Below are 131,927 nucleotides of genomic sequence, written 5' to 3'. Positions count from 1 at the left end.
TAGCACGTCTGCGCGTTCTCCTGCCCTGCGATTTGCTTGTTTAAAATTAATCAAGTTTCGGCTGTTGGAGAGTTGCGAAACAATCCCCAGGCCTTGTTTTGCTTTTTACGTGCTTTTTGGCATTCCTCGTTCCACCAAGGCAGGCGACGCTTATTAGCTAGTCCATTAGTTTGTTGTATGCACCTTTCTGCAGCGTCAGTGATAAAACGTGTTATGTACGCCACAGCATCGTCTATGTTAAGAGACGCAATGTCATCCCGGCCTAAATATGTTATTTCTTTAAAAAGTTGCCAGTTAGCAGAGTTAACCTTCCATCGGGGAACATGTGGCGAGCAACCATCTTGTTTTGTTAAGCTTAGTATAATTGGAAAGTGGTCGCTCCCAAAGGGGTTCTTCAGAACGGACCACTGCAGGTACGGAATTAGTGTACTCGACACGATACTCAAATCTATGGAGGAGTATGAATTATGCGCCACGCTGTAGTACGTTGGCTCTTTCTTATTAAGTAAACATGCTCCCGAGGAAAAAAGGAAGTTTTCAATTAGGCGACCTCTTCCATCACAACGCGTGTCTCCCCACAAGGTGTTATGTGCATTGAAATCTCTGAGAACTATGTATGGCTCCGGAAGCTCATTTATGTAGTTTTGAAATTCCGTTTTATTAAGTGGATAGCTGGGAGGGATGTATATGGAACTAATAGTGATTAGCTTGTCAAACAACACCCCTCGGACAGCAACTGCCTCTAGGGGCGTGCGAAGTTTTAATTCCCGGCAGGCAATACCTCTATCGACTACAATAGCCACACCACCGGAAGACACGACTGTGTCATCGCGGTCTTTACGAAAAATGGCGTATTGCCGGAGAAAGTTTGATTGTGTAGGTTTAAGGTGTGTCTCTTGAACACACAGCACCTTAGGATTAAACCTGTGTAGGATTCTTTGACGTCATCGAGGTTGTGTAGGAGTCCTCTGACGTTCCATTGTATTATTGTGTATTCATGTTGGAAGTGTTTTTTGTGCTGTGTGTTTAAAAAAGAGACTAATTTAACTTATAGAGCCCTTGTCGGGCCCTGTGATGCGGGCTTTTTCTTTTTTGGAGCGGTCGAGAGATTCTCGCCGCTCCTTTGGCGCTGGCTGCGCCGTCTGGCTGGAAGATGTGTCCATTGGCTCTTGCGGAGCGCTGGACACCCGCTCTTGAGAGCGGTTTGTTCGCGGTGAAGGCCTCTTCTCGAGGGACAAGGCCTTGGAGGCCACTAGCCCGGAGGTTGATGGCCCCTTCTGCTGGGGTTGCGGAGCAGCGCTAGCTGCAGCCGCCGAGGGGGCGGATGGCGTCGCTGGCAGCTCACTGTGTGTGAGCCGGACAGCCGCCGGAAGCCGCTGTGGCGCTGCCCCCTGACGCGCCACTTCGGCAAAGCTGGTTTTTGGCAGGTGCAATACCCGCCTGCGTGCCTCCTTGAAAGTTATGTTTTCTTTTACCTTAATTGTCACTATTTCCTTTTCTTTTTTCCAGGATGGGCACGACCGCGAGTATGCGGCGTGCTCCCCATCACAGTTCACACAGTGGAGAGTTTTCGCATGATTCAGAGAGATGCTCAGTGGCACTACATTTAGCACATGTCAGTCGGCCTCGGCAGTTCTGAGAGCTGTGGCCGAATCTTTGGCACTTGAAGCATCGGAGCGGGTTTGGCACGTATGGCCTGACACGTAGTTTGACGTATCCGGCCTCAATGGTCTCGGGTAGAACACTTGAACCAAACGTAAGAATTATGTGTTTTGTCTGAATCTCCTTACCATCGCGCCTCATCTTGATTCGTTTTACAGCCAAAACATTTTGTTCCTTAAATCCTTCCAGAAGTTCATCTTCAGTGAGCTCCAACATGTCGTCATCAGAAATAACACCGCGGGAGGTGTTCATGGTGCGGTGCGGGGTCACAGTCACAGGAAAATTTCCAAACGACACTAGATTCTGTAGTTTATCATGTTGTTTCTTATCGCGGAGTTCCAGAAGGAGATCACCGCTGGCCACTTCGTCGCCTTGTAACCTGGTCCTATAGTCTCTGTCAGAGTCTTTGCAACAATAAAGGGTGAGATCACTCTCACGGACTTGTCAGTTTTCTCACTATGTACCACGTGGTATCGTGGAAAGTTCTCAATTTGTCGGCCAAAAAAATTGGAATATTTCTTCGGTGCGCCCCCGTTTCGGGCGGCGATCAGCAAGTGCAGGAAAGGAGCTATCCTATATGTGGGATGAGTTTCGGCGGTGGCGCCAGCCACCACCATGGAGCCCAAGGGGACGCTGCAGAGTCTGTAAGGGACAGGTCCTGCAAACGCCACTGTACGCCACCACTATAACCAAATACATATACCCAAGGTAGGATATAATGCACAAGGTTAACCCTTGCTGCCCGCGAAGTCGGAAGTGAAAGGAAAATAAAGAGAGGACAGGAAAGAGTGAAAGTAAGAAAGACGAAGGTTGGAGGGAGAGAGAGACAGGAAAAGGCAACTACCGATTTCCCCCGGGTGGGTCAGTCCGGGGGTGCCGTCTACGTGAAGCCGAGGCCAAAGAGGTGTGTTGCCTCCGCCAGGGGGCCATAAAGGTCCAAACTCCCGGCTTCGGCTCAACCTCCAGGATCCCCCTTTCCCCAGACACGGCAAAGCCACGCACGGCTACGCGTGGGAGGGTCCAACCCCCGTGTGCTCCGGTACGTGGTGGCGCAACTCACCAAACGCCTGCTTGCGCAGACGCCCCTGCGGGAGATTTTCCCGCAGAAGCCGCATTATAACCGGTATTTCGTCTCATGCGGCTGCACTGTAAGCGGTATGCATATACATGGAGTGCTATGGGAAAATTAACATGAGTCTGAAAAGACCGTACTATATCCAGTCCTGCACTATAAACAGTTACGTTATAAGTGGTCTATACTGTATATGTTAACTGCAGAATGTGTTTTTCACCAAGCCCAAGGTGTGGTGAAGGAAAATCTTCACTTTGAATTTTGATTGATTCAATTACTTCTGGAAGAAGTTGACCATTGTCTAGCCACACTGCTTATTGATGTATCTGTCGCGTCTTGCTAATTTCGATTAATTGTGAACACTCTACTTTCAAAAGTACATGTACACTTGCTAGCTCATTCTCACTCCTGGCCGCTTCTGGTTAGATCGCTAGATTGATTTCGCTTCTTAATGAACTATAGACAGTGCTTACAAATGCGCAATTTGGATGTGGCTACTACAGTAGGACCCTGCTGTTACGTTCCCGGGTGCTGCGTTTTCCCGGCTGTTACGTCGTTTTCGGCCGATCCCGGCACAGCTCCTATAGAACCCAATGCATTGGTAACCCCGTTGTTACGTCGCAACGTCCCGTGAAAAACGTAACAGCGGGGTTCTACTGTATATCTGTTGGTCAGGTTGTTGCAGTTCAAAGCCTATCCGGATTACTTAGCACGGCCAGAATTGAGCGCAGGCACGCGCTCCAGCCCTGTCGTGCAGGGTAGCAAAAGGAATACATTTGCGTGTAGCTGTGTCTGTTATGAAACATTGGTACCGCAGTCGTCGTGATGAGCCCACTCGCTGAGCTCATTGTAGCTCGCTGAGGTGCTCCAAGTGGTTTCCTGGCAACGTGACTCCAGGTGCGTAGCAAGCCTGCCCGAATGCCAATATCCGACTGGAACACATAATCTGCTTTCGAAGTTGAACACCTTTGAAGTGTGTCACCATTATGGTCGGAGCTCATTACAAGTAAACATAAAGGCGACGTTTCATTCAACTGTCAGAAATTGTACCATTGTCAAATAAGTGAGAAAGTTGCATCTAGCAGACCAGCACAGCAAAGGGATGGGACACTGGGCCTCTTCGATTATCAGTCCCTGGCAGTCCCAGACTGCTTGGGACTGCTGTGCCGCATTCGATTTTGCTCGGACAGCTTCCGAAGCTCCGCCCACTAGTCAGAGTTGTCGGAACCGTGTAAATTTTTTCACGGACCGGAAGTTCCGGACTGTCCGCAAACTGTTGGAACTGTCAGCAGATGTTTGGTCGGGCAAGCGCAAGTAGCTAGCAGACGACGGATGTCTTAAAAAAGATGCGCGCGGTGTTAGATGACGTGTGCGTCTGTGTACTTTGCACGCTCCAGGCAGCAACTACTGTGCATTGAGTTATTGCTTCTGTTACATCAGTGCTTTGTGTGCCATTATGCAAGTTTTTCACGAGCCGTCTAATTGCTGTAGTTTTAGTTTTCGTGTTTTTTAAAAGAAGCGCAGCAATCAGGCGCACATGCTTGCTTTTCGTAATGTGTTTCGTGAAATCTGTCATGCTCATTGCTGTAAGCAAGTAAATTTTTCTTTTCAGGTAAATGAAATTAGCGTGTGAAGAATCTTGTATTGCATGTGGCTATTACACGCCGGTAGCTGGGGTGGGATACAATAGGAGCTTAGGGGATTGCTGTTAGCATATATGCTGATCCCTTCTGTTACCAAGTTCGAGCGTTTGATTTTTGACATGTACACGTGCTCTCTCCTAGACACGCGTCGGGCCTTTAATTAGCAGATGGTCTCGCGAGCTTTGAGGATGTCGGCGGGTGCTTTCTGCATAAAGACTGACGTGGCACGATCACGATATTGCTTATGTCTGTGTGGGAATTCCGCTTAAGTTTCTCAGGCTCACTAGCTAGCGCGACATAAAGTTCTATGCGCTCGGGCTACGATTCCACTGTGCAAGCTTTATGGTTGTGTTGGCGACGTGGCCTCTGAGACTGCACCATTTCTGAGGCTATGCTTATGAAAACGCTGGGTAGGGGGCTGTCTACGAGTAGCAAATAGCAGACGGCAGCCAGGAGAGACTTCCGGTTGTGGTGCTTGGGTCATGTGACTGTGACGTGCTCTTTTGTTGGGGCTAGTCAGACCGGAAGCCGTGGGCGGTATTCGAAGAGGCCCACTGAACTCCACCATAAGTTGAGAATAGCCTCGGAGCTTGGTGCATTGTAGGTGACAAAATCGGAAGTAGTCGGACTATGTGAACATCCAAAATAAAATTAAAGCTTCCCACCACGGTGATGTTTTATAGGACGAACGTTGTGGGTATGCCCGCCCCACTCTGCCGTAGCCTTCACAGTGCAAGTCATAGAAGGACCAGGAGCCTCGTGAACGGGATCGAGGCGCTCTTCGATTGCCAATAACTCTGCTTCTGTTGAATGCATTGCACTTTTTATGGGAAAGTATTTCTGAAATAGTCACTTTAACTTCAAATGCATTTCTTGACTATGATAAAATGTGGTTCAGAGCCCTTAAGCTGCCATTACTATATGCAACAAGCAAGGAAGTTTAGCATAAATGAAGAAAACCTGACATTTGTAAACATGCAGCAGTTTGGCTCGGACAGAATCCTATGATGCATTCAGCCGCACACTTAGTCTTGTGTAGGCATTTTGCTAGTATGTTTACCTGTGTTTTAATTCATCAGCTGGCTCGGTACGCTGCATTGTTGCTTTACTATTTCTTGATATATCATCTACATCTTATTCCTTCAAGCCTTCAGTTTATAAGAATGGAATTTTTGAATGTAGGTCAAGCGCATAGAACTGGTTGTTTCTAAACACTTCGATAATGTAACTTGTTGTCAGGCTATTTTCCACATAAATTGTGGAAAACAGCAACTACTTTACTATGAGCATGAAAAGTATAAACTAAGCAATTTCATTACTAGTCCTACTTATTTTCATGACATCTTTAAAGCAGATTTACGCAAATCAGGGTTCGCACACTTTCTTGAAATTGAAACAAGTCTTCAAGACCCTTGAAAACATTTGGAATTTCTTGAGTGGGTACAATCTAAAATCGATTTTGTGATCCGCTTTATATGGCGGATCAGTGTGGACCCGGCAAACTTTCCACATTAAGAACAATGGTATAAAAAGCTTAAGCCACGGTGAGTGCCCAGGCAGATCCATTTCGCACGACTGCTGGCTTGGCTTCCAGTGGCCCGCTGTATGGCCTCCAAGATTGGGAGCGCGCACTATCCTCGTTGGCAAAGGCCATGTCTGCACTTCCTTGGCTGATAAAACGCTCCAGGGGACTGCACTTTTTCCGTTTTCTTTCTCTTTTATTTTTTGTCTCGGTCAGCACTATTGTAATAACCACTTATTGCAGGTCATAGAGGTTCTCGCCATATTAATATATGTGGCGAGTTCCTTTTTCTTTATCACCGCGTGGCAGCGCGCAGTTCAAATTAATGGAGAAGCTGATGCGCATGCGCAGTATTGAGTTGGTTTACCCATAGACGCCTACACTGCGTGGCCGGACCGTGACAGTCAGTTCAATTATCCAAAGGTTCGAATAAATGAGGTACGAATTAACAAGCATTTACTGTATAACTTTTTGTGTTTATAGTGCAATGAGGCTATTTAAAGTGTTTTGGAAGTGTTATAATAGGAAAATGATACACGGGATGCTGCTCTGCACACTGAAAAAAGCTTTGACGCGGCCTTGAAAGCATTTGAATACCTATGAATTTCTGCCACCGAGACCTGTACAAATCCTGATATTTTACATTCACCAGAGTGCTCTGAAACAACCAATCAAATGTGCCCTAAATGTACCGCTTCTGCTATGAAGTAAATATTTTTGTGTTTCAGCGGTGCTGCTGCGGGTGCTGCGGGTGCAGCTGGAGGTGCGGCAGCAGAACAGGGACGTCTTGCATGAGCTCCAGCAGCTGAGGCATGAGGTACGGGTCGTGTCCGAGAGGCTGGATGAAATGGAGCCTCTCGACAGGACCCGTGCAGTGTCTCAGCCTGCCCTGTCGACGGTGCCTCCAGTTCTTCCTCGGCTACCTGCCAACAATATTGAAGAATTGGAGGCAGCAGAGGCAGCCGTGCAGGATGAGGCTGTGGCTGCCACCTTGGTTTGTACTGCCCTTTTATTTTTAATTATAAGGCTATGTAACATGTGGAAGTTCTGTGCACGTTTCATGAAACATGCTGTGGGTTTTATGTAAAGGAACTTTGCATCGCACACACAAAAGAGTTCATGGAAATAATTTGTTCCCTGCTGTATAGGTTCTAATGATATATTTCGACTGGACCTTAGTTTCTTTAACATGCATCTTAATCTAAGCATACACTAGTGTTCTTGCAATGAGGCCTCATCGAAATGTGACCATGAATGCCAGAATCAAATCTGTGACCTCGAGCTCAGCACTGCAACGCCATAGCCACTGAGCTAGCATAGTGACTTGCTGAATCGTCGATTTCCAACAGCTCTCCGTAGAGATACATTCATGAAGCAGGAGTAAGTCGTTAAGGTAATAAAAATCCATTGCTGATACAAAGTGCAAACTGGCAGCTCTCTGTAGAAGGACACAATGCAGAGCACTTGTGCGTAAATTCTTTTTGTTGGACAAGTTGTAGATACATCGTGAATGATAAATAGCAGTGCAAACAAGTGGGACACAGTACAGGAAAAGGGGTGCAATGATCTTCTGTATATACTGTATTTACCTCATTTTAATGTAGTTTTATTTACCATAAGAGGCCTATCATGTGGCTTTCTATTAGTGTATGAGGTTCATGGTATTGTTATTGAAATGCAGTCCACATTTTTCTGTTATTTTTTTAACTTACAATATGCTGATAAGCCTTCATTTGTAGTGAGCAGGAAAGTGGCGCACAGCCTTTGTTTTGATGAGTTGGCTTGGTAAGTCTATCGACAGAATGATAACGGGCGCCAGGCAGCCATGATGTAGGCGTGTACTTAGGGGAAAAACGCTGTACAAATGTAAGAAGGTCTGTATGACAATGCAAACTTATTTTACCAACTTGATATTTTCAAAAGTGGTTGAAAAGGCCAAAATGTGAGCAGGTAACTGCAGTTCCCCTCATCCTGTAAAAGCAGAATGATGGGCTGCTTTCACAGTTTGCGAAGCTGCAGGTGTAAACACTGCTGAGGGCTAGCTTTTGGTTACCACAAAACTAGGTCTTTAAAAACTGGTTGTCAGTCCCTTTAACACAAAATGTGAAGGTCTGAAAATATCGTGTCGGTATGCCTTTAAGCTGTTTTGTGCCACACGTGTGTAGATCCGACTTTTCTGCAGTCTAATGTCACATCTCTTAATTATGCATTGGCAATTTGCATACAAGTAGAATTGGTGCACTTACATTAATTTTAATGATGGTGAAAGCTTGGAGAGGTAGTTACTATGAAACACAGTTACAGTGCTAAGGGTTACGAAACACAAACATGAAATGCACAGAACAGACAAGATCTGATGCACTTCGTGTTTGTGTTTCTTCCACAACACCGTTCCAGGTGTTGTGGAGCACATTTACAATTAAAGAGCATTGCGTCACAAACCTCTTGCAGCAAAAAAAGTCTTGCTTTGCACTTGGCTAAAAATTCACTTCTCTTGGCAATAAATTATATTCTAGTAGTATTGGGTAGATTTTTCAACTTGAAAACGTTGTCACGTACCATGCTCATTACCACATTTTTGTCTTTTGCAGCGCAAGCACCTCCTGCAAATAGGAGGGAAGTCGCTGCGCGAGGTGGCATCGAATGCCATGAAGGCTGTAATGGCACACCCCGTCCAAGTGCTTTACAGCCTTCATGGCAGGAAGGGGAAGAGGGCTTTCGTAAATCTGAAGTTATGCCGGATAGTCACAGGTAAGGCCTCCTTAGTGATCCTTTTGCATTTGCAAGTATTGTGTATACAGCTGAACTCCTCTACAGCGAAATGGCTTGCCAAAATCCTGTCTTTCATATAAATTGTTAACTTCTACAACGAAGAAATTTAGGTGTCCCTGTTGGCTGATTTCATTTTTTACTATGAAAGCCACATACTCGGCCACCACTGCCCTTGAAGGCGTTGCGAAGGTGTGCTCTGCACTAGCGCCAATGGCAGTGTAGGTGAATTGCTTGACGAGCATGCCGATGAATTGCATCACGCCAGGCAGCTTACACGTTTAGCATCAGCGGGTGAGATAGTTGATGAATATGTCTCGGTTGGTAAAGACATGGTGTGATCATCACTGATGATGTTAACGCTATGTTAGGGTGGAAAAACAGGAATGTCAACGAAGGCAACAGGGATGAAGATCCTGTAAATGGATCAAGAATTTTCATGGCGGAGAAGGCGATAGCAGTATTTGATTCCCCACAGCATTACTTTGCGTATTCTGCATTTCGTTGCTGAGCATGCTGTGAACCTCGATTCAATATGGTTGGCTGCGGTTGCAAATTCTGTCAGATGAACTGTGTGTAAAGACTATGTTAAGGTTTTCTTTTGTTGAATGTGTTTGCCTGCTCTATTGTGCGTGCATGTTGAATGTACTAATTGTGGTCTTTGTATGTTTGTGTGCAGATGTCATCTGTGCAAAAGGGGGGGCCGACCTGACAGAAGCTCAGGGCTTCATTAAGAGGAGGTTGCCAGGGTCTGTGGACAGGGGTGGTGGCAGGAAGAGGCGTTTTGCAGAAACGTTAGCAGCAGAGCAGCCCGATGATCCCTCCCTTCGGGGCAGGGATCATTGCCTGCCCACTGCTGCCCTCTCCCTGCCCCACCCTTGGCCTCAGGGCCCTGGCCAGTCCACCGTTGGCCCCTCCTGTCCGGCTGCCCATGCTCCTTCCGCCTGCTGCAGCCCCTGCTCCTGCCGCTCCTCCTGCCCCTGCTCCTGCCGCTCCTCCTGCTGCTCCCCCTGCCCCTCTATGCATCGATTGAGGCATTGCCTAAAATAGGCCAAATAAATTATATTTTCGTTTATGCTTTGTGTGTTTCCTTCCTGCACTTTTTTACATCACGTTTTCTTAGCTACTAATTTTATAGGCAGTAAGCCAGCATACAAGCAACAAAATGGCTGAGCACAGGCTGTGCTTGCAACACACTGGATAGAAAATGGCTGAGCACTGGATATGCTGGAAACGCGTTGGATAGAAAATGGCTGAGCACTGGATATGCTGGAAACGCGTTGGATACAGAATGGTTGAGCACTGGGATATGCTGGAAACGCGTTGGATAGAAAATGGCTGAGCACTGGATATGCTGGAAACGCGTTGGATAGAAAATGGCTGAGCACTGGATATGCTGGAAACGCGTTGGATACAGAATGGTTGAGCATTGGATTCTTGAAATACAAAATGGCTGAACACTGGCTCTATGCTCGAACTACATTGGATTCTACAATGGCAAACTGTTAGGCCAATCTTGGCTCGAACAGTGGGTGAACCTTGGATCGGGTTGCACTTTGCCATGATGCCAGGATTGGGCCAAAGTACGTACCAATTTCTACGAGCATTGGACCATGCTTGGCCCAGTGCTGTTGTGCTGCCTGGGTATGACTTTATACCAGAGAGAAACCTCTCCCAGCTTGCCCTCTTAGCCTGTCTTCGCGTCCTTCTTCCCTGGGATTTAACATGTTTAAACTCTATTAGATTTTCAGTCGCAGGACATTCACGTAGTTTCCCCCAAGCTTTATTTTCCCGCCTTCGTGCCTGTCTGCAGTCGTCATTCCACCAGGGGACCCGTCTTTTGAATGAAGTACTCGTTTGAGGAATGACCTTCTCAGTGGCGTCAATGATAAAAGCAGTAAAATATGATACGGCGTGATCTATACTAAAATTATTTATAAAATCTCGTGATAAGTACGTGGATTCCCTAAAGCATTCCCAGTCAGCTGAGGCTAGTTTCCAGCGTGGGACATGCGGAAGGGAGTCATGTTCGGTTACTAAGTTTAGGGTTACTGGAAAATGATCACTTCCGTAAGGGTTTTTAATAACATGCCATTCTAAATCAGAGAAAAGTGAGGCAGAGCCAATTGACAGGTCTATTGATGAATAAGAACTATGATGGATATTGTAATATGTTGGTTCATTCTTATTGAAGAGGCACGCACCGGAGTTAACAAGGAAGTTCTCAATGAATCGACCTCTCGCGTCGCATCGCGAGTCTCCCCAAAGAGTGTGATGAGCATTAAAATCACCAGTGATAATGTATGGCTCTGGGAGCTGGTCGATGAGGCTGTAAAATTCCGTTTTACTGAGGTGATGGTTGGGTGGTATGTAAATGGAGCAAATGGTTATAAGCTTGTTGAATAAAATTGCTCGCACAGATACAGCCTCGAGAGGCGTGTGTAGGGCAAACTGTTGGCAAGCAATAGACTTACTTACAACGATGGCTACACCTCCGGACGAGGCAGAAGCGTTGTCACGATCTTTACGGAAAATGGCATATTGCTTCAGAAAGTTGGACTGTGTAGGCTTTAAGTGTGTTTCTTGGACACACAGCACCTTCGGATTACATTTATGTATGAGTTCTGTGATGTCGTCGAGGTTACGAAGTAATCCTCTGACGTTCCACTGTAGTATCTGTGTGTTCATTGTCAGACAATGTTTGTGCTGTGTGTCTCGTGTGAAAACACTAACTTAACTTACAGAGCCCTTGTCGGGCCCTGTGATGCGGGCTTTTTCTATTTTGGAGCGGTCGAGAGATTCTCGCCGCTCCTTTGGCGCTGGCTGCGCCGTCTGGCTAGAAGATGTGTCCATCGGCTCTTGCGGCGCGCTGGACACCCGCTCTTGAGAGCGGTTTGTTCGTGTTAAAGGCCTCGTCTCGAGGGACGAGACCCTGGAGGCCACCAGCCGGAGGTCGATGGCCCCTTTTTCTGAGACGGCGGAGCAGCACTAGCTGCAGCCGCCGAGGGGGCGGATGGCGTCACCGCTGGCTCACTACGCGTGTGCCAGACAGCCGCCGAAAGCCGTTGTGGCGCAGCCCCCTGACGCACCACTTCGGCAAAGCTGGTTTTTGGCAGGTAGGACACCTGCCTTCGTGCCTCTTTAAACGAAATGTTTTGTTTGACTTTAATTGTAACAACTTCCTTTTCTTTTTTCCAGGATGGGCAGGACCGCGAGTATGCGGCATGTTCCCCATCACAGTTTACACAGTGGAGAGAGTTTTCACAAGATTCAGAAGTGTGTTCGTGTGCACTGCATTTCGCACAAGTTTGGCGGCCTCGGCAGTTTTGCGAACTGTGGCCGAATCTCTGGCATTTGAAACATCTGAGGGGATTTGGCACGTATGGTCTAATACGAAGTTTAATGTACCCGGCCTCGATGGAGTCGGGCAGATCACATGAACCAAAAGTGAGCACAAGGTGCTTAGTCTGAATTTCCTTGCCGTCTCGTCTCATCTTAATCCGTTTAACATTGATGACATTCTGCTCACTGAAGCCCTCCAAGAGTTCAGCCTCAGTCAGCTCCATCAAATCTTCGTCTGAAACAACTCCGCGGGTGGTGTTCATAGTACGGTGCTGAGTTACTGTTACTTGGACGTCCCCAAAGGACACTAGATTCGGCAGCTTTTCATATTGTTTGCGATCGTGGAGCTCCAAGAGGAGATCACCGCTTGCCATCCTCGTTGCCTTATAGCCTGGTCCTAGAGCCTGAATTAGAGATTTCGAAACAAGAAAAGGGGAGATTGTTCGAACTTGTTTTTCTGGTTTTTCTGAGTGGATGACATGAAATCGTGGGAAATCTTGTCTTTGACGTCCAAAGAACTGGAATACATCTTCGGTGCGCCCTCTTTTTTGACGGCGATCAGGGAGTGGTGGAAAAGGGCTAGCCATAAGAATATCCGGGTTTTCGGCAGCAACGCCAGCCACCCACCATGGAGCCCAACAAGGGGACGCTGGAGGGCCTGTGAACACAAGACCTGCAGACGCCAGCTGTACGTCACTACTATAACCAAATATGGAATACCCAAGGTTGGCTACCCACACAAGGTTAACCCTTGCCGCCCAGAAAATCAGAAGTAAAAGGAAGCGAGTAGGAGACAGGAAAGATTGAAAGTCAGAGAGAAAGACGAAGATAGAGGAGGAGGACAGGAAAGGGCGACTGCCGATTTCCCCCGGGTGGGTCAGTCCGAGGGTGCCGTCTACGTGAAGCAGAGGCCAAAGGAGTGTGTTGCCTCCGCCGGGGGGCCGTAAAGGTCCAATCACCCGGCATCGGCTCAACCCCCAGGATCCCCCTTTCCCCGGACACGGCTAAGCCGCGCACGGCTACACGCGGGAGGGTCCAACCCTCGTGTGCTCGGGTACGTGGTGGTGCAACTCACCAAACGCCTGCTCGCGCAGACGCCCCTGCGGGCGAAACCCTCAAGGAGTTCAGCCTCACTCAGCTGCAACAGGTCATCATCTGATACAACGCCATGGGTGGTATTCATGGTACGGTGTGGGGTTACTGTTAATTGGGCATCTCCAAATGACACTAGATTGGGCAGTTTCTCGTATTGTTTGAGATCACGGAGTTCCAAGAGGGGATCCCCGCTTGCCATCCTAGATGCTTTGTAGCCTGGTCCAAAAATATCAGTCAAAGACTTTGAAACAAGGAAAGGTGACATTGATCGTACCGATTTGTCTGAGGTTTCAGAGTGAATAACATGAAATCGGGGGAAATTCTGTGTTTGTCGTCCAAAAAACTGGAACACATCTTCGGTGCACCCTCTTTTCAGACGGCGATCAGGGAGTAGGGGGAATTGTTCAGCCATAGGTATGGAGTTTTTCGGCAGCGACGCCAGCCACCCACCAAGGAGCCCAACGAGGGGACGCTGCAGGACCTGGAGAAGACAGGTCCTGCAAAACGCCAGCTGTATAACACTACTATATGCAAATACATATAACCAAGGGTGGTTATAACACACAAGGTTAACCCTCGCCACCAGGAATGTTGGAAGTAAATGGAAGAGAAAAGACGACAGGAAAGATTAAAGGTGAACGAGAAAGACGAAGATTGAAGAGAAGGACAGGAAAAGGCGACTGCCGATTTCCCCCGGGTGGGTCAGTCCGGGGGTGCCGTCTACGTGAAGCCGAGGCCGAAGAGGTGTGTTGCTTCCGCCGGGGGGCCATAAAGGTCCGAACACCCGGCATCGGCTCAACCCCCAGGATCCCCTTTTCCGCGGACACGGCTAAGCCGCGCACGGCTACACGCGGGAGGGTCCAACCCTCATGTGCTCGGGGAAACACAGTTGCGCCACCAAGCAGGCGTTTGGTGGCGCAACTCACCAAACGCCTGCTTGCGCAGACGCCCCTGCGGGGTTTAACGACACTTAGGGAGTCTGTAAATATTATTGATCTTTTGAGTTTTGAATTGCCTATACTCTTCACAGCCGATAAAAGTGCATAGGCCTCAGCCGTAAAAATGCTTGTTTCCGGGTGCAGTACATCGGACTCGGAGAACGATGGGCCAACTACTGCATAAGATACCCCTGCATGTGACTTGGAAGCGTCAGTGTAAAACTGAGTGTAGGATGAGTAGTTGGACTAGATTTCTAGAAAATGCATTCGGATATGTGCCTCTGCAGCGTTTTTTTGTGACCTCTAGAAACGGAGTATCACACTCCATGAGTTGCCACTGCCACGGTGGCACTGGCTTGGCTGGGGCCATCAAAGTATTTTCAAGTAGTGGGATGTCCATTTCTTCACTAATTTTCCTTACACATAGTGAGAAGGGTTCTCTTGCTGTCAGCCGGTTATTAAAGAGTGTGGCACTGGTCATATCATTTACGGTTGAGAAGGACGGATGTTTCGGGTTCGAATTTACATTCAGGGAATAGGTGAGGCTTAAGTATGAACGTTGTATGTCAAGCGACGACATGTCCCCCTCCACATACAGGCTTGCCACAGGACTTGTCCTGGAGGCACCAGTGGCTAGGCGGATGCCTAGATGGTGTACAGGATCCAGCATCCTTAAGGCGCTTGGTGTAGCGGAATGGCACACTATGGGGCCGTAATCTAATCTTGTGAGTATGAGGCTCTTATACAAGCTCAAAAGACACTTTGTGTCACTACCCCAAGCGGTGCGTTACAACACTTTTAGAATATTCATTGTTTTCATACACTTATTTCTTACATACCGTATGTGTGCCACAAATGTAAGCTTCGTATCTAGAATCACACCTAAAAATTTACGTTCTGTTTTTACGGGCACGCGTTCACCCTGCAACTCAATGTCAGGATTGGGGTGGGTGCAGAGCCCAATTTCTGGAGAACAGGACACAGGTGGTCTTTTGTGTGTGTTAAGGCTAAACCCATTCTCGTCTGCCCACTTCGACACCTTGTTCAGACCAAGCTGAATCTGCCTCTCGCATATTGCAAGATTGCACGAGGTGAAACTTATCTGTACATCATCGTCATCGATGTATGTACAATAAAACATGTTTTTTGGGATATACAGTCACAGAGAACTAATTTTTATGACAAAGAGAGTGCAACTGAGTGCAACTACTGAGTTTCCTGCACAAATTGTCTTCATACAGCATTTCCCACATAAACACGGAAAGTGCGATTAGATAAATAACTTTTGATGACATTTAACATGCAACCACGTATTCCAACGTGTGAGATGTTTCTAAGTATTCCAAACTGCCAGGTGGTATCGTAGGCTGTTTCTATATCAAGGAATACAGAGAGAAAGAACTGTTTAAGGACAAAAGCTTCACGAATGGATCGTTCTTCTCGAAACCCGCATTGGTACGGGTCAAGCAGTTTGTTTGATTCGAGGAAATGTATTAGTTGGCGGTTTATTATTTTTTCGAACAGTTTGCAGAGGCAGCTTGTTAGTGCTATAGGGCGGTATCTCGAAGCAGACAATGGGTCCTTGCCCTGCTTCAGTATAGGAACGACAATGGCCTCTTTCCAGGCAGAGGGGATCTTGCCGGAGGTCCATATAGCATTGTATAGGGAGAGGAGTTTTCTTTGTTTCATGGGGAAGGTGTTTCAGCATTTGATAAGCTATGCGGTTTTGTTATGCAGGTGATGTTCCCTATGAGGAGGCCGGGCTTGAACTTTTCTTGGAGAATAATGCCATCTCGGATGAGTTTGTCATAGGCTCCAGAAGGGATGATGGAAAGGTAATTGCACCAAAGTTATTGGCTGTAGATATTGCCTGAATGTGGTCACAAAGCGACCTATTGAGCTGCAGCTTGAAGGAGCCGAATTGTTTCTGTGACAGCTCGCATGCATACATTTGACAGCCATACAACATGTCAAGCACCAGTATCATTCTTTTTTTCTGTTTACTGACATTGCATTTAGGTCTTCATTTAGAAAGAAATCGATAAAGGTCTGTACTATCTCAGGCCAACCAATGTGCTGGTCACCCAGACCAGCGCATGTATCAGTGGTTTGTGACCACTAAGTTCAATTTTCGTAAATTGATCTCCAAGAAGCCAAACTCCATTTTGGGTGCATAAGTGATCCTTTTGTGCATTCAAGGAAATCTGGCATGACACTGTAGTTACGAGGTTGACAGCTAGCCGTCTGATAAAGCAAAAAAAGGTGGGATAGACCTATCCGTCTCTAATTTGTGAGTGATGATGTCTTTGCGTAATGCAGGTGTACGCAGGCTGCAGTTCCTGGGTTGATGAAAAAGCCTGGGGATGTTTGTTCAGTGCCTCTACAGACTCCATGTTCTGTAGAAGTGATGCTACTGTGTTTTGGACCGCAGAGCAACTAAAAACCAGGAGTGTAACAGGCACACTTTCCAACAAGGCACGTCACCTTGGGTACACTGAGGCAAAGCCACCACTGACACCAGAGAAAGTCTCTTCTCTAAAGGGTATATATCTTTCTCCTGTGGCCTTTAGAAAGTTTACATAGTAATCTTGTGCATGTTTTTTTATCATGGGGGTTTATTTTAGAGAAAATGTTGGCATGTTAATATTGCTTAATCGCCTTTTAAGTTTTACCATTGAATGATGGACACAAAAAATATTTTAGCTGTTATTTGTGCATGTGATACTGAATTAAGTATTTTTTCAGCAAAAAGAAAGTTGAAGGTTGCTGGAATAGTATTGTTACGATGATCTTTCAGCACATTGTACTTTTCTGCCAATTGTTTGCCATATTTTGCTATTACTAAATTTCTGACCACAATTTTGCACAAGCAAGTTGCCATCACAGGTGCATTACTAAAGGTAGTGCAGCAACATGCTGCACTTGGATAGTTAGCCATATCTTTATTTCCCATCAATGTAAGTATACTAAGATGCTCATTATGATCAGGTGTTAACAGTTCTCATGCATTGCAAGTCATACTGAGCTAAACATAGTACATCACTGGCAGCAGGTGTAATATCTATGTTACCTGGATGCTTCATAGTAAATATAGAGTATTCAAGCACAGTACTGTTACACATGACCATGCAAGGGAACAGCAGTGTCGTGCAGAACAATTCATAGAGCACTCATTTTTTGAAACAGGAAGTAAATTAATGCATTCACGACCAGTAGTCACTTCCTTACAAATTAAGTTTGACTTTGCCCACATATTGCACTTCAGTGATTTCTAAATGTACCCATGGAGTAATAAAGAACTGTGCTTAATTCTGTGTGTTTATTATGAGGTTAATAATTCACTTGCTATGCAGCCTTGTTCACCATCTACATGGGTGACGTGCCAAAGGAGGTGGGGGACAAAATAATGAAGGCGGTCCAGAAGCACTTGTTGCAGAAGCTCGGCGATGTGCAGTGGTGGTGAACTCTGCGGGAATGCATGTGGCATGGAAATGCGCATGAAAGACTTGAATAGGGGAGATCAGCCATGGCCTTCACCGTGTTGAAGAAATAAACCAGCTAGAGCCTTCAGGTTCCAGATGTCACATCAATGCATACTCTCATGCTATGCTGAACATGAAGGCTGTGATGTCGTGCAACTTTGTTGCCTTTTCGACCTTCCTGTTGCAGCTCGCGTAGAACGAGTAATAGGGCACCAACAAGATGACATAGGATGGGACACGCTCAAGCACAAGTGTGTCGCCCATTGTGTTCTTGTCGTGTTTTTGACCTTTTGCTCTTCTGCCTGTGCCTTTTAGTTGTAAATGTTACATACGCGCTACAAATAAGACAGACTGTGCTAAAGCTGCAGCAACCAGAGCTGTGGTCAAAGCAAGTGCCGGGAGGATTTATTTTTAACTTATTTATTGCCCAAGGATATTGTTGCATCTCTTCTAACTAGTCACAACTGATTGTGGTATAGAAGTTCCTAAACAGGAATAAAGTGCTTCAGAAAGGCTGGCCTATGTTTCAATAGGTGGACCTATTTTTGGGCAACCAGGTGGCAACTAACAAATTGGCCTGTTAACAAGTGATTTTTTTCCAGGCTGCCTGACTATGTTTTTGGTCCCCCTCTCTTATACCTGTCACACCTGTGTTTAAGTCAGCTAGTGTACATATAGTACAGCCCTATTTGTTATGTGGCAGCAGTTATGTTATATAGTTTTTTTTTCAAATCTATATTCTGGCTTCTGTGTTACCTGTAAAGTTCAGCCAGTACTTATATATTCTAGTCAGTTTTTTTTTTTGTGCATCCTGTGGAATTTATTTTCAGGACCTTCGGGCAAGACTATGTTTCCACATCTACCTTGTTGCAACCAAAGATGGAGCACACCTGGTGTCTACAGCACACCAATCACAGTGTGTCAAAGCCCCTTTATAGGCATCGACCTCAGCAGTGCAGACTGCCACTTTTGCTTCGCGAAAAAGCAGTCTATGCTCCGCCTTCGGACAAAGAAAAGGTTGGTGAAAGATCACCTGGAGCAAGAAACAAGCAGTCATAACGTTGAGAGATCTGTCAAATCTCGCAGCAGAAGATAGAAAAGAATGCCCCGGAATGACCTATAGGTAATACTGAAGTTGCCCCAAGATACATACAACTGCACAGTTTGCGTGCTGGCAGATGACAACAATGAGCTTAGAGCAGTGCTCTTCTAGGATGAAGGTATGAAGAAATGCTTCAATGATTATCCAGAAATGATATTCATCGATGAAACTTATAAACTCTTGGAAATGATAATGGCATGCTTCCTCGCAATTGTGGAGGATGGTAATGGGGATAGTGAGATTGTGGCAGTGGGCCTTTTTGCAACGGAAGATGGAGGCAGTTGCAAATGGTTTTTCGATGTGTTTAAGAGTCTGAACAGTAGATGGAGCTCAATCAGAGTGACTATGGCCAATAAAGAGGTGAAGGACCGTCACGTCAAATAACTGCCCAGTCATCTTTGCAGATATTTTATGCACTGCGGACTTTCCGAAGGGAACTTTCACTGCAGAAGATGGATATAACCAATGCACAACAAGAAACCACCCTTGAAATATTACAAAGAATGGTTTATGCCCAAAATGAAGATGAATATTCAAAGCTTTACCAGGCCCTCAAGCTGTCATCCCCAGAGGCAGTTGTAGAATATTTTGACAGCAACTGGCACTGCATCCATGAGCAATGGATAATGGGTATGAAGTGGATAAATGAAAATTTCTTTAATGCAACAAACAATCTGGCGCAAAATTGAAGAGCATTGTTGAGAGGTTCAGCTCACTAGAAAACTTCGTCAAAATTTTTTTTTCGCTATGTTCGAGCTGCAAGGCAAGAATGGGCCCACAAAGCAGTTTCACTCATTCAGAAGAAGCAAGTTCTCACAAATGGTGACAAAGATTGGCAACTGTACTGTGAGCTGCTAATGTCTGATGCATTCAAGCATGTGGAGCGCCATCTCCGGCTTTCTAAAGAACCTAAAGGTCACTCCTACAATACGTCAGAAAATGAGTAACTGCAGCTTCAGGACAGCCATGCACCTCCCCTGCCGTTACCTGCTTGCCATGCGATGCGAGCTCGGTTTGGCCAAGTTTGAGCCCAGTTTATGCACGAAGCGCTGGCTAGCGGAACACTACGTTCGCAGCAGGAGAGTGCTCCTGCCAGATGAACACCAGATGCCGGAACCTATGCAAATTGACAAAGTAGAGAAACAGCCAATTCTCTCCAGCCATCAAATGAACAAAAAAGCTGCAGCAATTGCTGAAAAGATTGCTTCCATTGTTTCTGAAGTCTCAATGCCAAAGTTTCAAGAAAGGCTGGGAATTCTGGAGGCACTTTTGAGACATTGGTCCCTTGATGAGGATATATTAATTTCGAAGACGCAAGTGATAGCCGATGGTGATATAGATGACCCATGTTTAAAGCCAGAAGACATAGAACGACGAGGAAAGAGCAGCACTGCAGCCTGCACTTTGTCATCAGCTGAATATGTTTACACATCATGCGAAACGGCAGTTATGAGTGGCAAGGGAACTATCCCCCTGCTGTTGTGACAACCAAATCTCCTGAGCAATCTTGCACGTTTCAGTGCTGAAGAGGCAAATGCGACTGCCGCTTCCACTTCAGCAGCACCTGAAGTTGCTGCTAGTGTGCCGTGTGAGACAATGATAATTACAAGTAGACAGGACATTATCATTCCCAATGCTATAGAAACTGAAACCCATGCTCAAGAGCTAAATTCATCTGTCACCGCCGCAAACATGCCTGTCGTTGCCACACGTAGCTTCCAAGTCCGAAGTGTGTCGGATCCTCATTGCAATCGGTGCTCTAGCCGAGTCCGTAAATGCTGACGCCTTGGTATTGGCCAGTCAACCCATCTGTCTTCGATACCAGTGTCATGGTTACTGTCGGTGACGTGGCAACAGGGCCCCGCACGTTAGGCCTAAGTATGGGTTCAGCCAAAGCCACCTAGATAGCACAAGGCCCGTTCACTCCGATCCATGACGTCACGCCACCTGGCCTGAAATTTCCATTGCTAAGGCTGGCGTGACGAAAGCGATGACGTTGAAATCACCGCTGCTTACTCGGGAGCATCCTCCATTACATTATATGGCAGTCGGGCCAGGAGCATGGCGTCATGGGTCGGAGGGAACGGGCCCTTGTGCGGTTCTGCCGCTGTTCCTGTTTTGTTCCTTTTTCAAGTGCTGACAAGGCGTTCTGGGGACTATCTTGCGTGCTGGTCTGCCTCAGAAGGGGGATCCTTAAGGTGCATCCAGATGACGGACCATGGCCCTGTTTTGGTCTGCGGACCAGGCGTCACGTGGGGTCTAGCTTCTGGTCTACGAGGTCAGCGCATGAGCCGTGGCCCGGCCCGCATGAGAAATGCCTGGTCATTTTTTTCTCGTGGCGGCCCACGGACGTTTTAGTGCTTCACAGACACAAAGTCTGGCAACTACACCGCACTGGTCTTTTTCGGCAGTCGAATCACCACCGCCATCGTTCTGTGGGCGAAACGACACAGCAGAAGGGGTCTTGTGTTCCCTTTCACCATGTCAACGTGGTCGGACAACGCAACGTTTTACTTCTTCGTCTTAGTGCAACAGTTCCCGATGTTGTGGGACAGCAGCCGAGACGATTACCACTGGTGCCCCCAAAAGGAATTATTGTGACAAAATATTTGCAAGGAAATGTCGCAGAGGCATACGAGCATCGACCATACAACGTGGGTACATAAACAATTTGTTTAGAGAAATTTGCATGTATTTAGTCTATTTATAACATGCTTAGTGTGCACTTTATTCCAGAAATGAAACATGTGCTTAAGGTCGTGTCATTTAAGATTAGCGCTTTTGGAAAGCTAAAAGCACGACCGGTGTTGCATCGTTCACGCGAAGGATCTTTACTTAACAAAACACGTAGCTGCTACTGCATAGTTCTCGAAAATGTTGTCTGCGCTAGCACAACGAATGAAATGAAAACACAGCGCCCATTTTGTCATATGTGCTTGTGTTCTGTCTGTTATATTAGCGCTGGTAAATCTGAAAAAACTGACTTAAGCATGCTATGGACCCTTTGCAAAACTCGGCAAGTCAGCTTCTCAACACAACGAAAACTCCTTCACCGTGGCAGCTACACAAGTTTGGGGGCAGAAATTGGGCACTGCGCAGGAGATTTATATTGTCAGAATAATACCGCGCTCATTTCCTGCACGCCTCCACGTCGTATTGCTGTCGCAATTATGGGATTAAGAATGGCTCTGTCAAGCCCCTGCTTCACAGGCACCATTCCCACTCCCCACGTCGAAACGGCGAAGGAATGCTAATGGCCGAGTGTGTGGACGACTTGAGGCTTGAAATTGAAGTTTGCTGCGCTGCACCAAGCTTCTGCCCCTACTGCGGGCCACCATATTAAAGGGCTTTTTGCTATGCAAGAAAGCTGACTTAGAGTTTTGAAAACAATCTGAGAAAATCCACGTGGCATGTGCTATAATTTAATTTGGTTACAGAAATGCTCAAAACAACTCGTCAACAAGCAGAGGATGTACCGCAAAGACAAAAAGAAAGCGAAGCACAGGAAAAACGAACAAGCCCAGGAAGATGGGTACAACACCAAATGGAAATTCTTTTGCTGCATGAAGTTCTTGGACGCCGTGCAGCGCCCGACGCACTGTCACACCACGGAAGCGTATGTGGGAGACGAGGACACGGTAGGTTTACTTATCTATTTACTTGCACAATGTGTTGCAGTGAGGGAGGGGACGACACAAAGCCATGCACAAAAAAAGTACAGCATGAACACTTGAAATACAAGCAATAATGCATAACTCAAAACTAAACACCTAGCAGCACCTCTTGTTTTTCTACCGAATTAGGGGTTATATTTTCTACCGAATTAGGGGTTATATGTTTTGCTTTTCTATTCAGCAGGTAACCTTTACACTCCGCTTATATTACAGCCTGAAGACTCCAGGTCAAGCACACCGAAGGCTGATGAAGCGTTGTTGCTTGGTAAGCAAAGCAGCACCGATGACCTTGCGCCGGAGTACAGTGGCGGGCTGTCTCGCCCACCACCTGCAAAACAATTTCGGCCATGCCGAACAGCTGTTGCAGAGATGCAAACTGTACTGAAGATATTGGCTCAGGCTGTACAGAGGCCAATTGTGCCTGATGACCCAGTGTTGCATTTTGCAAATTATGCTTGCAGCCTGATGAGAAAACTGACCCTTCGATGCAGATCAAGTGCCAAAAAGAAATTCTAGGGATACTTGAATGCTACCTAGAAATGAGTGAATAACGGAAAAAGACAGCTGTGTGAATATTTTATTTTTTTCACACCACTCTGTCCGTTATGTGGCTGTTCAGATAGGCGGAGTCTTGGTGCCATGGCACAGCACCTCTGTCCTTAAAATATGTTCACATCTTTTCATGCACTGCAGCCCCAAATGCACTGGGGCTTTCACGTGGAGCCTTGAGCATGTCGAAAAATGTGTTGTCGCCAGACTGCTCTACTAGCTGTTCAAGAGTAACTTGCATGTTGTTTTCAGAAAATTATGCAGGGCACATGCTGCAAAGACTACAGGTGCCACCCTCTCGGACCTTGATTCAATGACGGTGTGTAGGAAGTGGAAACGGTTCGCCAGTATTCGAAACGCATTCTCAGACACTCTCTGAGCTCTGGACAGCCTGCACAGTGAAATATAACCAAATAATTAAAAAGAGTCATGCTAGGCACACGCACAAGAGTGCAGCATTCACACACATTGTCTGAGATGTGCTAAAGATGAACCATTTCACACATATGCAAGAAATAATATCATTAGCAGCATCAAAAAGAAGTGACAGTGACCTTGCCAAAGGCATGTTAACATGACTTCACTACATGTTTAACGAAAAAAAAGTACTGCACACATTTTCATCACACCTGTTTGGAATACGCAATACTGCCAGCAGTAAGCTATATACTTTGGAGAGTTTTGAGATTGTAAATAATGAAAAGGTTTCACAATATCATGTTGTACTATAAAGCTGGCGAATTATGAGACACTAGGTTGTGATATAATCTATGGCACAAGATTATAGTGTACCAAACAATAATGACAACATATATTTTATTTAAAGATACCTTACAGGCCTCAATTAAGGCATTGAGTAAGGGGGGCAGTACACAGAAAACACACAGAAATACATAGAATATTTGACATAGATAAAATTGTAGCAATTGACATAACACAACCGGACCCTCAACCGGAGTACAACGCGGCATAGTGATATAGCAGTAAACAAAGCGACATAACGGCGCCATCGCTAGAATAAGGTGCATGAACGTAGTGTAAATACAGGAATGCGTGGTGCGACAATCATAAAATTTCACATTTTATTAGACATATAATCTGTCAAGGCGTCATGGAATGAATCATGGTTGGACAGGCATGCGATGGTATCCGGGAGAGAATTCCAAAACCTGACGGCACGAGGAAGGGCAGAGTATTGGAATGCTTGAGTAGAACCATAAATGCGGGCATAGCTGAAATGATTATGAAGCCTGTGTGACGTGGAGTACGGTCGTTTCAAGCATGCCGGTGCTCGAGTGGAATGAATGAACTTGTAAAACAGTGTTAACAGGGCAATGTCTCGGCGAGTGCTCAGGGATTGTAATGAAAGTTTAAGTTCTATTTGAGTTACACTGGACTGGTAGCTGTAATCGTTTAAGAAAGTTGCGCCGTAGGTATCCCAACGATCGGGAGGCGTTAGCTGAAATGGGCGTGATGTGTTCTGACCAAGAGAGATTTGATGTGAATAGCACTCCTAGATACTTATATTGATTAGCCGTTGCAATAGGGTAATTATTAATATGGTATGGATATGATGAAGTCGACTTCCGGGTAAACGACATCACTTTGCACTTTCAAGTATTTAAAGTCATTATCCATTTGTTGCACCAGCTAATAATTTGTTCAAGGTCCGGCTGAAGAATGAGATGATCGTCTGAACTTTTAATTGGGTGATAAATTATGCAGTCGTCGGCGAATATTCTTATAGTGGACGACACATTGTGTGGTAGGTCATTAATAAAGATGAGGAAAAGCAAGGGACCGAGGACGCTACCCTGTGGAACACCAGAAGTAACGTCTCTTATGGAGGAAGAGTAGTTATTTGCAATAGTAAACTACTGACGATTTGACAGAAAGTTACGGAGCCATGACAAGGTAAGACAGTCCAATCTGAGTGCGGGGAGTTTTGATATTAGGCGACAAAGTGCGACGCGGTCAAAAGCCTTCGAAAAATCAAGAAAAAAGCAATCAATTTGTAAGTTATAATTCAAGTTAGTGTGTAGATCTGTTGTAAATTCAAGTAATTGTGACTCGCATGAGAGGCCCTTCCTAAAACCATGCTGATTATGAAAAAAGAATTTGTTAGTCTCAAGGTGTCTGTAAATCTGTGAAGCGATAATATGTTCGAGCAATTTGCAGGAAATGCATGTCACAATGAAGTTATCGGCTTCCGGGTAAATGACATCACTTTGCACTGTGAAGTATTTAAAGTCATTATCCATTTGTTGCACCAGCTAATAATTTGTTCAAGGTCCTGCTGAAGAATGAGATGATCGTCTGAACTTTTAATTGGGTGATAAATTATGCGGAGAGTTTTGATATTAGGCGACAATGTGCGACACGGTCAAAAGCCTTTGAAAAATCAAGAAAAAAAGCAATCAATTTGTAAGTTATAATTCAAGTGCTACCAGTCCAGTGTAACTCAAATAAAACTTAATTCATTACAATCCCTGAGCACTCGCCGAGACATTGCCCTGTTAACACTGTTTGACAAATTAACGATAATTTTCACAGGAGTTTCTGTCGCCATTTTTGAATACAGGTATAACTTTTGCCATCTTCCAGTCTGTGGGAAGGTGACCAGTCGCAAGTGACTGTCTGAATATGTGAAGGGAAAACATATCTTTGACATCTCGCCTGTAATTGAAAATTCTTTGGTCATCGGAGAGATTGCTGCCTCCATTCAGCCTCATAAGGTTCTTTCCAATAGGGAAAGCGTCATCCCCGATGAACACAGGCGGCAGTAGTAAATCTGGTGCAGTAGCCACCTTTACTACTTAGGGCCCAATTTTGCCCTGTTAGTTTTCAAGGCACGTTGCAATGCCGTTGTTTCCCAGACTCCAGCATCTCCATCGGATCCGGGTGCTCCTACGTCAAGGTAGATGAACCGGTATGCAGAATCGACTACAGCAGAGGACGATGGTGTAGGTCTTCTTGTAATTATAACATATCGACCCTGAGAGTGGAGGCTTTTGAATCGTCACATGCTTGCCGTCTATGGCACTATACAATTAGGAAATTGCCACCTTTCTCTAAATCCACTGATGATTTCTTCCCAATTTTCATTTGTTTTTGGACTCTTCAGATAATCCCTCTTCAGCTCTTCATATAATGCAGTGCATGTTTTCGGTATGATGTCATTTACAGTAAAATGGCCCACCCGAAATTACCGGCTCAGTGAGTAGTGCCTTTCTCCTGGAAAACAAAAAGGCATGTATAAAATTATGTACGCGAGACCTACAAAAGCTCTTTACACGCTCCTCTAAATAAAGTGCCCTACTTCTCATTACTTCAATCCACCTATCAGTTGTCGGTGTAGTCTATCTAGGCATATGAAGGAAAAAGGCTTGTCCTTTGTGTTACAAGAACTGCATGCAGCTGATACAGATCTGATGTGTGAGAAAATACATGCGAAAGATCTTAGCTGCTGCCCTAGCCAGAAGAAGCACACAGGCAAGAGTTTTGCCCATATCAGTGTACAAGTACGTTTTTAGCAACATACAACTAAGAGCAAAAACTTATAAGCTGCTTAAAGCCTGTATGCGTGCAGATGTTCTGACTGCTAGCGTGGATTCTGTTTAAGGATCAATACAAGCAACTGGAGGCAAGATACCGCAGGGTCATCTGTAGCCTCGTAGTCGGTGAAAGTGGCTGGCGCATCACAAATTCCAATCGCGAAATCCTCAGTCCAACGTACGCCAGGAGCTGTGAAAACTGCTCTGGGGTAACGCGAAGAAGCTGCCGGTACTCGCATGGGTCACCCAAAACCAGTTGGTTATACAACTGATTTTGAATGCCCAACTCTTTGCGGTACACCCAGTCCTTCTGTCAGCATTTTCTTTTTGGGGAATGCATATCTTCCTCTTCGTCAATACATATAGAAAGAGTGATCGCAACGAGGGTTCGTAGCCACCATGAAGAAAATAATTCAAGGGTTTTTAAGGACTCTCAAGGCCCTCACAAAGAATTTTCAAGGACTTGAAACAATCATAGAAAAAGACCACAGCATGCTTTACAGCAAGGAAGCACATCTTTTGCTGCACAGAAGCAAAAGTAGGCACGTTTTCCGCAATTTCACTATCCGGGAACATTTTCTTGAACAATTCCCCTGTGTGTGGTGACGAGTTGTAGGAATAGTGTGATGTTACCATTTTCAGGGTCCACAGTATCTCCACGTCGGTCACACACTCGTGCGCTTTGCACAGGCTCCTCACATCCAACGACGTTGATGGAGCGGGCTCAATACGTTGCTTATGAACAGTTGCCGTCAAGTAGCTCCGCATGGTACTATGCACCATAGTTGCTTTTGTGTTCGCAATGTGATTTGCGCTCTTCAAATGACTTTTGAGGGCCGACTCACCCATTGATGATACATCGTAGGTTTTCCCGCATGACTTGCACTTTGCCCGATGGGAGTTTGAAGTATCCGGAAAAATTCACTCCCAATAAGCAGAACTGTTTAACCACGACTGCAGGAAATTGCACTTTCTCAGCATATTGCAGCTACGAAAGACGCAACAGCGATTATTCGCGCACCATGCTTTCCCATAACGAAGGTAGGCTTAGCTGCGGTCGCTGCCACCACTGTAACCCAAAGAGGCGTGTAACCACATTACTGCGTTTTGGCTACAGAAGCAGATTGGATTGGATGCTTTGGTTGGCTCGAGTACGTAGTTGCCAGGCGTTCAAGAGGCATCCACTAAAAACCGGCTGAACGAAAGCCTATTGACGAAATTCAAGTATATTTAAGGACTTCAAAATAATTAAGGGTTTTCAAGGCCTTGAAAATGCTATTTTTAAATTCCAGCGTTTTCAAGGGTTTCAAGGACCTCATGCATATGAAGCCTGGCAGCAACACAGCGCTTCCAATCGGCGTCCATTTTAAATAGCCGCGAACCCAGAAGAGCGCTGCTGCAAGATCACAAGTTGTATGTTTTGGAAGTGGGTTGTGACGCACGTGTTGCATGGTGAGAGCAGTGCAGGGCGGTAGTTTTAAACCGTGTTAAGGGAAGCTAGCGGAGGTAGCCGGATAGCGAAATTGCCGTAGGGCTTATCGTGGGGCTTTATCCAGGTATTTTGGCGGGCTTTCTCGTTAGGTGGTCGGGCGGGTGATGGCGCGGCAGGCTAGGAAAGTCAGGGGTGATGGCGAGCTGGTGCAGTGCAAGGAGTGAAAACGTTGGTGTTATTTGGACGAGATGGACTTTGCAAGTTTAGCCGATGCTGAGAAGGCTAGCTTCGTGTGCAGGCTGTGTGAAGATTCAAGGTGGCTGTGCAGTGGATGGAAAGGGAATGGGCAGCTAGTGTTGAAGAGCTCAAAGGGGAGCTGAAGGTGGAGCGAGAGCGGAGGATTGAGCTCGAAACTCAGATTGGCGAGTTGCTGGACAGGCAGGGGGCCGAGACCAACCTGGTACAGCGAATAGCTGGTAAGCTATTCCCTCTAAAAGCAGGCCTTGCTGGAAGAGCGGGTGGAGGTGCTAATGGCACAGGCGGACGGCGGGGACAGCGCAGAGTCTCAGGCAGAGGCATGCTATGAGAGCGCAGAGGGACACCTAGGGGCCTTAGAACTGCAGGCGAGAGCCGGCGGCAACACGGGGGCTCCACAATGCTACAGCGATGTAGCGCGGCAGGCTACGTCGATGTAGCGTGGCAGGTAGCGCAGCAGGCTACAAGTGGTGGGATGGGACGAGCAGCAGGGAGCCCGTCGCCGCATGTCAGTGGCGCACGGCGGGTGGAGGACCAGCTAGCGCGAACTGGAGGACAGCAATTGCAGGCGGGAGGCGAACGTATAGGGCGAAGGGTCCTGGTAGTGGGGGACTCCAACGTAGCGAGGGTTGTGTAGGGCGTCCTTACAAAAGTGAAGGCAGACGGGTGGGAGGGTGGAGGCCCAGTCGGGGAAGTGCATGGTTGACACAATGGCAAAAGCTCAGAAGGTGGTATGGGACAACATGGAGCACGAAAATCGAGTCAATATCCATCCAATGATAAGCTGAAGAGAAGGAGCCAGAAGCTAAAGAGACAGAGGTTGGGTTGCGTAAACTCAGAGAAGACTGCGAAGGTGCACGTGATAATATGCAGAATCCCAGAGGTCCAGGGCCAGGCTAGCGGGATGGAACGGAGTGCGGTTGAGGCTAACCGGGTCATTAGGGGTCAGAGTCGACCACTTGGGTACGGCGTAATGGACATAAACCGGGACGTGTACGAGTCTGACTCCCACCCTTTTGTACAGGATGGCATTCACTACAGTGGTGCCATGGGCAGGAAGGTAGGTAGTAGGATAGGGCGCCAAGCTACGGCTTTTTTGGGGGGGACCCAGAGCCCTGAGGCCACCAGTGCAGACAAAGACGGACGCGGAGAGGCCCCAAGATTCAAGAAACGTATAGTCTGTAGGAGAAGAAATAGACGTAAGCACCAGTGGCAAGGTTATTCGGACATAGGGTATATTAACATGCAAGGTGGCAGGAATAGGCTGAAGTGGGAGGAGATAGATGAGCAAGCAAGGCAGGAAAAGCTGATGGTATACGGGTTTGTGGAGACACATCTTAGGGACATAGAGCAACCATCCTGTAATCATGACTATGTGTGGGAATATTGTAATATAACACAGGGCAGCAAAAAAGGGGGTAGAATTGGGCATTCATTCATAAAAGTATGAATTGGCTAAGGGTCAAACAGGAATGCACGGAGCATTTATGGCTAAAAGGGAAAGTGGCAGGAGAGCAGATACTCCTTGGCTGTGTATACCTGTGGACAGAACAATGCCAAAGAGGAAAACAAAAAAATGCTGGAATGCATATCAAGTGACATTAATGAGCTAGGAGGAGGATGGACGGATGGAAAAACTTTATTTTGGCCCATTGGGTCGCACTAGCTTCCTAGCCCGAAGCGGGCCGCTCCCACGTTGGGACCGAAAGGCCTAGCCTATCGGCCGCTTCGCGGGCCCGTTGGACTGCCCATAGCTGTTCATCTAATGTGAGCTAGAAGGAGTGTGCGAGATTATTGTAGTAGGAGACATGAACGCACACATAGAAGAAATGAACGGGTACACAGACTCAACAGGCAGCATGATGCTGGACATGTGTGAAAGGCATGACTTGAGTGTATGAACGGCTCCCGTCGCCAGTGTGGTGCTGATGCCGCAACCTTCTTGGCCCAGAGCCACAAATCCTAAAGAGCATCCAGGAAGATTATTTTGTTGGATGAAGAAGAAACAGTACAATGTGAGCCCACACGACCGACTACATCACAGGTCAAGACCCATTCGACACCATCAGGTGTTGCATCAGGTCCCAGGTATGACTGTGAGGTTATGGCTCTGCTGGCGGCGTGCAAGAGTCGCGTTGTGCCATTCCTTGGCAAGAAGGCGCAAACAGGTCAAGATGACCGATTTTTCGAATTAAAGCTTGCTTCCTCTGTCAGCAAGTCACGTGCCACTTATGTATGTGATAATACCGCAACAACAAATTTTTTCGCACTCTCCGTCAATTTCGATGTAGCGGGATTCAACTGTATGTATGATTATATATTGCAGATGTATGCTGAATCCGGGCGGTGGATTGAAAAGTGGCTTCTGCTGTATGACATCCAAAATGTCTTGGACACCACACGAGCTGAAGAACTGAAGCGTTAAAAAGTGTGCGCCAGTCCTTCAAAAGTGTGCACAGCTGAGCATACTGTTCCAATGAAAAGTACTTTTCAAATATAGCAGCAGGATTTTTAATACTGCTGCCTCTCAATAGCCATTACCCAACCGTTCGGGAGCTGTTGATGGTAAAAACATGTAGCCATCATGGCACCTGCCAATTACCGCAGGCTATAATTTAACTACAAGGTAAACTTGTTCACTAGACATGTTTAAGCATTCAACTTAAGCCATCTGCCACATATTAAAGTAAACCGTGCATCTAAACAGTTACACAACATGCCAAGTTATGTCAGCAAATCAGTCTTATACCCCCCGTCACACAACAGATCTAATGCCATTTCCAACGAATGACATTTGTTGGGCTTTAATGTCAATATCACCACACGCTGTCACATGTCATTTGAAAATGGTGACAGTAACAATAGTAAAAAAAGAGGCAAAAATAGCATCATACCTAATTTTGTTCAATGATTATTTTGCAATATGCTAAAATCCATTGGAATGAGTGACCCTCCCTTTCACGCAATGCTTTTCGATCACTAACTCATCGACACTGGCAACTGAGTCGAGTCAAGCCAAGCCAAAGATCAGGCAAACAACATGGCAGAAAGCACGACGGGCGCTACTGCTACGTCTGCTGAAGAGGCACGAGAACGGCAGTTGCGTGTAATCGCTGCCCTGATTTGCAAGAGACCAGACATCACAACAAGGAAAGGCAGCAGAATCTCGAGTTGGAAGCGCAAGAAGCTATTTCGAGGGAGTATGAAGAGCGGCTGTGTGTGTAAACTCTTTCACAATGGCTGCCATTGTGGCTGCCTCATCTCCCATACACCGGCAGCGATGAACTTTTCACCTCAACGAGAGGTGGTTTGAAGAGACGCTACAGCACTTGGTCGAGGCACACTTCAGACAGTCGTCCCGCATAACACCTTCCACATTCCGATACCTTGTGGATTCACTGTGGGGTGAATTGGAACGCCAGGACACAAATATGTGGCTGGCTGTGACTGTGGACAAACAAGTCGCCATCGGACAATAACGGCTTCGCTTGACAGCAGCAGACACTGCTACCATTGCGTACCTGCTTGGCGTCGGGCGTTCGATGGTAAACGTCACCTATCGCGCATTCTTTGCGGCGGTTATCAAGGTGCTAAAGCCTCGCTGGCTTCGCATAGTCTGTCGCAAAGAAATGCCAGAGCACATCAGAAAGTTTTACGTAGTGAGCAGCTTTCTGCAAGCCATCGGCGCCTTGGACGGCTGCCACATTGCCGTATCGCCACCAGCAGAGCACGCCTCCGACTATTACAACTACAAAGGGTGGTAAGCTGTCTTCATATATTTTGTCCACGTTTGCACATGTTACATGTTTCAGAGAGAACTATTTGCCGTTTAACAGTCTTAATGAGCATTCATCAATACTTGTGATGAAAATACTTTTCTGAGCAAAATGATAAATTACATTTCTGCATTCAAGGTGTCTAGAGATTGCATCTGAAGGTTTGTTTTTTATAGTTTCTCTTTTACGCAGGCACAGCATTATATTGTTGGCACTGGTGGGCCACCAGTAAGTACATCAATGTAGGAAGTCCAGGCAGGTGCCATGATGCCTGTGTTTACAGCCGCTTCACAACTTGGTAGAAAGCGCTTTTTTTAAGTCACCCGCATCACAAATCGAGGGCGCCAGAGTGGGCCCTATAATAATGTGTGACAAGGCGTTCCCTCTAACCCCTAACTTCCACAAGCCATTCGGAAACGCTGTCGCAGGAACGCCTGAAGGCGTTTTCAATTACCAGTTGTCGAAAACAAAGAGGATAGTGGAAAATGCATTCGGACGACTGAAAGCTTGTTTCAGATTTACCTCAAAGAGGATGGAGTGCTAGCTCAGGACTGCTCAACAAGCCATCCGAGCTGCTTGTGTTCTCCACAACATCTGTGAAGCTCTGAAAGACCCCATTGAGCAACAGTGGGAGCAAGAGCTGCACAACTTCAACCAGCACTATTCGCAGCCAGTGCACAGCGCTGAAAATGTCTCTGGCGAAGGTCCAGGAGTGAGGGTCGCGCTAGCGAAGAATTTTTTGAAACTGGCTCACTAGAATGATCGTCACAGTGATTGTGTTGTAGCAGGTGTTCCATTTGATGATGAACAGCAATTTGTGAAACAGATGGGGCTAGGTGGACTAGAAAATGTCATTTTTACATGTTGTGATGACACCTAATCTACCGTCCTCTAGGTCTGCAATGTTGGATTGGCTGTTAATAGTTGACTTGTACCCAGAATACCACAGTTTGTGGGATATGCAGAATGTCATGTAGCAAGTAGAAAACATTGTATTGTGTGACACAATGCAATGTTTTCTTGTGCGTTCACGTCACGTGTGCCTGTGACGTGGACATTTCTCGTGGAGGAAAGTCCGATATTAAGCTGCACATCGCCTCGAAAAAGCACCAGGGGTACGTGCGAGACGCCGACAACGAGTCAAGCTTGGCGAGTTTTGTACGCACTGACAGCGATTTCGGTGTTATTCGCGCAGAGTGTCTGTTCATGGCGTTCTTAGTGGAACATAACATTCCGCTGAGTGTTAGCGATCACGCTGGGTCACTATTCCGGAAAATGTTTCCGAAGTGTGAAGAAGCAAAACGCTACGCCTGTGGGTGAACAAAGACGACAGCAATTGTTGGGGAAATGGCTGCCAACGCGGAGACGCCTTTGATGGATGCCCTCAAACGGCAAGTGTTTTCAATCGCTGTCGATGGCTCTAACAATAGGGATACACAGCTTGATCCCATTGTGGCGACCTATTTGTGAAAGAGACTAGTAGAGTGCAAAGCCGCCTTTATTGCCTCGGGACTATTTAAGGCGAGGCGACTGGTGAAAAGATTGGGCATCTAATTTTGGACGCGATGAGGTCATGGAATTTGCCTGTTGAGAATTTGTTGGCCTTGTCTTCGGACAACGCAAATGTCACGGTCGGCAAGAAAAACAGCGTGTCAATCGTGTTTAGAGGTTCAACCAGCTTTGATTGGGGTCGGTTGCCCATGCCATCTGATAAACTCGGCCGCGCAAAAAGGAGCGTCATGTCTTCCTGTAAAGGTTGATGAAGCTTTGATTGACATATTTTTTTACCTTAAAAAAAGTGCAAAATGGAAAGATCGACTCAAAGAGTTCCAGCAAATGCATGACGTCGAGGTGAGGAAGATGCTGAAGCATTCGCCGACATGTTGGCTTTTGTTGGGAAAGTGTTGAAAGAGACTTCTAGACCAGTGGAAGCCAGTTCTCAGCTTTCTTTTGTGTGAGGTGAAGAAGTGCAATAAGCAGAGCCTGTTTTTGGAGTCGTACCAGATTTCAAAGACTTCTCAACAAACCTCCAAGAAATCTGCACCTACCCCAAAGTCTACTGTAGGCCTCGAGAAAAGCACCAACACTGATGCCGATGTAGTCCCACTAAAGAGAAAAAGTGTTCATCTTGCACCTCAAGCCAAAAAGATGAAGCTTCAGACCACAGAATCCGGACAAACCAACCTCGTGAAGAGTGCCTGTATTTTTTTCTTGTAATCGGAGCTAAGTAGTGCAAAATGTAGTCTCTTCTTCTTGCAAAATGTAGTGCTGATTTTTGAGAGAACAAACTGCCTTCTTCAAGAACAGGCTCCCCATATTCATGTACTGAGGGACCTCTTGACCCTCCTACTCGAGGATCTCCTCACTAGTTTTGTGCAGCCTAGTGTTCTCAAAGAATGCAATTCATTGCTTGAAGTTTCCTGTGGAGCTGCAGAGAACCAGAAAGGAGATGAAGACCTTGTCATTGGCAGCATGACCCACTCTGTTGAGACACTGAGCTTAAGTGAGAGAGAACAGTTCTTTTTAGCTGTACGTGTATACTTTACACCATCATCTGATTGTATTCGTCATAAGTTTCCATTGGAAGATATCAACCTCAAGATGGCTGAGGTTGCCCAAGTGCAGTCATTGCAGACTGCTTCATTCAGCAGTGTACGACATTTCATCACTGCATTCCCTGCTCTTTTGCCGGAGCAAAGTAGGGAATCAAAAGAGAAGGCAATTGATGAACTTGAGGTGCAGTTTGCGAGCTTACAAGCATATAATATTCCAGCAGACATTTTGAATGAGCCCAGGTGTGACATGCAGTGGGCAAGCTTGGGAGCACTTCGAAGTGTTGACGGATCGCTCAGGTTTCACAGAATTTCAATGGTTATGCTGGGCATCCTCTCCATTCCTCACAGTAATGCTGAATACGAGAGAATATTCAGCACTGTGAACAAAACTCGAACGGAGATTCGCTCATCTATCAGTGAAAAAACCCTTGAGAGCCTGCTGATGGTGAAAGGGCACCAGAGTGGAACTTGCTTTGAGCAAAGTTACACGAAGAACTCTTGACCGATTACTCTCTTGACCGATTTGACTTATGGTTGAAAAACATGATTAAGCTTGTCGCTAAAGGCAAAATAGAAAATCGAACTACAAAATAAAAAAAGTCGGTGGGCGGTTGCAAGACAGATCCTGTCTTGCAACCGCCCACCGACTTTTTTGTACTTGTAAAAGGTTGAACTTTTGAACTTGTAAAAGGTTGCAAGACAGATCCTGTCTTGCAACCTTTTACAAGTTCAAGAAGTAACCTTGCACCGATTTCAGCACCAAGGTCTAGCTGTAGTGGTCTCATTAGGTTAGCAACTTTTGTCGGATGATGGAAGAAAAACCACTCACTCTCTCCATTAAATGTGAATTTTTTCAGTTTTATTGTAACAAGTGCAAACACGATATACCAACATCGTCAAGTTCAGGGACTATGCATTCTGCATTTTTCATACTTTTTTTAAGGGAATTAAATGTGGCATATTATGAAACGTGAATGTATCTAGTGTATGCTGGTACAGTTTTTGTTGAAGAAAGGCAGTTAGTAATTTGAAGCACATTCAAAGAATGACCGGCATACTGGAACTATCTAGGGCGTCGCTAATAGACCTCTCCCTGTTTGCAAACAGTGTGACGTCACTGCCGGGGGCCCCTTCCATCTGCCACGCCTCCGAAGCGGGCGCAGGTTGACAAAAGACATTCATGCGACCTGCGCTGTCTGCATAAGAGCCGTTGCTTGTATATCAACTGCCGCAATATACGTCCGGCATAGTGCTATTTCTTTAAGTGACAGAATTTACGCACTTTGCGTAGGAAGTATAATCGTCCCCGTTTTACCGGTAGGGGAGAGTCGGGAGGTTTGGGACAACTCGTGTATCTCTCCTACAGTTATTTCTCGGACACTCGCGAAATACTCACTAGATGGCGCTAACATACCGACAGCCTGGCTGTAATGGTGGACGTCTCCAGCGTGTGCAGCTTTCTGTGACAGGAAATCGTCTTTTTCACGTGCCAAAAGTAAGTTTCTGCTATCCGAGTATCTGCTATCTGAGACTGAAACTGCTTTTTAGTCGCTAGTACCAATTTGTCTCCCAAAACACGCATCATCGTCGTACTTTTTGCAAGAACAACTCTAGGCCTAACGCTCGAACTTTTGCCGTTGAACGTTGTTTACCTTGGGCAATGTACCTAGAGAGGAGTGGGACAGCTGAGGTGCGGGTGGAACGGGACTTTGTCCCAGTCCTCCCCACAGTAAAGTTCCTGCTGTGAGCAGTAATGAAGCTTCAAGGTTGAGCCGAATTAGCCCAGCAAGCAGCTATTTTTATTTATTTCACATGATAAGCTTTTAAATATTCGGTGCCATGAAGATCAGATTAGATAACACATAGGCAGACTACATACAATTCACGTTAACAAGGCCTGTAAAAGAGGACGTTATAAATATTGATATTGCTCCGTTACAAAGCTTTAGTTACCTTCACGTTGTCGAGTGGCACGGGATAAGCGCAAACAGTCGGCTACAGCAGGAGTGCTGTGAACTGCGTTCAGTAAATTAGGTGAGACAAAGTTGAGCGTGGGTCGCGCGCGTGAATATATGCAGTTGCAAGTTATTGCTCATTTCAATTTTCAGGAAGATGCCAAAGGTGTACAAAAGAAAACATCCCGATAGGGCTCAAGCATCGAACAGTTTGACGCTTCATGCTGTGAGATTGGTGTGCGACCAAAAGAAAAGTATAAGGGAAGTAGCAGAAGCTCTGAAGATATCGAAATCAGCGCTTGGCCGAGCAGTCAAGAAGTACAAGAATAGCGGTGACAAAGATAACATCTTGTTCAAGTCCAATTTGGTTTGCGGAATGATTTTCACCGCAGAAGATGAAGTGCTCTTGAAGGAATATCTGCTGAAGGCTAGCGAAATGCATTACGGACTTACGAGGATGCAGGTTCACTCACTGGCGTACCAATATGCAAAAGCCTTAAACCGGAAGTGCCCAGCATCGTGGGAAGCCAACAATTTAGCTGGAAGAGACTGGTTTAGGGGTTTTATGGACCGCCATCCTGAGCTGTCACTTCGATCGCCAGAAGCGACTAGTCTCGGTAGGGCAACAAGCTTCAACAAGCACAATGTCGATGCCTTTCTTTCAAACCTGAAGAGTGTCTACGACCATTACCAGCTTACTCCAGACCGCATCTACAATTGTGATGAAACGGGCTTCACAACTGCACACAATCCACCAAAGGTAGTAGCAGCACGTGGAGAGAAGCAAATTGGTCAGGTCACATCAGCAGATCGCGGCGAATTAGTGACCGTTTTGTGCACTGTCAATGCGATAGGAAACGCTCTACCGCCGGTGTTAATTTTTCCTCGGGTGAGATTCAAAGATTTTTTTCTGAAAGGTGCCCCAGCCGGAAGTCTTGGTTTGGCAAACAGGTCAGGATGGATGTCCAGTGAATTGTTTTTACTGATTTTAGAACACATTGTAAGACACACAAAGTGCTCGACGGAAGAACCCATTCTTTTAATTCTTGACAATCATGAAAGCCATGTCAGCATCAGCACCATTAACAAGGCCAAAGAGAGTGGCGTCATCTTGCTCACCTTTCCTCCACACTGTAGCCACCGCCTGCAGCCACTTGATGTATCCGTATACGGACCATTTAAATCGCGGTACAACGCTGCTTGCAACGATTGGCTCACAAACAACCCAGGGAAGGCCATCTCCATCTACAACGTTGCAGAACTTGTGGGATCCGCCTACGTACTAACGGTGACACAAAAGAACATAATCTCAGACTTTCAAAAAACGGGCATTTCGCCTTTGAATAGCGAGCCTGTCACTGTGGATGACTACATGATGTCGTCAGTCACCGACAGACCCGTAGCTTCCCCTTGCGGAGAGGTGTCCCGGCAAACAGCCACCATCGTCAGTGAAACGAGCAGCGCAAGCCTTCTGGAAAATGTTTCAAACGGCGAGGTAAACACTAACAGAGCTCGAAGTGTCTCTGCAGATATCTTCACGCCCACTGTCGATGAATCAGCCTCGACGTCAACTGCTTCTCCGAGCCGAATTGTTCCAAGTGACCTTAGGCCCTTCCCTACGGCTGCACCGCGTAAGACCACGCAACAAGGAAGGAAGAAAGGTAGGACAAAAGTCCTTACAGATACGCCAGAGAAGCAGGCAGTTGAACAAGGAGCTATAGAGAGGTTGGCACGACGGAGTCAGAAAAAAGGACCGCGTAGCGCTCTTAAGACTACTGCAACCACCCGCCCAAAAAAGAAAAGGCGTCTGCTGAAGGACTCCAGTTCTTCAAGTGAAGAAGAGACTGTGGCCGTTGTCTTTGACGATTCTGACAGTAACATGTCAGGTTTTGGTAATGAGAAGCCCGACATTTCTGAAGTCGATTGGCCGAATGAACCTGTTCAAGTTACAAGAGGCGATTTTGTTCTTGTCAGGTTTGGTAAAAAAAATCTGACATCTATTACACGGGTAGAGTCGAGAGCAATGATAATATTGACGTCGGTGTCCAGTTCCTGCAAAAGAAAGAAGATATTTCCAGTTTTTACTTTCCTCCTCAGAAAGATGTGGGGACCGTACCAATAGCAGATATCATGATGAAGCTGCCTGCACCAAAAACTATTGGGGGCACAAAGCGTCTGCAATCCTGCTTTAAGTTTGATGTTGATCTTTCGGCTTATAATGTTCGCTTAAGTCATTTGGACAAATGTGTACGGATGTCCCATTCCTCCCAAGTGATGTCCCACTCCACCCAGAGAGGGAGGTGCAATGGGACAGATTTTGGCTGTTATAAAAATTTTTTTTACAGCTACGCCACAAGTTGCAGGAACCAGTGCTTCTGAGAATATGTGTGGCATACCTCGACCTGTATTATAATCTACCAAAACTCGTTCTGTGTTCGAAATAAAGAAAACTAAAAATACATTTGTGAAAAGTGTCCCAATCCTACCGACTCTCCCCTACAACAATGTAGCGTTGATGCCGAGTGCATGGTTCCTGTCAGTCAGCGTGTGGCGATTTCGTAGAAGTACGCCTCTTCCGTAGTTCAAACATCCACAAAAATCTATTACACCTCAAAAACGAACATTTTATCACAGATCATGCACATTTTCGCGATGATGCACATCTTCGCTAAATGACTGGTCTTTCAACACAAATTTCTATAGCATTGTCGTGAATGCACTGATTTGCGTCCCATTTACACCATAGCTTTAAACGATACAGAAGATGAACTTCGTTTAGAACTACACAGCGGCTCAGTGGAGCCGTACCAAATAGCGGCGCCTAAATTCAGATGAGGGAGAAACGCAGAAAAACTTATTACCCTGCTTTGGGCAATAAGTTTGGGTTGTCCACCAGATACCCTAGGTGGACAAAATTAATCCGGAGCCTTCCGTTTACACTGTCCCCCATAAGCCGCTGTGCAGCTTAAGAATTTTAAACACCATAATTTGATTTTACTTATAAGTCTCGGTCATGTGAATGTACAAAGCAAAAGCTTATATAAGTACATAACCCGTTGCGCGGTAAATTCGCTGTGTCTGCTGCCTCCTTTGCTGCTCTCAACCTTACAAGACCCAACTTTTGCATGTTTATGTGCATCATCACAGCATGAAGTCTGTGTCGTAAATGTGAATATACCAATAACAAAAAAAAAATAAAGTTCAGTTTTACTAAAGACCCATGAGATCTGCGTTAAATCGTGATAATGGTTCAGTGGTTTGCCTTTTGGGCATTCCCCGTGGTTAAATATTCTTCTTCTTTGTGGGGTTTTACGAGCCAAAACCAGTTCTGATTATGAGGCATGTCATAGTGGAGGGCTCCGGATTAATTTGGCCACCTGGGGTTCTTTAATGTGCACTACAACGCAAGCACATGGGCGTTTTTGCATTACGCCACTATCGAAATGCGGCCGCCGTGGCCTGGATTCAATAACGCAATCTCGTACTCAGCAGTACAACGCCTTAGCTGACTAAGCCACCGCGGCGGGTAGTTGTAAATGTATACACGCAGCTTCGGAAGTGGACAAAACATCATAGGAGCTCCATTTGTAGTCATACCTCTCAGTCGATAAATTATGCTCAAACAAATTTTTTTTCTTGTCATATTTTTTTTCTGCACACAGCGCCGATGGCCCCGAAATACATGCACTCACTAATCATCGCACATCATTCATTCTCACCTGTTAAATAATTATGGGTCCTCAAGTTCTATCGGCGCCTAATCACTACAACTGGTTTTATTACATGCAACCACGCTTCCACAGTCTCGTAAGCGAGATGTATTGCTAATCAAGTAACACAAGCACACACACAATGTGGTCCCTTTCCCTACGCAAAGATAAGCCGATAACGTCGCTGTTTTCGCCGCACACTTTATCACAACAAACGTGGCACACTTCCATGGAAAGCCGATATTCTTCATTGCACAATCCATCACAGACCACCACCACGTGGTTCACGTTCGCAAGTAAAAAAGGCCAGCGTCGCCACATTTTCATCACGCAGTTTACCACACGCCGATGTTCTCCGACACGCATTACTGCTAATCTGGCTGGGAAGAGAATTGTAGAGGTTCACGTAAAAAGAATAAATAAATAAAATGAAGAAAAACACGCGTCCACATAGTGCCCACCTACACCAACTTCTGCGCGACTGCACCACACAGAAAGCCGGCGGCGGCTGTTTTTTGCCAACCAGGGTCACCACACGTGTGCCGGTGACGTCACGCTGTGACGTCTCCGTTGTGGTGTGATGTACCCCTGGAGAGGTCTATTGGTGATGTTCTCCAACGCCAAAAAAAAACCCTCTTCTTAGATGGGGTGCCTATGAACAATATACAGGACAATGAACAATGCACGGAATCATCAATGCAGTGTGTGGCTGAAATCCTACTTTTAGTAACCCTGCGGCAACAGAATCGCTGGCATTGTTCCTGTGAGGGCATTTGAGTAGTGTGAGCCAAAGAGATGGCAGTCTCACCCATGTTGGTCATTGCAGCTGGCTCACCCTAACTCAAGCTGACCTGCTTTACGCTAACAAGAGAAGAATAAGTGAGAAGGCAAAAAATCACTAAAGAAACTGAAGGGCTGGAAAGGTGCATTAATAGGATGTGGCAAAGCAGCAGTTTTTCTTTTTTAATGGTAGAAAGTGGTCTTACCACAATCCAGAATTAGTTAAAAGAAGCAATGCAAGGCTACAACATAGATGCAGTGGGAAGGGCTCCTGGCACAACCTGCTGCATGCTACCTCTCGGAAAACTTGACTTCAATGTGCAACAGTAACACTCATTACCAATGATGTGAAGTTCAAAAATAGTGTTATGGTTCCATGGACTTCCATAGATATCCAGGATTTGTAGAGGTTGCTATCATCTTTGCCGCAAGGCAACGATGATAGCAACCTCTACAAATTTGGAGGGTGGCAGATAGATTAGATAGATATCGATAGATATTCGATTTTGAGTGTGCTTCAACAGCCATTGGCCTAAACGAGCGCACACTAAGTCAAATACAAAAACCATGACATGAACTGACACATTACAGAAAAAGAAAATCACAAAGGAAATATAGACGATAAAACAATCGCCTAAACAGAGCGATGAAAAACATAAGTTCAGAAAATATGTCCGTGTGTGGGGAAAGGACACAATATTCCTTTTTATAATATTTCTTTCACGTGTATGCCACGACTTGTGGACTCAATTAAAGTGCAAGTTGGAAGAAATCGCATACCGAAGTGAAGAAGGCAAGCTGGGGCTGTATTCTGAAACGTTCCACTTCAGCCATATTTTGCTTTTTGCTTTCAGGCGCGCGCTGATTGGCTAGTTGAGCAAAATGAACACAACAAAAGAAAAGAAGTGCTACGTAGAGAAAGTGCAGAGGAGCTTGAGCGGCAAAGCCACGGTGGCAGCAGATCGGGTGCGACACTCTGGGAGAAGAGCTCGTGCTGTTCCTGCTGCGGCCGAGTGACCCGGGCCAGATGCGGAGGCCTGTTCCGGGACCAAGGACAAGGCCTGCTCAGCGGCTCCTGCGAGGGCGCAGTTGCCTAGGGCCGTTCTTTTTCGAGGCCTACCGAGGTGCTGTCCGCGTGGGTCGACCCTGGGTCGCGGACCTCGTGAGTTGCGGCCGGACATCGAAGTGGTGTCCTCCACGTAGGCAGGCACCATATACGGTAGTGCAGCCGTGCCGGCGACGGTTCCAGCTGCAGCTACCGTGCCACCTCTGCCTCGCTGACCGTACCGCGCAACAACAAACGAGCCGTCATGACCCAAACTGTGAGATGCCTTTTTTTTTAACTTTTGACGTGCCGAACGGTGGTGTAGGACTGGTTATCTTAACTCCCTGTCCTTCTCTGGACTGAGTGTGGCGTACATCTGTCAGTGCGAGAAGCTTGCTCTTTGATATCGTATTGTTTTCCTTTCCTTTGCCCATCGTGTGTGTGAAACATTTTTTTGCCTACTAGCATTTATTGTGCATCTTTTCTCGTGTTAAGACACACAAACAAGTGACGAACATCCATAATTATCACACCGTGCTATGAAAGAATGAAATATAGGTGATCTGCAAGTGAGTCATGGGACAAATGGCACACATCTCAGGATAAAATGTATGAGAACATTTGGTGGCTTTTGCATAGAGGTCATGTTATGTGTACATATGTCTGGTTGGAGAGTAAAAGAACAGAGTTCATTGCCAGCAGTTGCTGTAGTTGTAGCCGAGTTTCCTCGGTGTGCTTGAGCTGGCTGTGTCTGCTCGCTGTTGAACCCTACATCACGTCAGTAGTGGGATAACCTTAACAGGTAACTATCCATCAGCGAGCCGAACAGAACGCACGGCAAACTTTGCGCAAGTGGGAGCTGTGAAAGGGCTTCAGGAAGCTCAGTCCTGGAGAGGCATAGCGGTGTCAACCTGACAACTTCAATTTTTTAAGCATGGAAGAATAGCTCTCCTGGTTTTCTCAGTTCAAAGACTAGGCGTTTGCTTCAGGTGTAATGGCCACTACAGAATATGTTTGCCTTCTGTACCGTGTGGAGCCTGGAGTACCTCACCTGCAGCGAGGGCCAGCACTTCTGCTTTCACATGCAGAAAGGACCTTTCATCAAAGGTTCAAAAAGAGCATGGAGATTGGGTCAGAAAGTTTCTAGCAGCAGAATTTAAAAGTGTGCTCACACCCTCCTGGGTGGAACTGAAGAAGAAAAACAAGTCAAATCTGTACTTGCTCACAATTGGCCTGCAAACTGATAAAGGAACAAGAAGGAGGTGACCAGGCATTGGTTCATCTGCAAAAAAGAGTAGGCGAACTGTGTACTTGGCTGCAGACAGCAGGCGACGGTGTCGATTCAGCTGCCCTTGAAAGGTATGTGGGCTTCCTTGACGCATGTGGCAAAGAGGCATCAAAACTCCGGACCGGCAGCCATGGATTTTATGCTCAGCTTGCACAGATAGACTTAAGTGTCAGTGCATTCTACTGGATGTACCGTGCTAAAGTGATATTGAACATATTTCCAGTACTCTCCCAGTAACTGTTCAAGTTCGGTAAGAAAACTGTCGGCAAAGCTAACGTGATCAAGCACTTAGAATCCACTGCCATGCATTGAGGAAGGGGACTGGTCAATATTATGGCAGAAGAAGATGGATTTCAAGACAGGATTCATATGCACCCCAGTGTGTTCTCCGCTCTCGAGAACACTTAGAACTGTCGAGAACAAAACGAAACATCTTTTTCAATCCGTAAGAATGAAACCAAACCCCGGCGTCTGGAAAAGATGTTACAAGTCTGAGCGTGTCTACATGGACGCTATCCGCAGACATTAACACTTGTTTTATCACAACTACCTTCATCACATGGTAGCTGATAGCCCGAAAAAATTTGGGCACATCATTAATTCCCAGGCACCTCGTACTACCAGTATTCCAAATGAAATGGGTGATCCGTTTGTGATGTTATTGGATGCAGGATCACTCCAGAAAGAGATAGAAGCAGCACGTAGAAGCACAAACCCACATCAGACTTGTATTGGACAGACGTAATAGATTGAAACAGCACATACGCAACAGTTCCCCAAAATACGTTCTAGAAGATATGCAGCTAATATAGGTTAGTCAAATGTAGTCGGCCTACAGTTCATGTACAAGCAAGTGTCTCCATGTCGGAGACGTCGGGGAACCAGTGTCAGACAGCAATGTCGGACAGCCGTGTCGTAGAGCAGTGTCGGAGAGCCGGGTCGGACAGCCGGGTTGGACCGCAGGGTCGAACCACAGGGTCGGATCGCCTCGTGGAGCTCAAGGGGCCCTGCGCCACAGTCGATGTACCGGAGCCTCCGCATGCCCGGTTACCCGATGGCGGGGTTTGCACCCCGGAGAACACTGCGGCAGCCCACCGAGTCACGTCCACAGCTGGCAAGGTAGCCCTGTGGCCGCTCACCCGAACGTTCGATCAGCCAGGCTCAGGACTGCCAGCCCTCCTGGACCAGTTGCCCAGCGAAAGAATTGGACGAGGTAGGCCTGTGACCGCTCAACCGAACGCTCAATCAGCCAGGCTCAGGACCGCCAGCCCTCCTGGACCAGTTGCCCAGCGGAAGAACTGGACGAGGTAGCCTCTCAGCTGGTGACAGCTTTGATTCGGGTGCAGACGTAGTGACGCAGGCGGCGATAGCTCCTATGGCCCGGACGGCCAGCAAGGAAGCCTCTGTGCCGTTGAACGCCGAACCTCGCGCACTGCTCACACCACGGGCCACGCTCTCTCGAGCCACGCTTTTCGAGGCACCACTGTCAACGCTCACAGGTCGGGGTCGATGATGATCACCTTAAGGTGCATACCCACTCCCGGGTATTGGCCAAGAGTCGGTGTCATCTTCGCCACCGCACGGCGCACTGTCTTCACATGCTCATGTTTTACACTCCCATGTACCATATATTATCACAATACCCCCCTTTTCGAGAAAGTTGTTTACAACTATTCTAAAACAAGGACGCGGGATGAAAACAAAAAAGGATAATGTCCTGTACGTTTGCCCGATTACTCATATGAGCACGAGGCACAAATTGCTCACAGGTCATTGCGCACAGTTAAAGTAAGAATTAAAACACAAAGTGCGGTTCTGTTACCAAAGCGCCTCACAGGGGAGTACGATTGGTCTGCACAGCTCACTATCAATGGGACGCCAGCTCCGTCGCTGCAGCAGCTCGGCGAGAAATGGTCAGGCGGTGCAACGATGTTGCTTCGGTGTTAGTTAAAGTAGGTAGAAGCGGGGCTTGAGGCCACGCGAAGCCTTACGATCTGACACGTGGCTCTCACCAGGTAGGTTAACACTCGGGTGTACACCCAGCCATGTTGCTGACTGCGATGATCCTGGTGTCCTTGGAGGACGACACTAAGGTTGGAGACCACAGGAAGCCTTACACTTCGACTTATGTCTCTCCTCAGGCAGGCCAACCCGTTCGTCCACAGTTCCTTTAATACCGTCAACGGTCCTCGGACGTGCCGGCCGTAAATGAGCTGAAAGGGAGAGAACCCAAGGCTTGCCTGTGGAACTTCTCTATATGCAAAAAGCAAAGGGGCAAGGTATCTGTCCCAAGATCGCGGTCTCTCTTGGCACATTCTCTGTAACATCATCTTCAGGTTGCCGTTAAACTTGACGACGAGACCATTCGCCATCGTATGGTAGGGTGTCTTCTTGAGTAGCTTCACTGAGAGCAGTCAACTAACCTCTTTGATTAATTCTGAGGTAAAGCTTGCTCCTTGGTCAGTGACTATTTCTTTTGGCAAACCAACGCGAGAAAAGATCTCAATCAGTGCTTCGGCAACATGAACTGCGTCGATTGCGGGGAGTGCTACAGCATCCGGATAACGAGTGGCAAAGTCGATTAACGTAAGAACATATCGGCTCCCGCAGTCCGACTTTGGTGAAAAGGGCCCGATTAAATCAACAGCCACCCTTTCAAAAGGTGTATGGATCAGAGGCATGTTACCCAGTGGAGCGACTCCTACTTTCCCTTTAGGGGTTGTCCTTTGGCACTTGTCGCATGACTTCACGAAGCGTTTTACGTCTCTGTGTACATCTGGCCAATAAAATTCTTGTAGGACATGATCGGTTGTTCTCCTGATACCTTGATGTCCTGCCATGATGCTTTCATGTGCCATTTCTACTATGTCATGTCTAAATGCTTTTGGGACGATCACCTGCTTAAATGTTCTGCCAGTAGCCAGGTGGTAAAGGCGATACAGCAATCCTTTTTGTTCTATGAATTCGAAGCTGTGACCCTTTCCAGAGTTGAACGACTTGCCCACTTTGGCAAGAATATGTGTCAGCGTCGGGTCTTTCTGCTGTTCTCCAATGAGCTGTCCTTTAGTTTCGTCACGAAAGAAAATTTTTGGAACGTCCAAGGGACGAATCGTGCCTTGTTCTTCCTCTTCAGTTTTGGATTGAGCCACGCTCGATACATGCTGAGGCTTCATAGGCGCCTTAGTCAGCTTCATTTCTATCGACGACGACTCCTCGTTGGGAGCAGCGGGGTGCTTCCAGTCAGAATCCGGATTGTATGGTCCTCTGACGCCTGGAAGATTTCCCAGAACAAGGTCGTAGAGAGGCTCGTCCATACAAGCCACTGTTAATTTGCCTGTAAAGTACGGCGTGTTCACTTGTATGACAGCTTCAGGCAGGTAGTTTGTTGAGCCGTCTAGAAGAACAACGTTGTTCGTTTTTCCCGTCATATACAGTCGACGTCCGATTTCCCGGACGCCCGAAATTCCGGACATGCCTGATTTCCCGGACTCATCTGTGGCACCGTCAAGTTCCCCATAGAGTCAATGTATTAAAAAGTCCGAAATTCCGGACGCTTATAGCCTTCGCCATCCGATTTCCCGGACTTTTTACTGTTAACCGCCGACCCAAAGTCACCATCGACGCCGCCATTTTGGTTGTTTTCATATCCTCGAACCCACCATACTCGCATCGTAGGTGTGGCCAGCAGCACCGCCGCACCGCGCCGCGGCTGCCGTAACCTCGAAACCGCACGTGTCAATCCGTTGCCAGCCGTAGCTTAGCCAAGCCAAACCTCACTGTGTTCGTTCGCGTGTTGTTTTGTCAGCTCTGCCAGCTCTGCGGTCGCGTCTGCGGTGGATCGTTTGCTGCCGCGCGCTATCTTCAGTGATCATGTTTCCCGACCTTCAGCATCCACCGAGTTCCTAGCTGTTTCGTGCTGCGCTTTTCGTCGAGCGGATTCGCCGTTTACAGCGATGGCACTGACTGCTCCTTCGTCTTCGTCCGCGCCTTTGAACGAACTGCCATCTGCGGACGTTGCCTTCGACGATCTGCGCGCTGCCGGCGTGTCGATTCCAGCCGGGATAACCTTTGAGGGCTTCGCCGACGCTGACAAAGACCTCGAGCTATGTGCGGAGTTGACCGATGACGAAATAATTCGTCAAGTTACGGAGACACCGACACCGAGAACGAAGAGCCAGCTCCTACACAGCCAACGAGCTCGGAGTTGACGCGAGCACTGATGACACTGTCATCGGTGTACAGCGGCAACATGACGTTAACTGCAATTGAGGCAGACATGATCGCGGGCAAGCGGACCGTGCAAAAGAAAATAAGCAACTTCTTTGCGCCCAAGTGCTGACCTATGATGTAGCGCCGGCCACGTCGTATTTTTTTTTTTTTTTATAAACGGCTCTTTTCAGAGCCACCTAAACGATGCATTGGCTGAATACCCTCTGGAATAAGTTCTCGTCTGGCAATTGCGGTATTACAACCGGTATCTCGTAGTACGCGAACATTTCTTCCTAGCAGTAAGCCTTCAACCACTGGCATCCCGTCGATGAGGAAAGGTACAGCATTCCCAGGGTTCTCGTCATCGCTGTCACTTGATCGGCGAGTCTTCCTTTCCTGGACGCTTTGCTTTCACTGGACGAGTCCGAACTGGTTGAGATTCGGTGAGTGCACACGAAGAACTCAGTTTGTTGTCCCCCGTACTCATTTCAACAATTTTCAGCTGTATGTCCCGTTCTGTCACACAACTTACATTTTTTCATATGCTTAGGTGGGTTACGGCAGTCTGGCGCCAAATGTCCAAACCGCTGGCAGAGTATGCACTTGAGTTGCGGTTTCCTGGGAGCTTCAATGGTTTTCCCACCAGAATCCTCTGTGTTATTGGGACCTTTTCCTAGGTTTGTCAAATTCTGCGCTTCGACAAAACGATCTGTTAAGCTAGCAAGTTCGTCAAGGGATTTGCGCTCTCGCTCCCTGAAGAAAATCACTAGCTTTGGTTGACAACAGCGCAAAAACTGTTCAGAGATCATGTGATCTCGTAGAACTTCATACGTTTTAGGCACGTTAGCCATCTCAATCCAATGATCAAAATAGGCCGAAATTCTTGCTGCTAACTGTCTTCCAGTTTCGCCATCTACTGCTCGTGCTTTCCGAAACTTCTCTTGGTAGCCTTGAGCCGTGAACTGGAACCTCTGTAGTAAAGCTTTCTTTACCTTCCGGTAGCCTAATGATTTGGCAGCAGTCAACCGACCGATCACAGTTAAAGCTTCGCCAGTTAAACACATGCTCACAGCAAGAGCCGATTTTTCTTGTGGCCAGTTCTGCCCTGTTGCTACGCGCTCAAATCGCTGTAAATACGTGTGCAAGTCATCGCGTTTCTCGTCAAACAAAGGAAATAGCTTCTGTGGATTGAGGGATGACGAGGAAGTGCTGGGCGCAGGCAAAATTTCAGAAGCGGCTGCCGGCACATTCCGAGCTCCTTCCTGAAGCTGTAGCTTTAGCTGGAGGATCTCACGCTGCCTCTCATCAGCTAAGCGTGCTAATTCAGCAGCTTCCTTAATTGCCTCTCGCTCCGTAGCTCTCTCGTTCCTTTGTTTTGCCTGTTCGGCCTCAATCCATCTCTGAAGTTCTGCGCCTGACAATCCTAGTTGGAGTCCTATGGCGGCAAGTTTCACTAAATCCACGGTCCGTCTTCTAATGTGTGTCTGCGCTCAAGCGAAGCTGCCCTCTTTCACTGATTTTACAAGTGAATCCTGGCAGGCTTGCCAGTTTGTGATGTTATTGGGTGCAGGATCACTCCAGAAAGAGATAGAAGCAGCATGCAGAAGCACAAACACACATCAGACTTGTATTGGACACACGTAATACATTGAAACAGCACATGCGCAACAGTTCCCCAAAATATGTTCTAGAAGATATGCAGCTAATATAGGTTAGTCAAATGTAGTCGGCCTACAGTTGATGTAGAAGCAGGTGTCACCATGTCAGAGACGTCGGGGAACCGGTGTCAGACAGCAACGTCGGACAGCAGTGTCGGACAACAGAGTTGGACAGCCGGGTCGAACTGCAGGGTCGGATCGCCTCGTGGAGCTCAAGTGGCCCTGCGCCACAGTCAATGTACCGGAGCCTCCGGGTGCACGATTATCCGATGGCGGGGTTTGCGCCCCGGAGAACACTGCGGCAGCCCACCGAGTCACGTCCACAGCTGGCGAGGTAGCCCTGTGACCGCTCACCCGAACGCTCGATCAGCCAGGCTCGGGACTGCCAGCCCTCCTGGACCAGTTGTCCAGCAGAAGAACTGGACGAGGTAGGCCTGTGACCGCTCAACCGAACGCTCGATCAGCCAGGCTCAGGACCGCCAGCTTGCCTGGACCAGTTGCCCAGCGGAAGAACTGGACGAGGTAGCCTCTCAGCTGGTGACAGCTTTGATTCGGGTGCAGACATAGTGACGCAGGCGGCAATAGCTCCTATGGGCCGGATGCCCAGCGAGGAAGCTCTGTGCCGTCGAACGCCGAACCTCGCGCACTGCTCACGCCACGGGCCACGCTCTCTCGAGCCACGCTTTTCGAGGCGCCAATGTCAATGCTCACAGGTCGGTGTTGATGATGATGATCACCTTAAGGTACATACCCACTCACGGCTATTGGCCAAGAGTCTGTGTCATCTTCGCCACTGCACGGCGCACTGTCTTCACATGCTCATGTTTTACACTCTCGTGTACCATATATTATCACACCTTTATCAGACATTGACCTCGGCGGAACTGCTGCGAGACCTTTTTGACATGGAAATCTGCTCAGTGACTACTTTCCGCCCACAGAGAAAATGACTTCCCGACAAGATGAACGAAGGTGACCACATGTATAGACTGAAGGGGAATGTAGGAGCCTACAATGGCAAGACAAGAGATTTGTGAACATCCTCACAACGACCCATGATCTCTCAAAAACCATCACAAAGTCCAAGAAAGCCAAAGATGGGTCAAAGAATGACGTTCAGTGTCCAGTGGCTGAGGCAGACTACATCAAGTACATGCGCGGTGTCGACTGTTTTGAGAAGCTCAGAGAGTAAAACTCTGTGCAAGTCGAAAGTCTCGTAAGTGGTGGCTCCACATCTTTTACTTTATTTTAGACTGTGCGCATGTCAACAGCTATATTCTGTACCACCTGTCTGATAATGGTGCCAGAGACCATCTGTTTTCTGATCACGGTATCCTGACAGCTTCAGAATACATAGGCCCAAACAATAAAACTTTCCTTCGACCATTTCCTTACCTTACGTGAGGCCTTCTTACAGTGAATTACCAATGGAGGAAGTAAGCGTACTCTGAACACTGCCTTCGTCCGTCCTCACGTGAGGAACGGTTGCTGCACGCCTGCATCCCTTATAAGCTTTACGCGAGCACCTTTATTCAATAAAAAAAGTTGCCGTGTCACATAATCTTTAAATTAAACTGCAAATATAGAGACTCATATACGCTTTCTTCCAGTTTGCTTACTCAGCATGAGAAACCGCCAGTCGAGCGCAAAACTTGATGTGTGCCAGCAACACTGGCACGCCGACGTCTTGACACAAATGCCAACATCTGGCGCCATGCTCACGTTTTTCTGCAGGTGTGCGACAGCACGCAGGCACACTCAAACATGCGGGCCAGCGGTGAGGTGAAGCGCTCGTTCAGGGCCAGCAGCAAGGTAAGGACGCACGAAGGTAGCTTTGGAGGAACCTTACGCTGAGAAAGCACCAAGGAAGCCTTTACCGAGGAAAGCTCAGTAAGCAAGCTTTCAGAGTTACATAATGCGGCCTCACCACAATGAAGGCTTCCTTACTGAGGTAAGGAAGATTTCATTGTTTGGGCCATATAGTGGAAGAAAAAGGTCGGCAACATACGTTCCCTGAAGGCCTTCCAAGGTGACAGGAAAAAATGTTGGTGTACGAGGTGAAGCATCGCATTTTCCCCGAGGAACAGAAAACTTCAAACGCTGCCGGTGCTGTTCAAGTAAACAGAACGCCAAGAGATCGATGGTTATTTGCTCGACGTGCAATGTTCACCTTTGCACCCCGCCATGCTCTGAGAAACTCCACCAGAAGTAGGGTTGTGCCAAAAGACCTGTAGGGAAGTATATTCCCACCCTAATAACTTTTATTTTGGATCATTTTAAGAAGCCTTTGACACCGCATTATGTTCTTCCGACAAACATTGTTTTCAAAAAAACCTTGCTTAAGTATTTACAATAGATACCTCATGGGCATTTAAGGGTTAACGGTTTCTGCTAAAGTTCTCACCGCACATAGGAGGATAGATTTTTGCCGTAACCAAGGTTGAGATAAAGCCGCCATGCAGAGATAACTGATCACAGGACGTACTAGTTTGTTCTTGTTCGGACTTCAAAAGTGTTTTAGTTATAGGCACGCAAGTGCAAGTAGTAAACAATTCAAAGAAAGCATTTCATTTACCGCAATTGTAGGAATGGAATGGATCAGCTCATCCACTCCAGGAGTGGGAAATGGCCCAACTTTCACCAATCCGAGTAGTTCGAAGGAGTGGTTTTACGGGGAATCTCCTTTCTGCAGAACAGAGTGGCAATGGATTGGAAGGCCCCACTCCACAACTCTGGTATTACCTTGGCTGTAAGAATCTCCGACCACTAATGAATACTTCAGGATTGGACAAACAAATTTTTATACATAACAAGTAGCTGAAAGTTTCAGGCAGATCAGTGCAACAACCTTCTTAAGAAGCCCAACTTCCTCCTAGCTCTCTTTTCAACATAGGCAACCAGCTCGTTCTACTTAAAATCTGCGCTATGCATAACACTTAAGCATTTACAAGTTTTAACCGTTCATGAAATATTCATACTGTGAAGCAAGTTATATTCATGTTACAGTCATGGCCACCATTTTCTTTTCATTTATCTTCATCGGCAAGGTTGTGCACCAAGAATATATTATTTTCATTAAAACAGAGTTTAAGAGAGGCTGGTCGTGTGCACTACGTATTTCTTGACAGAAGATGCAATCACTGCAAAAAACCTTATACTAGCCAAAGTATCTCGGGTTACGTTGTCAATGAACATTAATTAAAAAGAAAATAGCACAAAGCGCTGACCCTTGAGGAATTCTTGACATAATAAGTTGCGAATTGGAACATATGTCCATCAATAGCAACCATTTAATTTCAGAAGGAAAGGTAGGCGCCAATCCAAAAAAGCAGAGAATCCCTTTTCAATATTGGTTTAAGTGCTGTCAAAAGTTTTGGATTGGATACCTGATCGAATACTTTCGCGAGGTCTAGGAATATTGTATCAATTTGGATTTTCTTGTCTAAGATCGCTGCAATATCACAAACAGTTTCTATGGCCATGTGCAAATATTTACACTTTTCTAATATCGAAGTGAATACTTGATATTTGACTTCGAAACCAAATAGGGCTATTCGGAATGTTCTGTTAAGGTGAACCATCACAATAAAAAAAAATCTTAGCAAATTCACTTGCAAACAGTAACACACAAATTAAGAAATTGCATGGCACGCATCACAGCTGTCATATTCTTTGTTTACGCATTGATTAGCGCTGGAATACGCACGAGTGCATCAATATTCTTCCCTTGCACATTTACACAATTCTGATTCAAATTATTGGTTAGTGAGCAAACAAGGTGCCGTGTATCATCTTATGCGCTTTCTATGACCATGTCTTTCTACAAAATTTGAAAATTCCTATATATCGATATTGACAAGGCCTATATATCGAAGTGTTCTGCAGACTGTGGGTGACCAAACCAAACACACTGTATATACATGCATAATGAACATAATCATATAATAAATGCACCCCCACATAATAAATGCACCCCCACATTCGTAGTGGAAAATCTGTTGTGTTCTTGTTTTTCTCTGGTAATATTCGCACCCCAAGCTTGGTGGATCACTGCGATCACTGGTTGTTTTGACTAGCGATGATGATGCAGGTCACCAACAGCTGTTCATCTAGTCATTTGAACTGCCAATCTACGTACAGGCGCACAGTGTAAGCTCCGAAACTGTTAGTAGAATGTGACAATCTTAAAGGCCATGTGCACAACGTTGTGGAGACTCAGCACAAGTAGCACCGACACAACCCTATTACCATCATCACCCCACGCAAGTACACTGTTTTGCAAGTGATGCACAGCTGTGAGCCTTTGCGGGTATGCACGTGTGCTACGATGGGCAAGTACCGTAAAAACCTGCGTATAGATTGGACCCTCATATAGTCCAAAGTGCAATTTGGGGACAGCAAATATGGAAAAAAAGTTTTTATCCGCATATACTCCAAGGAAATTGGTCATTGAAAGCATTTATTTCCATTGCACTTCCACTTCACCTATTTCCATTTCACTTCAGCCCAGTCATTGTCGTCCATCACACTTTTCTCCGCAAGTCCATTGTCGGAGTTACCCTCCCATAGAAATTCGTCTTCAGTGTCATCAAGTGCATTCACTACCGAGCATTTTTTGAATGTGTGATGGACGAGCTAATTGGGAACGCAGGCTCAAGCATCAGCGATCCATGAGCAGAGCATCACTGGAGAGGCTCATTTGAGACGTCCAGCCGGAGTCACTTCAGGCTCTCCTGACCTCATCCCCTCCATATAGCAGTGCTTGATGCGGTCTGTGAATGGCTTATTTATGCACACATAAAGCAGTTGCAACTGGCATATCATCCTGGGATGACGACAAGCTCAGTGCCAGACTTATGCAGCAGTCACTTCAAGTCAGACAGGGGACAGCGAAATGCGTCTAGGAAGAGTAGTGATGGGAGCCCCAGCAGTGCTCCAGGCCACCATCTCCACACAGACTTTATCCGATCAAGCACCAGTGCTTAATCAAACCACCTTTTTTCTTGACAGCAGATGACGTTTTTTTGGAAACTTGTCCCTTCTCGGCACAGTCTTCCGTTTGAACACCACGTAGGGTGGTAGCTTGCAACCGTCTGCTGTGCAAGACAACATTATGGTGACCTGCGTCTTCTCATTTCCAGTTGACCCCACAAAAACTTGCCTGGAGCCTTTCTGCCTGACGCTAGTGCTGAGGGCATGTCCAGATATAGTGGCATTTGAGCAGAATTGCCTATCTGGTCCAGCTGAAAGTTGACCAACCGCGCGCAGTCATTCGCAGCTGTGGCAGGGCTAGATGAGAAGACGCGTGCTCTCCTCCCCATGCACGGATTTGATCACATGACCTCTAACCCGAATATTGAGTGCATGGGAAGATAATGTCCATCCAACCTTTTCGACTCAGTGTCACAGGCTTTTTCTCGCGCCCACAGTGTATGGGTCGCTAACTCATATGACTTTTCGACTTTATACGGGACATCACGGCGACGACGACAGCGAAAATTTGCCTGGAGTGTCGATACAATTGCTGTCGCAATAAAAGGAGAAATAGAAAACAGGCGTCGAGCTCACTTCTACCGTGGCTGCAGATGTTGCAATGTGCAGCGGCTACAAACAGCCTGAGCATCGACGACAAAATCAACAGTGGGCACCTGGCTTATCGGTACTTCGCCAGAACCCGTCTGACGCTGTAAAGGAAGCGTATTTTCCACTGTATAAGCACCAGCGAAAACATAACACTAGGCGCACGAGGAGACAGCGCACGCGAAGGGACCAGCCATCTCGGATGGCCCAAGCTTGAACTCGGTGCAGATTAACTCCAATTAAGCGCGTGACCCGCGTATGTATGGCAGAGGCAGGAAAAGTAGGAGTTGAGGACCCGCGTGTTCCAGCTGCTAGGCAAAAGAAGATTCCACGCCGCTATCAAGAAGGTTCCTCAGCTCACGTGTTTCCATCAGCGAGTGACATGTACCGCCAGAGGTTCTATGAAGTATACTTGACACAGTGCTGTCTTCGTTGAACAACAGGTATCCACCTGATATGTGGCAGCATAAGTCCCACATTGAGCAGCTTGCCATAGGGAAGGAAGACGAAGCATTTATAACATAGTTCTACGGTGACGACCTTGAAACAGGACGCCTGATTTTGCACAGAGATATGCTGGTGACATTTAAGCCAGCAAAGCTCGGCATCATTGCACACAATTGGGGACGTCGTGCACATGTTTATGGGAGGCAAGGGCGAACACCTGCAAAACCTTTGGCGGAAATGACCAAGCTAAAAAAAATTGCGTTCGCCATACCGGTCTCGTCGACCACATCTGAGAGGTCCTTTTATTGCCTTTAGTGACTGAAAATATACTTGCGGTCGACGACTGGACAAGCCCGTTTGAACCATCTGGCAATTTTGCCCATCCACAAAGAACTCTCCCGCAAAATCAATTCGAATAAGATTGCCAACGACTTCATTTTCAGATCAAGTGCCCGAATGAACACTTTTTCAATGATGGTGAAATCATCACATCAGACAACGAACTGATGTCTTCAATAGGAGAGAGAAAGGCACAAACTTACAAATCAAAGAAGACTACCTGGCTTAGAAAACAACGCAAAAAGTTATACAAAGGAACGAAAATGGGGCACATAACAGCGCAAGCAGAGTGAGGCCATTGGGTACGAAAAGACACGTGGTTGTGCTATTTGTAAAACTCTGTAGTCTGTGCATTTTCCTTATTAATTTTTATTGTAGGACTCAGCGCACTTCAATACCACCACTGAAACGTGGGAGGCAAAGCTTTCCTCTGACGACCTGGACAACCAACGCAGTCTTGTTGCCCGGGCCAAGGAGGCAGCCCAAGCTAGAGGGTTCCTGGAATAAGCAGCCCTCCCACCTAGGGTGAACCGGGTCCCGACTCGGATTACCGTTTCAGAAAATAAAAGTTTATTTCTCTTTCTCTCGTCATATGCTGCATTTTCCGCTTAACACAATCCACGCTGCTCCTATATTTGCTTTCGAATTCTTTCCCATTTTGGAGATATCGCTGTCTTGTTTATTTGCTAATATGTTTATTTATTTGGGCACCTGAGAATTTGTGCTCTATAACAATTTATTCTGCCTCTGGAAAATAAACGAAACCAGTGGCATAAGGCACGCTCTAACTAGTGATGAAACTTGCGTTATGGAATCACATTATACGTAATGGGACAGTAGCTGTGTTCCATTCTGCTCATAAGTTCTGTTCAGAAATTGTTATATATTTTTTTTATTTCGAAAGCTTGCCCTTGGGCATAATACAAAGTATATCAAAAATACACGAACTGACTTGATTCATGCAAAAAATCTAGAAGTGAACGATGATACGGTCCATGAATCCAACGTTCAAGGTCGGGTGGGCGGCCAGGCCGAAGGCCTGTTGCCCGTAGGTGGCGGAGACGGCTTAGGTGAAGTCCTGGGCACGTCCATAATAGGTGTGTCACTGTCACATTTTGAATCGTAGTGTCACAAAATGGGCACGATGTATCATAGGGACCGTGGTACTGTTGTGCCGAGAGAGCCGTCGCAGACGGGGTGACTGTGACCCCGACCTGCAGCCTCCGCAACGTAACCTCCTCTCGGCGGGTTAACCCACCAGGGAGGTCTGACCCACACGGAGGTATAAGAGCTCATGTGGTACGTCGGAGGTTTTCTTTTTCTCGGAGCAGTTGTCCGCAAGCGTCTTCAGGAAAATGCGGAAGTGGGTACGTTATGTTCTCAGGGTAGGTTGCCAAATCTGCTTCAAGTAGACCCGGCAGGGCTGCTCGAGGCACCCACTGAACGCGTATCACTAAATTCGTAGTGGCAGCAATACGGTGAATGCTATCCGAGAGAAGAGAGGACCGAGAAATTGTTATATATCATTCAGTTTTTATATATGTTATGTCTTATCTTCTCAGTAACTAAGTTTTCGTCAGGAAAATATTTCTTGATTGTATCTTTTGTATTGAAACTTTTACAAAGTGTTACATTGCTTTTTTGATGGAAGTGTACTTGTGCGACTTAATATGCACAAAACACATGTATCTCGCCCTAGCACGCTTAACTGAATCCACTTGACGGATGGCTCAGCCAAGAGACTCCAGTCTCTTGGCGGGGCGAGGGGACTGAGGCTGTAAAATTGAATTGTCTCCTACTATCAGGTCTTGCAAATACTCATATGAGCTTAAGCTCGTCACTGCAGTAAACAATCTTTCGAGGTGACACGAAGTTTCCAGCGTAACTATTATTAAAGGTAATATATATATATATATATATATATACACATACATGGGTGAGGTTCGGAAAGCTAGTCAGGACCCAGCCCCCCCCCCCCCCCCCCGGAAAAATGAAAACTTTCCGCCTATGATACAGTTATTTGATCACGGCGGTGTAAGTTAGACTGATATTGCGTGAAGTCATATCGTGAATAAGTCCAATTAAATTAAAGGTGATTTAGTTAAACAAGAGGACAGACAGACTCAACGTGCTTAAAGCACGCAAAAAATATTCATGGTGGCCAAAGTGTAGACACTGTGCCAAGTTCGGCACCTGCGCGTGCGATGAGTGGCTTTACCGCATATCTTGGAGAGGTGGCCAAACAAGCGCCGCAAGCGCGTTGCCACACTTCTCGAATTTCTACAACAGTCGCCAGGTGGCAAAAGGGGTTTTATGGGACGCGCATCGCAAGCTTTCGTTGTCCTGAAGGCATTGTCCGTGTAGTTTCTCGACATGTTTTTCTTTAATTTTGTCTGTTCAGAAATCAGACTCATCCTTATGTAAACTGAAGTAACTGTTCGCAATATTTGTCACGAGTGCATGTCGGAGAAACACAAATAAAAAAAATTAAGCCAGTTCCACGCTTGTGAAATCTGATGAAACATCGGAGCTCTGCAAGTGTGTGTATCAAATCAAATTTTATTTCACATCTGATACACGATGTAGGCAGCACAGACAAAAAGCCAAAATCAATTCGGCTTGACAGGGGTCTGCGCCCCTTTCAAGATTGTGTAAAAGTAAAGAAAACAAGAATTAGCAACAGCAATCACATTGTTAGATAGCATTGTACAGAGGCAGCTAGGAGAGGAATCTAAATATACGCAATGAAAAAGTGTGGTTCAAGCAATGTAATACAGGGACAATCATCATTGTTGCAGAACTGTAAGGAATGAAGCAAGTAATCAGAAAGCAAGTGAATTTAACAAAGACGGTAATGGGACAGTAGCTGTGTTCCATAATTTGTGTGTGCGCGTGGTATGAATCAGTTCGCATTATGACGAGTGTTGTATTTTTTGATGTTCTTGCATAAGCTAGATAGGTGCTCAATAAAGTGACTCCCTTGCTTTCTTTCTGTAAGGTACCGTTGCAAGCGTAATTCATTGAATAGCAAGTTTACAGGACAAACTTGAAGCTTCTTAAAAAGGGGTTCAGTGTGTGCATCATAAGCCGAGTTGCTAACAGCACGCACAGCCTTTTTCTGTAGTAGAGAAAGTTTAGTAGTGTTTGACCCTGTAGTGTTTCCCCAGACAACATGCCAGTATTTTAGGTGTGACGCTCGCCTTCGGAGTGTGATTACCTGGGTTGAAATCCCACCTCGTAAAGAAAGTTCATATTGTTTCTTTTCTTTCTCTCTCCCTCTTCTTCTTTCTCCCTCTTTCTCTCTCTATCTCGCTCTCACTTTCTCTTTCTCTCGCCCATAGCAAGTTGTGTTGCAATCATTGGTACAATGCAACCATATGGTTCCCATATATGCATGTTCTACAAGCGTGGAAAAAAAAGTGGGTATATAGCGCAGTGGTTACGACGTACGCCTTTGGACCGTGGGTACATGGCTTCGAATCCCACTTCACCCCCCAAATAAGTTCATTTTGTTTTATTTATTTCTCTCGCTCTCTTTCTTTCTCTGCACCTCCTCTCCTCCTATGCTCTGCTATCACTACTGATCAACGCTCGGCACAGCTCAACCTCGGCCTTAAGCTCCCCTGATAAAATAAAGATGACTACCGCACCTAGCTCCTCTATTCTTAATGCCCTCCACACCGAAAAAAACCCTGCTCGCGTGGTTAACATGAATGTGACAGAATGCGACAGTAGCGCATCACATTTCCTAGCGCATCACGAGAACGATGCGCTAGCGTTTACATATAGCACATCACCCTTGATGATGCGATAGTGGCGGGATGCGGTGCAAGGTAAATACACCTGGTTGCGAAGCTTCCATAGAAGCTCATACGTTCAAAACATGGCGGCTTATCGCCGGTTCATGGGGCTTAGCGCCATTACGGTGGCTAGATTGGTAGGTGTGCCGACCGACGTAGTTCACTGCTTCTCCGCGTCATGACAGCAGGAGTGGCGCTGCGATTGGAGGTCTGTCACGAAACGCGTGTCGTCTGCTACTCAGACTACTGCTATTGCGCTCCTGTAAGATTTCAAATACTTTGTTGTTTCTAACTAAAACTTGAAATAAAGTGGCAAATTTACGCTGAAAAACACTTTAAACGTGTGATGTGTCTTGTTTTCATCAGTCAACCTCAAAAATGGTCATTATGTTGTCTGCTATGAGGTAGACGGCACGCTGAGCTGCACTCGCAGCTGCGATATTGCACCGTTCTTTTATCATTTACCTCAATGTTTAGGCAGTGGAATGAATACCGTGGATAACGCTCATCAGTGTCAAGCTCCTCAGGATCCAGGACAGAGTGAAAATGTCGCTACACCAAAAAAAAAAAACAGGATGGACACCACTTGCTTTGCGCCCTATTGTAAGTCCGGCTACAAACATGCGAGCGAAGGGCAGAAGATATCGCTTTTTGCGACGCCCCGTGACCCAGAATGGTTAAAAAAATGGGAGCGTGCATTTCACCGTGCTGACAAAGAACTTCAACCGCATTCGGTAGTGTGCGAGTGCCACTTTGAGGACCAGTTCGTTGAGCGTCACTCACTCATGTGATAGGCGGGCAGGTTGTACAGATTTCGAGGGCATATCCGCGACTAATGGCGTTTTTCACTGGTCGATCTGGAGCGGCCGCCGAAATCCTGGAGCGAGCGCTCGCAATTCACCAACCCTAATCTGCCAGCGGAAAGCGAAAATGCTCCGCGCTGGATCGTACCGGAAGTTTGCTCACACACATCACAAAAATCACCTTCCGCTCTGCATGTTTCTATGGCCACCAAGATCGCCGTCCCCCACCGAGCGGAAGTGACGTATCCTTTCGTCCTATTTCCGCCCGAATCCGCACCTCGGCAGCGGAGCAAGTGAGAGCAATCCGGCGCGGAGCGAGTTGATCCGAGACGACCAGTGAAAAGCGCGAACCCGCTCCAGATCGACCAGTGAAATTCGGATTCGCAGCTGTGGAGCAAAAAATCCTGCTCCAGATCGACCAGTGAAAAACGCCATAAGCGAAGCTGTTCTATCAGTACTGTTATGTATAGTACCCATGTTTCGGTATAATAAAAAGGCTAGGCAAGCCAAGCCTAGCCAGTGCTTGATGTCACACATGGCGGTATGGCACTTGCGGCTCCGTGCCGTCTCATCGTAACCCGGGTCGTACAATAACCATATGACCCCCAAACAACATAAAATGGTGTCAGAAGATTGACTGACTCTTCGCCCGCAACCAGTAAGTATGGCCAGCGCGTTTATCCAGCCACCACTGCACTTCGAACCGGGTGACGACCCATCGTCCGCATGGGAAGAATGGCGGGAAGCATACATGATATATGAACTGGCTTGTGAATACGACACTAAGCCCAGATCAGCACGGAAGGCATTGTTGCTTCATGTGCTGGGACCGTATGCTCATCGCATCGCAGACTTTTCCTGCGGATCCTGCCGCCGACAGCGATGACGCAGACCCAGTGAAGTACATTCTTGACAAGTTTGACGAGCTGTATTGGCTGTACAAGAACGTCATACAGGTAGCAGCCCTGTTCAACTCTATGGTGCAAAAGCCAGGTCAGTCAATTGACGATTTTGTAACTGATCTTTGACGACAGGCGCAGAAATGTGACTTTGGCGACAAGTGAGACAGACTCATTGGTGGCCGCATAGTGGTTGGCATTCGTGACGGAGATCTCTGTGAACGTCTCTTGCGAGAGCACGACGTTACGCTTGAAAAAATTGTGTCTGCATGCAAGGCAGCTGAAATCTCGAAGAGGCATGTACAGGAAATCGCAACAAGTGACCAACTGCCAGAGGTTAATGCCGTTCACGAGCATAAAAAAACCCCGAAGCGATCAGATCGCCCGATAAGTGCCAACAGGCCTCAACAGCCTCATCGCTCGTTTGAAAATTCTAATCGTAAGTGTTCTCGATGCGGAACCTCGCATATCCCTCGACAGTGCCCAGCTTATGGCAAAAGTCACAACTGCGGAAAACTTGGCCATTTCGCGCATCTGTGCAAACAGCCACGTCGGCAGCCAGCAGCGTACAGACTGCAAGTTGGATTGCTAAACAAGCATCTACAGCAAGACTCACAGGAAGAATTACACTTGGGCTGTTTGACTACGTGCAGTGTCACTGTCGACACAGCTGACTGGAGCGAGACTGTCAGTGTGAATGGGCATGAAGTGACATTCAAGCTAGACACTGGGTCAGATGTCAACATAATTCCTGTACGGATGTTCACACAGTGGCCGTGCAGACCAGGAACAAAGCCAACGACAACAAAAGTCACTACCTACAGTAGGTAACCACTTCCGATAGGCAGCGAATGTGAACTTATTTGTGCAGCAAACAGCAGTGTGTGCCAACTCAGATTTCTGTTGGTGAAGGAGCCACTAAAACCAATACTGGGAGCCACTGCATGTACAACTTTGGGATTGCTCTCCCGTGTGAAGGCTCTTCATGCAGTAACAAACTCAGCCAACACACTGCCCCAAGAGCAGTACCAGCAAGTGCTGGATGAATTTCCCGACATATTTGAAGGCATCGGTCAACTTCCAGGACTGTACAGCATTCACCAGCGTGAAGGTGCCGTTACAACAGTTTGTGCTCCTCGGAGAATACATAACTTACAACTATGTCACACCGCAGAACTCTGGGATATGATCTCGCAAGGCACCGCCATTACCGAGCACATTGCGGCAGACGACACAGCACCCAAGCTGTGTGGCTTTCTCATTTCCCGTCGACGCCGTACATCGCAATGGCAATTTGTGCAATATTTGGCTGCCATACGAGAAGTGCAAATCACATGAAAAGGGACCAGACTCGGGGATGTACCGTTTGCCTAAGGTAATAACCAATCAGTGCGACCGCACAAACGCGCTGTCCGAAAAGCGGCGAGGTACTTGGCTTGTGCCCCCCCCCCCATCGACAGGAATGACCTCAAGACACTGAGCAAAGCTCGTGTATGCGGACGTCATTTTATTACACGTAAGTTCTATTCGCAAATCTCCCCATCTTTGCGCTCAGCGTATCACCGCGAAGTTGATAAGTGCTCACTGCATTATGCGCGAAGCACATGTTTGTCGATGCACCAAGTTGAATGTAGTGAACGCACCTTGCTTTTTCAGGGAGGCCGGCTAAGCTCTTTGACGAAACAAACCCTGACTGGGCACCAAACAAGTTATTGGGCCATGGATGCAAGCAGCAGTCGGCGGTGACGAAATCTGCGCGGTCTGACCACCGTAAGATGCGTGCGGCGAAGAACGCCGCTGTTTCTGCAGTGGGCGCATTAGGTGAATCGTGCGAAGCCGTTGCACCAAGCATGGGCAACACCATGGTCTCAGACACTGCCCACACAGAGGAACCAAGTTCCCCAGTCTACAGTGCTTCACCAGACTGTAGTTTTACTGCTGCCGACAGAGGTTTGTTAACTAAAACTCGTAATATCTGCCATTTGCCATTTTTACATAAAATGTACGACTGTTTTTGTCATAGCTTTCGCAGATGCGGCCACACAGACGGACGTGACCATCGCAGACCTGAAGGCGCTGGAGGAAGACAATCAGCGTCTCACTTCCGAGCTTCACGCATTAGACATCCAGAAGAGTAATCTTAAAATTAGTCATCACTGCGTGAAGACCCAGAGAATGTTTGCTTTTATACTGGGCTTCCTAGTTTTACTGTTCTGTTCGCGATCTATCAGTTGATAGAGGTGTCTGTGAAACATACTCCACAGCGCTGCCTTGGCAAGTTCCAAGAATTCATTGTGTTTTTGACGAAACTGAAATGGAACTTCCCACTGCAGGACCTTGGATATCGTTTTGGAGTGCCAGACTCAACCATAAGCAGAGTATTTGAGAGATGGCTACACGCTGCTTTTTGGCGGCTGAAAGCAACTATTGTGTGGCCTTCACGAGATGCAATTTGCAGAACAATGCCACAGGCATTCTATGACTCTTTCGGTAGAAAGGTAACGGTCATAATCGATTGCTTTGAAATCAAAATTGAACGATCATCCTCTCTACAGCCGAGATGCGAGACGTGGTCCCAATATAAGTCGAGCAATACAGCAAAATACTTAATCGGCATCTCTCCACAAGGGGTAATTACATTCATATCTGAGGACTGGGGAGGTAGAACATCTGACAAACACATCACCGAGAACTGCGGAATTCTGGACAAGCTGTCACATGGTTATGTGGTTCTCACGGACAGAGGGTTTGACATTGCAGATAGCTTAGCTCTGTACTGTGCAAAGCTGCACATTCCTGCTTTTACCAAAGGCAAGAGGCAACTGTGGGCTTTGGAGGTAGAGACCACAAGGAAGATTGCAAATGTCAGAATACAAGTAGAAAGGGTGATTGGTTTGGTGTGAAACAAATGTGTCATAATGAAAGCTCTTCAGCCAGTTAGTTTTGCGACGTGTAATGGTGACAGTGTTGCACCATTAGACAAAATAGTAACAATATGCTGTGCATTGACGAATTTTTGTCCATCTGTTGTGCCTGCAAATGGAACAATTCTTTTCTGAATGTGTATTTCTATTGGTGTGCTAGTTACATGCAGCACTTTTTTTTTCAGTGCGTGTTCGTATTTCTTTCCGTGTCATTGCTTGACACCCATGTACAAAGTTTGAGATTAATGCTGCCCTGCGGTTAATACCACTTTCGCAAAATACGCACGCGAGAATATGCTATCAACTGTATTCCCGTTGTAATTATCCAGTTAAGGTTCTTCCAGTCCACCAAATTTTCTGCCGCCCTCTGCCACGCTTTCCTGTTAAAAGTTAATTAGTGCACGTCAATTATAGTTTGGTCGCTAGTCATCCATTCTGCTGGAGCCGATGCCGCGTTGCTAAAGATTACTTTGAAGTATTATTGACATGTGAGCCATATCTCGCGACGCTTTTCACAACTTACAAGCCTAATTTCTACATGGCTTAGATGCACAAACTGTATGCAGGTCCGGGAAAACAGCCATGCGCACCAAGCGACAGAAATAAGTTTGCAGCCTTCATTTTAAGCCTAATGACTATAGGGAAGGCCTTAAGTCAAAAAGGCTAAAACCAGATGCTGTGCCATCAGTGTTCCCACACTACCCAGTGTAACTACAGGAGCAGCCCAAGAAGGGGCAAAGAGAATTGAAGCATCGATTATCTTTGTCACTTGCAGATGGACCTGATGTGGATGCCAATAAATATCTCGGAGTTCACCTTGCCCCTAACCTGTCCTGGGCATCCCACGTCACCGCCATTTGCGCCAAAGCCTCACGAACTTTGGGGTATTTACGAAGAAACTTAAAAAACGCCCCAACCAGCATTCGGAAGCTTGCATATGCAACATTTGTCCGGCCTCAACTAGAATTTGCAAGCCCTGTGTTGTCGCCTCATCAAAAATATCTAATCAATATGCTAGAAGCCGTACAGAACAGAGCAGCATGTTTTATTTCTTGCGATTATAACCGTTCTCATAGCGTAATTGAGACTAAACAGAATAATGACATTGTTTCACTTGAGAATCGTCGTTGCATCGCACTTTTTTGTTTGTTTCACAAGTACGTTTATGGTAATAGGCTGTCTCCACTACCTCTCGAAAGGCCTTTGCGCATGTCAAAACGCCTCCATAACAATTTTAGTTACTCACGTATTTTCGGTCACACTTTAGCCTTCAAAAGCTCTGCGCTTCCACGTGCCATTTCTCTGTGGAACGATTTGCCCGATAATATCGCTTCCTTAACAAACCATGATTCTTTCCGCAACCGTGTCAGCAGTCATCTTTCAATTGCGCCTTTTTAATCTGTTCACCGACTTTATGCTTTTCACTGTTGCATTCTGGTTTGCACTGCGCATCAGTTACATCTTGAAAGTATGCTGTATCCCTTGTATCTGCATTCATTGTATTAGTGCCACTTGCTACACAATATGTCTACTAGCTCTTATAGATCTGTTTCCGTTTATGCCATCCTTAGGCCATGCTCCTACGGGGGCCTGTAAGGTCTTTGTAAATAAAATGAAATAAATAAAAAAAGGAAGAAGTAGGTTCAGTTTTTCTGTTTCATTTTCGTATGACTGATTTATGTAAACTTGAAAGGTGACAATAACTGCTCTTGCTTCTGCCTAATGTCTCATGCAAGGTTAACAAGTTATTTATATTCCAGGATGGAAGCTTCTGTAGCTTCCTGCTTGCAACCTGAGGGCCAAAGTGTGCAAGTGAAAATCGAGGACTGTGCAGATTACAGCGACTCCTTTCAACCTTTATCTACAGAAGAACAATGCTGTTCTCAGCCTGTGCCACTGGAAAAATTCAGTAGCCCTAACTTTTCAGATCCACAGCAACAAGACAGCCCCAAATGTGCACAGACACCTACAACACTGTTAGTACACTCCACAGTAAAGAAATTGATGCCAATGTGTCTTTCTCAGGAAATGACACCCATCTTGCCTGCACCTGAAGCATCACGCAAGACTCCTTCAGCTTTAAGGAGGCTTACCTCCTTGCCTTTCGCATCTCATTTATCTCTCCCTCTTACCACGGCACAAGGAATGCAGATGAGACTTACCTCTGCAAAAATAGTGAAGCTGGTGAAGCAAGTGAAGACATTGAAAAGGAAATGCCAAACACTCCTTAAGAAGCAAAGGAGGCTACAGGAAGAGGCTTCTTCACTGAAGCAACAGGCTAAAAAATGGATGCATGGATGAAGAAATCAAATTTCACCATTCTCCAGGTATGAAAAGTGTAAACCACTAAGATAAATTGGATGACTACACAAACCCTTATGCAGTCATCCAAAATTAACTGTATATCTATACAGCAGTAGGTACAAAGTAAAGATTGAGAGAAAACATGATGATACAGTGACCGGTCAATTTTTTTTCTGTGCATCAGCCTAAGCATCTGCAATCCTCTAATTAACCACCTTCTCCTTACAAGAGAAGGTAGAAAACGACTCAAGGGCATTGTTTCTCCAGGAACAACTTACTTTACTGAGTGCCTCAAAGAAACATTGGCTTGACGAGACCATAAGGAACTGTGTGCTTTGGCATGCCAAATCGCCATCTGGCTATTGTTTGCTCCAGGAGACAGGGGTACTTGTGCTGCCCAGTCGTTTCACGTTGAAGCGCTATATTGGAGTGTGCACAGGAGAAGTGGTGTCTTCCCTAATTAAACGGCTGCTTCATGTTGAAGCGAAACTGCATACTGAACAGGTAAAATGTGAACTTTTGCTCAAAATGGTGCATATCATGCTTTTGTTTGTTCCTGCAGGCACGTTGTGGATTTTTCGTTATGGATGAGATGTCCATAAAGCAAGCAACAACCTACCAAAAACACTCCGACACTGTACATGGTTTGGTGGATCTGGGGGGCACAGAAGAAGACTATGGCTGAGAGGACCAGCTGGTGCACACATCTTCTATGCTTTGTCTTTGTGGGATTGTCTACCCATTATAGGTATGCACAAAGCTATGTAAGCAATCGTTCTTCTTTCTGGTGTTTTACGTGCCAAAACCAGTTCTGATTATGAGGCACGCCGTAGTGGAGGACTCCGGATTAATTTTGACCACCTGGGGTTCTTTAACGTGCACTACAATGCAAGCACACGGGCGTTTTTGCATTTCGCCTCCATCGAAATGCGGCCGCCGCGGCCGGGATACGATCCCGCAACCTCGTGCTCAGCAGCGCAACGCCTTAGCTGACTGAGCTACCGCGGCGGGTATGTAAGCAATCGTTAACCAATGAAGTCTGAAAGCTTATATTTCTTAATAGGACTGTGACCTTTTTTTACAGGCTTCCTGTAGGCTACTATTTCACAAGGGCCTTGAACGATGAACAGCTCCACCTATTAGCCATGAAAGTTATGGAGTCTGTAGAAGATGCAGGGTTTAAAGTGACACGGCTCGGTGACAATCATAGTGCCAATTGCAAGTTTCTTGCAATGTTGTCCAGTGGCAGCATCGAGCCTGTTATTACGTGAGAGGAAATAGTTGAGCTGTGTTGTTAGCCAACCATGATGTGCCCGTTGTTAACTTGGGTTTCATATGATTTGTATGCATAAGTTCATGTCGCCTCGTTAACTGTAATAATGACCAAATTTTTTCCAGCCACTCTTTTGATTCCAGCCGCCAGCTATTCATTCCATTCGACTACTGTCACTTTCTGAAAAACATCCGGAATCAGTTCTTACATGTGAAGAGAATCTTCAGAAAGAATGATACGCTCATCCTTCTGGACTACTTGAGGTAAGCAAAACATTTTCCTAGCTTCATTTCTAGCATGTCTCATTTATCTAATACGGCATTCTCCGACAGGAATCCATACGCCCTACAAGAAAAACAAGGTGCCTTCAAGCTTGTGAGGTGCCTGACAAAGAAGCACCTCTGGCCAAGCAATTTTCAAAAAAAAAAAGTGTTGCCAGAGCTGTTGCCATTTTTCACCACAGGCAAATCATCTATTCCAAATTATCCTTTCTATGAACTAGCAATGTTCAGGGCAATCTACTTGTACTGATTAATCTATTTGTACCTTAATTTCATTGTGTTCCCAAATTTGCGCCTCAATGTCACTGTTCCCAAATCGAACTGTATTGTAAAATTTCCTCGTCCAGATGCTGTTTTAGAGAAAAACATAGTTTGCATTGAATTCTTCACAAACTTCAATTGAGCAAACGTGTCCATCAGTGTGTATCATCTCTGCTTCACTGTTCCCCTGTAGGTGACATCAGTGCTGAGATTTCTGCAGTAGCATGGAAATCGCCTTGGTGCTCGTGGCTTTGAAAACTGCCTACCAACTGTTGAGTTTATGGAAATAGTTTATAAATGGTTTGTGTTGCACAACATGAAAAGCACGAAATTGTACTGGATCAGTAGGGATGCTACGAGGATGCCATTCTATGGTTAAGACGATGAGAGGTTAGTCATGAATTTGATACTGGTAGCAATTATTGTTTAACACTGAGTGTAAATGAAAGGATTGCTTGTAAAAGCACTTCACCATGGTTTATTCTTCATATCATTGCTTTGAAAAGATGCTGTGACATAAACATAGGATCATTAAATCAACAAGCCATAAGAGACTGTAATAATTTTGAATAAGGCCAAGCGCTTAAGCAGCCTTTCAAAAGGGAATTTTTTTTTTTGTTGCCAAATCGTTGTTACTGAATCGTTTTTCAGGTTTGCTCGGCTCAAGAAAGAGTGTCTGGGGTACTTCGAATCATGGCAGAAAAGCTCAAGCTACAAACTACCATTTCTTTCCAATGAAACATATGAAGCATTGCGAGTAACGACAACATCAACCATCCTCTGCGCCAGGCACCTCCTAAGCAGGAGTTCTAAGTTCGTGCTCACAGCATGATTTTCGAGTGATGATGTTGTATCGCTATTCTCTTCTATAAGGCAGCTGAATGGTTCAAATGACAAAACAGATGCATACAGCACTCCAGAAGGTGTTGGTGACAGGCATCATTCATTCGTCACCATGCAGTAACGTTGGAAGTGTCGTGGGCCCATTGGGCAAGGCATCAGCACTTCCTCCTGTTCCCGTAAAGGGCACTGCTGGGAGAGACATTCGAAAGCTCTTGCTTCCACACCTGACCATGCTGGAACGCTACCCAAGTACGCTTTGTATATATTGGTACTTATTCATGCAGATGAATTGTTCACTGAAACCTAGGCAATGTATAATTCATCTAAAAGGTAGATATACTTTTTAAATAAAGTATAACATGTACACACTGACATCCTCATAGTGGCGTAAATTTTATTTGTTGCCAATATATCAAAGCTCATTTTAATGGCATTAATAATGAGGCCACTGCACCACAACACCAGATTTTAGTTTTCAGCAAACACCTGTTATAACAGGTGTTTTTAAGATGTTTTATAAAGATGTTTTTGTAATGGAGGACATTGCACAGTCTTGTGCAGCATCCCAACAATTTTTTTGTATAGTTGTATTATTGTGAACATGCCATTATTTGCTAAAGCTTACATGATTGTTTCAGACCCTCCTCAGCAAATACTGTGGTCAAGCACACTTGCTTTGATCGCTGGTTACCTTGTATGAGCGGTACAAGATAACATCAAGTGTGAAGGCTGCATTGCAACGCTCCAATCACCTGGCTCCCATTCCACGACAACGGCCCTCATTGCAGGCATTGACAGGGGAAGGCTGTCGTATCCCAGCGTAGCATTTGTGGGTTTTTTCAGCCTCCTTGAAAGTGCTGCCTCAAGAGTGGCTGCTGTACTTATTAGAGGGCCACAGCCATTGAAGCAGTTCATGTGCGTAGTTCTGCCACCCTCTCACCAGAAACCCTCTCTTTCATTGTGCAAAGGACGAAAGTGTAGCCCACAGAACTGTTCTCTTGAAATTAATTCTCATTAAGTTTCTGCATCCATTTCTGAGTAATTTTGCCAACAGTGTGTCTGAAACAAATGCCAAAAGAAAGCTCCTCAACACCAAGCCAAAGTCTCGAAAGGTGCTGAAATTCGGAGCTCGAACTAATAAAATGTACTTGCTGACACATCTGCCCATTTCACATTGCATGAAGTGTGTTCCTTCTGCATGAGCATTTTGCTTAGTGCAACTGAACTACACATGGATGTGTTTTCTGAAGTGATGGGGTTTAACTTTGAATTTATGGTTTATGAGAGACACTGCAGTGAAGGGTCCTAGTGAGGGAGGTGCAGCAAAGTATTCCTGAAAAGGGACCCAGGTTAATTCCAATCATCTGAAATGCTCGCGATTGAATTCATTGCAATGAAAACAATATGCCACGAAATATGCCTTAGCATAATTGATCTCGTAACTCGGTACTTAATAATTGCATCGAAAACCTGAACTTGGAAACCCAAGACGCAGAGGGTGGCGGACTGTGCAGCGAGGAATTAAAATTAGCATATTGGAGCTTTTGCACTCCTCTGTATCAAACGGGGGTGGGGAGTAAATCGCCCGCCCGCAAAATCCGCCAAAATATTCAACTTAGTTCTGTGATGAAGCATGCCAGACTTCTTGGCCATGGAGACCTTCAAATGGCATGCCGCAGCAGAGTAAAAAGTGCGATAAAAACTATCGCATGTAAGGGCGCGACCCCGTGAGAACCGCTTGCTGTGCACCGCAGTGCTTCGATTGCTATTCTCATCCCGCATATCTAGTCTATTAGCGAAGGTGCCGCGATGATGGACGCATGAATGCATATTTACGCAGAGCGACAGTAGCATCTGTTTTTACGGTGCGTACACAAAACCGTGCTTGGGAGCAGTCGTCAGTGCTAAGCTAGGCCGAGGTAGTGGCATGCCGTCAAGGGGTCCACTACACATTTTGGCCTCGTCTGGGTGAAATAATTCACCAGAGAACCATTTTTAACAATGTTGTGCAAGTACTTAAATAAAATGAAAACACCAGGCGTGGCATACTGTACTGGCTAACAACGCGGTCGCCGTTCCGAATTGTTTCGACCATTTCGAGTTGTTGCGTCGTCTGCTGTGGGGGTAAGTAGTGGCGGCCTCTCGCGGCATCCTGGCAACTGCCCGAGCACGTGACTTCCAAAAGTGGGGTCACGTGCTGCCGTAGAGAGGGCCGGTATGAGCAGGTCGCCAATTTATAGAGGAGGTTGTGTGTTAGATATACACAACATAGGTGAAGATTCCCTGAAATTTTGTACAAAATAAATACAAGTACTGGCTTATTTTGATGTTACATGTATCAAAGAGTGAACACCTAGCATAAAAATAAAAAAATAAAAAAAAACTTCTAATGCACAAACTACAGCTCACCTTTCTTTTGCTTTGTTTCAATGATGCTCTGTTTTCCAATTTTTCTCTGTACCTAGTGTTCTTGAATTGTCCTTCGCTCCGCCAGTGTCTATGCTGCACTTGTGTATGATGCTGTGTATATATTTAGGGAAAACACGGGGAATGCGTGAGATGGAAATTCAAGACGATGAGCAACACGAGAACAAGGTGAGAGCAGGAGGTAATAAATAACTTTCAAAAATATGCCAGTGATCCCTGTTTGACCATGTGCATCCTGTTTTTAACTGCTTTTCACTGAATGACTTCTCACGTGTTTTTTTTTCCACTTACTTTTTTTATTATTGACCAATTTTAGCGAATTCTGTATATATAAACGCCCCCCCCCCCCCTCCACCCCTTTATGTAATACCCCAAACAGGGGCCTTTAAAGGAATAATAAATGATGACGAATGAACATTTCAGTGTATCATTTTCTAAAATACTTTATTACCTCTGCTAACCATGCTCAAATTTGAATTCTGGCAAAAAAAAATTAAGTCTTTCAGTTACGAGATGGCACCGTGCAATTTCCAGGTAATGAAAATTTGCAATAGTGCATGGTGAGCGACCTTTTAAGAGGTGCTGTTTGTAGGCATTTAACAGAACACACTACTCGGTACTTTTTAGCGAATGACGAAAAGCATACGTACTGGCCTAACGCCAATACGTTACGCAATCAATCCCTATACACAAACATACCAACATATGTGCATATGAAAACCGGGCAGCCGCATTTTTTTTAATGTGTAACTGCCAAAGGCTTTGCAAGAAATAACGTAGCAAACCTGCGCCCGTCATTTGAGTGTCATTCGCAATTAAGGGTCGCTACCAAAGTAAGGAAAAAAATATAGAAAAAAAGAACCAGACCTACCTTGACAGCTGAAAAGTGAGGCGGCCTGACGACACAATCCCGTGGACGCTGCCCATCTGGAGTTTGCTTCCCTCATATGAAACGGTTCGAACAAGCAAAACAAAGCACAATGCATCTAACTGTGTCTCCTGCGATCCCGAAACATCGTCGACTAGGAGTCTACAACGTGCGTCACCGAGCAAAACGTGTTCCACAATAAGACCACTACAAACAGAAAATTTCCGGAAGACTTTGCAATTGTTCAACCTGTTACACGCCAGTTCCAGTGGATGTCATGTGAGCATTAAATGCTTTGACCTTCTTTGACAGTCACAAGAGTCAAAATTAACCACGCAAACAAGGCTGGTCGTAGAGGAGGCGCTAGTCGTACACAAACAACGCACATGGTTGTGAACCGCACCACATGACATGCTTCCATCACTTCATTCACGGCGAAGATATCACAATGTGATGAAGCGATGACAGACAATATCTCACACAATCAAACAAAATTTAAACAACTGGGTTTAACTGCCCAGGCGCACTAACGTCTGCACTCCCGCCAAAACAATCATAATTTCGCCTGGACCATAGCCTCCTATATATATTATATAGGAGGCTATGCCTGGACAAACAGCACAAAACAGTTTCCTAGCGCGTAGAAGCACGCGGTGCCTTCTGCCACCTTCCTAGCCAACGCCTCCTCCTAGCGGACAAACTCGATGTTTTCAAACAGCAGCAGGGCCTACAAGATAGCTAACGTGGTGAGCACCTTTACTACAGTGTACTAGAATTCTTCTAGTGCACTGTACCTTTACGAATCAATTAGAAGAGCCCGTGTCTGACCGGTTGTGACTGTTTTCTTCTTTGCGCTTTTGCGCTTCAAATTTATACGCCGCGTTGGGTAGAGTCCTCTGAAGTTAAAATGCGACTCTTGAAGGCTATGCTTTTGCTGGTTAAATGCGGCAGAAGCGATTTTGGCAGCCGGTTAACGTAATAGACGTCAAGATTTGGACACCAAAATAGTCTGCTCTCAAGCCTTGCAAGTGCCTTCTTGCAGCGTTTTGTCACACGGTGGGTGTTTTTGCAAAAGCAAATTATTCTGCAGCTATATGAAGTGAAGTTAGTAGTTTTATCAGCCGTATAAACTGCCACAAACATTCGCTTATTAAATAGGTGGTGTCCAAAACTTGACGTCTATCACAGGTTTCTGGTTGCCAAAATTGCTTCCGCCGCATTGAACGAGCAAAAGCGTAGCCTTTAAGATTTGCGCTTAAAATCCAGAGAGCGTTACTCTTTGGGGCAATGCGGCATGGATTCATTAAGGGACGGAATTCACTAAGCGAAATTGGGAGAACATTTTAAAGCAAGAAAAAAAATTAAGATATAAGCGTATTCTCAAAGCTAAAACTGTTTGTAAGATTATGGCCTCCGAGATTTGAGTTCGCCGGCTGGTTTTGCTGGTGCGGTTAAATCTCGGAGGCCATGGTAAGATCGACGCGCGCCCATTGAAAACATGTAATTGAGAAAGTTGCCCCGCGCGCCGTGAGACGGCGCTGTGCTCCCACCCCTCTGCTGACGGCGTCGCGGCCGTGGAGATGCTTGGAGAGATGCGCATTTGGCATCGTGCACGTGGTGAAGATAGGTTGATTGTTGGCCCAAAGTGGACTGACAGTTGCAAGAAACTGCACGAGAATCAAGGCACGTGGTGATAGATTCTTAAGCCGGCTTTACACAGCGAGGGTGTTTCTTTGTAGCATAATACGATAGAGATGCAGCTAACGCATAGGCAGAGTGTTTACGCGACTTAGTGTGGCGCATTGCATGCGCCTTGAGACGTATTCTGGCGAGTGAGTTGCCCCTGTGCCGAAGCGCTTCCCCTGACCACGCTCGTCATTCTTTTCTTGCGCTCGCTGTTCCCTTCAAAAAGAAACGTATTTCATCATTGTGGTCACTGTATGGCTACGTTCTCGGGTCGAGCGCTGTGTTCACATAAGTGTTCATATACAGAAATCACGGTGGTAATAATAATTTTGCAGTACATTTTCTCCAGTCTGATGTATACCGGCCGAATTAATTATTCGGGGCCCTTGCATGCGCGTCGCATTTACATTGTGAAGTTCCCACGATACATCAGTGGTGCTGAAGCGGCTTTTCCTTCAAGCCTCGAACTACTATATCTTACTTGGAAATGTTGCTGCTGAAGGCCCTGTGTAATTAGCATATATGCTTTCATATGCATTTCACATTGTTGTACCACATTGAATTGAGGCAAGTGATTTGTTTTTATAATCTAGCCTGAAATTTTGCGTGTAATTTACTGTATTTTTCAAAAACATGCCGTACTGCTGCGTGCCGTGCTGCAAGTCGAGCACCAAGAAAAAGCTTGGTCTAAGTTTTCACGCATTTCCAGTGGAGGAAACTGGAGCAGTGGAGCTTTAATTTGTCCTCACTTAGAGAGCTGCCCTCTTTTTGCTTGCAGGCAAACGAAAAGTATGCATCAGCGATTTCTTCACGAATTGCAAGCAAACTTATAAAGCCCCTACTCTCAAATATTGGCGCAGTCGTTACGGACACAGCAGCTTACCGCAAAAAACTAACGAGTAAGCCACTGAGCCGAAAAGTTCTCCGCCTTTGAAGGAGTACTGCCAGTGCACAAGCGCTGTGTGTTTGCTATCGTAAATAACTTGTAGGTATTGTGAATGTGTTATGCTGGTAATTTCGCCATGAATACAAACATGGCATTCAATTATTTACTGATGGCTCAGAAAGTTGCTAAAAAATGTCTGTCCGTGGCTGTCGACTCAGGTAAGCAGCTTGATACTTCGTGCTGGCCCGGAAGACGCGCGATGAGTTCGCTTATTTAACACGCTTATTTAACACAATAAACAGCGCATTCGCATGTACAGATGCAAGACTACCGCGACTTCAGCTCTCCATTTAAAAGCACCGAGTCATATCTCTCGCTTTCCAAGGCGTATTTTGACAGTCAATTGGTCAAGCTGGGGAAAATGCAAGTCATAAACAAAAGTTTTCGGGCTGCGGATTCGCGCAAAAGAAAAAAAAAAAAAAATCTTGGTTTCCTCGTCAGTCAGCTGGCATTCCTTCTAGCAGATAGAGCTCGAATGCCTTCTCTCGCGTGCAGGCTTTCCATTGGCATGCTGCGCTGAGCGCGCGGAAATAATTTTCCCGTAAAACTTTGGCTTACGAGTGTACGCGTTTCGGGCAACATCATCCTGACAGGGGCTGGAGTGCAAAGAAGAAGAAAAAAATAGCGTCAAGGGACATCGGTGCTTTTGTGTACCTTTTTGTTCGGCACAACTTCTCGCGGTTTCTTATAAAGCGATATTTTCATTATAGCGCGAATTATAGCGCAAATCGTCTCGCGCGCAGCCGTAGCAAGGGAGTTGAGGGGTGGGAGCCGCGCGCCGCGGTGCGGCGAAAGCAGCGGCCACGCCCCTTTCCGCAATTACACCCTCTCCGTCCGAATGGGACGGCCGGAGCAACCCCGCCGCGCACGCCGATCCAGGCGGCCGTGGTAAGATCAGCAAGCTTGCGATGCCTGCCACTGCAAAGACGAGCACTGTAGTCTTTAAAAAAAAAAAAAAAAACTGTGTATGAAATGGTAGCACAGGTGCGAACTTCAGTACTAAGTGTAAGTTGATTTGCAGCACCTACACAGCTGTCGCAGGTGCTGACGTCAAAATTTCTACGATAGGGGTGGGTAGCAGATTGGGGCGAGCTCCACCACTGGAATAGCTGGCGCCACCGTCGGTGTGACGTAGATGAGGGATCACGTGGACACAGTGGCCGCGTCGTCTGCTTCGGAAGCGCCGAAGCGAGCTGAAAACGAAAGTTTAATCCCACCTGCGCTACGGTTCTGATTAAGCGGGGATGTTTTCCCGCTTCGGGCGTCTGCTTGACAACAATTGAAAGCACTATAATAGGTAATGGCTGCCTTTGACACTCCCGTCCTTTGACACTCCCGTCCTCACGCCTTTGACACTCCTGTCCGACATGGCCAGGAGTGTCAAGCGGAGTCGCCAAAGATGGCGACTCCGCTCGGTACCACAGTGCCGGACGCGTACGCAACGAAGCCCGGTGTCAGCCTTCACACGTACCCGCAAAAAGCTGCGTGTAGCTTGGATTGCGAAATTTAGAACCGGCAAGCAGCCATTGACTACAACCCGGGCGTGTAGCAAGCACTTCTGCGAAGAAGATTTCTGCTACGGGGTTGGGGCTGCGATATTCGGCGAGTAGCAGAACGCGCGCATTGAGACGCTCGCCCGCGCGCGCTGCCCGGTTAATGTCATGAATATTTGGTCTGTCAACTTGTTGATGCTAGATTCTCCAGAATGGAAAGGGAACGGTAGGAAGCACATTATAAAATAGTCATGGCATAAGCTGATGTTTGTGTTAGCACCAAACAATGAATCTACTGGATTAACAAAAAGAAGCAGCGGGAAATTCTTGAGAAATAGCCATATTGAAATGTCCAAGAATTTAAAAGAAAAGAAAAAAATGATTGAATCGTCGCGATGGCACATCACAAGTCGCCGTATAGCGTCGAAGTCCCCAGTTATAACGACATTATTTTTGAACAGCTCTGACAGCTTCCACGCAACAATGGTTGCTTATGTACTGTCAAATCTTCATATACTGCGGCCTAAACGTCACGGCACGGTGCGAAAACGCGCTCGCAGCGAAAGCGAAACGTTGTGCGCGGACATGCACGCAGACGCGTAATCGGTCGCTGCGAACCCGTGCGATCGCTGCATTGATGCTTCATTCTGTTATGCTCCATTTGGTTATACGAACAGCACACTATAACAACCTATTTTACATAGTCTGCTCTCAGCCATTGCCTACCTTTCCCGCAAGAAGCTGGTTCGGGGGACTTCATGACTGCGACCGCGCGCACTGGGCGTAAACTATGCTGCGCTTTCTGTTTGCCCAAGACTATTATTCTGACAGTAAGCAACTTCTCTCGTTTGGAGAGGACTTACAGAAATGGCCAGGAGGGCTCCCGCATGGTGTTTTTATTGAGCGCCGACAGCCAAACTTATGAGGAGCGCGCCGCGTTATCCCTCATACTACGCAAGCGAGGCGCTTCCGACAGATGGCGACTCCGTAAGTCCTCGCCCCCAATATTTGCGCCGCTCGAGCTGACGCGGGTAAGCGTTGGAATGCGCTGTTGCGGCAATCATTGCGTGCTTATATATTTGTGGCGCTCTCTGATTTGCTGTTTTAGTGCATATTTGTATTAAGCATGCGCTGCTGTACAAGGCAGCAAATACTGTACTGCGAGAGAGAGAGATAAAACATTATTGCGCATGTCCATGATGGTGTCTGGGGGGGGGGGGGGGGGGGTTGGGAGACTAACCCCCAGGCCTCCCCTTCCTCAGACGGCGGGCAGCCCTTGCTTTCTGGCGGCGTCTTCGGCCATCCAAACGGCCTAGCGCTGCTCTTCTGGGTCCAAGCCACGGTGTAAGATATATACTCTTTAGGTGAGGACACTCGCCAGACTCGATCGACCAGATAAAGTAGCAAAGGCGCGCGCCGATCGGCCCGGTGACGGCAGCGGATACCTATCGGCAGTACCACGCAACTTCAACACAGAAAGCTTTTTATTGGTTTAATCTCCCGTTGTTATGGCAACGGGAAATCCGAAATGTTTGAGTGACGCACGAAAGTAGGTCACCGGGGAGAGGGCATGCGCGCGTTCCTTGTTGGCGCACGCTCTCGCCTGCGTTCTAACTGAAGTTGCGTCGTTCCGCCGATAGGTATCCGCTGCCGTCACCGCCCCGATAGACGCGCGCCCTTGTTACTTTATCTGGTCGATCGCGTCTAGCAAGTAAGCCGAGAAGTGTCCCCACCTAAAGAGTATATATCTTACACCGTGGTCCAAGCTGAGCAGCAAAGTCTCCCACTGCTCGGCCGTAGTTATGATGCGTGTAGTGTTAGTGCGGTGGGTGTTGGTGGGTGTAGCTTTCGGGCATGCCCAGATGATGTGATCGAGGTCAGCGCGGGCCTCGCAGGATTTGCAGAGTGGGGAGTATGCATCGGGGTAAATTCGGTGGTATAGCACGGGGTTTGGGAAAGTCTGAAGCAGTCGCCAAGTGGTGGATTGTGATTTATTCAGTGTTTTGTGCGCTGGGGGGTAGCGTAACCGCTCTCTGGAGTAGTGGAGGAGGATGTCTCTGAATGTGACCATGCGGTCCCGTGCGTGACCGCGACGCAGAACAGAGGGCTCGTCAGGATCGGAAGACGCAGGAGACGGATGATGCGCCTGGTGTGCGAGAGCTCGGGCGGCATCGTGGGCGGCTTCGTTTCCAGCCAGACCCGAATGACCAGGTGCCCAGATGATCTGTGCGCGGCGTTGCCTTGAGGTGGGAGGGCCGGGGGGTATTTTTAGTGCTTGGGGTGCTATGAGTCCTCTTGTGCAGTTGCGAGTGGCTGTTTTTGAATCGCTGATGATGTAGTGTGCATCAATGGCCAAGGCGATGGCCATTTCCTCTTCTTCTTCGGGTTGAGTGGTGAGTATTGATGCGGCCGCGGCGAGGCGGTACTGCGAGCTCGCGACTGCGGCGACAGCCATGGCGTTCTGGTGGGGGTATTCCGCGGTGTCTACGTAGGCTACATCGGCGGCTTGGTAGCGCTTTTGTAGATGTTTAGCTCTGTCTTCACGTCGCTCCTGATTGTGTTCTGGGTGCATGTTACGAGGTATGGGCGATATAACTAACTGAGCGCGAATGTTTGGAGGGACGGGTACTTTTGGTCCGAATTGGGTGGTGTAGGTTATGCCTAGGGTGCGCAGAATGTACGTGCCTGCCCGTGGTGGAGTTGGCGAGTCGTTCGTATTGGGCTATACGCTGAGCTTTAGTAAGCTCGTCTATGGTATTGTGAATGCTGAGGGCGGCCAGTTTATCGTTAGATGTGGAAATTGGAAGATGTAGGGCTTGCTTATAGGCCCTCTTGATCATGGTGTTGAGTTTGAGCTTGTCAGTCGCACTGAGGTGAAGGTACGGGGCGACATGGGTGATCCTGCGCAGGGCGTAGGTGGTTACCAGACGAGTCAGGTTGTTTTCCTTCATGCCGTGATGTCGATTTGCGATGCGTGCAATCAGGCGAGTGGTTTGGTGTGCATGACTATCTAATTGCTTGAGCATTATCGTGTTTCTACCATTTTGTTGGATGCATAAGCCAAGGATACGGATGCTAGGCACTGTAGGTATGAGTTGCTGATGCACGGGGAGTTGTATCTCGGGTGGATGAGGGTCTGGGTGTCGACCTCCCCACGTAGGCACGTATATATAAAAGCCTACGTGGGGATATGTACAAGGAGCTCCGATTTCTGTGGGGAGCAACCAAAGCCGCGTGGTTCTACGTATGCAACAACCTCGTTGATGGCTTGCTGCAGCGTGTCTTGGATGTCCCCGTCGCTGCCTCCGGTGACCCACAGGGTGATGTCGTCCGCGTAGAGGCTATGCTTGAGGTTGGGGATGCTAGCTAATGCAGGCGGTAATTCGAACAAGGCCACGTTAAACGGAAAAGGGGACAGAACCGATCCTTGCGGCGTACCTTTGCTGCCAAGGTGAATAATTGGCGACTGCAGCCCTCCGATGGTGATGGTGGCAGTGCGACCTGTCAGGAAATCCTTGACGTAGTTATATGTTCGGTGTCCAACCTGGAGTTGTGCCAGTTGGGCCAGTATGGCCTCATGCGTGACGTTATCGAAAGCCTTAGTTAGGTCTAGCCCCAAATGGCTCTGGTGTCCAGCCTCGAGCTTTTATCGCTTGAGCTGAATCATGATATCTTGAGTAGAAAGTTTAGTGCGGAAGCCAACCATGGTATTGGGGAAGAGATCGTTGTCGTCCGTATGTTTGTGTAAGCGTGTGAGGATGACGTGTTCCAGGGCCTTTCCGACACATGAAGTGAGATGGGGCGGAGGTTTTCGAGTAGGAGGCGCTTCCCGGGTTTGAGAATCATAATGATTTTGGCTTCTTTTCATTGTGGCGGGAGTTGTCCAGTTTCCCAGTACGCGTTAAAATAAGCCGTGAGGGCTGTTAGAGAGTCCTCATCTAGGTTACGAAGCATTTTATTAGTAATGCCATCAGGTCCCGAGGCCGAGTTAGGGCGGAGTGCGAGGATGGCTGCACGTACTTCTGCTGATTGTATGGGCGCGTCCAGACGGCCATTAGCGGTGCCAGTGTATGCTGGAGCGGGTGTAGTAGGTTGAGGTCCTATGTAGCGGTCTATCAGCTATTGAAGAATCTGTGCGTCCGTGCCCGGATGGGTGCGAATAATCTTTTGCAAGTTGTTCTGTTGTGTGTTCTTGCTGTTGGCCGGATCGAGGAGGCAACGAAGGATATTGCACGTTTTGGGTAGGTTTGGTTGCCACTCCATGCTGTCACATGTGCTGTGCCGATTTTGACGAGTAAGTTGTTGTGCATAGTCTTCGATATGAAGGGCGAGCGTGGTAATGCGTTTTCTGAGTGTTCGGTTGAGCTTGTTGGGTTTGTATCTGCGCTGCAGACTGGCAAGGGCTTCCCACATATGCAGTAACTTGCTATATGCCTCCTGCAGATTGGCTTCCTCGGATGCCAATTTAGTTGCTTCGCTCACGTCTTCAATCTTCAAAGGGTAACATATTCTTGGTATAAGCGCGAAGAAGACACGGACGGTGGCGGAAGAAGACAGGACGAGCGCTAACTGACAAGTAAGTCTTTATTGGAAATAAGAAACATATATAAGATTTGTACACTCAAAAAGCGCAAAATGATATCGATAAGAATTTTCTTTAAAAAAAAAGACCAACGTAAATAAAGTTAAGATACCGCGGTTAGATTACTTGAGCAATTTGGCCTTGAGCGCCTCGCGTCGGAGGTAAAGAAATCGAATGGACTATAGCTTACCATATTTTTTCAGCGCTAAGACACATAAGCCTGATGTACCTTTTAGATCCATTATTTCTTAAAAAGGAACATATGGCAGCTCCTTGTGTCAACCTTTTTACATAATGTGCTGACTTCAGTTAGCCTTCAAGACCCTTTCCTGATAAGAGATTCTGAAGATGTTGTAGTGTTCCTAACCGATAATAATCCAGGAAAGTGCTCGACAATCAGTGTGGATGTAGAAGATCTTTTTTATTCGCTTCCGCAAAAAGAACGTATGTGTAGTGTTAAAGAAGTGGTGACGCTCTTCAATGATGAGTTCCGGCTTACACAGCGATCTGGTATGCCGTTAGAATCTTTTTTGGAGCTTTTGTTGTTTTACCTATACAATACTATGATAAAATGGGGTAGTTCAATGTATTTACAAAAATCCGGAGTTTGCATTAGCTCAAAAGTTGCACCAGTTTTGAGTGATCTGTAGCTAAGTAACGTCAATAGAAAGCTACAGAACAATCTAAAGGACTTGACAGTACGTACATTTCGATACGTAGATGGACACCTGGTGTTTTGTTCAAGTGATAACTACACCAAGAAAGCTACCGATATTTAAAAAGTGTTTAAAGAATGTGGTGGGGGCCTGGGTTTCACGCTTGAGCTTATCCAGAATAATACATTGCAGTTTTTAGATCTATGCCTTCCGTTCCAATAGGAACATGTCTGTTGGTGCTATTCGCCAAGGGCAAAAAAAAAAAAAAACACTACTTGATTTTTTTTATTGCCATTCCAAACTTGTAAAACAGGGGATAGTTTATTCAGCACTTAGGTCCGCTATCGCTAAGTCATGTACACACTGTATGCAACAAAGTTTTTTGCAACAGCTCGATAGGCTAAAGAAGGCTGGATATCCAGCACATTTGTAATCACTAACCTGCGAAAAGCTTTCAAAATGGGCCAAGGGTGCTGCAAAAAAAGACCAGCAATAAAAACAGAAAAAAGAACAGTTCGCCGTGGTGCCCTATGTGCACAAGTTGTCACATGGTTTACGGAATGTAGCCAGTAGATACGAAGTCAATACGGTTTTTTCGGCTCCCTGTAAATTGTGAAGGATGTGCCCTGTCATAAAAAGAAAACTTGAGCGGGGGGGGGGGGGGGGGTGAGTAAAAAGAAAAAAATGATTGTGGCGTTAGGCAGGTGTCCCCTTTAGTACAATGTGACACAGGCATAGTCTATCACATTCCACTCAAGTGCGGTAAAGCTTATATTGGACAGAGCGGCAGATGCCTCAACATTAGACTAAATGAGCATCAGCATTCTCTTAACAATCCCAATGCTTCTCATCTAGCCTCGCATTGTTTTACGTGTGGTTGTAGGCCATTGTTTGAGGACACAAAAGGCCTTTCTAGACACAAATGCCAAACTACACGCGAAATAATTGAGGCATTTCACATAAAAAGACTAGGAGTAACTTGTGTTAGCCAGGCATCATTATCATTGTCAGAAGGTGAATTTCAATATTTGCCCAGCACGTGCGTCAGTGGGTGACGGTGACAAGAACTTTAATTGGTCCTGAGAAGCTGGCCAGAGGGAGACGCTCCCTCAGGTCAAGTCGGTGTCAGTGGGTAGTAGTGTTTTTTCTTGTTTAAATTTTAGCGGCTTCACCATTTTCTGATTTTTTATTATTTTTGTAGCGTTAGCTACACTGGCCTAGCCAAGCCCGTTTCGCGCGGTACATCAAGAGCCGTGCTGCGCATGCGCAAGCATCAGTGATGTCACACGGCTTGCGCACCGGAGCCGGCACCTCTCGCGCACTCCGCCGCCGCCGCGCGCGACTCACCGCCGCCGGTCTGCGCATTCCAGAGGAGTGACGTCGTAGCCGTGGTAGACGCACTGGCGCCGGCGCGCGCTCGCTGTGCAGTCGCCGTCTGACACTGCGCTGGAGCCGCTGCGCTTCTGACTGGCGTTTGCCAGTGTGGTATAGCCATGGAGAAGGAGAGCGCAAATGCTGCTCAACAGCGCAGAAGAACGGAGAGCAACGTGACGTTGAGCAAAAATAAATATACATGTGCAACATAATACGTATACCGCGTGTGTGTCATTGGAGCAGCAGTAAGCATGACAATCAAGCTAATCCTTGACAATCTAGACAACCAGGAAAGCTAAGAATAATCAGCTGAACCTTTGCAAACGCTACGTATATCCTGGCATAGCCGAGCTAAGCCACTGCAACTTTTTTTTTCTGGTAACTGTTATCCTTTCGACCATGTGATGTTTTGTTTGCTGTGGTTTTCGCAATCACTTATATATGTTTGTTATTTCCAATAAAGATTTAGTTGTGAGTTAGCGCTCGTCTTGTCTTCTTCTGCCACCGTCCATGTCTTCTTCGTGCTTATACAAAGAATATGTTACCGTACCAACTCGCCCAACTATCCATCCTTTTGCTTCCAAAGGGTGGTGGGTACCGGAGAGAGAGGTGATGGCTCTGGCCTGCCGGAAAGCGTCCCAGTTTGTGAGGCGGAGTTGACGGCCCTTGGGCTTTCGTGGACCCGCTCGAACTGTGGTTTGGATTATATGGTGGCCACTGCCCAAGTTGTCTTGTGTGTTGATCCAGTCTACCCATTGTATTCATTTTGCGAATGTCAGGTCCGGAGTAGTGTCTCTGCTAACGCTGTTTCCCACACGGGTTGGACAGGTTGGATCCGTGACAAGAGTAAGATCTAGGTTCTGTCCGTCAAGCCATAGTTGTCTTCCCTTTCGGCGGTCCACCGGGTATCCCCATGCCACCACAGGGGCGTTTAGGTCCCCTACAATGAGCAGGGGGGCTCCTCTGGCTACTTGATCTGCTTTGGTGAAGAGTCGTAGAAATCTATGTTGTTGTTTGGGGCTGCTGTATACATTGATGATGAAGAGGCTCTGTTGGGTGCGCCTTGCAGACGGGATGATCTCCAGGAGAATGTGGGCTGCTGTATCAATGCATGTGTGATGTTGTATAACCGGGATGTTTTGCTTAACTAGTGTGGTTACTTGGGGCCTGCGTCCATCATCCGAAACTGCGGTGTACGCCGCGTATCCCGACAGCTTAGCCGGTTCTCCGGTCTCTTGTAATGCGATAATATCGGGGGACGTATGCGGTGCGAGAGAGGTAATGTATTGCTGTAAGTGTGCTCGTTTTCGCCGGAAGCCCCGGCATTTCCACTGCCAAATGCAGTAGGTGGCTCGTTCACGATTACTCGCAGCCATCTTTGTCGGGACGGGAGTACTAACTTCCTAATGTCTGATGGGCTGTGCTTCTTTACGCGCATTGCCTGACTTTTCCTACTTGTGATGACAATTTTTATTTATTGAACCTTACAGGGCCAAAGGGCATTGTGTAACGGGGGTTACAAGATATAAATTAATATCAGAACAGGGGGGCAAACACTAGGCATTGCATAGTTACAAAACATAATATTCAACATACCAATAACAAAACAAACTTAACAATTAACAAAATTAAACAGACAATACGGAATAGCAATGCATACAGATGCATACAAAAATATAAGAAGTACATACAAAAGAGAAGGCTAGCAGGGTAACAAAATATGCATGGATTTTCCTAACAGCACAAGCTAAACACGTCTCACGGAAAGAGACAGGATTTGTTAATGATGCAATCGAATCGGGAAGATCATTCCAGAGTGATATGGCGCGTGGGAGTGCAGATGAGTTGAAAGCGTCCGAAAATGCGTGAAAAACTAACATGATTATGGAAACGTCTAGACGTGCGCGGTGGAGTTGTAAGTGGCAGGGGCGAAGGCCTATCTCTATACACGTACTTGTGCAGCAAGCATAGAAGTGAGACTATGTGACAATTTTCTAAAGGCGGGAGAACGTTTTCCTTTGTCATTTCAGACACACTGGATTGCTGTATAGTTGTTGGCGATAAACCTGGAAGCTCTGTTTTGTATTGACTCTATTTTGTGATCAGATAGTTCTGGTGCGGTGACCAAATCGGAGAAGCAAATTCAAGTTGGGGGCATACTTAAGTTACGTAAGCTAATTTACGGAAAGGAACAGGCGATTTTTTCAGGTTCCGGCAAAGACAAGCAATTGAGCGGGTTGCTCTAGCACGAACGGAAGTAGTATGGTCAGACCAGGAAAGGTTAGGTGTGAAATGAATGCCGAGGTATTTGTACGACGAAGTTTCGGAAACAGGCACATTATTTAAAAAGTAAGAGAATTTGGAATTAGCGCATTTACAGCTGAAAGTCATCATATTACATTTGGAGGAGTTGAGCGTCGCGAGCCATTTTTCACACCACCTAGAGATATTGTTAAGGTACTGCTGAAGAAGGTGTTGATCATCAGATGATTTTATTTTATGGTATATTATACGATCATCAGCAAACAAACGCACACAGGACACATACTTGGCAGGTCAAATAAGGAACAACAAAGGGCCTAGAACATTGCCTTGTGGAACACCCGAGGAAACACAAGCAGATGACGAGGAGTAATTAATATCAAAGGCAAACTGCACGCGAAAGGAAAGAAAGTTACGAAGCCATGATAATGTTAGGGAATCGAGACGAAGGGCTGAGAATTTGGAGATTAGCCGGCAATGGGCTACGCGATCAAGCGCCTTCGAAAAATCAAGAAAGCTGCAATCTGATTGTTCATTTTTATCCACATTACAATTCAGATCAGTTGTTAGCTCGAGGAGTTGTGTGTCGCGCGAATAACCTTTTCTGAAGCCATGCTGGTTAGGAAAGAAAAACTTATTTGACTCAAGATGACGGCGAACGTTAGAGGAAACAACGTGCTCGAGTAATTTGCAACATATGCATGTGAGCGAGATGGGTCTGTAACTGTCAGAACTTCTGTCCCCGCTTTAAGAAACTGGAATTATTTTCGCCGTTTTCCACTCTGCAGGGAGTTGACCTGTCTGTAATGATTGCTGAAATTTAAGGCATGACATTTCACTTGATATGTGCTTAGTATTCTTCAGCACCTTAGAGTTGATATTATCAATTCTTGAAGAAGTAGAAAGGTTGAGGTTGTCGATTAGAAGTTATATGCCTCCAGCAGGTATAGTAATGGGTTCCATATACGGCCAATCTACTTCTGGGACAAATGGTACACTGGAATGATCTTCCTTCGTGAAGACAGATGAAAAGAATTTGTTGAACACAGACGGGCATTCTTCATCAGAAACGGGCATGTGTGCGTCTGTGATGAGTAGTGCGCGACGCAATGCGGTGACTTTTGTGGTGCGCGACACGGTGCGGTGATGCGCGACGGTGATATTTGTGGTGTGCGACAAGGTGCGTTGCATTTCAAACAAGAAGCAGACGACAAGGAGAGCGCGCGCCGCTCTACCGCGCCGCGCCGAAAACGACGACGCCGAAGACCGTCCGGCGCGTGAACACGCGGCGCAAGAAAAGAAATCAAAAGAAAAAAAGCCAATCCAATCGCAAAAGAACACGGGGCCTCGAGCAGCCAATGAGAAATCGACGAATCGACCAGAGCAGCAGAAAAAGGAGCCGCGCTGGCAGTAGGGGGAGGGAGTTCCAGAAGCGGCACCAGGACAAGGTCGGCCACCGGATCGGGAGTTGAAGACGGCCGTCGGGTTCCAGACCCGAGCCACCAGGACTTCACCCGGCCGGGGCCTCCTGCCAACCCATTCCTGGGCGCCGCCACTCCATCCGTTCAAGAACTGCTGCCCGAGGCCGGCAAGCGTCTGCGCCCGTGGGAAGAACGAGAGCTGTCGGGCTACGGGCCCGAGCTCTACGACCAGCTGCCCGGCCAGAACGCCGCCGCCGTCAACCCCTGCTGCCAAGCCGCCTGCCTTCCCGGGCATCGCCACCCTGCCCGATAGTCAACTGCTGCTGCCCGAGGCCGGTGAGCGTCTGCGTCCGTGGGCAGAACGTGAGCTGACGGGCTACGAGCCCGAGTGCCACGATCAGCTGCCCGACCAGAACGTCACCACCGTCGGTCCGTGCTGCCGAGCTGCCTGTCTTCTTCCTCTGAGCCAGAGCTGCCACGCTCTGGTAGCCGGTCCGATACAGCGACCTTTGGTGAGACCAACAACGCTTCTCTCGTCGTCTCCGCTTCGCCGCGTCGAGACTGTAGTGCATACGCACACCCGCAGCCTGCCCGAACTTGCCTCATAACATTAGCGTTCCAGCTACGTGTTTTCATGTTATCTTTGCGTGTTTGTTTTTATGGGTTAATTTTCGTTTCTAGTTTCATTAAAAGTTTGTGTGTGTGTTTCACAACAAACGGCTTTGTCCCCGATTGGGCTTTTGCCCTTAATTGGGTTGTTCCCCAATTGAAGAACCGTCTGCAGTCACGCTGCATCACAAATTGGCGTCCGCGCGACAGGACAAAGCCGTTTGTTTGGATTCTCTTGCTAATTCTAACAGTTTAAAAACATGGCTAGCACGCGAGAGCTGTTAGCGTTAGCGGAACGCATGGGGCTTGAGGGAGCAGAGCTAAAAGCGTGGTTCGCCGAGCGGCAGGCGCGAGCGCGAGAAGAACGCGCTGCGGAGCGAGAAGCGAAAAGAGAACACATTGAGCGCGAGGCACGTGTTTTGCAGTTGCGTCTGAGGGTCGCAGAGGCGGAACGGGCACGCTCCCTGAGACAGATTCGCGAGCTGGAGTCCTATGCAAGCTCTATTGAGCAAACGTTTGACGGAGGCTCCAGACACAGCAGTTCGAAATATCTGTCTAGCGATTGCCCCGAACGCCGTCGCGGCCTTCCGTTCGAAAAAGGCACGCAACCAGGGGGCAGCAGAGAAATAGGCAGGAAACGGACCAGTGTAGGTCCCGACGTTAACCTCAAGGAGGCTGAGGATAGCTCGGACAGCAGGGAGCAGGCAACTGCCAATGAGATCGAGGCACCCATGCGCACATTGGAGAAAGAGGCACAAATGCCTTCAGAAAGCCCGATTGACTGGGCAACGCTGCGCAGTGGTAGTGATCTCGAAGAGGACACCGCCGACAAGGAGGTACGCTTGCGAACCAGTGCAGTTGAAAGCACATCGCATAAAGAGGCGCAGATGCCTCTACAAAGCCCGACTGATTGGGCAAAGGTTCGCAATGCCAATGACCTCGAAGAGTGCGAGGTGAGCGATGAAGTGCTCCCCCACTCTTCCGGTGTACCACTTGCGGTGGTGACAAGTGGCCTCAATAGATTTAAGGACCACTCGAATACCTCACCTCAAGTGAGGATAAGGTCGCCTGCCTGCAACCCCGAAGGCCACTTAGGCCACTGTAAAATGGACATGATTACAGAGCTGCTCGACCAGGAGACCAATACAAAGCTCCTTGGCGAAGAGTCTAGTAAAGACTCAAAGAAAGAGACCTATGACTTGCGCAGCAAGTTACCAATCGAGTCAGCACCTGATGATGGCATATGTTGGCAAGTTTGGCGTGATAGCTTACTTGCGGAGTTAGAGACATCTCTAAGGGATTCCACCGAGGAACACAGCGGGGATATCTCGCAGAGTAAACTCATAGATGTCAGCAAAGCAACTTTGTCTTCCTGTTTGTGTAATGGGGTAGCAAATCGGTCCTCTCTGATGTCAACAGAAGCAGAAAGACTTTCCACTGAGGTGCCGTGTGGATGTTTTTGCGATGGGTCCAAGCGACATGTCAGCGTGCATAAAGTGTTCCTGATAATATATATGATGCCTGAATGCATAAATACACAGCACATTTCGTTAAGTGCCAATGAGGCCCAGCTTTTGTTCGAATCAGCTAAGCACCTTCGCCAGATCTATCAGGGCCCTACCTGTATGTATTCTCAACGTCACAGCAAAGCGGCACCCGTGCTATCATCTCAAACGCGTAAAAGACGCGCCGTTCCAGGGCGGTTGTCCCAAACGCAAAAGAGACGCACGGTTCGTCTCACCTGGGACGCAATAACTTAAGCCGATTGAATAGCCGGTTGCCATATCAGGATTTTGACCTTAGACGGAAACATGTTTGTTGTAAATAGACAACTTGGTTTTCAATTGAACTACAAGTGCTTTATTTGAAGTAGTTTTTGTGGGAGTGTCGTGCTTTCTGCGCCCCGTGAACATTATTAGGGACATAGCTTTGACTATGCGCAGAACATTTTAATAATAATTTTTATGCTGTGTATGCTCAGCGAACTTTCCCGGCTGAACAGTGAACGCCCAATGAGTGTTGTGTTTTAAGCATATGGGTGAATTGTGCCGCGCACTAGCCACAGTTTTTCCTCTGGAAAAACTTTTCCTAAAAAGGGGCTCTTGTGATGAGTAGTGCGCGACGCAGTGCGGTGACTTTTGTGGTGCGCGACACGGTGCGGTGATGCGCGACGGTGATATTTGTGGTGTGCGACAAGGTGCGTTGCATTTCAAACAAGAAGCAGACGACAAGGAGAGCGCGCGCCGCTCTACCGCGCCACGAGGAGAGACGCAGCGCACGGAGCGAGCGGACGTGCAGTGCATCGGCTCCGCCAAGTTTGGCTGAAGCCACGGAATTTCGACTGGAACCCTACCAAAACAGCTGCAACTGCTTTCCTGAAATTGAGAGCTACCTGGGGACACCACTCGCACCCAGGTGGGACTATTTTTCGGCTTTTTAGGGCCGATTTTCATTCGCGTCTCGTGGCGGCGGCGCTGGGCCTGACGGCTGCGCCGACGCTCGGTCGCGAGTGAGTCGCCCTACAGCGACAAGATGGCTTCCCAAGAGCTACAACGCGGCCCCGCCTCGGACACCATGGCCTGGTCCGAGATTCCTGCAACTTCAGTGCCTGATAGCCCTGATTCTACGCCCATCGAGAACGAGGGACTTTTCAAGTTAGTCGAACGCCGCTCCCGCAAGAGGAACGCCAACTCCAAGAGTCCAGCCGCCACGTCGGCAGACCACTCTACACTGCAAAACGCTAGTGCGCGCGTTTCAGCGCTTCACGACGGGCTCCCACGTAAGCCCGGACCCGTTTGGAAACCAAAGCCGCTTCCGCGGCTTCACCGCGAAGACATTGTTATCATCCTGAAGCCCCGGGTGACCGTCGCTCTTAAGGATGTATACCAACATGGCGAGCTAGGAGCAGCGTTCGCGGCCTACTTGTGTACCCAGGCCGCAGCGTCGCTCAGCTTGCTCCCCACATGGGAGCAAAATCTCATCGGTCTCGGCAGCGCACGTCGCGGACAAGCTTCTGCGTGACTTTCAACTTGACTCATCAAAAGGCCAGCTCCTCATGCACGGCCACCTGAAACTCACCGGCGAGGTGTGCCGCGGCGTCATCACCGTAGCCAACCACGAGACCAGTGAGTCTCTCCAAAACAAGATCCAGTGGCGTGCTGGAGAGCTTGCCGATATCCGCATGCTTGGCAATTCCAACGCTGCGGCGCTCACTTTCGTGGGCAAAGTGGTGCCGCGATTTGTGCATTATAACTCAGAGGTGACCCTTGTGCGTGCGTACAAGAGAACCATCCCGGCTTGCGGGCGGTGCGGCACTGTGGGCCATCGGGCGGACACATGCCCCTACCCGGACAACGACAAATGTGGCCTGTGTGGCCATACGGTGCCGACCGCCGACGGAGTGAAGGCACCTCATGAATGCACTCCGTCCTGTGCAGTCTGTGGGCAAGCCCATGCAACCAACTCCCGCGACTGCACGGGAAAATTCCGCCAACTCAAGTTGCCCGGCCACAAGGCCAAACGCCATAAACGCCGAACAACCCGGCGACCTAAGAAGCCACCAAGTCATCCGACTCCAGAAGCCAATGGCGGAGCGCCGCGTGGTGCTCACGGCGCCGACCCCAAAACACGGTCACCTCCTCCCCTGTTGGTGACGTCAGCGCACGGGAAGAAGACGGCGCCCCCACCGCCGCCGCCCAGCGGCAAGGACACCAGCCACTTCCCGGCCCTCAAGACAGATGGCGCTGCCGGCGCCCGGGCATCAACGCCTCAACACGGCAAACAGGTGAGCAGCTGGGCTAGGGTTGTCTCCTCCTCCCCCCGCCCTTCCTCCTCCCCTCCCACCGTCTCCCAGCTCGACGCGGAATACAAAAAACAGATCGACGTGCTCCGGGCACAAAATGAGCTTTTGCTCAACAAAATTCAAAATTTAGAATCAAAATTGGCGCCCGCTGCTCCGAGCCCACTGAACTCGGACGCTATGGAGAGCGACGCGGAGCTCTCGCCTGCCCTCGTGGCAACCATCTCCGCGATGGAGGAGCGCCTTACCTCCAAACTGGGATCTATGATCGAGACCGCCATGGACCAGATCTTGATCAAGGTCATGACGGCCGTCCCCGCGATGATCTCAAAACACATCATGGACAACCCCCGCCTCCTCCGCCGGTTGGGGCCCGTTAAGGACGTATCCCGTCCTTCAAAATTCAACTGTCTGATCAATGAGTCGGAGAATGAGGACAACTGCCCCGCTCATTCTGTCATCACCCCCTTGGTGGCGCAGAGAGCTGGCTCTGGGGCAGCCATTCCCTCCTCCTCCGCCTTACAAAATTCTAACCATGGCGAGACACCTTAATCAAAGGCGTTCCCCCACCTCCAATTCGGCCATTTCAACATCAATAACACAATGGAATTGTAGAGGTTTTAAGAACCGTACTAAGCGGGCCAATTTCCGCCTATACCTTGAAACCTTCGAATCTTTACCAGCAGTGATTGCCCTCCAGGAGCCAGGACTAGGCGCCGCAATTCCAAACTACACGACGTTCCAACAGGATCCTGCGTCTTGTCTTCTCGTACACAAAGCATACACAGCCAACTTAGTGGATCTCGACCTACAGCTCGAGTACTCCTATGTAATGGTGACTATCCTACCACTCCGCCGTAGGGACCCTCCACTGCATGTGCTCAACGTGTATTGCTCTCCCAAACTCAAGCGAGTCACTTTTGCGGACCTCTTTTGCCGCGCGCTAAGAGTAACGGGTCGCGATCCCCTCTTGATTGTGGGCGATTTTAACGCTCCCAGTCAGCTGTGGGGGTATCGCAGAGAGGAGTTGCGCGGACGTAAGCTGGCGGAGCTTGCGTCTACGTTCGGCCTCACCCTCCACACGGACCCCGTCCACCCAACCCGGCTAGGAAACTCCGTGACACGAGATACGTGCCCGGACTTGACCTTCACTCGCAACATAAGACACGCAGACTGGCTCAACACCGAGGAAACCCTCGGTAGCGACCACTGCATCCTTAACACTACACTCTACACACGCCCCCTCAAGCGTTCCAAAACACAAGCCCGTATCCCAGATTGGACCACATTTAGGCAAAGCTTTGACACATTAGATAACACACCCATTTCCGAGCAGGGTTACTCAGCATGGTCCCAACACCTGCTGAAACACCTTCGCTCACATGAAACTCAGATCCAGCTGTCAGAGGCAGTCACGGACGTGGATAACCACCTCCTACACCTCTGGGAAGCCCGTCGCAGCCTCGTCCGCCGCTGGCGACGCCAGAAACATAACACAAAGCTTAAAGCTCGAATTTCCGAGCTCACCCAGAGAGCGGCCGAGTACGCGGCCCAACTCGCCGACTCCAACTGGGTGGATAGATGCAACACGGCCGCGCGACAAATGTCCAGCCGCAACACATGGCGCCTCTTTCGAGCCCTCATCGACCCAACTCAAACACGAACCGAAACACAGAAACATTTGCAGAGAGCCATGCACGTTTCCCTGGCAACACAACTCAACTGGCACAGAAACTCCGGGACCAGTATTTGTGCACAGCCCAAGACTCCCGTGGGTCTGCGTACTCTTATGCAGGCAGAGAGAACACGGAACTGGATCAACCGTTCCAGCTCCATGATCTGCGGGCGGCCCTTGCCAAAATGAAACGAGGCACTGCCCCGGGAAGGGATAAGGTCACCGTGAAGCTTCTGGCGAACCTGCCCGACACGGCATACCAGTCCCTCCTCGACTACATCAATGCAATTTGGCGCGGGGACACCCCCCTGCCAATAGACTGGAAAACGGCTCTAGTAACCTTTATTCCTAAAGCAGGCAAACCAATTGACACAGATAACCTCCGCCCCATCTCTCTCACCTCCTGTGTGGGCAAACTAATGGAGACAATGGTGCGGGACCGGCTATCTGCATAACTTGAACACAAAAATGTGTTTGCGGACACCATGTTCGGATTTCGCCCACACAGATCCGCACAGGATGTCCTCCTGCAACTCAATCGGGAAGTCCTTGACCCCCTCGAATGCCCCCATAATGACCGAGCAGTACTCGCCTTGGATCTTAAGGGGGCATTCGACAACGTAACACACGAGATCATACTCACTCACCTAAATCAGACCGACTGTGGCCTCAACACATTCCGATACATACACCAATTTCTCACGGATCGACATTCCTACATCCGCATTCAAGACAGAGAGCACGGTCCTTACCTACTCGGCACGCGGGGAACACCCCAGGGCGCGGTACTTTCCCCACTACTTTTCAATCTGGCCATGATGCACCTGCCGGCCCAGCTGGGTGGTGTCGCCGGCGTACAGCACGCCCTGTACGCCGATGACATCACTCCGTGGGCCACGCACGGCAGCATAGCGGACATTGAAACCAGCCTGCAAACAGCGGCGACGATAGTAGAACACTATGCTCGCCGCTGCGGTCTTCAATGTTCCCCCCAAAAATCAGAATTTGTGCACCTCCGACCCTCGCCGAAGTGCACAACTAAAATCTCTCTGTCTATTGACAGTGGTCCCATACACGAAGCTGAAGAGATCCGGGTACTCGGACTCTACATCCACAAACACAGACGGCCAGATACTACATTGGCCAAACTCCGTAAGGTGGGGGGGGACCAGGTGGGCCGCATGGTCCGCCGGGTTTCCAACAAACGCGGGGGGTTACGAAGTAAGGATGCCTTGCGGCTGGCAAACGCCTTCGTGACCAGTCGAATTCTCTATTCGACTCCTTACCTTCACCTACGGAAACAAGAGGAGGAGGCCCTTGAGGTCATCCTCCGCAAAATTCTTAAGCGTGCCCTGGACCTCCCCGTCACCACGTCCACCAGCCGTCTTATGGCCCTTGGGGTGGTGAATACTTTCAGGGAGCTCCGGGAAGCGCACCTCACAAACCAATACACACGTCTGTCGCAAACGGAGTCAGGTCGCCGCCTTCTTGCTCGACTCCATATCCAACACACCATTCCCATGGATGATAGGTTTCGCATCCCAGAACTGTGGAGACGCGCCCTCCACGTGCGACCTCTTCCAACTAACATGTCACATGAGGATCATAATGGCCGGCGCCTGGCGCGCGCGGAAGCTCTAGCCCGACATTATGGCAACAAAATAGGTGTCTACTACGTGGACGCCTCCGGTCCTCACCACGGGGGATGGTACACGGCGGCGGTAGTTCACAACAACAACACAGTTAACGGCCTCACCTTTAGAGCCCGCAATGCAACACACGCGGAAGAAGTCGCCATCGCTCTCGCGGCCTCACATTCCGATTCAAAATACATAATCACCGACTCACGAGGGGCCTGTCGGAACGTCGAACAAGGCTGGACCCCGTCTCTAGCCTATCACATCTACAAAAGTTGCATACGGGATACGGACCCCGCACACCGTTACCTTATATGGTGCCCTGCTCATCAGGGGTTAGCAGGAAACGAGGCAGCAGACGCAGCCGCCCGCGCGCTCTCTCACCGGGCTGTTTTCTCCTCCCCACCCGATCAGGAACCCGATTTTAATCCGGCCTATACCTTTAAAGATATTACATTATACTATCAAGATAGTCATCGCCTTTACCCCCGCCCATGTAAAGGCCTTAGGAAGGAGGATGAGCGGCTCTTTCTCTGCCTTCTAACGAATACTTTCCTGTGCCCGGCAGTTCTAAAGCATTTTGACCCTTCCTTTAGTGGCAACTGCCCACACTGTGGTGCGGTGTCTTCAGACACCTATCACATGGTGTGGGCCTGCCCCTCCAACCCGGCCATCCCCCCCATCCCCAACCCAACCCGGGAAGACTGGGAGGCGACCCTGCTCGGCTGCCACGACTTACAGGCCCAACAAGCCTTAGTTGGGCGCGCCCGGGCGGCGGCTACCACCACTGGCATCCCGAACTAGGGACCTCCACCCAGTATTTGTAAGGACCAGTCCCTTACGGGCTGGTCCAAGCATACTTCCTGTCCCTCCATAGCGAAATAAATGTTTTCACCACTGCCGAAAACGACGACGCCGAAGACCGTCCGGCGCGTGAACACGCGGCGCAAGAAAAGAAATCAAAAGAAAAAAAGCCAATCCAATCGCAAAAGAACACGGGCCTCGAGCAGCCAATGAGAAATCGACGAATCGACCAGAGCAGCAGAAAAAGGAGCCGCGCTGGCAGTAGGGGGAGGGAGTTCCAGAAGCGGCACCAGGACAAGGTCGGCCACCGGATCGGGAGTTGAAGACGGCCGTCGGGTTCCAGACCCGAGCCACCAGGACTTCACCCGGCCGGGGCCTCCTGCCAACCCATTCCTGGGCGCCGCCACTCCATCCGTTCAAGAACTGCTGCCCGAGGCCGGCAAGCGTCTGCGCCCGTGGGAAGAACGAGAGCTGTCGGGCTACGGGCCCGAGCTCTACGACCAGCTGCCCGGCCAGAACGCCGCCGCCGTCAACCCCTGCTGCCAAGCCGCCTGCCTTCCCGGGCATCGCCACCCTGCCCGATAGTCAACTGCTGCTGCCCGAGGCCGGTGAGCGTCTGCGTCCGTGGGCAGAACGTGAGCTGACGGGCTACGAGCCCGAGTGCCACGATCAGCTGCCCGACCAGAACGTCACCACCGTCGGTCCGTGCTGCCGAGCTGCCTGTCTTCTTCCTCTGAGCCAGAGCTACCACGCTCTGGTAGCCGGTCCGATACAGCGACCTTTGGTGAGACCAACAACGCTTCTCTCGTCGTCTCCGCTTCGCCGCGTCGAGACTGTAGTGCATACGCACACCCGCAGCCTGCCCGAACTTGCCTCATAACATTAGCGTTCCAGCTACGTGTTTTCATGTTATCTTTGTGTGTTTGTTTTTATGGGTTAATTTTCGTTTCTAGTTTCATTAAAAGTTTGTGTGTGTTTCTCGACAAACGGCTTTGTCCTCGATTGGGTTCTGGGAGGCTCCGCCTCAGAGAACCGCCAGAAAATATTAAACAAAAGAACCTGCTCATCACAGCGTCCCCGCGTAAATACAGGCGATTACTATTTTTTTTTTGCAGCGCAATTGCCTGCCAGAACTTTTTAGGCGTAGATTTTAGCAATGCGGGGAGATCGTAAGAAAAGTATTTATCGTTACTCAGATATGGCGGCACGGTATAATTTGACACTCCTTATAATTAATCCAATCGGACTGATTACATTGTCATGAGTGAGTGGACAACGACAAAGCACTGTGTAGGAGCGTCTGCTCCAAACGCCATCGAGTCGCCGACAAAGAAGGCGATGTTGGCGGGCGGTGGCATGAGCGGCCGGACGAGGGAGAAAGAGAATCGACCAATCAGTGGTGGACACGACAACACAGGCTGTGGTACGAGGAACGAGCAGAGAGAAGAAGAGACTGGGACGCTCGGAGAAGAGATCGCTCGGAGACGGGGGTGCAAGGATCGCTGGTGTCGAGGTCGGTGTCGTCGGGGTCCAGACCCGAACCCGAGAGCCTCGACAGAACCAGCACGGCCCCGGCTGTCCGTGGAGAGATCTGCCGAGCGTAGGGCTCGGTTATTCCTGCTTTTCCTGCTGCTGCTGGCGTTCCTGTTCCGGTTGGCGTTCCTGTTGCTGTTCCTGAGCCGCCATGCGGAGAGCAGAGGTCCCCTGGGGGTGACCAGAGGCCTGGAACGACCCTGGCGAGAGGCGCCAGGGCGAAGCCGCGAGCCAGAGAACTAGTACGTGCGCCGCTCAGCTGTAGCGGTCGCCACTTGGACGGCCTTCGACAACCTTGGACTCGAACGTACGGTGTTGGTTCTACCGTGCGTCCGCGTCCCTCGTATGCCACTGCCCGCCACGTCACTACTGCCGTCAACGCAAGCGCCCGTGCATGCCGTCTACGCACTGCCAGAGTAAATAGGACTTTTGATGATTGAGTTTTTCTTTATTTATTCGGGACCGAGAGGCGGTTGAACTTATCGCGTGGACTAACGTGACTAATTGTACTTTTGGTTTTTATGTACTTTCTGTGTTCTTGCATTGAATATTAAGTTTGTTTTGAAAAAAAAATGGCTTCGTCTTTTCTGAACTGAGGCTTTGCCTCAGTTTAACAACTCACACCCGAGGAACCTGACATCACATACATGTTGACAAGGTTTTCTTGTATAAGCTTTTCTTGTTATTTCTAAATCTTCTGAGGGATTTCTTAAACCAAGCATTTGACATCGTTGCTGACACGGACTAACGGGACGTGCAAGTCGACCAGATTTAATTCCTGAAAAGAGGAGGAAAAACTTTATTTTCGTCAGATGCAGAGTTATTTAAATTACTGGGTTTCTTCTGCTAGGCGGCGTGAGGTGGCCGTAAGCCCTTGACTTTCAGCGACCTCCAAAGCTCAGTTGACGGTCCGCAGCTGGACCCCGGGATCCGAGCTGGACACCGCAACCTCCCGGTCTCAAGTGTTAAGTTAGAGTTCCGCCCTAGGTTTGAGCCCGGGGCAGTCGTTCAATATATGTGTCAGGTCCGCTTTATAGGCGTCGCATTTCTTGCATTTAGGTGAGAAGCAGCCCGGATATATTAGTGAATACTTGTAAGGATTGGCAAATGAGCCAGTCTGCAACTGTCTCCAGGTCACCTGTTGCAGTTTATTCAGTGATATATGCGGAGGGGGGTATTTTTGTCTACCTTCGCGGTAGTGCATAGTAATTTCATGGAAAGTCACCATGCGATCCCACGCTGAACCCAGGTCGAGGCCTCTCACCGCCCGGCTGACGAAACCTCGAGCATAATTGTGGGCAGCCTCATTTCCTGGGTGCGATGAATGTGCCGGGACCCAGATGAATTGAATCTGGTGATCAGGTGGTGGATATTTGCTTAGAATTTACATGGCCGGTTTGTGGATGTTGCCACTGGCAAAGTTTCTAACTGCGGTTTTGGAATCGCTAAAAATGATTTCCGCGGTAGTGCCATTTATAGCCAGAGCTATAGCTGCCTATTCTGCTTCCTCTGCATGCATGCAACAAATTATTGTGGCAGAAATGACCAGACGCCGGCACTCGTTGAGCCAACAAGGGAAAAGCCTGCTTTATTGTCTTGGGCGTTGTTTATATGCCCCGAGATCGCAGAGCAAGGGAAAGGGAATACGGGGAGGCGAAAGTGATGACCACCAGATAATCTGTGATAGCCGCGTGTGGGCTGACGTCACAACAATCTTCTCCCCCCCCCCCTTTTTTTTTTCTCTCAGGGGAGAACCGCTCGGGGGGTCTTCGGATCCGAGTGGACCTCCTCAGGGTTGGAGTAGCCCCGAGGGGCCGTAGGTCTGTTGATGCAGGCGATTCCGCTGCAGGTGGGTCCTCTGGTTCTGTACGGCTCGTGTTGCTTTCTGGCTTTATGTCAGTGCGACATGGGACTCGTGAATTGGCCAATGAGCTGTCCGGCAGTCGCACCTTGACTTGGTTCAAGTGACCGCGTACGATCTCGCCCGTAGCACTATCCGCCGTTACCATCCGGGCGCCTTGCGTTTCCCGGATCGTGGCCGGCGTCCAGGGCTCTCCTTGTCCAAAGTTGCGTACCCACACTGGATCGCCTGTCTGCAAGAAGCCGGGCACATCAGTCTGGCAGGGGCTGCGTTCGACCGGAGCAAGAGGTACCACAGCGTTGTCTAATCTAGAACGCGGCTGGAACCCCAACAGCCGCATTGCAGGTGTTTCTCCGTAGGCCAACGGGGTCCTTCGGTAACTATGCAGGATCCTCGCCGAACGGGTTTGCAACGAGCCTTGTCGGCTTGTCTTCAATTTCTGCTTCACGGTTTGCACAGCCCGTTCTGCCAGTCCGTTTGACTGTGGGTGATACGGTGCGGTGCGCAAGTGTAGGACGTTATTGCGCCGCACGAAATCGGCGCACTCTTTCCCCGTGAACTGTGGGCCGTTATCTGACACAATGGTTTCCGGTATACCAAATCTGCTGAACGTGGTGCGCAAGGCCTCGATGGTTGAGCACGCTGTGGCGCTTTTCATGGGCACAACCTCAATCCACTTGGTATGAGCATCTACCAATATCATCAACATGTACCCTTCAACAGGACCAGCAAAATCTATGTGTAGCCTCGACCAACGTCGTCCCGTTTCCGGCCAGGGCACCACCTCCTGTCTAGGCGGCATAGGAACCGCTTGCACGCAAACATGGCAGCTTTTTACGAGCCGCTCTATGTCCGCATCAATCCGCGGGTACCAAAACAGTGAGCGTGCCAGTGCTTTCATCGCACCGATTCCTTGGTGCGTGTCGTGCAACAGATGTAGCATCGCAGATCTTGCCTCGATGGGCACCACCACACGATGGCCCCAGTACACGAGTCCCTGACTGACAGTCAACTCGTCCTTCCTGTTGAAGATTACCTTTAAAAGCTCGTCCTGTCGAGCCAGGCGTCGTGGTCAACCTTCCTGTAGCCACTTCCGTACCTTGGTTAACTCTCTATCCTTTGAAGTCAAGGCCGCTAGCTGTTTGGCCGAAATCACCCCATCGTTGAGGCTGTCTGTGAGAAGAACGTACTCACAACCATCGCAATCTTCGGATTCCTCGGGAAGTGTCGATGAGGATACTGGAATCCTGCTGAGCGCGTCAGCGGGAACGTTGGCCTTGCCATCCTTTTGCTGGATATTGTAGCTTAGGCGCTCAAGATAAGTCCCCAGCGCTGGATCCGGCCCGCAGCCATGGCAGGCACAGGCTTGTCAGGATGGAAGAGGCCCACGAGTGGTTTGTGGTGGGTTATCAAGGTGAAAACTCTGCTGAGCAAATAGGCACGGAATTTGAGCACACCAAATACCAATGCGAGGGCTTCCCGCTCTAACTGTGAATAGTTACGCTCTGCTTGGGGGAGTATGCGGGAGCGGAAGCCGACCGGACGTAACACAGCTTGACCCACATCGTGGGATAGCACCGCGCCGATTCCGACTGGCGACGCGTCGCACTCGAGAATTAGAGGCTTGTCGCCGTCAAAATGAGCTAACCACTCGGCTTCCTTGAGCCTCGTCTTCACCTCGTCAAAATCTACCTGCTGCTGTGGGCAGCCCCATCGCCATTTTACAGTTGTGCGGAGAAGCTCGTACAGGGGTGCCATCACCGAGGAGGCATTCTTAAGGAACTTGTGGTAATAAGTGACCAGTCCCAAGAATGACCGCAGTTCCGCTGCGCTTTGCGGCTCCTTGACTTCGAGGATTGCATCAATGTTTTCACCATGAGCACCTATTCTGTGACCCAGGAAGTCAACTTCCGGTTGGCGAAATTTGGACTTGTCCGGATGCAACCGCACTCCCGACTGTTGGAACCGCTCCAATACTTTGCGAAGCGTGGTGCAGTCATTCTTTTTTTCTGACACAATGACATCATCGAGATAGACTTGAAACCCTGGCAAACCTTGCAGTATTGCTTCCATGCGGTTCTGAAACAACGCAGGGGCTGACGAAACCCCGAATGGTAGTCGAGTGAAACAGAGGAGCCCCTTTTGCGTATTCACGGTTATAAGTAGCCGGGATTCTTCATACAAAGGAAGCTGGTTGTATGCGTCACAGAGGTCAATCGTAAAAACCTCCCCTCCGTTTAACGTGGCTAGTATATCATCGACGCGGGGAAGAGGATACTGCGCTGTAAGACAGGCTTGGTTCACTGTGACCTTGAAATCCCCGCAAAGCCTTATGCTGCCGTTACGTTTCACCACTGTAACTACGGGCGCCGCCCATTCGGAGTGTGGTACTGATTTGAGTATGCCATTTTCAACAAGCCGATCAATTTCCGCGGCTACTTGGGAACGTAACGAGCACGGCACTTGACGAGCTTTGCAAAACCTTCCAACGGCGGTTTCTTTTAGGCGCAGGTGGGCAGGAGGATCCTTGATAAGGCCCAGACCTGGTTTAAACACGTCCGGAAATTCTCTTAACAGATCTTGGACATCGACCTTTTCTACTGGATTGGTGATGGGCTCACCCTTGGCTGGTACGCTGCAAACCGGTACATTAAGTAGGTCGAACGTTTTGATGAGGTCTCGGCCGCTCAGGTTGGGCCCTTTGCATCCCAGGACGGTAACCGTGCCTGCCATGGAACGCCCTCCTGTAGAAACGTTAAGCTTCAACTGTCCGCTCACCGGAAGTTTCGCGAGGAAACAAGTTCAATGCGGAGTCTTGGAGTTTAGGCCAGGCCGCCCGATGTTTTATATACGTTGGCCATGTGATGATTGAAACGGGTGAACCCGTGTCTAGCTGCATGGTGACCGGCACACCGCCCCACTCCAACGTACGAACCAGCGGCTTGACCCGACGTAGTCTTCCGCAGCCCCAGCATAAATAGGCCATCAGCCTCGGCGTCGTCAACCTTCGGCTCCAGCATACTGACGTCCTGATGTGACACTCTCGGCACGGTAGGTAATTTATCTGTGCAACGGGAGCACACCCTCGCCAGGTGCCCACGTTGACGGCACTTGTAGCATATAGCTGAGCGGAACCGGCATGTTTCTGCGCTGTGCCCCTGACCTCCGCATCTGAAGCATGACATTCGGCGTCCCTCCCTCGGTGCGCCTTTCTCTGTTACCGCATACACGTTTTCGTCCGACTTGGCCGCGCCTATCCCTTTTTTGTTCTCAACTACCAGCTCAGCTGCCAGCGCTATTTCTTCGGCCTCGCTTCTGGTCAGGCCTGTTTTCACTAACAGTTGCTGACGTACACTGGAGCTTTGCAAGCCGCATACAATCCTATCCCGCAGCATTCTGTACAGACTGTCACCGAAATTGCATGTGTTGGCTATCTGACGGATGGCCAGAAGAAATTCTTTGACCGGCTCGCCTGGCGATTGGTTGCGCGTGAAGAATTTGTACGACTGGGCTATCTCGTTAGGCTCCGGCGAAAAATATTGTTGCAGAAGGGCCACGACCTCGGTGTATGAAAGTTCGTTCACCTTGGCTGGCGCGCAGCGTCCGGCCATCACGTCCACCGTGTTGGTGCTCCGCGCTGCAACGAGCAACGCCCGTTTCTTCTTCTCTTCCGTAGCGCCATGACCCTCGAAGAATGCCTCTAGACGAACTTGGTACGCTGGCCATTCATCGGTGGCCTCGTCGAACGGTGGTGGGCCTGTCTAGCTGGCCATTCCGTTTTCCTGGTGGTGTTTGTCCGTAATCCCATCCTCGTCGCCACTGAAATGACCAGACGCCGTCAATCGTTGATCCAACAAGGAAAAAGCCTGCTTTATTGTCTTGGGCGTTGTTTATATGCCACGAGATCGCAGAGCAAGGGAAAGGGAATACGGGGAGGCGAAAGTGATGGCCACCAGATAATCTGTGATAGCCGCGTGTGGGCTGACGTCACAACAGTTGGTGCGGAGTGGGCCTGACCTTGATTGTTGACTATGCCTATAGGGAAGGCTTCTCGACTTGGGTATTCCGCAACGTCGACGTGGACTATATCCTGCAGACCCGAGTAGTGTTTATGTAGAGCTTTAGCTCTTGCTCTCCTTCTGTCCTTGTGATGTTCAGGATGCATGTTTTTTGGTATTGGGTCTATCCTTAAATTTCTGTTGTAAATTAGGGGAAGTTTACATATTGAGATGTGTGTGGATCCATACTGGATCCCCAGGTCCTCCAGTATGTGTCTTCCTACTTGAGTTTTGGATAGCCTCTCCAGTTGGGCTAGCCTGTGTGCCTCGACCAGCTCCTCTAGGGTATTGTGAATTCCCAATTCAAGGAGCTTCTCATTAGCTGTGTATCTAGGGAGGTGAAGGGCTGACTTGTATGACTGTCTAATTAAGCAATCGATTTTCTTCTTTTCAGCCGGGTAGAGGTGCAGGTAAGGAAGGGAATATACTATGCGGCTCAGGACGAAGGCTTGGAAAAGTTGCCTGAGATCCGCTTCCTTCATGCCTTTATGCTTGTTTGCTACTCGCCAAATTAGCCTGTTTGTTTGGCTAACGCATCCTATGATTTTGCTCAGGGTGAATGCGTTCTTTCCATTGTTTTGCACGTGCATTCCCAAGATTCTAAGGGTCTGCACCTCTTGTACGTACGTGCCATCTACCATCACCTTGATGTCCGGGTGAGGTGTCCTTGCTCGTGGTTGAGCCCTTATTATCAGAAGTTATGACTTTTGGGGGGAGCATGACAGACCTGTTTTATTCGCATGATATTGCCACCAGCAGTAGTGGGTACAGTGCTAAGAGGCAGGCATGGACAAGAAGAAAGAAGTGCGCGTGCTTCTCCGCCCGCTCGATAGCCAGCTCCCAGCGCCGTGCTTTTCAGGAGCCGCTACCCTCAATAAACGTCGCGTCGCCCGTTCTCTCATAAGGCACGTGACAAACTCGTGGAGGTGCTGGGTATTCCTCACCTATGTCGCACACCCGTTCTGGCAGTGGAACTACTACCCCCGTGCTAATCGATACACCGGTCCACCGGGCCAGCCGCAGGATCCGGGGACTGCCTCCTGAAGACCCCGCAGCGCTTCAGACCATCTCAACCGGTATGGAAAGCGCCGCAATGAAGAACCTGTACACACTTCAAAATCCACGGGTCCCAAAGTCGTTCCATGGCAAGGTCTTCGAGGACGTCGAAGACTGGATGGCCGACTTCGAGCGCGTGGCCGAATGCAACGAATGGGACGACGCAACTAAACTTCGAAGTTTCTACTTTTGCTTGGAAGACGGCGCGCTCACATGGTTCCAAAACCGTGAGCAGCAACTGACGTCGTGGCGTGAGTTCCGGCGTCAGTTACTAGACATCTACGGCAGTGCTGATCGCCGCGAACGAGCCGAACGAGCAATCCAGGTCCGCGTTCAGCTTCCTAACGAAAGTGTTACCACGTTCGTCGAAGATATGACACGCCTCTTCAGACCAGCGGACTCGGGAATGACCGAGGGCAAGAAGTTGCGTCACCTGATGCGAGGAGTGAAGGAGCAGCTCTTCGCTGGTCTTGTGCGGAGCCCTCCGAAGACTGTCGCTGAATTTTTATCTGAGGCTGTAAGTATGGAGAAGATGCTTCAGCAACGATCGAATTTCTACGAGCGGCAAGTGAACGTGACATCCACCACCGATATTTTCACGGCCACCAGAAGCAACGATGACGACCTCCGCGAACTAATCCGCACTGTCGTGTTCGAAGAAATACAGAAGGCTTTCGGCACGTCACAAGCGGCGGTGACCTTTATTGAGAGTGTCGTGAAAGATAAAGTTCACCAAGCGCTCTGGTCCACCTGTCCTCTCGCTTACACCACGCCTGCACAGACTGTACACCGCCGTGCGACCTACGCGGAAGCCCTGAGATTCCCTGCACCACCCCCGCTGTTAGTTCACGCGGCTCATCCGGTTACACTTTCACCTGCCCAACCGGCAGAATACATCGCAGAACGACGCGCGCCTCCAGCGTTTCCCTCCGCCGCTCCTCCCGCTGGGTTGAGTGGGAGCAACCGGTATATTACGCCGACGATCGACGCATGGCCCCTCGGAAGTCGGATGTTTGGCGCACACCGGACCGCCGGCCTCTGTGCTTCCACTGCGGTGAGGCAGATCATTTGTACCGCAGTTCCCATACCGTCGTCTCGGGTTGCGGGGCTTTTTCACCTACTCACCGCCACCCCGACTTGGCCAACGACCTCGGGAGATAGAAGATTATCTTGCTCAACAGCGCATGCCACCGTCTACCGGGCGACAGTCACGCTCGCCGTCACCACGGCGATTTTCAGCACCGCCCCAGCGATATTCCGGCACACGATCGCCAAGTCCCCGCCGGGAAAACTAACCCCAGCGACATTTGGCGGCGAGGCCGCTGGCAGTCGACACGCTGAAGACCTCTGATCGACGCGAACGAGCGAGGACACCGATCCGACGTCAACTGCAGATGAACGGAATGACCGGCTTTCGCTCGACATACCGGTGGTGATCGACGGTTACGCGGTTAGCGCTTAGTAGATACCGGTGCGGAATATTCTATCTTAAGCGAGAAGCTGGCGACGTTTCTGAAGAAAGGAATTACCCCTTGGCATGGCTCGCAGATTCGTACGGCTGGCGATCACGTGTTACTCCACTGGGAACCTGCACGACAAGAGTTCTGATTCGAGGATCGACATTCGTGGTGAGCTGTCTTGTCCCACGCGCATGCTCCCGTGACGTCATTCTCGGGGTTGATTTTCTGCAAGAATACCCGCTGTTATTGACCTACGGGGAGGTGTAGTCACCTCAGCAGACCGAGCACTCGACAGGTACGACCACAAGCGTCGAGACGACGCCCTTCGTGTCTCCACTGAAAGTGTTAAGCCCGGCCCACATGGAGCGATTTTCTTGCGAAAATCTGGCGAACGGCCGCGCGCGGCGTCCACCTGGCGGCCGGCGGCTGTTCGCCCGGCGGCCGGCGGCTGTTCGCCGACGATCAAGGTGGGCTAAATATTTTCGCCGGCGATCCGCCGCTCGCCGGAAGCGGCGAGTGGCGTGGACCGATCAGGGCGCGGTCGCGTCCGACTTCCGGCCGCCACATTTGACTTGGCTATCCAGCCAAAGAACATGGCGATGAAAGCTGCGCGAATCGCGTACAACGATCGGCTGATCATAGCCGTCCAGGCGCGACCAATATTATGGGATTGCTGCCACCCAGAGTACAAGAACTCACGGAAAAAGATCGTCGTGTGGCGTTGTCCGGACCGGTTCACAGCGCAGCTGGGCGTTTTCTGCGACTACTGAAAGGATGTGTCCGCGACCTTCTTGAGCAATTACTTCGAGTGCAAACTGGGAACGGATGTTTGCAGAACGCACAATTACCGCAGCACCTCTCATAAAACCGCGGATATCGCGGCTACGGTACAGTACACTGTAGCTACGGCATCTGTGGCTACGGTACCGCGGCGGCTGAACACGATTGCCACTGCACAGCGTGGCCAGCCCCAGCGATTATTCCGCGTCCTGCAGTCCATGTTTTGATAAAAAGTGACAGAAATTGTCAAATGGACATTAAACCTAGATAACAAGTCGTTTTATTTACCGCGATTACATAAAAATGGTTTAATTGCAGATACAAAACTATTTTTTCACTGCATTTTACTGGGAACGAAATCACGCTGTTCTAGCAACACTGAAATCGTGGCGGCGACGGCCGCCTGTTTTTCGCCGCATGTGGGTGCAGCACGGCGGCGGCACGCTGGCGATCAGCCGCGCTGGTGCGGGCCGCGCGAAGTTCGCCGTGAAAGTTCGCTCCATGTGGGCCGGGCTTTACGCTTCCTCCGCGAACCAGTGTCCTAGTCGAAGTGATGTGCGGTGGAATGCGCGAAGGCGAAGTGGTCGCGGAAAGTAACTTATCGCATCTACTGATGCAAGGTGTTGGTGCTGCTAGAAGTGTGCTACAGCTTAGTGATGGCCGTCCTCAGTTACTTGTCGCCAACTTCAGTAACGAGCATCGACACCTGTTCCGCGGTACTTCCATAGCGTTTGCGGAAGAAATAGAACACGTTGCTGAATGTTTTACCCCTGAACCAGTAAGGATGGCTGACAAGTCACTGGGCAACGTCGGCATTAATGCAGAGTTATCTCAAGACAAACAGGCAGCACTGCACGAGCTCTTGCTTGAATTCAGGGCTTGCTTCGCATGCTAGTCTAAGGTACGTCAGACTTCAGTTACAAGGCACAGGATCATTACATGCGACGACGCACGCCCGACACGCCAGCAGCCCTTCCGCGTGTCGGCAAAGGAACGCGAAGCGATTCGTACGCAAGTACAAGAGATGCTTGAAGACGGCGTGATCAAACCTTCCAACAGCTCATGGTCGTCTCCGGTTGTTCTTGTCAAAAACAAAGACGGAACTAGAGCACTGCACGGGCTCGGGCTTACCCGAAAGCCCGGGCCCACGGGCCGGGCCGGGTAGAACAGTTTTGTCACGGGCTCGGGCCGGGCTCGGGCACGGCGGGTGCTTTTTGACCCGGGCCCGGGCCTGGCTCGGGTTTTTTGACGCGGGCCCGGGCCGGGCTCGGGCTTTCTGCGAGTTATTCTCGGGCTTCTCAACTCTGAAAAACATGTATTTTTCGGTCTCGGGCCGGGTTCGGGCCGGTTTCGAGCCGGGCTCGGGCCGGGCTCGGGCTTAAGGTAAAGGGGTGGCGGGCCGGGCCGGGCGGGTAACGTAGATTATTTCCGGGCCCGGGCCGGGCTCGGGTCTCGCCATAAAAGTTTTGATCGGGCTCGGGCGGGCCGCCCAATGTAAAAACGGGCCCGCGCCGGGCCCGGGCCGCAAAAATCGGCCCGTGCAGTGCTCTAGACGGAACTCTAGGCTTTTGCGTCCACTACCGGAAGCTCAATAACGTAACTAAAAAGGACGTCTACCCACTGCCACGTATCGACTACTCGTTAGATAGAGTGCGGCGTGCCCAGTACTTTTCTTCACTCGATTTGAAAAGTGGATACTGGCAGATCGAGGTCGACAAACGAGACCGCGAGAAAACTGCCTTTGTGACTCCCGACGGCCTTTACGAATTTGGAGTGCTCCCTTTCGGTTTGTGTTCAGCCCAAGCAACTTTCCAGCGAATGATGGATACTGTCCTCGCTGGATTGAAGTGGCAGACTTGCCTTGTGTATCTTACCCGCCGGGGTGGCTCAGTCAGCTAAGGCGTTGTGCTGCTGAGCACGAGATCGCGGGATCGAATCCCGGCCGCGGCGGCCGCATTTCGATGGAGGCAAAATGCAAAAGCGCCCGTGTGCTTGCGTTGTAGTGTACGTTAAAGAACCTCAGGTGGTCAAAATTAATCCGGAGCCCTCCACTACGGCGTGCCTCATAATCAGAACTGGTTTTGGCACGTAAAACCCCAGAAAGAAGAAGAAAAAAGCCTTGTGTATCTTGACGATGTAGTTGTCTTTTCTGAAACATTTGAGCAACATCTTCATCGCCTGCGGCATGTGCTAGAAGCGCTCCGATCGGCTGAACTCACGCTTAAACGAGAAAAGTGCCACTTCGGTTATGAAGAGCTCAAGTTTCTCGGACACGTCGTCAGCGCCAGAGGAGTTGGACCCGATCACGACAAACTTGCCGCTGTAGCAGCTTTTCCTCCTCCTGCTATCAAGAAGGCCGTCCGACGCTTCCTGGGCTTGTGTGCGTATTATCGCCGCTTCATCGACAACTTCTGGAAGATTGCAGAACCCCTGACTCGCCTTACCAGGCATGACACGCCATTTGCCTGGACACATGAGCAACAGGCGGCCTTCGCTGCACTACGACAACGCATGCAGTCAGCACCCGTCCTGGCTCATTTTGACGAAGAGGCTGACACCGAGGTGCATACTGACGCCAGTAACATCGGCCTTGGCGCAGTACTCGTCCAATGTCAAGACGGCCTTGAAAGAGTAATAGCTTATGCTACCCGCTCGCTGTCCCGTGCCGAGGTGAACTACTCTACTACAGAAAAAAAGTGTCTCGCGGTCGTCTGGGCGATCACGAAGTTTCGCCCTTATCTCTACGGCCGTCCCTTCAAAGTGGTGACAGACCACCCTGCTCTATGTTGGTTGGCGAAGATACGCGATCCTTCAGGCCAACTGGCACGGTGCAGCTTGCGGCTACAGGAATTTGACGTCACTATAGTTTATAAGTCTGGCCGCAAGCACGAAGACGCCGACACGTTGTCGCGTGCTCCCGCCGAATCTGCCAGTCGACAGTCAGAGGACGACGACGGCTTCCTGGGCGCCCTTACTACGTCGGACTTGGTCAAATGGCGGCGTGACGACGCTGAAATTCGACCTCTCATCGACGACTTCGAGGGCCGTCAAACATCCATACCACGCCGTCTACGTCGCGTCTTGACGTCCTTCTGTCTACGAGACAATGTGCTCTACAAGAAGAACGCCCGCCCGAATGACCGAGCCTACCTTCTAGTAGTTCCCGAAGACTTGCGGGACAATATTCTTTTCGCTTGCCACGACGAGCCTACATCTGGCTATCCCCGGCTCCTCACGAACGCTTGCTAGAGTGCACGAGATGTATTACTGATGATGATGATATATGTTGTTTTCTGGCGCAAGGGCCAGCTATGGCCAAAGAGCGCCAAGACGTGGTGTAGTGAGTGAGCAATGGTATGATCAATGACAGTGGGTAGGTGTAGGGTGGCTGTAAAGGGGCCTAAAATCCTGCGCACTAAAGGTGCGTAAAAGACAAAATTAATAAGATCATGACAATGATGTGATAGGGGCGCAATGAATATAATATGGTATAAAAAAGCTTTGAGCGATACAAGGCACTACTGCCTCACAGAGACCCTTAGAAGCAAGAGCCTGGAGGAGAGTGTATTTCAAAATGCTGTCGCAGCAGCGTCCTCTGAAAGAGGACCCTGCTACGAATCTCTCGGGCGAAGAACTTGCAAAATGTCGATGTCGTTTAAAAAGACTAGAACTGAGTCGTGCTGAAATACCGGGTCATTAGCTAAAAACATCGCTGGGTGAAGGGGTATGTTCTCTCTATAAGCTTGAACAAAGTGTTTCTTTCTTTCAGGTTCTATTAGAGGACACCGCACTAGGATGTGAAGTACAGTAAGTACCTCCCCACATCTAGTACAGGTCGGGGGTTCGCCTCCAGACAACAAGTAATTGTGCGTGCCGTAAGTGTGTCCTATTCTGAGCCTACAGAATAGGACATCATTTCTTCTAGATTTCGTGGTGGATGGCCAGTTCCCTAAGCGAGGCTTAATTAAATGAAGTTTGTTTAGACTCTGGGCGTCCCACAAACGTTGCCAGTGGGCTCGAAGTCTCTTGCGTAGATATGGCTTCATATCGGGAACAGGGACGGGCATGGATGTGTTTCCAGCTTTTGCGTCGATGGATGTGGCAATCTGGTCTGCCAGTACATTTCCCTCGATGTCTCGGTGTCCTGGCACCCAGCACACCACAACATGCTGCCCAGACGCATATATATTACATATTAATGAATAAAGCGATACTATTACTGGATTTTTGTGCCTTTTAAGAGATTTTAAAGCTTTTACTACGCTCAGCGAGTCTGTGTAGATAATTGCTTTTGGTATTTTCGATTCTTTGATATGTTTAAGAGCCGACAGTATTGCACAAGCCTCTGCTGTGAAAATGCTCGTTTGGGGGTGCAGGGCGTCGGCATCTGAAAATGATGGGCCAACCGCTGCATAAGAGACGCCAGCTTGAGACTTTGATGCATCGGTGTAAAATTCCGGACAGGAGTATTTATGCTGCAGTTCGAGGAAATGCATTCGAATGTGTGCAACTGGGGCGTGCTTCGAAACATGTAAAAAGGACAAATCACAGTCGACAATCTGCCACTGCCACGGTGAGACCTGTATAGTGGGTGTCATTAGACGATGTTCAAAGAGTGGGACATCCATTTCCTCAGCCAGACTTCTCACACGCAACGAGAAGGGCTCTCTTACTGCAGGTCGGTTATGAAAGAGGTGGGAGCTGGACAAATCATTTACGGTGGAATATGAGGGATGTTCACTGTTTGCATTCACTCTAAGAAAATACATGAAAGCTGTGTAGGTCCTCTGGAAGTGGAGGGACCACTCATTGGATTCCACGTAAAGGCTTTCTACAGGGCTTGTCCTAAAGGCACCTGTAGACAAGCGAATACCTAGATGGTGGATGGGGTCCAGCATCTTCAACGCGGTTGGGGTGGCTGACTGGTAAATTATGGCCCCGTAGTCTAGGCGTGTTCGTATGAGGCTTTTATACAAATTTAACAGACACTTTCTGTCACTACCCCATGTAGTGCGTGACAACACTTTTAAAATATTCATTGTTTTCATGCACTTGTTTTTTAGATGTTTAAGGTGTGGTATGAATGTTAGCTTAGTGTCAAGAATTATGCCTAAGAATTTATGCTCCGTTTTTACAGGTAGACGCTGTCCTTGCAGGTCAATGTCGGGGTCGGGGTACAGTCCTCTCTTTCTAGAGAAAAGGACGCAGGCGCTCTTTTGTGGATTTAGGCAGAACCCATTCTCGTCTGCCCATTTAGCCACCTTGTTCAGACCAAGTTGAACCTGCCGCTCACAGATTGCAAGGTTGCATGATTTAAATCCAATCTGTATATCATCGACATACGTTGAATAAAACATGTTGCGTGGGATGCATAGACGCAAGGAATTCATTTTTATAATGAAGAGAGTGCAACTGAGCACCCCACCCTGTGGTACTCCGGTTTCCTGCACGAAAGGCCGTGATAATGCATTGCCAACTCGAACACGGAATGTGCGATTCAGCAGATAACTTTCAATCACATTTAACATATTACCACGTATACCAAAGTGGGAGAGGTCTCTCAGTATTCCGAACCGCCATGTGGTGTCGTATGCTTTTTCCATATCGAGGAAAACAGAAAGGAAGAATTGTTTGTGAACAAAAGCTTCACGTATCTGTGCCTCAATACGTATCAAATGGTCAATGGTGGATCGACCCTCGCGAAAACCGCACTGGTATGGGTCAAGCAGCTTCTTTGATTCTAGGAAATGTATCAGACGACGGTTTATCATTTTCTCGAAAGCTTTGCAGAGGCAGCTTGTTAGAGCTATGGGCCGGTAACTCGATACGGATGATGGATCCTTGCCCTGCTTCAGGATAGGGATCACTATGGCCTCTTTCCAGGCAGAGGGGATCTCGCCGGAGGTCCATATAGAGTTATAGAGACAGAGAAGGGTTTTCTTCGTTTCAGAGGGTAGGTTTTCAACATGTCATATAGTATACGGTCAGGGCCTGGGGCAGATTGGTTGCAACAGGTGAGTGATGCATGCAGCTCTGCTAGGGAGAAAGGTAGGTTATATGGTTCGTTTCCGGTGCTCTTTCGGTCCAGTTTTTGTTTTTCTATTGCTGATTTGTATCTTTTAAACGCTGGAGAATAGTGTGATGAACTGGAAACATGTTCAAAATGTGCACCCAGATGGTTCGCTTGGTCCTCCAGGCTGTCTCCCTGTCTGTCTACCAGGGGAGGCGGATGTGTTTGTCGTCCTCTTACTCTATTCACCCTGTTCCAAACCTTGGCCTCATCCGTGTACGAGTTGATACTTGATAAAAATGTTTGCCAGCTGTCTCTCCTGGCTTGTCTGCGTGTTCTCCTACCTTTGGACTTGATTTTCTTGAAACTGACAAGGTTTTCAGCAGTAGGATAATTGCGATGCTGCCTCCATGCTCTGTTCTGCTGCCTACGTGCGTTCCGGCATTGTTCATTCCACCACGGAACACGGCGTTTGCTAGAAAGACCACTTGTTTGGGGAATACACTTAGAAGCTGCATCTATTATGAAATTTGTAAAATACTCGATGGCACCGTCAATTCCGAGCGATGAAATGTCAGCCCACGAGAGCTTACTGGTAAGTGTTTGGAATTTTTCCCAGTCCGCTGCATTGACCTTCCACCGGGGAGCATGTGGTGGAGATTCGTATTGTCTTGGCGCTCTCAGCAGTATTGGGAAATGGTCGCTCCCGTAAGGGTTTTTTATAACTTCCCATTCAAGTTCAGGTAATATGGATGGAGAAGCTATGCTGAGGTCTATAGAGGAAAAGGTTTTGTTTGCAAGACAATAATATGTCGGTTCTTTTTGTTAAGCAGACAAGCACCGGATGAGAAAAGAAATTCTTGAATTAGACGGCCTCGCGCATCGATGCGAGCGTCGCCCCACAGACTGTTGTGTGCATTGAGATCGCCAAGAACAAGATAGGGCTCGGGCAATTCGTCTATCAAGGACTGAAATTCGTGTTTGTGTAAGCGGTAATGTGGGGGTATGTATAGCGAGCAAATGGTGATGAGTTTGTTAAGGAGAACCAGTCGAACTGCCACTGCTTCAAGGGGTGTTTGCAGCTGCAAACGTTGACATGCTATGGTTTTGTGAGTCATAATGGCAACACCGCCTGATGATGCGAGACCATCATCGCGATCTTTACGAAACGTAACATACTGTCGAAGAAAGTTTGTATGTGTCGATTTTAATAGAGTTTCCTGTACACACAGCACTTTTGGATTGTGTTTGTGGAGAAGTTCTTGCACATCATCGAGGTTCCTAAGAAGGCCTCTGATGTTCCATTGTATAATTTGTGTGGCCATACTGAAAGTAAATGGGTGCTGTGTGTACTAAAAACAAAAAGGAAGTGTTGCATTAGATTACAGAGCCCTTTCCAGGCCCTGTAACGCGGGATTTGTCTTTTCTGAAGCGGTCGAGGGAACCTCGCCGCTCCTTAGGCGCTTGGTGCGCCGTCGGGGTGGGTGTGGTGTCCATTGCCTCTTGTGAGGCGCCGGACACGCGCTCTTGCGAGCGAGAAGTTTCACGAGAAAGTCTCGCCGCGAAGGACGAGACATTTGCGCCCACCAGCCCGGATGTCGATGGGGCTGCCTTTGGGCCTGAGCTGCGCCGGCTGTTGCCAGCACCAGCAGGGGCCGGTGAGGGTGAGGCAGCCTTGACTGCACCCACCGTGGGAGCTGCTGGCGGGCCTGCGGGTTCGCTACGCGAAGCGCAGGCTGCCACCGAGGACTGTTGTGGTGCCGGCAACCCTAGGGTAACCGGGCCTGTTCGCTGGTTGGGTGGAGTAGACTTAGCTCCTTCCACCCTGGGGGCAGGAGCCACAAGCGACAGCTCGCTGCGCGCGAGCTGGGCAGGTGGCAGTAGCCGCTGCGACGCTGCCCCTTGACGCGCCGCATCAGCATATGTGGTAGTGTGGAATGGTGAGCACCTTTTACGTGCTTCCCTGAACGATATGTTCTCGCGCACTTTGAGAGTGATAATTTCTTTTTCTTTTTTCCAGTTAGGACAGGATCTGGAGTAAGCTGGATGTTCACCATCACAGTTTACACAGTGTGGTGTCGCTTCGCAGTTATCTGAGGCGTGACCTTGGACTCCACATTTCGCGCATGTAAGTCTACCACGACAGCTCTGCGAGCCGTGGCCAAATCTTTGACATTGGAAACATCGTCTTGGATTAGGTATGTATGGTCTGACAGCTATCTTAGTGTATCCGGTTTCTATTGTTTGTGGCAGATCGCAAGTGGCAAAGGTCAGGATCAGGTGTTTTGTAGGAATTTCTTTATTGTCTCGTCGGATAATGATACGCTGTACGTTGGTTACATTTTGCTCTTTCCAGCCCTCCAATAGTTCGGTTTCGGACAAGTCAATGAGATCTGCATCAGAAACTACTCCGCGTGCTGTATTCATAGAACGGTGAGGTGAAACGGTAACAGGAATGTCTCTAAATGCCACAAGCTTGTTGAGTTTATTGTGCTGTTCTTTATCACGGATCTCAAGCAGGAGGTCCCCGCTCGCCATTTTGGTGACTTTGTAACCTGGGCCAAGGGCGTCAGTCAAGCCTTTTGCGACTAGAAAAGGGGATACGGTTCTTGCTGGTTTTTCGGTCTTCTCACTGTGAACTACTTGGTAACGGGGGAAAATTTCTCTTGGTCTGAATAAGCTTAATAGTTCTTCGGTGTGTCCCCTCTTGTGAGGGTGACGATCAAGTAAACGGGGAAATGCAGGCGTTCCCATACTGGTTTGGTTTATTTCGGCAGCAATGGCGGCCACCCACCACGGAGCCCAACTAGGGGACGCTGCAGCACTTAACGCGTAAGGCTGCAGGCGCCAACCGTACATTGCCACTATAACCTAATATATTATACCCAAGGGAGGGCACATACACAAGGTTAACCCAAGCCGCCTGTGAAAATTAGGAAGTGACGGAAAAGAAGAGATGATAGGAGAGTAAAAGAAAGGAGATAGGAAAGCAAAAGGTTGGAGAGGGGGACAGGAAAAGGCGACCACCGGTTTCCCCCGGGTGGGTCAGTCCGGGGGTGCCGTCTACGTGAAGCAGAGGCCAAAGAGGTGTGTTGCCTCCGCCGAGGGGCCGTAGAGGTCCAAACACCCGGCATCGGCTCAACCCCCAGGATCCCCTTTTCCCCGGACACGGCTAAGCCGCGCACGGCTACACGCGGGAGGGTCCAACCCTCATGTGCTCGGGTACGTGGTGTCGCAACGCACCAAACGCCCGCTTACGCAGACGCCCCTGCGGGGGAGATGTATTACTGGCCCGGGCTTGCGGCAAGCGTCAAACAGTATGTTAAAGGCTGTCGTGAATGTCCACGACGAAAGTCACCACACCTGAAACCCGCCGGGTAATTGCAACCCATTGAACCACCTCATAAGCCATTCGTCCAAGTCGGCTTGGACATACTTGGGCATTTTCCTCTGTCAACCGACGGCAACAAGTGGGTGATCGTCACCACTGACTATTTAACCCGTTATGCCGAAGCGGAGGCGCTCCCGCGAGCCACGGCTTCTGAGGTAGCGCAGTTCTTCATGTGTCACATTGTATTGCGTCAAGGTGCCCCATCCACTGTTATCACAGACAGAGGAACGGCGTTCACGGCACAGCTCATGCACGAAATTTTTCAATTGAGCAACACCAGGCATCGAAAGACGACTGCTTACCATCCGCCGTCTGATGGACTTACGGAGCGATTAAACAAGAACATCACAGACATGATCGATCTCTATGTACATCGACGTCCAGCACAAAACATGGGATCGCATCTTGCCTTACGTGACCTTCGCGTATAATACCGCCGTACAAGAGACGACGCGGTTCACACTATTTCGCCTCGTTCACGGCCGCGAAGTACACACGATTCTGGACGCTATGCTTCCATGTCACGACACCGAGCACTTAACGACTGACGTCGAAGAATTTGGGGAGCGCGCTGAGGAAGCCCGCCAGCTCGCGCGGCTGCACATCGGTGAGCAGCAACACGCAGATGCACGGCGCTATAACATCCGTCACCGGCAAGTGCGCTACAGTCCCGGAGCCCAAGTGTGGGTGTGGAACCTTGTTCGCCGCCGTGGCCTTTGTGGAAAGTTGATTAGCCGGTATTTTGGCCCATACAAAGTGCTGCGCCGCATTAGTTATGTGAACTACGAAGTTGTTCCAGACAGTGCGGCGCAAACACGGCGTAGACAACAACCTCGCCCTGACATAGTTCACGTTTTGCGCATGAAACCATATGTTGCGCGTTCGCGATGATTATTTTTTTATTCATCTTTCTACTTACGCTACTGTTTGCAACCTCTCTGCTTCTTGAGACTGTGCCCGTCGCGCTTCCCCGCTGCTGTGCTTTTGTTTTTCCTGTAGCTGTCATTGTGTCCTTTGCACGAGCCCCTGCCTTGACCATGCTTTTTCCCCCTCCTTTTCTTACACAGCTTCTTGAGCATCGAGCCGATGCTCTTTCCGAAGAAGGGGGGAAATGCTACCAGTAATAGTGGGTACAGTGCTGGCACGGAAAAGAAGAAAGAAGTGCACGTGCTTCTCCGCCCGCTCGATAGCCAGCTCCCAGCGCCGTGCTTTTCAGGAGCCGCTACCCTCAATAAACGTCGCGTCGCCCGTTCTCTCACAAGGCACGTGGCAATATGACACTCGGTCTGCTCCGGCTTGTAGCGTTTCCTCTATCTCACTATCACTTCCGGTATTAGCCCAGAGGGTGATATCGTCAGCGTATATAGTCAGTGTCTCAAACCAGGGATTGTGCTAAGTGCAGCTAGCGGTATGCGAGAGATGTTAAATAGGAAAGGGGATTGTACTGATCCCTGTGGAGTTCCTTTGCTGCCAAGTTGCAATATGGAAGATGCGACAGAGCCTAGCTGGAGTTCGGCAGTCCTGTCGGAGAGGAAGGCTTTGATATAGTTGTATGTTTTGTGTTCGACATTAAGTTTCTCCAATGCAAACATGATTGCCTCATGCTTAATGTTGTCAAAGGCTTTTGTTAGATCTAGGGCTAAGACAGCTCTAGTTCTTTTCCTGTGAATAGGGTGTAAGACCTCTTGTGAGAGTCTTATCATGATGTCTTGTGTTGATAGATTTCCTCTAAAGCCTATCATGGTGTGCGGGAAGTAATTCTTGTCGTCCATGTGGCTCTGTAGCCTGTTTAGAATTACGTGTTCGAGCACTTTGCCTAAGCAGGAGGTGAGAGATATGAGCCTGAGGTTCTGCAAGTCAAGCTTCTTTCCCGGTTTCGGGATGAAGACTATCTTTGTATGCCTCCAGGATGAGGGGAGTTCCCCTCTTTATCAACATTCGTTGAAATATTTAGTAATTGCTTTGATCGAGGCATCATCTAAGTTTCTTAGTGATTTGTTTGTAACCCCGTCCGCGCCTGGAGCCGAGGAGGTCCGAAGTCTTTCAAGCGCTGCTCGCACTTCAGACTCTTGGATTTCCTCGTCCAGTTTGTGGTTCGGGGCTCCCAAGTAGCTCGGCAGAGAGACTTTGTTTGATGTCTCTACGTATCTCTGTCTGAGTTCCTCGACGAGTTCCTTATCTGTGAGCGCATGTTTATGCACCATTCTAATGATGTTTTTACTGTGCGCTATTTTGCTGGTCGCCGGATCTAGCAGGTGTCTGAGGAGGTGCCATGTATCCTTGAGTCCAAGTTTGCCACTCATTTGGTCACAGACTTGGCCCCATTGTTGCCTGGCAAGCTGTTGCGCATAATCTTCTATCTCTTTTGATAGCTTTGCAATTTTAATGCGCAGTGGCCGATTGAGTTTTTGCGTTTGCCACCTTCTCTGCAGACTGTCGTATGCTTCCCACATATGTAGCAGCCGCCTGTCCACAGTTTGTGGTGCCTCTGAGGATGGGATTGATTTCGTTAATGTTTTAACATCATGGATGAGATCTTTGACCCATTCATCTAGGTTATTTATCTCATTCCCTGCGGTTTGGTCTCTGAGTTGTCTGAATTTCTCCCAGTCCGTAATTTGGACCGGTTTCCTGCCTCTACCACTGAGGTTTCTGGCAGTTATAGTAGTTGTCACTATGTAGTGGTCACTACCTAGGTTAGTCATAGTGTTTTGCCATCTCACTTGCCCTATATACTTTGTGAGCGTCAGGTCTGGAGATGTGCCAACCTGTGTGCTCCTGCCAATTCTAGTAGGGGTAACTGGGTCTGTGTGTAGCGTAAGGCGCGTTTCCTGGAGGTAATTCCAGAGATGCGTGGCTTTCTTATTATTGGCTGTGTATCCCCAGACCCTGTTTTGTGCATTAACATCCCCCACTATGACTAGTGTATTCTGTTTGGAAATTTTGAGTGTCCTATTTATTGCTTCGATAAAGGTAGGGTGTCCTCCCTTAGGGCTGTTGTAAACATTAAGTATGAATAAGGCGGGTATGCCTATCTTTTGTGGAATTAGTTCTTCTAGGAGACATTCCAAGTCAGACACTTCTATGTCATGTTCTATGGCCGGTAGATTTCTCTGGACTTGTCACATTAGACAATTTGGTATTTCTCTGAAATTTTGTTTTCATAGGTTTTATAACTCCGCAGTTTAATATTGCCAAGTGTTTCTTGCAAGGCAATAAAGTCGGGGGCTTTTTCTTTAAGGATTTGTATGTGGAACTGCAGGTTACTTCGTTTTTTTCCGAAGCTTCTACAGTTCCATTGCCAGATTGTTATGTCATTATGCAGTCCCGCCATGTTGAAGTACATGGGGGGCTTCTGGACGCTGCCTGGCACCTGAAGTAGTTGCACCCTGCTCAAAGGTGGATGTGAAGCTAGCAAAGGCTGCTTATTGTTTGCTTTGTCTGGCCTCAAGTGCTTCGATTCTGGTGCCAATTTGTGCGGCAAATTGTGAGAACTTTTTCTCTAGCATGGATTTAATTTCATCCATGGGGTATTTTTCAGTCGGTAGAGGTCGCTTTTTTGCGGGGGGGGGGGGTTGCGTTGTGGGAAGAATGATCGAGAAGAGGCTGCGGATGCAGCGGGTGTGTTAGCTATTTGTCTTTGGGGTGTTTTGTGGTGGAGTGTTGAACTATACAGCTATTAGTTTGCTCTCTCTCTCTCTGCTTTCAGTTTGTTAATATCCTTCTGCAATCGAGTGACTACGGCGGTTAGGTGCGCATTTTGTGTTTCTAGGTGTTGTAGTCTTTCGGCTGCTTTAGACCGGTAGGTAGGCGGACCCCAGCTCACCTGTTTTGACCGGTCTTTGGAGATGCTTCTGGACAAGGGCGGGAAGGAGCTTGACCTGCTTCGACTTCTCGTTCCAGGGCCGCGTGTGGCTGAAGTGGACCGGCTTCTTCAGACATCCATCATTCTTCTTGGGTGGTGCAGGTGAGGTAGCAGGTTTCCTTTGTTTTTCGTAGCGAAACTTGCATCTTCTGGTCCCGGTGACATGATCTCCCTTGCAGACGATGCATTTTCGTGTGCAATCTGGGTTTTCTTTCTTCGGATGGCTTTGTCCGCATCGGTAGCAGAGCTCTTGCTTCTCTTGCGGGCATACATCCACTCGATGTCCTGGTATCCGGCAGTTGAAGCAAGCTTCAATTTTCGGCTTGAAGTAGTAGCATCTCACGACACCGCCGAAGAGATCGATACTCTCCGGTACTCTTGTGGTGTTGACGAAGATGATCAGAACAGACTTAGTCTGTCCCAATCTTCTAGCTCCAGCTATTTCGAAGTCCTTTCCTTTGTTACGCTGTTGTAGGTCCCGCAACATTTCCTGGTTGCTGTGGCCTGAGTATACGCTATAGCAGATATCCCGTACAGATTCGTCGGGGGGGGGGGTGCAATGTAGGCATTCAATTCGCAGGTTTCGTCCTCGAGTTGGATGTCCTTGACAGCAGCGCTCTCTGTTCTGACGGAGTTGCGACGGTGTAGGAGTTATTCGTAGGGTTAACACGGGCCTGATCGTCTCTCCTCGCATCCGCGACGTTAACCTTTGCACCGCAGATAGTGGCCTGAAGGAGTTCGATGTCGGTAAATTTCTTCAAATTCATTCCGCCTTTCAGCCTGAACACAATTTTGAAGAAGTCGGTAGGTAATCTCGGCAAAGGACTCCGCTTGAGAATCATGAGGGTCCGCACAACGGGCTTCTTAAACGGCGGCGGTGGCTTAGTGTTCGATGTCGATGTGGTCGGTGAGGAAAGTGACAAAGACTCACTTTTTCTGCGGCAGTTGGACATCTTCTGCGCCTGAATGACAGAGATCCATTGACTGGTGTCGTCATACTCTTCCACTGGGATCTCCATCCCGTCTGTGGCGTATTCACGTGGAATACCAGTCCTCGGCGGCCGTAGTCGTGCTAGGCCTTCTCGGGCGTGGTCAGTAGACAAAGACCCAAAATTGGCCAACAAGTCCCCTCCGCACCAAAAATTGGTAGCGGTTCAGGTCCTTAGGTACTCACGAATAGAGCACTGCACGGGCCGGATTTTTCGGCCCGAGCCCGGCCCGGGCCCGCTTCATGAAGCCCGAGCCCAGCCCAGGCCCGTGATACCAAGCCCGGACCCGTCCCGGGCCCGGGCGTTCATTACTAAACTTAGCAAGGGCGCGCGTGTTCATGAACAGGCCCGGCCCGGGCCTGCTTGAGGATATTTGTTGATGGTGATTATTATTGATGCCTTGCGCTTTGTAGCGGGCGATCGCACGGAAAATTCGGTGTGTACATGCATCGAAATATTGCTTTACCCTCGGTGGTAGCTGAGCGGTTAATCTGTTGCGCTGTTAAGCCCTAGGACGCGGTTGGTATTCCCGCGGCCACGGCGGCCGCATTTCGATATGGGCGAAATGTAAGAACACCCGTGTTGTTTAGGTGCACGTTAAATAACTCCAGGTGGTCGAAATTAATCCGGTCCCCACTATGGCGTATCTCGTAATCATATTGTGGTTTTGGTACGTCATACCAAGGAATATAAATGAGATTTGGTACATGAAAAGTCATTACAATAAAAGTATAGTGACAATAAAACCTGGTAGCAAAATTTATTTAAAAGGAGTGTACAACTAAAATGGAAAAGCGGAGAGAAGCAAACCCGGGACATTTTCTTTAATGCTCTTTTATACACTCACGTTGGAAACATTAATTACACAATTTTTTAAAAGAGGCTCTTGAATAATAATTTGTTGCAGTAAGATAAAAAAAGCTTAACGTTATATATGATGAACAGCCAGCAAAAACACATGAAATATAAATGGTTCATATTCTAACGTTGACACGGAAACGTAATCACCCCGTACAATATAATTATATAATCAACCTGTCACACACCATACTTGATGCTATTACAGATAAAAGGTTTCTCCTTTTTTATCAAATGCGACGAGGTTTATTGTCCTCGATAACGTTGTAAGAACGCTAGGTACAGGTAGGCACTGCAAGGGCTGTTCGTAGCACGGGGTTCTCTCGCGATCACGGCACGGTCCTTCGTCTTCCTCTTCAGTCGGCACATACCCAGGGGCGCCTCTCCTTCATTACAATGCCCCGGGAGCGAAGCATAGCCACCCTGGCGACTCAGGGCGCAGAGAAGATGAGTGGGTCGTAATACGGTTTCAGGCGGTTGACATGTACTGTCTCTCGCCCACGACGACGCAAGTCTGGTGACACTGTGAGCGGCTCAACGATGCAGTTGACCGGTGAAGTGACATTGATGATACGGTACGGACCGTGATAACGCGCCAGGAGTTTGGAAGAGAGGCCAGGAATGTGGGCTGGTATCCAAAGCCAAACAAGCGAACCGGGAGCAAAGCTGGGTGGTGGTTGATGAGTATGGTCATGTCGTGTCTTTTGACGTTCTTAAGTCTCGCTAGTGAGGGAACGTGCCAGCTGACGGCAATCTTCAGCATACTTGGCGACTTCGGAAAGTGGAGTGTACTCTGCGGCATCAGGTTGGTACGGCAGTATGGTGTCCAAAGGGCAGGAAGGTTCTCGGCCATACACGAGGAAAAACGGGGACAAGCCGGTAGTCGCTTGCGTCGCGGTGTTGTATGCGAACGTGACAAAGGGGAGTACGGTGTCCCAGTTAGAGTTGTCGGATGAAATATACATGCGCAACATGTCGCCAAGTGTGCGATTGAACCGTTCGGTCAGGCCGTTGGTTTGGGGATGGTATGCGGTCGATTTTTGGTGAATGATCCTGCACTCCGTGAGGAGGGCTTCGACACCCTCCGACAAGAAGAGACGGCCCCTATCACTCAGTAGTTCTCGGTGAGCACCGTGGCGAAGAACAAAATTGCGAAGGATGAAAAGCCCAACTTCACGGGCAGTCGCTGCCGGCAGAGCTGCAGTCTCAGCATAGCGAGTAAGATGATCTACGCCGACAATAATCCACCGATTGTCGATGCCGACGCGGTCGAACGGACGAGCCGGGCATGGTAGCGGCTGCAACGGTCCTGTGAAACGGTGTGTAAGTGTCTTGCCCTGTTGGCAAGTAGTACAAGCCTGAATGTACTTTTGCACAAAGTTGTACATGCCTCGCCAATAATAGCGCTGACGCAACCTTGTGTAAGTTTTGAGGACCCCGGCATGAGCGCTTAGGGGATCAGCGTGAAAAGATGCGCAGATGTCAGAGCGCATATGACGAGGTATAGCACGGAGCCATTTCCGACCGTCCGGCATATAGTTGCGGCGATATAGAATGTTGTCTCGCACGGAAAAGTGTGTTGCTTGGCGACGCAGTGCTCGTGTCGAAGGGACATCAGACGGAGCGGCAAGGTAGTCAAGTAACATTGCAAGTGTTGGGTCCTTGCGCTGCTCTGTGTGCATGTCGATGATGGTCAATGGTGACAGGGTGGACGCGGAGTCTGACAAAGACGCCAAGTCAGGCGTCAGTGGAGAGCGGGAGAGCGCATCAGCGTCGGAGTGCTTGCGACCGGAGCTGTACATGACGCGGATGTCGTACTCTTGCAAGCGAAGCGCCCAACGTCCTAAGCGTCTCGACGGGTCTTTCAAGGAAGAAAGCCAACAAAGGGCATGGTGGTCTGTAACTACGGCGAAAGAACGGCCGTAAAGGTATGGACGAAACTTGCTTAGTGCCCAGATGATCGCCAGGCACTCCTTTTCTGTCACTGAGTAATTCAATTCTGCTTTCTTTAGAGTACGGCTAGCATAAGCGACGACGTATTCATCATAGTCAGCTTTCCGTTGCGCTAATACCGCACCAAGGCCAACTCCGCTGGCGTCAGTGTGACCTTCCGTAGGAGCAGCAGGGTCGTAATGGCGAAGAATCGGTGGTGAGGTCAACAAGTGGCGCAACTGCTGAAATGCTGCATCGCATTCAGGTGACCACGCTGCTATGCCGTTACTGTCGGAAAGTAAACTTGTCAAGGGCGCCATGATGGATGCGAAGTTGCGTACGAAGCGACGAAAATACGAACATAAGCCAATAAAAGTTCTGAGGGTTTTGATAGACGTGGGCGTAGGGAAATCTGCAACGGCGCGGAGCTTGTCTGGGTCCGGGAGGACGCCGTCCTTTGAGACTACGTGACCCAAGATGGTTAACTTGCTTGCAGCAAAACGGCACTTTTTGAGGTTGAGCTGTAGGCCGGCAGAGGCGAGACAGGTCAGAATGTCATGCAGGCGAGCGAGGTGTGTCGGAAAATCGGTTGAGAAGACGACGATGTCGTCGAGGTAACATAGACATGTCTTCCATTTGTGGCCGCGAAGGATGGTATCGATCATACGCTCAAAAGTAGCAGGCGCGTTGCACAACCCGAAGGGCATGACGTTAAACTCGTAGAGGCTATCGGGTGTAACGAATTCGGTTTTCGGACGGTCAGGTTCGGCCATTGGAACTTGCCAGTACCCGGAGCGCAGATCCAAGGAAGTGAAATATTCTGCGCCTTGCAAGCAGTCGAGAGCGTCATCGATTCGAGGCAGTGGATAAACGTCTTTTCTTGTTATCTTGTTTAGGCGTCTGTAGTCGACACAAAAACGAATGGAGCCATCCTTTTTTCTTACCAACACGACAGGTGAAGACCAAGCACTTTGAGAAGGACGGATGACTTCACGTTTGAGCATGTCGTCCACTAGCTCTGTGATGACTCGTCGCTCTTTGGCCGATACACGATACGGGCGCTGTCGCAAGGGGGAGTGGGAACCGGTGTCGATGGTGTGAGAAACACCGGTGGCACGGCCCAATGACGTCTGATGGCAGTCGAAAGAAGAAAGAAACTTGTGAAGGAGAGCGAGAAGTTGGCGGCGATGAGATGGGGAAAGAGCAGGGTCGATGGCGTTGTCAAAACATACTGAAGACGATGAGTCTGAGACAGAAGCGATGACGTCAACGTAACAACGGTGGGAGTCGGCAGGAACATCGAGATCGTCAACGTAGTCGACCGCCTGCAAGTATCCTAGGGTCTCTCCACGCAGTAGGCTGATCGGGTATTGGTAGTAGTTGGTGACCAGCATAACAGTTGACCCAGATGTTATAGTCAGCACGGCAAACGGAAGAACGATGCCCTTGCGCTGAGCAAACACATCGGACGGCGTGAACACTACAGTGGCGTCAGAGTCGGCAGCAGACGACAGGACAACAGCCATCGACGACTCAGGGGGTATGGTTGTGTCGGCATCAACAATGAGTTTATCGGCAACGCGAGGAGAGCCGGTCAGTACTGATTCACATAGTGGTAAAAGCGAAACTTCTGCACGCGAACAGTCAATGACAGCATGATGACGTGACAGAAAATCCCAACCAAGGATGAGGTCGTGAGAGCACGATGGTAGCACGAAACACTCGATTATGTACAGAACTTCGTTGATGACAACACGGGCCGTGCATACAGCTGAAGGGTGAATTCGATGCGCGCTGGCAGTGGCGAGCACCAGGCCAGAGGGAGCTGTAGTCACTTTTCGGAGTTTGCGACGAAGGTTCTCGTGAATGACGGAAATGGCGGCTCCGGTATCGACTAGCGCAACTGCGGGTACTCCCTCTACAAAAACGGTAATAACATTTTGCGGCTGAGATGGAGGTCTTGAGAACGTCGATGTATTAGCAGTTCTTGCCTCAGGAACTGCACCAGTCAGTTTCCCGCTTCAGTGGGAGCTCGAAGACGCAGAGTCGAAATCGAACGCCGACGAGGGGAAGGGGAACGACGAGTTTCTGATCGGCGATCAGTTTCAAGACGTCTCGGTGAAAATGGAGACGCGGCGGCGTATTGTGGTGCGTAGGTGGGCGTTTCAAAGGTGGTAGGCGTTGTTGGGGCGCGGCGGCGACAGAAGCGCGCCACATGGCCAGCAATGCCGCAGGCGAAGCAGATAGGCCGGTTGTCTTCAGTGCGCCACGTCGAGGTTGGACGAAAAAACTGCGGTGACGGTCGGGCAACTGGAAATGAAGCCGGATGCATGGGCTATGAAAAAGAAGCTGGCGGCGGAGGAGGCCGTGCAACCACGGCTGCGTAACTGAGCGGCAGCGACGTAGGGTGAGTGGGAAAGTTGGCATATGGCTGCGGCACACTCATAGGATTGGGTGGGGAGCTGCAGGAAGCGCTTCCGATATCTGATTGCGGATGGCTTGCTGTAGCGTTGGAGTCAAAGCTGCCGAAGGTGAGTCGCTGTGAGGCAGCAGTGATAGCTGCCTGGCCACCTCTTCACGAATAAAATCTTTGATATGCTGCGATAGGGTCGAGTTGGGCAGAAGGTCGGCAGAAACCGAAATGCTCGAGACGGAATCGGCGAGCTGAATGTTTTGGCGAGCGATGGAACGTTGGCGGCGCAGCTCGTCAAAGCTCTGGCATAGGTTAGTAAGGACGGATACGCTCGTTGGGCTTTTTGCCAGCAGCATCTGGAATGCGCCGTCCTCTATGCCCTTGAGGATATGTTTAATCTTGTCATCCTCTGACATGGTGGGATTTACCCGCTTGCACAAATGTGCAAGCGGGTAAATGTGCAAGCTCGATGTAGCTGGTGAATGTCTCTCCAGGCTGGCGCAGACGCTGTTCAGCGCGTAGCTTACGCACAGCGGGGCGATCAAACACTTCGGCAAAAAGGGTCTTAAATGCTGACCAGCTTGAAAAGTCTGATTCGTGGTTGAAGAACCACAGTTTGGCTACGTCGGCGAGGTAGAAGGACACATAGGACAGCTTAGCCTGGTCGTCCCATTTGTTATGGGCACTTACACGTTCGTACGATGAGATCCAGGCTTCCACGTCGTGTTCGGCGGTCCCACTGAATATGGGTGGATCGCGATGAAGAGGGCGCCGGCGCAGACGACAGTGGCAGCCGGTGGTGCAGGCGAAGAAGTGGCTGGATCAGGCATAGTGCAGAACGATCGTGTTGGTGTAGGTAGGGTTCGAGTGCGGAGCTCCAGGACGAGGCGAAGGATCTCAGCAACCTCCACCAAATGCGACAAGGTTTATTGTCCTCGATAACGTTGTCAGAACGCTAGGTACAGGTAGGCACTGAAAGGGCTGTTTGTAGCACGAGGTTCTCTCGCGATCACGGCACGGTCCTTCGTCTTGCTCTTCAGTCGGCACATACCCAGGGGCGCCTCTGCTTCATTACAAAGTATAGAAAATACGCTTAAAATAACACCCGTTGACACAAAAAGACCGCACCCAAAAACGATGCCACAGCAATATAAGACTGAAAAGGCCAGCAAAAGGCAGAAATTTACATGTTCTCGTGCAAAAACAGCAGGTTGTCCAGGCTCTCCGGCTTCAAGCAGGTCCTCCTCTCTTGGAGTACGTACCCAGCTGCACTTAAATTGCGTTCGCTGCTGGCGCTCGTCGATGGGATGCAAAGTACTTTTCTTGCAAGAAATGAAAGCCCACGGTATTCACTACACTGGGCTTCTTACCATTCAAGCAGTTTCTCAATGTCCTCACACGAGTCACTGTCCCGAAGGTAACTGTCAAGCTCACTGTCGGCTGGCTGAATTTCCACAGCATCGTGCCACTCCTTAAATTCGTCAAGGAACGAACGCTTCGCTGGGGGTGCATTATCCGGCTGGTCAGTGCTCGTTTCTATTTGTGGAAAACGCAGATGTACATCAATTAACAATTCGCGTACTCTGCCGTGAACAGTTTTCCTCTCCTGCTCCTCAAGCACGCGGTGATGGCGGAAAGGCGGCCGCAAGAACCTTGCGATTTTGTGAAGCTCTCCTATGGGCATTTTTGTTTGAAGAAATTCTAACGTCCTCGATTTGAGCTTGCACACTTCTGGTGAGTCTGTCGAAGCAGCAGTAAGGTGCTTCTTCAGTTTGGTGTAGTACATCAATACAAGGGGCAGCGTTACGACTTTGTCCTGCTCAAGCTTATCGCTGGCCTCCTTGAAGGGCTCCAGGAATTCGACGACCTCCGTCAATAAGGCCTTATTGACGTCTTCCAAGAGTAGATTACCCCTTGAATTCAGGAGGTTCTCTATCGCATCGTACTGAGTTAGCACGGACTTGATCATGGGGAGCTTCGAATTCCACCGCGTGCATATCTCCTGGCACACACCGTGTGGTAGCTGGCTCGTCAGTCCGCTCTGTTTTAAAAGAGTCACGACAGCCTTCACTTTTTGCAGTTGTTCCAAAAGGTCAGGCAGTTCCTGAGCGAGGTACCCGTCATCAAACGCGTTCCGAAGAACGGTGTTCAAGACGTGAGCACAGCAGTTCATTCTGGCATACGGACGCAGCGCGCTAATCATGTTGGCACCCTGGTCTGTCACGAACACCACATTGCTTAACATGCCTTCATCAATCCCCCACTTCGCGCTCCTTCGTACAACCTCTTTACGGATGTTCTCTCCCGTTTTTCTCTCGGGGGGGGGGGGGGAATCACTAGTGAACAGAACAAGGCTCCTCAGTTCCCATTTCACACTCACGTAATGCTCCGTTGCAGTGATATAGGCTACTTTCTTGTAGTCGTCGGTCCACATGTCAAGGGTCATCGAGCAGCGACCTTCCTTCATCGCTGACTGGATCTCAGGCATCACCGCTTCTCGGAGTTCGTTTGCAACTTCGGACACCCTGCGAGACACCGTCGTAGGATGCGGAATCACGGTCCTCGCGGTTATGCTCCCGTACTTGGCACCGATAGCAATCAGTTCGTCGGCAACCTTTAGGAAACCGTCGTCGCAAACAACGTCAAATGACCGCATATCTTTTGCGCACCACTTGACGCAAGCAGTCGTCAGATTCCCCTTAACTGTAGATGAAACCTGGGGTTTGTTCTCGGTGAAGAACGAAGTAATGGCAGCGGTGTAATCTGCAGCCTTGCACTTGTGGCCGTTCAGGTGCGACGTTCCTGTCTTCCCGCCATCACATGCGAAGAAAGCTTTGCAGCTTTTGCACTGCACATGCCCTACTGGTGATAGGGTGTGCACGTCAACCACTTCCAGAAAATGTTTCCAAACCTGGATTTTCCTAACTTGCTTGGAGACAAGCTTTAGCTTCCCGGTAGCGAGCTTATGTATTAATACAGCAGCATTCATGGTGCCACGTGTACGGGAGACAAATTACGAACTATATAACGCCGGTAACCAACACATTAAAAGCATCAGCGCGCTCTGACGAGCTGCGATAGAAAAGCCAAAGCCTTTTTTTTCTGTCTTTTTCAGTAGATGGCGACGTTGGTCCCACGTTACGCACGAAGCAGCTCCTCGCTAAAGTCCCTATATAAGAAAAGTACCGCCATCCTTTTATAAACGCCGCTTCTCTCTCTCCTGTATCTCCGATTGGATGATGATAGCGCGTGCTTTTCACTTCTTTATATTTTCTTTTTTTCCGCCTGAGAGCCATGTTGAAAGTCCTCTGAGCAGCCGCAGTCGCCCGGCCTGAAAGCTTCAACGTGGACTTTCTAGGTGCGCTACCGTCGACTTGGCTTTCGCAAGCAAAAAGTAAAGAAAAAAGCAAGCGCTTTAGGAGAGGAGGCGGCGGAGGAAAGAGTAGATGGCGGTACTTTTCTTATATAGGGACTTTACTCCTCGCAGGAGGTTCCTTATGGGTGGGCCGCGCTGTGCGCATGCTCCGCCTAGCCGGCTGTCGCCTAGCAACGGAGGTCGTCTCTTAGGCGCTTCTTCCTTCGCGCACCTCTTATTTCTGCCCACGTGTGAGGATTTAGCAAAATCTCACAGTGGTCGCTGCAAGGCGGCAAGGCCTTCATTTTCGGGTAGCGCGCATTACACGCGCTTGCGCCTTGGGATGGTTCAGGTGTGCGCCTCGAGCAACACAGTTCCGAACTTACGATGTCTGTGACAAGAAATGTCCCTTTAATTCCCTCACTGCTCAAGCAAAAAATAATATGACGCTTTGAAGGCGATTTAAAGCTTACACGCGCCTTAACATCAGCCCTTCGACCAGAAGGATAGTCATATACAGGGTGTTTCAGTTAACATGGGTCAAACTTCCAAAATATGCAGATGCTTCGTACCTCGACAGACCCAAGGTAATGTTTGCCGTCGCTTGTAGATACACAGGTTATCTTTTGCAATCCGCCTAATTAGATAACAATTGTCTTAATTAATCGACTTCTCAATTATTATAATTACATAAAAGTGTCAATGAGAAAGTTGTAGAGCACCATGAGAAACTCCCGATACAGCTTTCTGTTGCTCAATACGTGCTACATATAAGTGTTTTTCCGAGCGTGTAGCAAGCTCAGGAATACACCCAAAATGACCGCGCGACTGGCCGCTCGAGGCACTTTGCGTGTATTTAGTTTGACCCATACTAGGTCACCTACTGTGAAGCTATGAGAGCGATGGGCACTATCATAGTGGCGTTTGCGGTAGGCTTGAGCTGCTTCTGAATTGGCAGATGCCTCTGAACCCTATTGCAAAACCCAGTATCCAGTGCCCAGTGCCATGCCTGATTATGGGCCCAGTGTCGTGCGCAGGATATTGGGACGCTGGCAAGGCGCGGCATACTGGGAGGCACTGGGCGCGGGGTACTGGTGCGAAATGCAGCTCTAGAGCGAGAAATACGTGGTGCCTGGCTACTTTATATATATTTTTTTCGAATACAGAAAGAAACAGAGAACGCTGTAATGCAATAAAAAAAGAAAAAGAAAGCAAAAAACAAAAAAAAAAAGAATTTGCCAAGATTCGAACCTCCGCCCTACAGATCTTAATCCCAGTATCTTACCACTACGCCACACCGATCTAGACATGGATCACCACAGACATGGTAGATGCGTTATCGCCTTCAGCTAAAACTTGCGCCACTAATGGCGCAAGTTTTTTTTTATTTCAGAACTATCAGAACATTTTCGTTCTGATAGCTATCAGAACGAAAAAGTTGTCCGTATTGCAGTATGCCTGGAAGTGCTGCAACACTGATTTGATTTTGCGATTGGTATATTAACAACGAAAAAAGCCTTAAATGAACCACCAACCCGGAATGCTGTACGGGCCGTTACTGCCAATTTTGACAGCCGTTTCTTATTCTTCGCGCAAAGGTAATGCAACATTTCTATAGCTCGACAATGCTTTTCAATCGACACGTATGTTTAGGCACATATCTCCTAAGAGAAACGGTCGGTTAATGCGGCTGACAGCCTTCGGCGACAGCACATATAGGTATGTTTATAACGTCATATCGGCGGTCATCACTTGTTATGCTGACACTGTACACACGAAAGAATGGTCTGTTTAAAAACACCGATGGGAAAAGTGAACTACAGAGTGATTTATCCTCGTTAGACTTGTTGATTCCTCAGCCCAGACGGGCCGATAGAGTGTAGACAAACTCGGCGGGCACGTAGGGTAGGCTTAACCTTCGGTTGAAGCGAACGATCTCGGTGTGGGTACCGGGCGGATGCGAAAATGTTTGTATTTGAGATTCACAACCTTTTAACTATTATTTTTAGTACAGCAGGGAAAGTGGAAGCGCATGAATCATCGCAGCTTTGTTGTCGGTGCGATAATATCAATCAGCGGCAGGCTTTCTGAGGTCCGTTCGAACGGGGCTGAGCGGCTGCTCGGTTTCGTGTCGACTGTGCAACACTGCGACAACTCGCAGTCATTGATTGCGTACAGACTACTAGAAAACGAGGCATTATCTGCGTTTCCGTAATTTCGTTCACGAATACAGCTAACCGCACAGTCAAAAGGGAAATGTACAAAGCGAAAATGACCTCAAGTGTAGCATATGCAAGGGCTAGCATCACGCACCTTTATTCCGAGCTGCAGCACCGCCGACATGAAATAGACATTTGTGATCCCAACCATTAGCGCTATATTTAGGAGAGGAGTCTGTTTTTTGGACAGGAGATGCCCATAAAATTGTATCAAGCATTTAATATTCAACAGCGCCTATACTCCGGCAGTGCGGCACAAACGAAACCAGCACAGTCCCCAGTACGAGCCAGCGAACTCCAGCGCGTGTACAGCGCACACGAGTGCGCCCCAGCGTCATAGCAGTGAAACCAGCGGCTCGTCCAGTGTGACCCAGCACTTCTCCAGCGATCTCACCAGTGTCGCAGTGACTCCCAGCGTGCGCCAGCGTCCCCAGTGCCACCCAGTGTCAAAAAACGCGCTGGTTTTACACTGGAAGGCACTCGAAGACGCTGGTTTTTGCAATAGGGAACGTTGCGCTGTTACGTCGAGGACGCGCTCAACAAGGCCAGTTTGTTGGAGCGACGGTTGTTGCTGGAGAGGAACCTTAGGCACGTAGCTGAAGAGCAACTGGAAGGGCGAAAAGCTTGTGCTAGAGTTCACCGAAGTGCTGACCGCAAAGGCTGCTTCATGGAGCTTTGCAGGCCATGACAAAGGTTCCAAAGCACATATTTTTCGTAACACTGTAAGTAATATCCCATTGCTACGTTCAACGAGGCCGTTCCCTTCCGATCGGTAGGCTGTTGAAAAGTGCAGCTCAACGTTATGTAGACGCATGAACCGCTTGAACTCTGTCGACTCAAAGGCTGACCCATGGTCAGAGAGGCAGTGGCCAGGTGCACCATAACAGTAAAATACTTTATGCAAAGTATCAATAACTTCGCGTGCCGAGGTTGACGAAACGGCTGCTGGAGCAATAAACCGAGTTGCAAAATCAATCACGTTCTATATGTACCCTGATGAGTTGCTGGGAGGCATAGGTATATGGTCGATAGCAATGCTTGAGAATGGAACATCTGAAGTGGGCATTTTGCCAAGAAAACCAACACT

The 131,927-nt window shown here is 48.5% G+C and overlaps 1 pseudogene; it reads left to right on the top strand.

Moving 5' to 3' along the window:
• The first annotated feature begins 10,232 nt into the window (after positions 1-10,232).
• LOC125945114 (uncharacterized) lies at positions 10,233-70,173 on the top strand (annotated as a pseudogene).
• The last annotated feature ends 61,754 nt before the right edge of the window (positions 70,174-131,927 follow it).

Source organism: Dermacentor silvarum, chromosome 4 (assembly GCF_013339745.2).
Source record: "Dermacentor silvarum isolate Dsil-2018 chromosome 4, BIME_Dsil_1.4, whole genome shotgun sequence".
Taxonomy (NCBI): Eukaryota; Metazoa; Arthropoda; class Arachnida; order Ixodida; family Ixodidae; genus Dermacentor; species Dermacentor silvarum.
The sequence above is the reverse complement of the archived record's forward strand: the minus strand, read 5'-3'. Positions and strand labels throughout refer to the sequence as shown.